This window comes from Elephas maximus, chromosome 8 (genome assembly GCF_024166365.1).
Source record: "Elephas maximus indicus isolate mEleMax1 chromosome 8, mEleMax1 primary haplotype, whole genome shotgun sequence".
In the NCBI taxonomy this organism is placed as follows: Eukaryota; Metazoa; Chordata; class Mammalia; order Proboscidea; family Elephantidae; genus Elephas; species Elephas maximus.
In genome coordinates this window covers 64,408,960-64,542,251 of record NC_064826.1, presented here as the reverse complement: position 1 = coordinate 64,542,251, position 133,292 = coordinate 64,408,960, and the positions used below count along the sequence as shown (strand labels likewise).

Sequence of the window (133,292 nt, the reverse complement as noted above, 5' to 3'; positions counted from 1 at the left end):
TTTGTTTTCTTCTTTGGCTTATGTGCTTAAAGCTATTATTTCTATATCAGAGATTAAGTATTAATTGTATTTTCTTTCCCCACTTTCCTTGCATATTTGAAACTCTCTGGTCCTTATATTTTAAATTCTCATGGACAGAAGGCTCTATTCCCAGTTTTTATTTCTAGTCCATTGATGTACTGCCTGGATTTAATTGTAAATTTCTAGGTTTCTTTATTATTATAATCGACTACAAATGCCCCCCTCATTATTCTTTGTAGCGGCCATGGAGATGCACTGCTCAGATCTCTCTTGGAGAAACCCCGCAATGAGGAGGTTAGCAGACAGACAACCTCCAGCTCTTGTACTTCAGATCTGTCTCATCGTTCAAGCCAAAGCTACACTCTCCCTGGGCTGCTGATCTCAGCCAATGACTAGGCGTAGCAGGGGTACTAGAGCAGGTCCATTCCCCTCTGCCATTGAGAACTCTGCTTGACAATCTTTGCTTTGTGGCTCCCCATCACCCTTGCCAAGGCTTTCTTGGAACTACATTGCAGTCTGCAGCTCTTCTTTTCTCCTTCTTTGTTTTTCCCTTCTCACAGATAGCAGACCTGTATTGTGGTCTAAAGGCTTTCTCTGACTACCTTGATCTCTTCCCCTTTATCCTTGACAAGCATTTCTCCTGGTAGATCTCTTTCACATCCAATTCTGCTTAGTTGTCTACTTCTAGGAGACTCAAATTGACATAATTAGTACCTAAAATGGTCTGAGAATGTAGATGGTAAAATGGGGTTAGAGAACAGGCTCACTCATGGCTCAGCTGGCAATCAGGACCCTTCCCAAATGGAATGTGGGTCATGGAGTCTCTGGCACAAGGTAACAGCCTAATTGCTGAAGATTTCATTGGTGGTGTCCTGAGAAGATATCCTGGTAGAGGGGGACACTCTTGCCAGTATGATGATTGATGCATTTGAAGGATTTGGGAAGAACAATGCCTATAAGGACAGTGGAGGTGGTGAGTTATTATCAGTTGTATTAATGTCTTGCAGATGGATGATGTGAAACTGAGGGTAGTTAACAAGCACAGGCTTAACTTCATAGCCAGCAACCTTTGTGGTGGCTTACAAAGAGGGAGTTATATCTTACAGTGAAGACACAGTTGAGAAGCTGCTGACCCACAGGTATGAAATTCCACACAGTATAGCATCGGATCATGGACTTTACAACAATGAAAGTGTAGCAGTGAGCCATTGGTCCTATCACATACCATACCACCCAGAAGCAGCCAGCAGCCTGTTAGAGCATTGGAACAGATTACTGAAGCATGACTAAAGCACCAGCTCAGTGACAATGTCTATAAGGATTGGATGCCATCTTTTAGAACATAGTATATGCACTAAATTAGAAACCTCTATATGGTTTCTGGAAGTTAAGAGGTAGGACTAAGAGTAGCCCCCTTTACCATCACTCCTAAAAGCCCACTGGGTGACTTTGTGCTTCCCATTCCTGCAATCCTGGGTACCACAGAATTAGAGGACTTTAATGTATGATCCCATGCAATAACTTTGTGTTTGTGTGTGCATGTGTGTGTAAAATAAGGCCTAAAAGAATGGAAGGATATATACCAAACTAATATCAGTGGTTGTCTTAGTTATTTAGTGCTGTTATAACAGAAATACCACAAGTGGATGGCTTTAACAAACAGAAATTTATTCTCTCACAGACTAGTAGGCTAGAAGTCTGAATCAGGGCCCCAACTCCAAGAGAAGCCTCTTCTCTCTGTTCAGTCTGGAGGAAGGTCCTTGTCATCAATCTTCCCCTGGTCTAGGAGCTTCTCAGAGCAGGGACCCCAGATCCAAAGGACATGCTCCCCTCCTGGTTCTTCATTCTTGGTGATAGGAGGTGCCCCTGTCTTTCTGTTAGCTTTTCTCTTTTTTATCTCAAAAGAGATCGACCGAAGATACAACTTAATCTTGTAGGTTGAGTCCTGGCTCATTAACATACCTGCCTCTAATCCTGCCTCATTAACATCATAGAGGCAGGATTTACAACACACAGGAAAATCACATCAGATGACAAAATGGTGGATAATCACACAATACTGGGAATCATGGCTTAGCGAAGTTGATGCACAGTTTTGGGGGGACATAATTCAATCCATAATAGTGGTTATCCCTAAAGGATGAGAATATAGTTTGGAAAGACACTGGAAGTAGGACAATCACTTCTTACATTACATACTATTCTATTTTTCATGGCCTTTTTACAATGAACATATTTTTTGTCATTAAAATATACAAAATGCTTTAAACTATACAGTAGAAAAATAATGACCATAAAAACGCTTAAAATCTGTGGTTAGAAGACAAAGCTATATTCAGAATCAAGTTTATAGCCTTAAATAGTTTCATTATTAAACAACAAAAAAAGTTAAATTATTTAAGGATAACTTCAATCTGTGCCCCATTTTCGCATAGCCTTCTTCTGTCTGTGTCAGTGTCTGTGCCTCTTTTCTTCTTAAAAGGATGGCAGTCACATTGGATTAGGGCCTACCCTCATCCAGTATGACCTCATTTTAACTTCATTACATCTGCAATGACTCTATTACCAAATAAGGTTACATTCAAAGGTATGGGAATTATGACTTCAATATATCTTTTCAGGGGACACAATTCAACCCCTAGCAGGCGGGAAATAATATAACCTCCTATCCTGAGTAGTCTACTCAACACCTCCTCCAAGCTCCATGTTTCTCCTTGCTACCGTTTTCTCTGCCATGGGTCACTACTCACTTTGCCATAGATCATGGATAGGGAATTCATGGATTAGAGCCTCCCCTACCCCGTCAAAGGTATATTGCTGTTTTTCCAAAGACTTCTGTGGGTAAGATAGGAGTTGAACATAGAACATTATTACAGCTACTTGTAATAGTGTTTTATATTTTTCTGAAGAGCAAGGAAAACTAAAGCCACAAGAAGTGGAGGAATTTTCCTGAATTATCCAGCATCTGCAGGAATATAGGAAAATGCAGGGTGAAGGTGGAGGGAAGCTGAGACTGCATTCCAACGGTGAGAGAGCATCTGACGCATGCTCTAAAATGATGCTCTCAGGGAGGTAGCATGATGATGTAGCTGTAAGAAGCAAGTATCCACAGAAGTGGTCACTGCCCTGTCCTGAAGACAAGTGTGTAACTTTCATCTTGAGGTCGGAGCCTGACATCTTGTCCTCAGAGCAGCAATCTTCAAAAGGGAAACAGCGCTGGCAATTAGGAAAGAAACTGTCACAGATACCACAAGAATATTTGGCAAACAAAAAGAAGTCAGCTGGGACATTGCCTCTCATTGACTGAGAGGGAAGAAGCCTTGTGAAGGAATCAGGAGCAAAGATGGAGAACTTTGAGCCTTGGTTTTGTGAAGCGAGTTGTGGAGAACTGAACATTTGCCATGGGAATATTTTATGAACTACTCAGGGTCTCTGAAGGAGACAAAAAGGACTTGGAAGAGTGGGATTTCCAAGCATGGGCACAAAGTTTTGATTATTACTGTCTGTGTACTATGACCTGATTGCTCATCCTGGCTGCTGTGGTCTGAAAAAATCAGACCACAAATATATAAAAAATTATGACAACGACACTGCCTTGTTTTAAAAAGGCCGTAAGGCAGCTTATAGTCTAAGCAAAGTATAACAAGATAATATCAACTGAAGTAGATGAGAAGGAAAAAGGAGCCAAGAATAAGGCTAATATAATGAATACCAAAATGCCCTGTTCTCTGGGATAGAGAAAAAAATTAGCACTAGCTTTTTATCAGCAAACATGAAAAGTCAGCTCACAGTGTCCATAAGATAGTAGCAAGTGAACTATTCAGGAGAAGCACAAATATTCCTATACTAAGGCCAAAATGAAATAACTTCCAAGAGTCCACATAAAGAAGCCATTGTGTAATGCAATCAACAACATTCTTACGGTTGATACAATGACGAATTTCATAGAACTGTTTTGTAAAGTGTCCTGCAATGCTGACCAATACCACCAAACCGAAGAGAAATTCTAAAGGTGAATCAGGGAGTTATTGTCCAGGTGCTCTTTGCTAGGTATTGACCTGACTTGATTCTGTGGTACTTTTTTTTTTTTTCTTATTGTACTTTAGATGAAGTTTTACAGAAAAACTAGTTTCTCATCACACAGTACACACATTGTTATATGACATTGGTTAACAACCCCATGACATGTCACCACTCTCCCTTCTCAACCATGGGTTCCCTATTACCAGCTTTCCTGTTCCCTCCTGCCTTCCAGTCCCTGTCCCAGGGCTGGTGTTCCCCTTTGGTCTTGTTCTGTTCCATGGGCCTGTTCAATCTTTGGCTGGAGGGTGAACCTTAGGAGTGAACTCCTTACTGAGCTGAAAGGGTATTCAGGGGCCATACTCTCAGGGTTTCTCCAGCCTCTGTCAGGCCAGAAAGTCTGGTCTTTCTTTCTGAATTAGAATTTTGTTCTACCTCTTTCTCCAACTCTGTTCTGGACTCTGTATTGTGATCCTTGTCAGAGCAGCCAGTGGTGGTAGCTGGGCACTGTCTCGTTGTACTGGACTCAGTATGGTGGAGGCCATGGTAGATGTGGTCCATTAGTCCTTTGGACTAATCTTTCCCTTGTATCTTTAGTTTTCTTCATTCTTCCTTGCTCCCAAAGGGGTGAGGAATTGATAAGAATCAAATTCTTGAAGTTTCTTTTTAAGTACTATTTGACTTAGGAGCCCTGGTGGTGCAGTGGTTAAGAGCTATGGCTGCTAACCAAAAGGTCGGCAGTTTGAATCCACCAGCTGCTCCTTGTAATTGTATGGGACAGTTTTACTCTGTCCTATAGGGTTGCTATGAGTTGGAATTGAATCGAAGGCCATGGGTTTGGTTTGGTTTTGGTTATCTGACATACCCAAATTCATGTTATTACTTTCCATTGAGTCACAGTGACCTTACATATAACAGAATAAAGCATTGCCTAGTCATATGCCATCTTCATGACTGTTAGTATGTCATTGAGCCCATTGTTTCAGCCACTGTGTTAATGCATCTCACTGAGGGCTTCCCTCGCCTTTGCCAACCCTCCACCTTACCAACCATGTCATTTTCTAATGATTGGTCTTTCCTGACGTGCAAAGTTAAGTGAGCTAAAGTCTTGCCATCTTCACTTCTGCCATTCTGGTTGTATTTCTTCTAAGACTAATTTGTTTGTTCTTCTGGAAGTGCATGGAATATTCAATATTCTTTGCCAACACCACAGTTCAAATGCACGTATTCTTCTGTCTTCCTTTTTCATTGTCCAGCTTTCACGTGTATCTGAGGCAATTGAGAAGACCATGGCTTGGGTCAGGCACACCTTAGTCCTCAAGGTGACATCTCTGCTTTTCAACATTTTAAGGTCTTTTGCAGCAGATTTGACTGATGCATTATGTCATTTAATTTCTTGACTGCCAAATCCATGGCTGATAGATATTAGCTGGCCGGAAGTTCAGTATTGGGCATTTTATACCTGGAGTTCAGCTATTCCAGAGTTCTAGGGAAAAAGTGAGAACTTTGTTCTTAATAGTCCACTGAGCTGGTGTAGGAGTGACATCTTTTGGGGAAAACTGAAGAACCTAAAAATCAGTAGTTTCTGAGGAAATATTTTAGAGCTTGACCAAGATTCTCTTTGGGAAAAAAAATTTTTTTTGAATCTGTATTCTCATTCAGATGGGTGGTCCATTTAGATTCCAAATTTCTACTTAACATAACTTAGGCTTAATTAAATTTAGACTGAAAAATGTTTAAGGCAAGCATACCTAACACTCATAAACCCTCATACTAGCCATTAAAAAATTCGCCCTCCTCTGCCCCCTCAAAACATCCATAGAAACCCTAGCTTTGAGTACCATAGTTTTCCTGTTTTCCCAAGTCAAATTATTTGTGCAATGCACATCAAGTTATCTGAATGAAGTGACCTACTGCATAGAATTAATCACGAACCAGTTGATATTTGGAAAACATTTTGATTTTTCTAAACTATAAGACCTCAGGATATTAAATCTTTGTTAAATATTAACATTTTAAAAATTGCCAGCTTTTATTTTTCCCATTTACGTCTTTTGACATACTAAAGTTTTAAATTTTTATGGAATAGAATGTAGCAATTTTACATTTTGACTTTACCCTTTTGCTTTTATGTTTAAAGGGTTTTTCTCATCTGGAAATGAGATATTTGCTCACAACTCCTACTTATGTTTTTAAATCCTTTAATCATTTTGAATTTCTTTTGGTGTGTGGTGTGAGAAAGGGAATTGACTGCTTCCACCCACTTCATAAAACCATTGTCTGAGGACTTTTTAAAGAATAGTCCTCAGTAATGTGAAATCAAACCATTATTTTATGTTTTATACTAAAACCTGTTTCTGTGGTTTTTAATCTTTCCATTTATGTACTATTGCATTCATTCCACACTGATATAATTATAATTTAATAATGCGTCAAAATATCTGACTTACATGTCCTTCTTCCCCATTAATTTATTTAAAACATGTCTTGGATATTCTTATCCACCTATTACCTCTTTATAGTTTTCATTTTTAATTTTGTAACCTCTGAGAAAGGACTCCAGCATCATGTCCCGTGTGTGTGTGTTTTGAAAGTGAGATCCCCTTGGACTTCAACCAAATGTTTAGCCACAACTTTTCTCTCCCAGCAACAGCGTCTTGAGGTGAGGATATGGAAGCAGACAAAGAAAGTAAATGGTGGGTTATTGGTTCCGGTCTGCTCTCTCTGTAGCTATTTTCTCCTGAATTACCTTGCCACTCCAAACATTGTCTTCTGAACCTATCTGGGATTATGAGGGATAGCAATGGGCTTGTAAGATCAGCTGATTGTAGGCTGAGATGGGGTTAAAGAATTGGTGGAGTTAGAATATATACTGGGTTGAACAGTGTTCCCCCAAAACTCATGTCTACCTGGAACCGGTAGATGTGGCCTTACTTGGAAATTGGCCTTTGTAATCAAGTTAAGATGATTTTATACTGGACTACTATGGGCTCTAATCAACGACTAATGTCTTACAAGAAGAGGGAACGTTGGCCACAGACACGTGAAGATAGAGGCAGAGATTGGCAAGATGTGTCTATAAGCCAAGGAACTCCAAGGATTGCTGGCAACCACTAGAAGTTAAGAGAAGCATGAAAGAGATTTTCTCGCTTAGTCTTCAGACACCTTGACTTCAGACTTCTAGCCTCCAGAGTTGTGAAAGAATAAATTTCTGTTTTAAGCCACCCAGTTTATGGTAATTTGTTACAGCAGCCCTAGGAAACTAATACAGAGTACTGGAGGAAGCAAATGATTGTAGCTGGGAGCGTAATTACTGGTAATGACAATCTCTAGGGCAATGATTCTCAACCCTGACTACATGAAATCTCTCGGAGAGCTTTTAAAAAGTACTGTTGGTTAGGCACTATCGCAGACCAATTAATTTCTGACAGTGCCATCTGGGCACTGGAATGTAAAAGCTCCTCAGGTGATTTTAACGTACAGCTAAAGTTTAAATATAACCATGGGAGTGAGTGGTGGAGGTAGGGAGGATGAGATAATTAGAAAAAGGGTCAAGGAACCGAGAGTCTCATTTTCTGTTTGGTAATACACATATGCTATCATTGCCAGACTTGGGATACTGATTCTCTTCATATGTACGCTGATTTTCTTGTATTACTTGTATTAATGAGAGTCCAAATTAATTAGTATCATAACTCGTGTAGGCTCCCTTAGCAATTGTGTATCCAAGTTCCTGTACTGCTTTCCTCTATAGACCCTCCTTCACCTTGACTGAAGGCTCTACTAATACGCTGGTAGCCTTCCCTTTGACAGCAGGGAGTGGGTGTAATAAGAGGAAGGCAGCCTTCCCTTCAGGATAGAGGCCCAGAGTTTATCCGCAAGTAGGAGTTCTCTCTATGTTAGGCAGGTGACTGCAGCTGTCTCTAGACAGGAGAGCTTGTCAGCTTGTCATTTAAGACCCTGTCTGCACCAATTTCCCAACTTGCCCACTGTTTGGCCTCTGTTGACACTATGAAAGAAGTGTCTGTGACCCAATAGATACTAAAAAAATACTGAGGAAAGTGAGTAGTTTATTCTTTCATTATACCTCTTTCCCAGTGAAATGTGAACTCTCCTATCCTGTTGTTCTTATATTCCTTATAACTGAAAATGAGCCTAGTCTGGGGAGCAAATACCGATTTAAGAAGTTCCAGGCAATAGTCTATTAATATTCCTTTCTGGGATGTGGATGGGATGCTCACCATCTCTCTCTGCTACCAAAATACAACTAATTCTCACCTTCCTCACATTCCTACTGAGTTTCTATCCTCAAGAATCCTACCTCAGCTACCATGTTTTCAAGTAAGTTTCTGGTAAAAAATAAACAAAAAACAGACATGATAGGGCTAGTTCAAATAATAAAAGTTTATTGTGAGGGTGCACACAGCAGTAAGGCAGATGGAATCCTATGGAAATCTAGAAAGAATCATGGTATATGCACACTCCATGAAGACCAGAACTGGAAGGTTTTTTTTTTTTTTTTTGTATTAAAGAGCTCTAGGAATCTCAGGAATTGGAGTTCATGTATCTTGAAACTAGTACTCCCCCGTTTCATTGCTTAGACCCAGCTACTCTCCATAGGTCTGATTCTCTATCACCGGATAAATAGCTAACTACTTTGCTCTTTTCCAACGTGAGTTCTTGAGAGTGGAAATTTGTTCGCCAGCATGCCTGTCTGAGTAGAGCTTGGCAGGTGAGTCTTCTCCCTGTCTTTCCTCCCCCTGTTTTAAAAAAATTTCTCACCCCTGGCTCAAAAAGCTTTGGCCACTAAGTGTTATCATGTGATAACTAACATGGCTGCTTAACTTCTTCAGCAGGGACGGTGGGAGGGGAAGTTACACTAAAAAACTGTGGAGATGTGGCCGGTGCTACGACTGACCTTCTGTACTATGTACTTTGTGCACGGCACTTTAGTAGGTCCAAGAGACACCATCTTTTCCCTTGAGTTGCAAACTTATTGGAGGAATGGAAGATATGGTGAAACAATGAAACCAGGTAATAAATGCTAGAATAGTTTAAAAGAAGAAGATAAAGTATTTGGTTTCACAAAGTGGTTTAAATTCTACTTTAAAAAATAAATTAGGTTTAGGTAGATAAAGAGTGAGAACAGAGGAGCAAAGGGAAAGAATAGCATGGCATTTGGGGAAGAGTAAAATAGGTCCGGCTGGAATACACAGAAGATGCGGGTGATAAAGTAGAGCGCCTTGACCATTAGCTAAGAAATTTCTGGCTTTAATAGTTGAGCAGTGGAGGCTCATTGAAAGTTTGTGATTAATAGAGTTATATAATCCACCTGTAATTGCTCTATAATTAAAAAAATAAAATCTTGTTAGTAGCTTTGTGAAAACAATTTCTTTTTAATAATTTTTGTTATTTCTCTCAAATGTCTTCTAAATCAGGAACACTAGGTATCACTGAAGCAGAGGCTAATACAAGTACCTGAATTAAAAAATATAGTATAATCAATATAATAATTTTTAAGGATAAAGATTTTGGCCTACACATGATAGAAACATGATAGATAGGCACAAATTTTCTTTTGAAATGTGATTTATCTAATTTTTATGCTCTGGAATGAAATTTTTAAAAATTACCAAAAATAAAAGTGTAGACTTACATTATTTTAAGGTATTTTATATAGCTTGTATTTTCAACTGTACTTTTGTGAGTCTCTCACTTATACTACTCCTTTACAGATCTAACTTTGAAGGAAGTTTTATAATATTTTCTAATTCATACAAGACACTAGATAGGATTTCATTAAAAGACAAATATGAATATAAAGGTGCCTTTCAAATATGGGTATCTTAAGGAGTTTTCACTTATCTTTAAAACTACCCAAAAGATAATGAAACTTAGTATTTAGAATTTTTAAAATAGTCATAATTCTTCAGGTACTACCCTTGTTACTTTTTCTTTCAACAAGGGACACTGTTAGGTTGAACCCTATGAAACTGCCATTTTTGTAGGTTAAAAATGACAGCACATTAGAGATTTAATACTGTACAACATAAAAACCCCAACTTGGTTCTCCCAAGATTTGCTAGATTGGATAAAGTTCAAATCCAGAGGGATGGGGATATTTTCCTAGAAATTGCAGATATTGGTATGTTTAATTTTATTGAGTTCCTATTACATGAAAGCACTGTCTAGGTGCCTTGGTTTGTTTCTGTATTTATATATTTATTTAACGTTCAAGTGATTTAAAATCTAGTAAAAAATATTAACCAACCAGAATCCCTTGGCTGTGCAAATGGCTAACATATTCGGCTGCTAACTGAAAAGGTTAGCAACTTTTTAAAAAATTTTAAATATTTAACATATACATAAAACCAAAAAAAAACCGAGACCCACTGCCGTCTAGTCGATTCCGACTCAAAGCGACCCTATAGGACAGAGAAGAACTGCCCCACAGAGTATCCAAGTAGCGCCTGGCGGATTTGAACTGCCGACCTCTTGTTAGCAGCCGTAGCACTTAACAACTACGCCACCAGGGTTTCCTCAACGTATACATAGATATACTTATTATCATTAAAGTTCATTTTACCATAGTCTCCTATGTTAACATCTGAAATAATGAAGCATTTGTAGAAAAAAAGTTATCCATCTTTAAAATCCTAACTAGTCAACTTATCTTACAGCGGAATAAGGTGCAAATGTTATTTTAATAACAGCAACTAAAGCAAGTAACGGGCTCTACCTCGTAGGTAAGATGAATCATTTTATGCGAAAGCTCTGGGTTTTTAATGCTTCTGTTGGCTATCCACAAAAAATGGGAAGGTTAGGGCAAAGAAACAGGGAAAGACTGGGATATAATTGAGTCAAGTAAGTACTATTTGGGGCCAGACAGTAGATTTCTGAATGTGATTTACATTACAAAAAATCTGAGTTTAGAGGCTCTCTGTGTGTTTATCTCAATTTTAGCCTACCAAAGTATTCTGGTAAACATTTTATTTAGAAAATATTTAGATGGTATGATTGAATAATGCAACTTATCAGTATCTGAGCCAATGCAGAAAAAAAATTAAGACATTTACCATATACAGATGCTATCATGTACCAACTTCCAGCATAACAACCTCTATCCAGATGCATTAAGAAAATCAAATACAAAGAATACATTCATTTTATTAAATCATTATTATATGTAATTGTGTATTAAATAAAAAGTGCTGCATATTAAATAAGAGAATGTGGTGAAGAAACAGGGCTTAGCAATTAAGTTTTAGACGGGTTCAAATAGGAAAAGACTTATATTCACTTAGGCATCACTACTCGAAAACATAAGTGCTTCAGAAAAAAAAATAGAGATACTGGTCATCTTTTTGTTTCAATTGTTTCATCTGGAAGAATATTTTTCAGGTGATAAAACTTATAAGCTAAATTAAAATGCACTCTACTCACTGGCAAGCCACATCAGCAAGAATAATGTGATCACAGACTTGAAAGTTTTTGATTTATAACTATACCATTCTCTACTTATAAGGCTGTAGTCTAGGAGGCAGAGCAATGAATCATTACAACTGTCTCTCTGGGAAATGTCAAAAGATTCAGTAAGGACAGAATAGAGAAAAGAACACATACTTCTGTCAGAGAAATGCTCATCAAGTAATAAAGAATATTAAATCCAGAGCTACAGAAATTACATTTTTTTAAATCTTCAAGTAAAATTACTAATAAACCATAATGCTTAAACTCCCTGGATGGAAGGCTGATTATCTTCAGAACCTTTGAAAAATAGAATATTGCTTATCCAACTATCACTTAGAGATTTATCCCTAGATACTACAAGTTAAAAAAAAAAAAAAAAAAGCTATTTTAGGTTGAAGTAATTTAGAAATTGAACCAATCATTAATTGACCCAGCTTAAAAAAAAACAACACATGTAGTTTGATAGTTTTATTACAAAAATAAGCATCCACAGAATGTTTATTTACTATTTAAATTACTCCATATTTTCATATAATGTGAACAGAAAATATATTTTACCCCACACATAGTAAAAGCAAACAAGTGCAAACTTTCAAAAATTAAAAATGATAAATCTGTACAACAGATAAATAAATTTATACCTCTAACAGCTTATAAAAAACAAACACAAACATATTGTCCAAAGTCACCAGTTTACTTAAAATTCTACTGTGGTCATACATCTCAGTCACAACACCTTGAATCTTTACTACACTGCACATGTTTAGATTGACAGACATAGAAATTTAAGAAAAATAGGAGGGGGTAATAGGAAATACCAAAGTGGTTATGAAGAAACGTCCAAACATTGGAAATAATAAAAAAAAATTATTTAGTGGGGGAAAACATACTAAATGGATCCACAGAGCAACTGGTATTACATTGATATAGCTGAAGGAAAGAAACAGCTGTTTGGATTGGAAAAAAAAATTTTTTTTTTTTTTTTTTTTTTTTAATTTGATAAAAAGAAGCTACAACATCAACAATGACAAAACCCTATCATGGAGCCTAGAACAACTCTGTGAGACAAAGTGTACAAAGGTTTAGGTTTTTATAACTAAAATCCACAGTTAAAAGGAGCGATCATGTCAGGTAACACATAACATCAGAACATGAATACATATAAATTAAAGGCATAGTCTTTATTATTCCACATCATTGCACATATAAGAAAATAATACTGCAGTCATTCTTGAGTAAGAAAGTTTTCAATGAAGTAGGAAGTTCCATGACGAATGTAGGTGTAGTCTCATTACCACAAATTTACCAAAACACTCAGTGATATCACTAAGCTATTTAAATCACCTATACTGTTTTTTTACTGGAGAGGTAATCATTTTCCTGCCTTCATATGTTAACTTAAAATCATTTATAAATGGAAACACAGATCCAGTAGGAAAGACTTTTCACATGCAATCCTATAGAATGCATTCTGGTTTATCATTTTTTTTTTCAGTATGTCACATGGAATATGTACATTTCCAATATATACAAGCACACGTGTTCAACAGACGCCACTGAGCTGTCCTCTGTCACGCAAGTTTATTATTCATATATACATTATATCTCCAGATAGGTGCTTTTCTCCTCTAGGCAGATACAAAGTAAGCCTGAAAAGTTTAAGTTTTTTAGGATTTTAAGAAGCTACTGTCTTGATTTTTCTTGAATGGATGATAAGATTAGGAGTCCACAAAAAAATACAGCTATGCATGCCAACCTTTTCAACAGTGATGAGTTATCTTTAGGGATAATAATCTGTGCAAGATTATTGGTGATCTGAGAAATTTCATGTGCTACACAAACAAATATAAAAGTGCTGACAATGATGTTGACCATAGGGTTTCCAGGTATGAGCACCAAGATGCCCCTTGTGTCTGCAGCCAGCCATATGTGATATTGGCAAATAAAAAGCTGGGGGGGGGAGGGGGGAAGAGTTAAAGTTAGAGGTGTACAGACAGTCCATGAACAAATTTGTTCCTCCTAATTTAAACATTTCATAGCATAATGATATTAGAAGGCTTTTCCCAAACTATTTGTTTTTATTTCACTACTGGCCTTGAAAACCCCACTGTACAGCTACCTACTGAGGCGCTGCTTCCAAGTCCCCAAGCAATGAACCCCAAGAGCATTCGAACACTGAAAACACGTCTTTCATTTCTTTGCATGTCATAGAAGACAGCTGACAAAGTGATATTTTGGGCTCTGGTATTCAAACCTCAATTAAAGAATTATTAAACATGCATGCATATATGCGTGTGTCTTATATACATGTGAGCCCTGCATTTGTATGTATTTGTGTATATATTTGTGTATATGTATATATGTATGTACTAAATGCATAATGTTGTCAGATGGTGTAATATAATGTATTACATCATGTTATATATATTTTTGTACATACACATGTACATATTTTTACACCCACCCACAGAGTTTGACCCTTCTGTTAGGTGATTCTCTGACCACTCCTCTGCTTAGTCCTTTTGAAAAGATGGAGCAGAACAAACTATCTGAACACGATTATTCTATTTACCATCTCTCTTCCTGAATCTTCTCACCAGAGGAAAGGGGGAGAGAAGTCTTTGTATCATATCCACAAGAATTCTAGTTGAGCATGACTGTATCAAACTTTTGTTGTTTTTTTACCTATATACTATTAGAGTGGGAAATGGTACGGCTTTTAAGACGTACTCAAAAATGTGTGCTGGTCCTCATGTTTGCTCCGCATGGCCCAGCAAGTGATGTCCTGAACTGCATTAGCACATTGCCAAAGTGTATTTCAACTACTATGTGAGTATACCATATTAGACAACACTACTACTTCTTGTGATTGTGACTGTGATTATAAACGTGGCTCTGTCATCACACTGCTTCAAGAAAATGCGTAATAAGCTACTCTAATACATATGAGGACTCTGAAATTTCTATTTTTTTGAGAAACACTAAATAGTAAATTTATGTAATTAAAGTTGATAAAGCTTCTTGAGCTCCAAATGTAATGGGCCTGGCAAAACAAACATTCTTTTCTGATTTATGTCTCAATAAGTCATTTGTAATCAAGAATTTTAAACTCTATACAATCTCTCTTATAAAGGAGTCAAAAGAAAATACCAGAACACTTACTCAAGAACTCAAGAGATGTTTACTTTCTATTTTAAAAGGCAATTTAATAAAACAAACTATAAAATGTATCTGTTATGATTACCACATGAGTTCTACTGCTTTAAAATATTCTAATTCAAATAATAAAGCCCAGACTTCTCTGAATGTATTCCAAAACCTGTTTAAACTGATTTTATAGATAACTTCATATTATGTCTCTCATAACAAAATGTAATGAGTTTAAAAATCTTCCCACAATTTTCGATGGTAGTAAGAGTGAATTTTATAGTAGTAAGCACGAATAAACTGAATTTCAGTAATATCTAATTATGAAGATGAACAACAAATCAAAATCCCCTTAGCTTGATTCCATTTATATCTACTTTAATTTTTCTCTCTCTTGATCTCAGCAGCTTGGTTGTGCTTGAAAGCTAAAGACAATATAAAAGCTGTTTTGAAAATTATATGTCTAGCTATTTAGATAAAGCTTTAAAAATAATCTATAATAATACTGTTGTTAAAAGTTCTGAGTTTTTCCCCATAATTCCATAAATAAAATAGCTTCAGTTTCAGTATTTTTATATATGCCAGATTTACACACCCACACACACAGAGACGTATATACACATATACACACATGTACATACAACACTTGGCTGTGTGAGATAGAAAAATTATGAGTATACCAACCTCTAATGAAATTTTTCCAAACCAAGCAAAAAATGAACTATACACTGAACGAGCATATCCAGGGATGTTCCTTATTAGGATGAAGGCTAAAATCTAGCAAAGAAACAAAAAAAGGGCAAACATTAATAATCTCTTTAGTGAAAAATATTTTGCATAAGGCTTTCCTTCAAATAATAATCTTATTCTTTGTGTTTCTGAAACAGAAATATACACAATGACTTTTTAAATAGATACAGTATTAGCAAGTTTTTTGTTGTTGTTCTACAGTCTACTCTAAACTGGATTTCTCAATGTGTGGCCCATATACTGCATACTAATGCAGACTGTAGGCTGCACATGATTGAACATTTTTATTTTATGTATATTGGAATAAATTTAATATAGAAAATGCACAATGAGATTCTTTGTGTGCAAAGAGTTAATATGACATATTATGTGGTGAAACTTTGCCTCCTGATATAATTTCGCTCCTTCCATAAAGTATTCTACCTAGTCGGCAGCTACCCTCTCTCTTTATTCTCTTTAAAACTGCTCTTCCACTGACAGCCATCATGTTTTTCCTCCTCTGGATCTTTTCTCCCCCAAAATAATCTGTAGCCTCTGGGATCCTGGCTTTTACTCCTCTCCCCCATCCTTTTGCACCAGGTAGGACAATCTTGTGTTTTTTTCTAATCCTCCAATTCACAGATTCATATCCAGTAACTAGGTTGGCAAGCCAAGATCTTTCCTTAGAATCTACCCTCTTTATAAAGAAGCAAGAAATTGTAAAGCTAAAACAAGATAAGGCACTTCCACAAATACCTTTTAAAAAGTTCCTCTCATAAAAGGATTGAAAATCTATCTACACCTCAGAGAAAAGCCCCATATAGTGTTTACCACCTTGGGCTTTTGTCAAGGGATCTGGAAAGAGCTCTCTTCTTACTTCCGAGATGTATGTAAGATGAGGAAATGGGAGAAGATATGTGGATAACTCTATCACTGGGAAAAAGAAAAGGAACCAAAGTAAACTACTCAGATATAATTAAGTTGAGGACAACTACATAGTGATCTTCATGGGCAATGGTATTAAAGAGACTTGAGGAAAAGTACTTAACTACTTTGGGTCTGTTTCCTCATCCAAAAAAGCCTTGACTTTGAAAAATTGATGTGAACATTAAATGAGAAAACATACATTAAGTGCTTATTGTAGCATACACTGTGAGTCAATTGAAAAACATATTAGGTAATTAATAGTATAGATGGTATACACATATGGTAAAAACCATGAAGGTGATACCTAAAGGAAGTCCTTAAACATAAAAAACACTTAAAGAATTATTTTATTTAAAGTATTGCATAAACTGCTATAAAATGCTAGAAAGAACAACTATATAAATTACTCTACACATACAAATCACTAGCCTGAGCATCAGAAAATCTGTGAATATTCCTGAAGAAATAACTTCCCTTCTCTCTGCCTTTAATTTACCATGTCCCAGCATGTATGTAATTTCTTTAGCACATTTGAATTTTGTGTTTTGTCGTACACTTAGTAAACAGTGTGATTAGAGGAGTAGAAAGTAGAAGAAACAATAACCATGGAGAAGACTACTGGGGTCTGGGAAGTCATTCTTAGTAGCTTGATAAGTAATAATAATGTTTAAAATTTGTTCAGCATTTATAACTTGCTGGGCACTGTGCTAAGTACTTTACATACATTATTTATAGTTAACCACCTCAACACTGTTACATTTGCCAAGCCCTTCTAAAAATTTCTATTTAGAATTACGAGGAAAACCAAAACATCAGAGTCAGGCTGGGAAAACACCTTCCAACAGGACACTAGGAATCTTGTACATGCTTAAAATCTTAAAGGAGCCCCTCAGATAGATACTCTAAGGATATGCTGACATTTGAGAATAAGAGAGAAGCATGATAAAGATGTAACCTATAATCTTTTGGGCTACTGGATGTTCTTTTTACGGTAGGGATAAGTGTCCTTGAAAATAAATAGCAGCCAATAAAATTAGTGCTTGCTTCAATTTGTGCTCCTAGTCCATTCTTTTTTTTGGCGGGGGGGTGCTGGTAGCACAGTGGTTAAGAGCTCAGCTGCTAAAAAAGTTTGGCAGTTCGAATTCACCAGCTGTTCCTTGGAAATCCTATGGGGCAGTTCTACTCTGCCCTATTGGGTCCCTATGAGTTGGAATTGATTCAATGGCAATGGGTTTGGTTTGGTAGTACATTCTTTTACTCTGTAGTGGAGAAGCTGAGGCCCTTCCCAAAAACCTAACTTAGGAAATATGAGTATGTGGAAAGTGATGACTGGAAGGGAGGCCATATGCCTCAGGAGCACAAATGTTAGTGTTATCCTATGTGCAGCCAATCTCTCCTTTAACTTCCCTTTTATTATTCGGTATTGGTGCACCGCAAATGGAAACATCTCCCTTCCATCCTGTGAATCACAGAAAGCTTAGATACGATATACAAAGGCTTACTGATAAGCACTACTGTTGTGTGTAGAAGTCATGAATATGATATATGAATACACTGTAATGTTCAAAATTCCATTATCAATTCTGATTTAGAGAGTCTAGCACATGCTTGGTACTCCTGACTATGTGGAGATTTAAGAGGGAAAAAATAGTCCCTGCATCAAAGAGAACTTAAGGGGAAATTCTTCAGAACTTCTTTCCCTGCTCCTCTTTGTCAGACTACTCATCTTTCAGGCCTCAGCATAAACACTACTTCCTCCAAGAAGCCTGCTCTGATGTCAAGATGGGCTAGGAAGAACTCCTGTGTTTCCAAAGTGCCCTGTACCTAACCATCACCACACTAATCACAATGTCCTATGAGTGCTTGCAACCAGAGGTATCCCTGCAAAATGTAAATCTGATTTCAGTTGCCTGCCAGCCCCTCCCCACCTCCCAGTCACTACCACATGAACTTCCCAGACCCTGGTTCTCAGATCCAGCCCCACTGGCCTTCTTTTAAGTTCCTTGAATATACCATGCTCCCTTCCACCACAAGGCCTAAAGTTCTTGCTTCCCACCATGTCTGAAATGCTATCCTCACTTTTAAACTTCAATTTATCCCCATGTTATCAGCTTAAACTCTTCAAGAAAATTTTCCCTAACCACCGACATCCTCCCTCCAACTCCAACTAGGTCATATCCTCTTATTATATTGTCTTATGGCACCATTTACTTTGACTTGTAATTATAAAGTGATTATATGGTTACCATCTAAAATAGAAGAATGTAGAATTTGTGAGGTAGAAAATAAGTCTGATTTGCTCACCACTGCATCTCCCAGACTAGTATCTAGCACATACATTTACAACAATGACAAAAAAACCATTGCCATCACATCAATTCCAGCTCATAGCAACCCTATAGGACAGAGTAGAACTGCCCCACAGAGTTTTTAAGGAGTTCCTGGTGGATTCGAACTGCCGACTTTTTTGGCTAGCAGAAGTAGTTCTTAACCACTGTGCCAGCAGGGTTTCCACAAACATAATAGGTATCCAATACTTGTTAAATGAGCAAAAAATTTGTGCAATGAGTAAATGAATGTTTGTCTACTTCTCTATTCGATTGTTAAGTTCCTTGAGGATAGGAGCTGTATCTTATTTAACAATGAATCTCATACCTAGCATGATACCTAACACATAGGAAATGAATAACTGTGACTGAATAAATAAATTTGAATAAATAAATGAAGAAAAGCAAATAAGGAAAATTAACATTTTTCTGAGGGCCAATTAAGTGATAAATACTAAGCCATACATTTAACGAAATGACCCTTTGAAAAAGATTTTAATATCCCTACTACAATAAAAGAAAAAGAGGAAAGTAGAGCTTAGGAAGACTAAGTAACTTACCTACATTTTCTTGAGTTTGACCTCAAATCTCTCTGTCTCAAAAGACTGTGTTCTTAAGAAGAATTAAGAAATAAAAATTACTGGAAATTGAGATAATTACCTGTACCACAGAAACAGATGGATGGAGGTCATTGCACTTTGCTTTGTTTTTACAACTGCTGGCCCAGATGGAGTAGGTCTAAAACAAAAAATGTGCGGATTAATTTAAAAACAAACAAAAAACAGCTAGAAGGGCATAATTCTCAAAATTTTTTTTTACAGTTTTATTTATAAAATTATATTTCATTTTGCTATTTAATAAGCTTCAGTAAAAACTGCCTGCAAGTTTTCTTGTCACTTGTTTTGGTGTGCTCAGTTGTCCAAACTACGAAGGAGAGAAACAAGCACAGATCTATGCTTATCTGGAAATAGTCATCAGGAGGCTGGGATGGCTCTTCACACCAAACAGCTCTCACTATATTTTTTCCCAAATTTATCACAACTTTTTAAATTCCTATTTTACTGAACTCTCAGTTATTTTTCATACTTAATACACACACAAACACACACATACAATCTCCTTAGAATTAATATCCAATTTAGAAAATAAAGAGAAAAGACAATTAAAAATCGCAGATTTTATTTATTAAAAATAATTAACTTATTAAATTCCTATTTCTTAAAGAGAATTAAAATTAAAGATTTTATTTATTAAAAATAACATTAAATTCCTACTTCTTAAAATTAACTTATACGATTTAAAATTTTTGAAAATTAGACTACATTTTGAAACTTACCAAGAAAGAAACTACTGAAAAAAATAATAGAAAATTTGAAACTCTGTTTGAAAAAAGAGGTTCACCCTTTCCTTCAGAAAGTACTTGGCGCTTCTGTAATGCCAGATAAATGAAAGCAAACAACATTCCATGAAAGACTACCTGAAAAGTAAGGAGGGAAAATTTGCCTTAAACAGTTATTTTTCAATAAATAGCAATAATATTTGATTAAAGAGGAATGTAAGTGTAAAAGTACGTGTGTTGCAAGCTTAAAGGTTTGGCGTTTCTATGAAAAACTTAAATTTCAAGCCTAAAACTCCAAGAATAAAATAAAGCAATGATTGTTAGAAACCATCATCAGTAGCCGAGTGAGAGTCTCATACAACAATATGAGACGGGCTGGTTAGTTTTGAGCAGTCTCAGCAGCAAGTGAAGAAGTAAAGATGATTTAAGATCAGTGATCAGATACTATCTTTGAAACATGTGACACAATTTAAATGTACTCAACAAAGATAAAACACATTTCATATCGGTCCTTTCAGTCAAATAAAACCAACAGTAACACCATCAAGACCATATTTTAAGAGTAAAAAAAAAAAAATGGTGGACCAGAAAGCATGAAAGTTGTCCTTTTCAAACAAAGACTTAACATGAATTTTAAAGGTCTATCATGTCATGATCAAAAAATTTAAAATCATTTGATGTCAAGACTTTAGCAATGCTTTCCTTTTTCATTTACGGTTTTGAAATGCAATGCAGTACACTGGAAAGGACACAGGTAATGGAAACCAGGAACGGCACAGAAAACAGCCCTCAGAAAATATATGTTGAATAATAAAGGAATGAGTAAAAATAAAAGGAAGAAGGTAAAGCGTGAAGAAGGATATTTAACATCTATTCAGAGTCCAAATGGTATGCTAGATGTTTTATATGTTCTCTGCCAATTGAATTTTAAAATCTTAACTGTCTTTCAAGGTTGTGGTTGTGTGCTGTCCAGTCAATTCTGACTCAAGTGACCCTACAGGACAGAGCAGAACTGTCCCGTAGGGCAGTAATCTTTACAGGAGCAGATTGCCAGGTCTTTTTTCCCTCAGAGCAGCTGGTGGGTCCAAACTGCTGACCTTTTGGTTAGTAGCCAAGATCTTAACCGCTGTGCCACCAGAGCTCCTCCCTTCAAGGTTAAGTTCATGGACTCATCCTTAAAAGTGCTCTTTGTACACTTCTACTCAAAATCCATGCTGTACCTAATTATAAGTAGTAATCTTAGTTTTTAAACTAGATCATAAAGATCATAAAGCTTAGAAGCCTGGTAATATGCCTTCTTTCTCTAATATACCCTTTACAACACCAACACCTAGGGCACATATTGAGCTCAATAAATACTGCTTTGAATGGCTGAATTCTGTATACTAGGGATCACCTATAAGTCAAAATGATGACTCAAGCAAAATCTACTTTACAGACATAATTTTTCGGTATTTTCCTGCTCATATAGATATATACATACTTTCCCAGCTGTAAACTAAAGGGTGAGGGACTCATGCATGACTGCGTTGACTTACCAGATCAACATGTTTTGTTATTTTTAAGTTACTTAAAAACAGATTAAAATTTTCCAAATCATTTTAAAAATGTATAATTAGAAATGGCAGAAGATCAGAAGGTAAATACATACGTAACGGTCTAACCTCCATCTGAACCACCATTCGTACACATTCCCTCTCAGTTCGAAACACTTGGACAATGGCCAAAGAGAAAAGATCTTCTCAAATGCCCCCTAAGAAAGAAGTCCAGAAATAAACTAAGACGGTATAAGCCAATACTTATTTTGCAATAGTACTATAATTTTTTTCCTAAAGTTAGGATTATATAAGGATTATTCACAATTTGTAAATTCTATTTATTTCACTTGAAAGTATCACTTCATTTGAAATTTATTTGAAAATATAAATTTATTTTATTGTAACCAATAAAATTGACTTAAAGCTTTTCTGTTAACTTACTTTCACTTCACAAGAAAGGCTACTAAGACAATGTGCAAAAACAAACAATAAACCAAAACCCAGCAACTGGAAAATTATCCCATTTAAGCTTTTTAATCTAGTATATAAAACAGCTAATATTTACTAATCAAAACACGAAAAGGCTTTAGCGGACACAGTATCAATATTCTAAAGAATGATGGTTAAGGTTAAAATATAGTTTTTCTTTTTAAAAATGTCCTTAATAATCTATATTTAAATATTTGTGTTAAGAGACTCCTCTGAATTAGTCACCTTACTCAATCAACCATATCTAAATGCCATTACTAGCCTTTGAAACAAAGTTTACAATTTTATTCTTGTGAAGTTAGTGAGTGGTACTCTATTATTAATCTGACAGCCTGGAAAATCTGGGAATGAAGGGGCAGTAGTCTTGGGTACATTCCTGCACATTAATGAAGCCTTTCAAAGAAGAGAACAAAAACCTCTATTTCCAGGCTGAAGAATGACGACAAACTCTATTAAGGAAAGCTCCATTATTAGACTTAAGGCCGCAGCACAAAAAAAAGTAAGATCACCACTTTAAAAAAAGCTATTAAAAAACAAATCAAAAATATGAAAATAATATTAAAGTTAGGTACTGCTAAACCTTTAGGTCAGAAGAACTTTATTATTTTAATAAAATGCAACATTCTCCATTTAACCACAGGATTTCAAAGGGATAGAGAATATTAAAAATAGGTTCTATCAAAATCTATGTCCCATAAAATTAGGAATCTTACCAAGGTTGTAATCTCAAATACTTATAAATCATATACAAACACACACACACAATCTATATACGATCTATTAGGTCATATTGATGTAATAGATACATTATCTATTTTATATACATACATATGATCTGTAAGATCATATATATAGCAAATATATGATATGCTTCTAATTTAAAACAATTTTTAATTAAAAATTTTATTTCTTATATAATCAATAAACAAACATTTATTGAACACCCATTTCATGAAAAACACTGGGCTATGTACTTATCTTTCTTCTCCCATGGTCAATACTGACCCCAAACTGGGGAAACCAACCTCTGGGTCAACCTTCCTTTCTTTACCTCAGATATACCCATAGACTGTTGGGAATTTTAATGAATACTTCTTAAGTGGTTGTTGCTGTTACCTGGCTATTTCTTTATACATTTGCCTATTGTTTTCTTATGATTTTATTTATCTCATATAAAAAACCTTGGCAGTCAGGCAGAAATATAGATATCTTACATATTTCTAAACATAAAAATAAGTATAAAAGCCTATTAAAAAAAAACAGACCCATCTAAAACAAAATAACCCAGCTTTATGGGAACACATACACACACTGCCTATAGGGTCTTTACACTTGAAGCAGCCAGGCGTAAAACAGAGAGGGTTGGAGATCAGAGTAAATTGCAGAACGTGGCACAAGTACAGGTACTCAAATTAAAATATTTTGTTATAAATAACATAAAACTCGTTGCCTTTGGGTCAATTTCGAATCACAGCAACCCAATAAGACCGAGTAGAACTGCCCCGTTGGGTTTCCAAGGTTTTAATCTTTACAGAAGCAGACTGCCACATCTTTCTCTCATTGGGCAGCTGGTGGGTTCAAACCACAGTCCTTTTGGTTAACAGATGAGTGCTTCATCACTATGCTAGCAGGACTCCTTAAAAATGACACACTGCCCAAATAATATGTCTGCCTGATGGATTTCACCAGCAGGCAGCAGTTTGCCAGCCCTGTTAAAAATACCTGAGAAAATTTCAACTATCTGAATAGGAGGATAAGAGGGTAGAGGTAGGAAAATGATCAAAAATTTTATTAAATTAAGCATATTACATATATACAAGCCTCTTTGCTTCTAAGTTCGTTTTATTAACTACCAAAATTTTACTGTAGGTAGTTACATAAAAAAATAAGAAATACTTCGATACAATGAATAATGCACAAACCAAGTTGCAAATTCTGTCAAGAGAATTTTGATCTCCACTTAGAGCAGTGTCTTACAAGAGGCATTCAATAAACGTTTGATTGATCAAAGTCAAGTAAAATGGATCTTGAACAACTGCCAGAGGAAGAGCTTTAAATTGCTCTTACAACAAAAACAGTGGTAACAAAAGTGGATGGGTCTCAAAAGAACTATATTGAGTAGTCAGCTACAGACTGACACTTTTATTACAGTCATTAAAAAATGAAGCTTAAAAAAAAAGCTATGACTCTTCTCACATACTTTAATAGAGCTGAACTTTAAAACAAAACATAACAAAATATAAACTGAAAAAACTGTACAAACCTGAGAATATGCCAAAAAACATATACAAAACAGCAAGAACGCTAGCTTCAACAGTAAGCCAAAATGCCAGAAACAATTTCCTAAGAGAGAAAATATTTGAATTTACTAGGAAATGTAAATTTATATTAGAAAATGTATTAAATGCTAAAAAATTCTCTAACATTTATACGCTGCATAGTTCTTAAAATAATTTAAGGCTGCTTATAAGGATACACATAATACATTTGGGTGTCATAGGTTACAAGTAGAGCAAAAAGGGAAAAAAAGATGGAGGAGGATCCTTGCTAGGAATAAGTCTAAAACATACACAATACCCTATACACCTGCTGTTCATCCACTGTGAGTATATTTGAAAATGCCTCCTGGATTTAATTACACCTGTTCATTATCAAAAGTTACAAGAAAAATCTGGAACAATATGCTAAATGTAATTCTAACAAACATGTTGAATATAACTTAGGTGATACTATTTAAAGTTCCAAGGGGAGAGCTTAAACTCTCTAATGGACTGGGAGAGAAGATGCATTTTAACATATGCATATTTTAAATTGTGTTCAAAGTTAATACATGTTGATTGCTCAACTGATTAATATGCTGAGTTGTGTAAAGGACTAAACTACAGAGGCTGTTCAAAGACACTAATGGGCTTTATTGGAGGTTGGGCTTCAACTCCTGAAGAAGTATTTGACATTAATAATTGAAGTCAATGGAAAAATATTTTTTGATACACTATATTTCATTAAAAGGGTAAGTTAGTTTCAAAAAATAAAATTTTTTTTTCTTCTTCAAGAAAAGGGAAAGATTTTATTTTAACAACATGATCTTGAAGAAGGAAAGCATTAATATAAATGCCTTTGGCCTTGGTTTGAAAACTATCCGTAACTGGTTATGGGAAATTTGAAAACAGCAACATTTGGGCGCTCCGGTTTCCTTATGTGTAAAACAGATTGCTAATAATTTCCTAAAGGATTGCCTAGAAGATAGATTATATTAGTGCATTTAAACTTTGATATAAAAAGTGTTCTTGCAAATGAATGTTACTCAAAATCTCAATATAGGTAAGAAATCAAATAAAAGCAAAGCTACCAAGATTAAACCAAGGTGAAGGAAACCTGGAGCCCAACTTGGCTTCTGCTTCTCTAGCAAGCGCATCTCTTTTCTAGCTATCTCTACTCTGGCACTGTACAACACAGTTAGAAAACTGTTGCATTAGTTAGTATGTAAAATGGCTTTGTAAAATTAACATTTTAAAAAAGGAAAACATATACATACAAAATAAATGCAAAATATTCTGTACTAAGCCATGTTACTGAAACTACTTAGCTGTATTATCTTAGGAATAAATTTTAAGAACAAAATTTCAAAATATCAAAATTAAACATAAACTGTCTACATCTCTCAATATAAATAACAGCCTTTCGTAAGTAAAAGAAATTCAGTATACTGAGAGAATATATTTATTAACATTAGTAAGAGAGTATATTTACCATTTGCCTTTTTTTGGATTATCTGTGGCCATAGTGCTAGAGTAACATATATGACCATGAACCATACAGTGACCAAGGGGACAAAGTAGTAGAATTGGTAAGGTCGATCCATTACTATACATAATACCACTACGAGGAAATTGAGACGAAATAAGACCTGTTGAAAAAAAAAAAAAGGAAAGAAAATGGTTTTCATTCCAGGTATACACAAAAAGCAAAGTTGGATTTTCTCTGACAGAATATGTTTATTTAAGACTAAAATAATAGCTGCTTGAGTATATTTTATTAATCCTCAAAATTACATTTGTTCTACATTCACTATAAAGAGTTGAATATAAAATATTTATGCATCATTATATTAACTAAATCCCAGGAAATCTCCAGATTACTCTGTCCTCTGGCTACACTTGGCATCTTGTTAAATGTAGAGGAGGAGTTAGAAACCTTTTTCCTAGGGCTACAGTTTATATGCAGGTATTAGATTACCTCAACAAAAGGGTATCCATTTCATATCTTGTCTGATATTGATTTACCCCATTTGGGATTAAAATGAAGGGTTGTCATAGATACAAAATAATATCACTGAAATTAAAAAGCGTCTTTGGGACTTCTGTAATAGTCATTTCAGATATTAGTTTGATATCATTCAAAGAGCACAGAATTTGAGCAGATTTATATTACAGCTGGACCACTTACTATGTGACCTTGGGTAAATTATTTAATCCCTTTGAGCCTCAGTTTCCTTGTCTGTAAACATGAAGATAACAAATCAGGGATGTAGTGAGGAATAAATAAAATAATGTTTAGAAATTGCCTAGCATAAGGTAGAAAACTAATAAATATTAATCCACTTCTCAAACGGAGAAAACATAGCACATTTTAACAATTCAGGTTGTAACTGTGTACATTTCTACAAAACTAAAGTGAATTAGTGATGTTGTCCCTTGTATACCAATGCTTTTATTATATATTCTTCTAAATTATATTTGTCCTTTTCATAGTAATATTTATCTTGAATTATTAAACTTAGAACCCAGAAATAACAATTTTAAAGTGCTATTCATAAATTCAAACTACTTTCAGAAACCTTATTTATGTTTTCTGAACAGTTAGACAGAAAAGCATGTTGAATTGAAAGAAAAAGAAAAAAAATGAATGCATTCCTACCTGACATACTCTATAGATTCCAAAGTCTCCTTTGATCCAAAAGTATGAGAAATGTCCATAACCTGTTTGAAATAGATATGCAGCAACCAGAACTCGAATGTGCATATACACAGGCAAAAACTGTTGACAAAAATCAAAAAGTAAAAATAAATGTTAGCAATAACTATATCTTGAATTACAGTAACAACTACATTTAACCAAGATAACAGAGCTCATCATTATCATTTGCTATCATCACCTCAATGAAAAGAATTACTCTCAAAAGTTAGGCATTATCACAGGCAGTAAAAAACACAGTAATGAAGCAGAGCCAACATGGTGCCCTAGACAGACGCACCACGCCATCCCTCTGTAGCAAAAACCAAAAAAACTAAGAGAGAACTAGATCAAACACCGAATGGAAGAACAAACTAAAGGAAAACCGAGAACGAGGAGAAATATGGAGTAGAACTCCCTATCCAACTTACAGCATTACCATCTTAGAGCACAGCCAGCAATGACCATGGACAGGGAGTACAGGAAAGGCAACTTCATGGAGCTCCCAACAGGAGACAGAGCACTTGGTAACCAGAGAAACACACTTTCCCACCCCTCACCCTTCTGCACCATATGCCATCCTGATGGGCCATGCCATGCTGCTAGTCTAGAGAGCTACCAGTCTGCCATCATCCTGGGCCTCCCCTGACTCCACCACTGGCTCCTGCTGTGACATTTTTCCCCTTTTCTTCTTCCCTCCCACCTAGCCTCATACACCACCCACACCACTTCCTGACGGGCCATGCTGTACCATTCAGCTAGAGAGTTACCGGCCCACAACTGCACAGAGCCAGCACTATCCCTCCCCTCCTGCCACTGGACCAGCTGCTGAATGGTGAGAAGCAAGCCCATACCAATTCCTGTCCAACATCCCACCTATCAGGTAAGGGGCTGGAAATGCTTCTGTACTGCTGGACCAACATCAGGAGGCAGACAGAGCCTGCCCAGTTCACCCTGAGCCGTCTCACCAAACTAGTGTACAGTAAAGCAGGCTTGCTCTGCCTGCTGCTGCCCTGCCCATATGGACAAGGTGGTAAGAGCTATTGTGTCCACAAACGAGCAAACAGCAAAGTATGCCTGGCCAGCCAGTCCTCAAAACAAAGAAGCAGGATGAAAAAAAAAAAAAACACAATCAATAAATGAAGAAAACCATACCTTAATGTCTCAGAGACAGCAGGAAATATCAAAACATAAAAAAAAAGCAGGACAAAATGGCTCCAGCAAGTGACCAAAATAAAGAATTAGATGAACTTCTGGCAGAAGAAAAGGCAGGGGAACTACCTGTTATGGAATTCAAAAGACTAATATTTAGGGTTTTCCAAGAGATTAGGAAAGATATCAAGAAAAACAAAGACAGGTCAAGGAAAATATAGACAAAACCAAGGAAAACACAGACAAAGCAACACAAGGCTTCAGGAAAATAATACAAGAACAAAATGTCAAAATAAGTAATTAGAAATCATACAAAAACCGCAATAAGAAATCCAAAAGATAAAACACAAAATTTAAGAAATGGACAACTGAATTGAATGATTTTGGAGCAAATTTGAAACAATGGAAGACAGAGTCAGTGAGATTGAAGACATTCACGGATGCCACTTTGTTTGAGAAAAATTCAAACAAATGAATGAAGAAAACCTAAGAATTACCAGGGATACAATCAAGAGCAAAGTTCTGCACCTCTTCAGAGTTCCAGAACAAGGGGAAGAGTTTCCTAATCTGCAAAATGAGACTATCATCTCCTCCCTCAAAGGGTTCTTACGAGGAATGAACAAGTAATAAATGTGAAGTACTTTTGACATTAACTTGCACCCAGTTAGAATTCAATATATGATAGTTATAGCTATTAACCACCATATATCCTTAAAAAAAAAAAAAAAAAAATTTTTTTTTATCCTAAATATATCCTGGCTCTCACAGTTTCCCATGAGAAGATGAAAAACAAAACAAACAAAAATCTTACATTTTTAGCCTCCATATTTATAGAGTTTAGAGCTGTACATGTAACTACTTAAAGTAATTATTTAAGAAACACATGTAAATACAATTTAAAAATATTATTTTGCCCACTCTTATTTTTGAAACAATTTTATTTTCAACTCCTACATCAGTGTCTTCGTCACCACCAAGTGCCTTAGAATCATTTACCTTGTTTTTCAGAGCATCACATCTTCACTTCTCAGCTGAATGAAATTCAACACGTTCTGAATCTCCATATAGCGGGAGTCACTGGAAATGTTATCTCATTTACAAGTACTAATTCTCATAACCTTAGAACACTGTCATTCCACCTGTTTCCCAACCATTGGTCCTTCAGGTGTAGATTCATGATCTCCACAACATAAGTAAAAGGTGTGTTCAGTGACACCCAGCTCTTACAATTACAAAGCCATTTATTTAGGAATAATTACAAAATATATATAAAATTTCTTTAGCTTCTATTTTACAGACCCATCTGATCACCTCTGTAAGTATAGAACATTAACACTACTTATGGCCATTTCAGGTTAATGGTCTTCTCTAAATGGTAACTTTGTGGGACACAGTATTTTGTTGGACAAAATATTTTATTTAACTGGACATCGTAAATAAAAGATTTTATCGGGTCTCGAATGCATAGTATCTCTTTCTTTTCTAAGGAATAATACTTTTTGGAAGAAAAGAACCTGAGCTTATGATGGGCTATAAATCCTTTTATATAGCCTCCACTCTGGACAAACTGATAGATTCTCTGTCTTCTAAGCAGGCCCTTCTTGTGCTTCCCTGTCAACACTCCTTTTTTTGCCCATTTCTTCTACCTTGGAACATTCTCCCTCTAACTGCATTTTGCTTATACAAATCCCATTCTTCTTTAGATCCCTGTTCAAACTTTCCAATCTTTATTATCAGATGAAAATCATTTCTCCTTCCTCTGAGTTCCCAAAGCACCAACAACCTATATATCAAACTTAGACATTTGGTACATTGACCTTAATCATTAGTTCTTTTTAAATATCTTGTCTCATCATTAGACTAGAAACTTCCAAAGAAGGGATAACATTAGAATCATAGATGAAGGTAAGAAATGTAGTGCTGCAATAACCTCAGGATTTATCTAACATCTCATTCTTGAATGCCCTCTAAAATAGCTTCATTGTGTATTTGTCTGAAAACCTTTTAATAGCAGAAACATACAAACTCCTGAGGCAATCTGTTCTATTTTTAGATGGTCATTAACTGCTATAAAGCTATAAAACTGAAATCTAACTCTGGTGTAGTGGTTAAGTGCTATGGCTGCTAACCAAAGGGTCGGTAGTTCCAATCCGCCAGGTGCTCCTTGGAAACTCTATGGGGCAAGTTCTACTCTGTCCTATAGGGTCACTATAGGGTCGCTATGAGTCGGAATCAACTTGACAGCACTGGGTTTGGTTTAGTTTTTTGGTAACTATAAGTAAAAACTACCAACCTCAGCCCTCTAGAGCAGTGCTATCCGATAGAAATAAGATCTGAAACATGTAAAAAATGGCTACTAAAAAGTTAAAATAAACAGGTAAAATTAATTTTAATAAATATATTTAATTTAATATATGCAAAATATTACCACATCAATGTTCAATGAGATATTTTACATCTTTTATACTAAGTTTTTGAAATCTGGTGTGTATTTTATACTTACAACATATCTGAGTTACAACTAGCTACATTTCAAGGGCTCGACAGCCACATGTGGCAAGTGGCTAATATAATGGACAGTTTAGCTCTACAGCCATATGCATGAGCTTAATCACTCTTACAGCTGGTAGCCCTATACATATTCGAAAACATATGTCAAGCCTAGGCTAAACATTACCAATTAAACCATTCTACATAAAACATGCTTTCAAGTTCCTTTTAAGGCTGGGACTGGGATTACAAAGCTAGGATTTAGTTGTTATACTTAAACAGTAAATACAGTTCATTTAAGCTGAATTAAACCCCATCACAATTTTCCAAGATCCTATAAACTTTGGCCTATTACAAATTTCAAGTAATATTCCCTCAGTTTTTTATTTTGAGATATCTTAAACCAATAGAAAATTTGCAAAAATAATACAATGGGCATCTAATTACCACGCTGAACCATTTGAAAGTAAGTTGCAGACCAGATGACATTACTCCTAAATATTAGAATATTTAGGAACATAAGAATATTTAGAATCTAAGAATAAAGGATATTTTCTTACATGGCCACATTACCACTATCATACCTAAGAAATTTAATATGAATGTAATAATACCTAGTATGCAATCCATATTCAAATTTCCCCTATTATCTCAGTATTATCCTTTAGAGATTTAAAAAATTTTTTGACCTAGAAACAATCAAGGATCACATAGTGCATTCAGTTGTCATGTCTCTTTAGTCTCCTTTAATGAAAACCGGTTTTCTTTTTGTCTTTATGATTCAAGTACTACTTATAGCAACATTTTAATATTAAAAATAATTTTGAAATTCTAACTTTATCAAATTTAATAGTTAGGCTGACTTCTGGTTCTATTCTTTCTCAAGTCCCACAAATTTTCCCTCAAGACATTTTATTTAGGTCCCTTCATAAAAGTTATTTACGAACTGCTCCCCCCTACAAAAAAAAAAACCCTACAATGGAGCACAAAATCTACTGTGTACATAACATGCTGCTCTCTCAACATTAAATTCACAGTGTTTTATCCATAATTGATATAAATTATGTTTTAAAAAGAATGTTTACACTAACAATTTCAATCTGCCAGGCCATCTGGATTATTTTAGTAATTCCCTGGAATTTTTGACACAGTTTCTATTTTAGTATAAAAACATGGCACAACTAAAGTCTGACATATTTTATTCAAAATAAAAAGCATTAAGATTGTTGTTATGTGCCATGGAGTTGATTCTAACTCTTAACGACCCTGCAGAACAGAGTAGAACTCTCCCATAGGGTTTCTTTACGGGAAGGAGCCCTGATGGTGCAGTTGTTAAGCATGCTTAACTGCTAACCAAAAGGTTAGTGGTTCCAATCCACAAGCAGCTCTGCCAGAGAAATATGTGGCAGTCTGCTTCTGAAAAGATTACAGCCTTGGAAACCCTATGGGACAGTTCTATTCTGTCCTATAGGGTCATTATGATTCAGAATCCATTCAAAGGCAACAGTAATCTTTATGGGAGCAGATTGCCACATCTTTTCTCCTGCAGAGCAGCTGGTGGGTGCCAACTGCTTTCTGTCAACAGCAGAGTGCTTTAGCCATTGTGGGACCAGGGTTCCTTACATTAATATTAGGTAATTCAAATAATCAGGGCGGTTAGAAAGAGTTTTTAAACAAAGGCCCACACTTAAGTGCTCAAGAACCAAGTTCCAAAATTTGTTATAACCCACACTACTAATGCTTTGCCAATGAAGAGTTAATTTTTAACCACAAAAATCCTATACAAAAGAACTAGGATATGTTAATTTATCATAACAAATGATCTATTACTGAAAGGTATGTCATTCCAAAACAGAGACTTTTTTAAAAACTGTAATTTAGCAAGTACTGGGATGCACTCTAAGAAGTATTAGAATGCTAGTTTGGCAAATGATTATAACAGAACGCCAAATTGCCTTTATCCTTGTATCATTTAAATCTCTTCTGGAATCACTGAATTGAGGAACTCATCTGCCATTAATTCTTCGTACCTAATTTTTTTTTTACAGCAGTATCATCATTTAATATCTCAGCAACTAATTATGTCTCCAAGTGGCACTTTCTTAAAACAAAACCTTTTTTTTTTCCCCAAAATTGAGTCTTTATTCATGTGTCAGAGATATTTCTAGGTTTCAGTATTTATCTCTACTTACATCTTAGAGAATCTGTTAGGTTAATCTTACAAATTTTGAGCTAGGCTTATAAACTGCCCTACTGTGAACACTTAATTGTGTTCATGAGGGACCTGTACATAGATCAAGAGGCAGTCGTTCGAACAGAACAAAGGCATACCATGTGGTTTAGTCAGGAAAGGTGTGCGTTAGGGTTGTATCCTTTCACCCATACTTATTCAATCTGTATGCTGACCAAATAATCTGAGAAGCTGGACTATATGAAAAAGAACAGGGCATCAGGACTGGAGGAAGACTTGTTAACAACCTGTATTATGCAGGTGACATAACCTTGCTTGCTGAAAGTAAAGAAGACTTGAAGCACTTACTGATGACGGTCAGACTACAGCCTTCAGTATGGATTACACCTCAACATAAAGAAAACAGAAATCTTCACAACTGGACCAATGAGCAACTTCATGATAAAAAGAGAAGACTGAAGTTGTCAAAGATTTCATTTTTCTTGGACCCACAATCAACACCCACGGAAGCAGCAGTTATGAAATCAAAGGACACATTACATTGGGCAAATCTGCTGCAAAAAACCTCTAAAGTATTAAAAAGCAAAGATGTCACTTTAAGGACTAAGGTGCGCCTGACCCAAGCCAAGGTGTTTTCGATCACCTCATCTGAATGTGAAATATGGACAATGAATAAGGAAGACTGAAGAAGAATTGATGCCTTTGAATAATGCTGTTGGTGAAGAATACTAAATACACCATGGATTCCCAAAAGAACAAATAAATCTGTCTTGGAAGATGTACAGCCAGAATGCTCCTTAGAAGTAAGGATGGTGAGACTTCGCCTCACATACTTTGAACATGTAATCAGGAGGGACCAGTCCCTGGGGAAGGACATCATGCTTGGCAAAGTAGAGGGTCAGCGAAAAAGAGGAAAACGATCAACGAGACGGGGCAGCAACAATGGGCTCAAGCATGGCAACAATTGTGAGGATGGTGCAGGACCGGGCAGTGTTTTGTTCTGTCGTACATAAGGCCGCTATGAGTCAGAACCGACTCAACGGCATCTGACAACAACGACTATCTCCATCTCTCCTTGCCTCCAATCTCTTTCACTGTGCTGGCTCATAACTACTCAATTTCACTAGCTCCCCTCAGGTGCAGTGTCACAGGAATTTCATTGCTGACACAAGAGTACATATCACAGCCACATAGTGTCAGTAAAAATTATACTTCATTATTCTGCCTTCTGCCCTTCAAACCATTCATAAAATCACTGACAATTTTTGAAAATAATAGACTTAATGAATAATAATATTGCTTTCAAATTGTTAACAGATATCTAAAAACAATCCAGTAATAATATTTACCTTCTTAGTTGCTGCTACGAAAATTTGAAAATACTCCTTTCTGTGCAATATTCCCCTATTATCTCAATTTATCATTGATTCAAATACTGTTCATAGGCATGTGCTTTATAAAAGCAAATAAATAAAAAGCAATTCAATAGTCCCCAAATTATGAGTTTCTTAAAGTTTTTAAGCATATTTTATAGAAGTTAGTTTACATCTTAATTATAAAAACTTGGGTTAAAAGTGGTTATTAGATACTTAGGCTCACACTCAAAAGCAATATTTACATTGGCATCCATCTGTGTCCAAGAGGCATATTCTTTATTTGAACATTGGGGCAAAAGATTTACAAGTTTTTTATACTTTAAAAATGTAAAAATAATGAGGGGGAAAAAAGTGTAAAAATAGTTGGACAAGCATCCTAAAATACAGGGAAGGATAGAATCTAAAATAATAATCTAACCCCTGGACACCCTTTTATCTTATACTGAAGTCACTCCTGAGGTTCACCCTTCAGGCAGAGATTAGACAGGCCCATAAAACAAAACAAGACTAAACGGACACAGCAGCCCAGGGGCAATGATGAAAAGGAAGGAGGGGACAGGAAAGCTGGTAATGGGGAACCCAAGGTGGAGGAGGGGAGAGCATTGACATGTCATGGGGGTGGCAACTAATGTCACAACACAATATGTATATTAATAACTTAATAAGAAACAAATTTGCTCTGTAAACCCTCAGCTTAAATACAGTAAAAAATAAACGAAAATGTAATAAGCTAATCTGATTTCTTTTGAGAGTAAACTGATTAGTCTAAATCCTTCATAATTTAAGTGTCATCTACAAAGTTTCCTGATAACTTTAAACTAGCTGTTCAACATGATGACATGAAATACTATCCTTAGATTATCAGCTGTTTCTACTACATTAAAATTATGGTCAAGTAAGTACAAATCAATTATTGTCTTCTTTTACCTTCTTCTGTTATTTTTTAAAATTCAAAGAGTCAGGCTGTAGGAAAAGAATGGGAAGGCAGAAAGGTTAGGTATGAAATAAGAAGGATCTCTAAATGGTAGAGAATATAAAGCACAATAAAACTCCACATCCTTAAAGAAACATTAAAGTGACATTATTTACTATACTTTCTGAACTTTAATTCAAAATACTTACTGTACTTGCTCCAGAGATGTGATAAATCAAAATAACAAGTTGCATCCAGCCTTTCCATTCATCTGTCTGTTCTCTATTTAATACTTTAGTCTGTATAAATGAATCAAAATTTGTTTTAAGAATTTATCATCATGTAATTATTTGGACAGTATATATTAAAATTTATATTGCAGAAATTTAGCGTAAAATTTATAGAAATTTAAAATTGATATGTTAAAATTTTTCTTACATGATATAAAGTTAATGCTTCTGTCAAAAGTACCATGGAGAGAAAAACAATTAAAAATTATATTTCTTAATAAAATAAACACTGAAACTATTTTAAACGTAATACAAATTTGAAAAAGAAATTTTGAATATTTAAGTTGACCCTTATGACTTTACATTAAGGTTATATTTAAATTATGACAGATATGAGTATTCACAAGTCTAAAAATGGTTATTTTATAATTTTCTGTAATAAAATCTTAGAAACTCAAAGTTAGAAAAGATCTTACAGGTCCTTTAAACTGTATTGTCCGAAAAAGATCTACTATTGTACTTTATTTTCACTGGAGATGAAGAGTTATTTATTTCAATAGAATTTATAAATTCAAATAAATCATGCCTTTTAAGGAAACTACACAGATATTGTGAGCAATGAAAGCAATTCTAAACTACGAAATCCAGAATATTGCTAGTACTGGCCACACCATTACCTAAGTTCTAATTTGTGTACATATATGTCTATCTGTAAAGATATGTATGTTTGTACATATAGGCATTTGTTAATATATTTTTAATTTATAATTCTAATCTTAAAGACCATCATAAAACCAGGAGTACCTCTACTTCTCTATCCCCAAGAAGGCAAAAATAACACTAAATCATGACATCTTTTTCACATCATATTTTCTAACTTGTCAACAATCCTCATGTCGACTTTCTGAACTTCCTCTAAACTGTTCCTAAAAAGCAACACTAAGTGAATTATAACAGCAATATTCCTTTGTGTTTTCTGGAATGAGAAATGAATGATACTATTTCTTTTGTGTAGAATTTGTAATGAGGTAAGAAGACTAACATAAACTAAAAAGAAAATTATTCTTACCTCTTTAGTATTTTCATTGTAAAATACTCCCAAAACCAAGATGTAGATAATTGGAATAAAGAAAGATGAATGCGTATAAAATTTGTTTTCCTTCATAAATAGATTTGCACGGTCACACATGTAGAAATAAGCCATAATTAGGCCAAGTTTGCAGAAAGACTGTAAAAGTATTTCCAATGGAGACACAGGGATATTGATAATATTTTTCTTTTCCTCTCCACCTTCCAAATCAGTACATGGCTTACTCTTCCGATGAGCATTACGATGAATTATATAAAAAATTAGATATCCAATAATAGATAAGGTGAAAAAGCAAGCAGCTAGCTTCTGCATGAGGGTAAGAGGAGGCAGAGGTTGACAACAGGAACCATCTATAGGCTTCAAAATCTTATTGCAATACACGTTCATAAGAATCATTGCACTCTGTGAACAAATCAAATTATTTGGTTATTATCCTGTCAGTAATGTATTTCACATTAGATTTTCTCCTGTGAATACTGCCAATTTTCAACACTGAAACCAAAATGCTTTTGTACTTTTTGCTACCATTTCCCAAATACTCCTACAAATAATATTATTCCTTCAATCTGTAAGAGCTAGTTCAGGGTTTTTCAAACTCTTCTGACTATGACCCACAACAAGGAATTCACTTTACAACAAGACCTGGAACACACATATAGGAAACTGTACCTATTGTTACTATTTTTAATGTACCCTGACATTTTTCTACTCTATTTTTTTTTTTTTAATACTGATTTCATGGCTATTAATGCATCATGAGAAGAGCCCTGATGGCACAGTGTTTAAAGCACTCTATTGCTAATCAAAAGGTTGGCAGTTTGGACCCACCAGCCGCTCCGCAGGAGAAAGATGTGGCAGCCCGCTTCAGTAGACTTACAGCCTTAGGAACCCTATGAGGCAGTTCTACTCTGTCCTATTGGGTCGCTATGAGTCGGAACTGATTTGACAGCAGTGGGGTTTTTTTTTTTTTTTTGTATAGAATGGCTTTGGACGACCTTCAGTTTAAAAAATATTGACAGATGTCAAGGACTGAAGAATTTTAATTAGCAGACTTTCAAAACAGAAGATACTAGGATATTTAAAACCGAGTCTCAGTCATTACATGTGAAAGAAGAATGCAGAAAAACTGCCACTGGGGGTGAATTAACTTCCAGCTAGCAATATTTGTAATATACCTTTCATTTTGTTTACAGCTTATAGACCACTTAGGATTCTACTGTTTCATGATTTCTGATGTTACTTAAAATGGTGAATCATCGACATGGTTTGATAATAATAAAAGTATTCTAGGTAAGCTAACTGTCACAATTCTGTCTAGTTGAAGGTTCAGTCAAACTCTAGTTTTATAAAAATTTTACAGTTTAGGCATCTGAGGGACTCTAGATGATATTATCAAGCCTAAACTTTCAAAGTACTCAAATGTTCAGAAAATCTCACCCTTTTAGCCCTGAGACTTCAGGAGGTTCTGTGTCTGGCATTCCTGCAGATAGTCATCTATAGACTCCATATCAAAGTTCTTAACTTTCTTCTAGGCTAGGTCCATGAAGCTCCTTAAAGTATATCTACAACTGCGTATATATGTAATGTGTTTTTCTGTAAGAAGGGAACTGAACATTTGTTTTTTATCTGATACTCGAGGGGGTTATGCTCCCAAAAAGTGGCCACTGCTCTACAAACATCAATAATGCTAAATAATATGTTTTAATATCACTGAAAATGTGTAATAATGCAATTTTCTTAACCTAAATTCCTTTCTGTCAGTCATCTTGGAAATGTTGAGAATCTACTGTACCTTGAATAATGTATAGGGTATAAGAGGTACAAAAAAGTAATAGACAATATACTGTGATTTAAAAAAAATATGTGCTTAAGCCTATTCTTATAAGCCTAATCTTATATAAAACATAAAGCAGTTGTTTTTAAACATTAGTGTGCTGAGGACTTATAACCTTAGGAGAATATATATGTTAAGAGTAACTCATGTGAGTAGCCACCCCAGATACAACAAACGGGTCTCTATTACCCTGGAGCAGCAGAGGAAGAAAGAAACCCAGGAATGGAGGTCTAATTGCCTCCATGAATCTCCTTTGCCATGACAGTAGAAGAAATGGATGGTGCCTGGCTATTGTTATTGAACATTTTGATCAAGGGCTCAATAGTTGGATCCAGATCAAAGGAGGAAAAACGTGGAATAGAACTTCGAATTGTTATGGAACCCAGACTTAATGGTGGTGAAGCAATGTGGGTTGTGATAATCAGAGCAGTGACACAAATGTGAAGTGTATGTGTAGGAACTGTTGAATGGGTGTATGTTTTGTCATGTATATTTTCACCAAAATAAAAAAAAGTGACTCACAATAAATGAATTTTCATTTCTCCCTCCCATAACTTCTTTCTCTCTCTTAAGAGTACACTAAATCTGTCACTTCTTATATATTTACCTAGGTGATGGAAAACAAAATTATTTCTAGATCTATCTTTAGATAGGCTAAATACAAGTAATTAGAAAAAAGAATTAGGGTTGCAGAAAAAGAAATTACTTATAACCTTTTTATAGTGACTGTAACTATAACCAATTAGATATCATATTCCCTATCTACTGAGAGATAAAGAATTCTTACAGTTTCTCTGCTTGATTCAGGAAGATGTAAGCCATCCACAGATTCCATGATAGTTTCTTGAGCAATTAATTTGGAAACACTGAACATCTTAACATTTGATTTTGAATTTCTGGTGCTACTATTCAAAATACTGACTGCAGCTTCATTGTAGGCATCAATCTTCTCATTAGTGATCATTTTTCTATTTTCACTTAACAGATCTTCATAAACAGGATCTGTATATGAAATATATTTTTAACAGCACATTTAAAAAAGTCCAATTAGTAGACATTGTGATGATGCAAGTTTAACTAAACCCCATTTCATATTTTGTCCTTAAAGTCCAGATGGTTTCAGGCATCTAAAAATTCCTTTTTACATAAAGTTGGCCCAGATTTGCAATAGATTTCCTATCTTATATTCAATTTTTAAGTCAATCAATTTTAAGGCAATTAATTTTTAATTAAATCAATATAAAAGTTTAAAGAACTTTTATTCCTCGTCTCTATCATGTACACAGCTTTGGAGAAGCAGTTTTATGCTCTAATGTGTCTTAAGAATTTAAAACCTTTAGATGCTGGGTTACATTGAGTAAACAGTAAATTAAAACTGGATATAAAAGACTGTCTAATTAAAAATACCAGCCAATCTTTTCTTCTCCTGCTTAATCCTGTGAACTTTACTCACCCAATTAAAAGGTAACATTATTGAGGATCAAGGTTTGTTTATTTATCACTTACTATAAAAAAAAAACCAAACCTAGTGCCATTGAGTCGGTAACAAATTTAAATTTTAACTTTCCTCATATTACTAACAGAGAGTACAACAATAAGTCTGTAAATAAAATAGGAATTGTGGACCAGACTGTCACCACACCTTATTATTCCTCTCAGCTTGACATTTCAACTTGGAAATAATCCTAACAGTTTCTGACAGAAGCAGAGCCAACATGGTGCTAAGACCAGTACACTATGTTGTCCCTCTGCAGCAAAGACGTAAAAAACTAAAAAAAAAAAAAAAAAAAAACTAAGTAAAACAAAAACAGATACAAACGACAATCCTGGAACCCTAAGAATCAAATGAAGGGATAAAGAACTAGATCGAGCACCAAATGGAAGAAGAAACTGATGGAGAACAGAGAACAAGGAAAGCTACAGAGTGGAGGTCCCCTGCCACCTAATGCAACACCAAACCAAAAAACCAAACCCAGTGCTCCCACATTCCCTGACCAGGGTCATTGCTGGCTGTGTTCTAAATTAGCAATGCTGTGTTGCATTCATCGCTATTCATTGCTAATTTAGAACACAGCCAGCAATGACCCTGGTCAGGGAATATGGGCAGGCAACTTTACTGAGCTCCCAAGAGGAGACAGAGCACCCGGTAACCAGAGAAACATGCTTTCCCACCTCTCATATCTTCTGCCCCATACTCCACCAGCACCCCTTCCCATTGGGCCACACTGCACTACTTGGCTAGAGAGCTACTGGCCTGCTGATACCCCAGGTCTACCCTGCCTCCACCTGCTGGTTCCTGCTGCACCTTTTGTTCCCCTTCTTTCTTCTTTTCCTTTTTCCTTCCTACCTAGCCCCTCCCACCACCTCCACCCTACCTGACAGGCAACACTGAACTGCTCAGCTAGAGAGACACAGGTTTGCCAGCATCCTAGGTCCACCCCACCCCTTCCCACTACTCCATTTTTTTCTTCTTATCCCTTTCTACCTGCCTCCCACCTAGCCCCATTCATCACCTACACCCCTCCCCGATGGAATATGCCATGCAGCTCTGATAGAGAGACACCAGCCCATGGACACCCTGGATCCATACCACATCCACACACCAGCTCCCACTGCACCATTTTTTTTTTTCTCTTTTTCCCTTTCTTCCTCCCACCTAGTCCCATACGCCTCCTCCACCCCTTCTTGCTAGGCCACATGTTGCCGCCTTGACTGGCCCATGGTCAGCCCAGGCCTGCCCCACCCCTACTTGATGGCTCCTGCCACACTTTTTTTTTTTTGCTTTTGTTAGTTTCTCTTCTTTCTTTTCTCCCTCCAACCTAACTCCATACATCACATCCCCTCCCTTCCAACTGGCCCTCAGGTCCACCCACTCCCACTTATCAGCCCCCACTGTGCTGCCATTTTTTTTTCCTTCTTCTCTTTCTTCCTTTTGCTACTCCTTCCAACCTAGCTCCATGTACTACCTCCCCATCATGCTGCCAGACCCTGCCCTACCACCACTGCTACAGAGCCACTGGCCCACCACTGCCCCAGGTCCACCCACCCCCCACTACATTGCCACTTGCTTAATTTCTTTCTTAATACTTCCAACCTAGCCTCATATGCCACCTTCCCCCCTTTCCTGCTGGCTCCGAGGCCTGCCCAATCCCTATCTGACAGCTACCCTTTTTTAATTTATTCTTTTGTTCTCTTTCCCAATCTCTTCTTTTCTTTCTCCCACTCACTTAGCCCTGTACATCAGCTCGTCCTTCCAACAGGCCCCTAATATGCTGCCGTGACTAGAACATCAATGGTACTCAAGCCTGCCACCACACTGGACCTGTACTGTCCCTCCAGCACTTGACTAGCTGCCAAATGGTGGGAAATGAGCCTGTATAACTCCATGTCTGACACCCAGGCCTATCTGGCAAGGAGCTATGAACTCTCCCACACCGCTGGACCAACATCAGTAGACGCACCCGCCAGTCTGCCCTTGGCCACCTTGCCAAACCAGTGTAGAGTGAAGCAGGTGCTCCTCATCTGCTGCTGCCCTGCTCACAAGGACAAGGTAGTGAGAATTATCATGCCTACAGATGAACAAGGAGTAAAACATGCCTGGCCTACCTGCACTGACATATCAAAAGAAAATAAAAAAGGATAAAACAAATGAATGTCCAATCAATAAATATAGAAAATAATACCTTAATATCTCAGAGGCAGTAGACAATAAACATTTACAACATATAAAAAAGCAGGACAAGATGGCTCCAGCAAGTGACCAAAATAAAGAAACAAATGACCTTTTGGTAGAAGAAAAAAAAGAAAAAAAAAATTTTTTTTTTTTTTTTTATAGAATTCAAAACACTAATATTTAGGCACTCCAAGAGATTAGGAAAGAGATCAACCAAGGAAAACAGACAAAACCAAGGAAAAAATAGACAAATTCATAGAAAACATAGACAAAACCAATGAAAACAGCCAAAATCAAGGAAAACACAGACAAAGCAATAGAAGAATTCGGGAAAATAATATGTGAACAAAACATCAAAATAAATAATTAGAAATCATACCAAAACAGAAACTAAACAACCAAAAGATAAACCACAACATTTCAGAAATGGACAACTCATTAGAACGACTTAGGAGCGAATCTGAAACAATGGAAGACAGAATCAGCCAGACTGAAGACAAATCCATGGATGTCACTTCTTTTTTTTTTCCAGGAAAAATCAGAGAAAAGAATGAAGGAAAAAAAAAAACTAAGAATTATGTAGGACACAAGCAAGAGCAAAAATTTACTCATGATCAGAGTTCCAGAACAGGTACAGTAAATGGTTAACACAGAGAAGATTGTTGAAGATTTGTTGGCAGAAAACGTCCCAAATATCAAGAAAGATGAAAAGCTGGCCATCCAAGAAGCTCAACGAACCCAGTATAGGATAGACCCCAAAAGAAAGTACCAAGACGTATTATAAACACACTTGCCAAAACCAAAGACGAAGAAAAAATCTGGAAGTACCTTGAGAAAAATGCAAAGTCACTTATATAGGGGAAACAATAAGACTAAGCTCTGATTACTCAGCAGAAACTATGCTGGGAAGAAGACAATGGGATGACATATAAAAAATCTTGAAAGAAAAAACTGCCATCCAGGAATAATATATTCTGCAAAACTCTCTCTCAAATATGATGACAAAATTAGGATTAAACAGAAATTAAGGGAATTTCTAAAAACCAAAACAAACTTACAAGAATTATTAAAGGGAGTCCTTTGGTTAGAGAATTAACAACATCAAACAACAACCGGAGTCTAGCACACAGGAAAGCATCAGCCAGATACCAAACTAGGTAAAGAACTCTCAATAATAAAACAAGGCTAAAAAACTTAAAACAGGGAAACAGGGTATCAATCTGTAAAAGACGACAACATCAAAACAATAAAAGGGAGCAATAAACAGTGTAGGAATACAACTTTCAAATGCAGAGGAAGTGAAGACAATATCAAGTAATAAAATACTGGTGGAAAATTAGGAGAATAAGGGTATTTCAAGGTAACCACAAAGAAAGTTAACAAACCTACTCATCAGAATAAAAAAGAAGAAAAACATAGACTCAGTGAACACAAAATCTACAATAACGAAATGAAAAGTAAAATCCACAAACAAAAGGAACTCAGCACAGGACATTAAGAGGAACAACGACAACAACCAAAAAAAGTCAGCACAACAAAAACAAGTACAACAATATGACAGCAACAAACTCAAACCTATCAATAATCACGCTAAAAGTAAATGGTTTAAATATACCCATAAAGAGACAGAGAATGGCAAAATGCTTTTAAAAAAAAAGGCTCATAAGTATACTGTCTATGAGAGACACACCTTAGACACAAAAACATAAATATATTAAAAATCAAAGGGTGGGAAAAAGAAATCAAACAAATGATAATCAAGAAAGGGCAGGAGTGGCAATACTAATCTCAGATAAAATAGACTTCAAGACAAAATCAACAACAAAAGACAAATAAGGACATTACATAACGATTAAAGGAACAATCCACCAAGAAGACATAACCTTAATAAATATCTATGCACAATAAAAAAAAAAAATAGCACTCCAAAATATATAATCCAAACTCTAATAGCACTGAAAAGAGAAATAAATAGTTCCACAATAATATTAGGAGACTTCAACACACCCCTCTCAGTAAGGGACAGAACATCTAGAAAGAAATTTAACAATGACACAAAAGATCTAAAGCCCAAAATCAAACAACATGACCTCATAGACATATATACTCTACCCAACAAAAGAAAAATATACCGAACAACAGAAAAATATACACTCTTTTCCAATGCACATGGAACATTCTCCCGAATAGACCACATTTTAGCCCACAAAGCAACCCACAATAAAATCCAAAAAAAAAAAAAAAAATACATTCTCTCTGATCACAATGCCATAAAACTAGAAATCAATAACAGGAAGAGCAAAGGAAAAAATCAAATCCATGGAAACTGAATAACACCTTCCTTAAAAAACAAGTGGGTAATATAAGAAATCAAAGAGGGAATCAAAAAATTCCCAGAATCAAATGATAAAGAAAACATATCACACCAAAATCTTTGGGACACAGCATAAGCAGTGCTCAATTTATAGTAATAAACGTACATATCGAAAAAGGTCAGGCCAGAATCAAAGTGTTAGCCCTATAACACAAACAAATGGAAAGGGAACAGCAAAAGTACCCCACAGGCTCCAGAAGAAGGGAAATAATAAAGATTAGAGTGAAATAAATGATCCAAAGAACAAAAAAGCAATATAAAAATCACCAAGACCAAAAACTAATTCTTTGAAAAGATCAACAAAAATCGACAAACCACTGGCCAAACTGACAAGAGAAAAACAAAAGAGGAAAAAAATAACCCAAATAAGAAATGAGATAGGGGACATTACAAGAGACCCAACTGAAATAAAAAGGATCATAACAGAACACTATGAAAAATTGCACTCCAACAAATTTGAGAACCTCGAGGAAATGCATAAATTTCTACACTACCTACCTAAACTAACAGAAACTTAGACAGAAAATCTGAACAGAACCATAACAAGAGAAGAAATTGAAGAGGAAAAAAAAAAAAAAAAAACTCCCCAAAATAAAATCCCTGGCCCAGTCAGCTTCACAGAATTCTACTAAACATTCAGAGAAGAGCTCACAATAGTACTGCTCAAACTATTTCAGAGCACAGACATGGAAGGAATACTCCCAAATTCATTCTATGAAGCCAGCATAAGCTGATAGCAAAGCCAGGCAAAGATACCACAAAAAACAGACAATTAGAGACCAATATCTCTCATAAGGACCCCTCGTAGCGCAGTAGTTAAGTGCTACAGCTGCTAACCAAAGGTCAGCAGTTCAAATCTACCAGCTGTCTCCTGGGAGCCCTATGGGGCAGTTCTACTCTGTCCTCTAAGGTCACTATAGGTAGCAATCCACCTGATGGCAACAGGTTTCGTTTTAGTTTGGCATCTCTCAGGAATACAGATGCAACAATTCTCAGTAAAATTCTAGCCAATAGAATTTAGCATCATAACAAAAAAATAACACAACAAAACAATTTTTTTCTTTTTTTATGCAAGGATGGTTCAACATTAGTAAATCAATCAACACAATCTACCACATAAATAGAACAAAAGAGAAGAATCACTTGACCATCTCGATCGATGCAGAAAAGACATTTGATAAAGTCCAACATCTATGCCCGATAAAAACTCTCAATGAAATAGGAACAGAAGGAAAATTCCTCAATATTACAAACGGCATCTATACAAAGACAACAACCAACATCATTCTCAATGGAGAAAGGCTGAAACCTTCCCCCTGAGAATGGGAACAAGACATGGATGCCCTTTATCACCACTCCTATTTAACATTGTGCTGGAAGTCCTAGCTAGAGCAAAAAGGCAAGAAAACGAAATAAAGGGCATCCAAATTGGAAAGGAAGAAATAAAACTATCCCTATGCACAGATGATATAACACTATACATAAAGAATCCCAAAGGTTCCACAAGAAAATTACTGGACTAGAAAGATTCAGCAGAGTAGCAGGATAAAAGACCAACATACAAAAATCACTTCGATTCCTATACACCAACAAACAGAACTTCAAAAAGGAAATCAAGAAAATACCATTATAATAGCCCCTAAAAAAAAAAAAAACTTAGGAATAAAACTAACCAGGGACTTAAAGAATCTATACAAAGGGAACTACAAAACACTACTGCAAGAAAACAAAGGAGACCTACATAAATGGAAAAATATACCATGCTCAGGGATAGGAAAGACTCAACATTGTAAAAATGACAACTCTACCGAAAGTGCTCTACAGATACAATGCAATCCCAATCCAATTACCAGCAGCATTCTTTAACGAGATGGAAAAACTAATCAGTAACTTTATATGGAAAGGAAGAAGCCGCAGAAAAGTAAACCATTATTGAACAAATTTGGAGGCCTCACACTATCTGATCTCAGGAACTACTATACAGCCATGGTAGTCAAAATAGCCTGGTACTGGTACAACAACAGACACATAGACAAACCAAACAGAAATGAGAACCCAGATGTAAATCCATCCACCTACAGTCAACTGATCTTTGAAAAAGGCCCAAAGCCCATTAACTGGAGGAAAAGACAGTCTCTTTAACAAATGGTGCTGGCAAAACTGGATGTTAGTCTGTAAAAAAAAAAGAGGACCCATACCTCACATCATACACAAAAACTAACCCAAAATGAATCAAAGACCTAAATATAAAACCTAAAATGATAAAGATCATAGAAGAAAAAACAGGGACAACTCTAGGGTCCCTAATATATGGTATAAATAAGACACAAACCACAACTAACAATGCATAAACACTAGAGGATAAACTATATAACTGGGAGCTCCTAAAAATTAAACACTTATGCTCATCAAAAGACTTTGCCAAAAGAGTAAAAAGAGAACCTAGAGATTGAGAAAAAAATTTTTGGCTATGACATATCCGACAACGGTCTAATCTCTAAAATCTATAAGATACTGCAACATCTCAACAACAAAAAGACAAATAATCTAATTTAAAAAATGGGAAAAGGATATGAACAGACAGTTCGCCAAAGAAGACATTCATTCAGCTAATAGACACACAAGGAAACGCTCGTGATCATTAGCCATTAGACAAACACAAATCTAAACTACAATGAGATACCATCTTACCCTGACATTACGGGTACTAATAAAAAAAACCCAGAAAATAACAAATGTTGGGGATGCTGTGGGGAGATTTTGAACTCTTATGCGCTGCTGCTGGGACTATAAAATGGTACAACCACTATGGAAAACTATAAGGCACCTCCTTAAAAAGCCAGGAATAGAATACCATACAATCCAGCAGTCTCACTCCTAGGAATATATGCTAGAGAAATAAGAACCGTCAACATGAATAGACATATGCACACCAATGTTCACTGCAGCATTATTCACAATAGCAGAAAGATGGAAACAACCTAAAAGCTCATCAACAGATGAATGGAGAAACAAACTATGATACATACACACAATGGAATACTACGCTACAATAATGAACAATGATGGAGCCACGAAATATTTCACAACATGGATGAATCTGGAGGGCATCACATGGAGTGAAATAAGTTAATCACAAAAGATACAAACACTGGATGAGACCAACCAGTATTATAAAAATTCAAGAAAAGGTTACGAGGAAGGGGATGGCTGGGGAGGGGAAATAACTAATTGATAATAGATAAGTGTTAACTTTGGTGAAGGGAAAGACAGCACAACTTGACCAAGGCAAAGTCACAGAAGCTTCATAGACACATCCAAACACCCTGCAGGACTGTGTTACTGGGGCTGAGGGCTGGGGACCACGGTCATGGAGGTCATCCAGGTCAACTGGCATAACACAGTTCATAAAGAAAATGTTTTACATCCAACTTTGGTGAGTAGCAACTAGGGTCTTAAAAGTTTGTAAGCAACCATCTAAGATACATCTAGTTCCACCCTGTCCAGAGAAAAGGATAATGAAGAAAACCAAAGACACAAGGGAAATATCAGTCCAAAGGACTAATGGACCACATGAACCACAGCCTCCACCAGCCTGCCCCTGAAGAATTAGGCAGTTCCCAGCTGTCACCACCGACAGCTCTGACAGGGATCACAATGCAGGGCCCCAGACAAACCAGGAGAAAAATGTAGAACAAATTTCAAATTCACAAAGAATGACCAGACTTACTGGTCTGATAGAGACTGGAGGAACCCCAAGATTATGGTCCCAGGCACTTCTTTAACTCAGAACTGAAGCCACTCCTGATGTTCACCCTTCAGCCAAAGACCAGACAGGTCTATAAAACAATAGCACACATGAGGACTGTGCTTCTTAGTTCAATCATGTATACGAGACCAAATGGAAAACACCTGCCCAAAAGCAAAGACAAGAAGGCAGGAAGGGATAGAAAAAATGGACGGATGGACAAAGGGAACTGCGGTGGGGAAGGGGAGAGTATTGACACATTGTGAGGACTGCAAACAATGTCACAAAACAATCTGTGTATGAATTATTAAATAAGAAACTAATTGCTCTGTAAACTTTCATGTAAAGCACACACACACACACACACAAAGTTTCTGACAAACAACTTAAATTGCTAAAATATCCAAGGCATTTCATATTGGGCTTGACATTAAATAATGGCCATTCAATAAATTCTTGAAATGAGTTAACCTAACGTCTACATTCTCTTAAAGATTTTCATTAAAAAAAATTTTTTTTAAATACATATTTTTTTTTTAGAGCGTGAATTTAAAGACATTCTGTCAGTTCCAAAGTATACTTACTTCCAGTGATTCAAATATTATGAAACAGACTTATTAGTAATTTTTCTATATATTTATTTCCCAATCACAATACATAGAATTTGTAAGAAAAAAAGAAATCAGAGGTAAAAATCTCATTTGCCTTTAGGAGTCTTTGTTATACTCTGTAGTTTTTCTGCTTGCCAAGGCTCCTCAGAGGATACTTTCTATTTATTATATTTATTAGTCTGTCTGTTCCATAAATTCATAAAAAGGAAACAAATAACTCAGGTTCATTCTAATCTTGCTAACCTTATTTCATAATTTCTTTTCACAAAACAGCAATTCTGCTTCTTGAAACAGGAGATAATAAAAACCCATGTCTCAAAATACATATAAAATGACACTTTTTCATTACTTATTCCTTACCTTGTAAGACCCAATAAACATCACTAGTCTTTGCCAATTTTTCTAAAAGTGGTGCTATGGAAGTAACGTTCATTTTATACTGGGCAAGTGCTTCACTGCTACCATTGTGAATCTTGATGGACCACTAAGAATAAGTAAAAATTAAGAATTAATTCAGTATTTACTACAGAAAAATTAAAGTATATAATCTACCTCACAGATACAAAGTTAATTATTTTATGATAATTGTCATTTTTATTCAATATTAAAACAAAATTTAGTCAGTTGATTAAATGATTTTCATGAAATATATGAAAGCAGAAAAAGCTGCTATAAAATTAGACTTTTAAATGTAGAACATTAAAAAATATAATTTTAGAGAGAAAATAATACTAATATTTAACACCATATTTCCTAAATTCACTTATATATTTTCATTAAAATTCACCAGTTCAATTAATTACAATAGAAATTAAAATATAAGTGCAATCAAGAATTCTATTTATATATAGTAAATACTCTTTCTTAGCTCATCCTTAACAAGAAAAAAGAAAATCATTATATAAGAATATAGCTAGTAACTTACTGTGGCAGCTCCTGCTACAATTATATGGGGCTTTGCAACAGAATCCTATAGAGAAAAAAATCTTCATGATAATGTAATATCTAGTCAAGGGAATTGATACAAGTAACATTATTTATGTATTTTCATTAGAATTTAAGTTCTTTTTTCTTCTAAATGTGTTTTAATTTTCTAGATTTTCTTCTTGGATCTCATTATAACAGAACAGGCATCCAGTGCCTAAAACCTTACATGGTTATAAAGGATAGCATGACGAGAGTCTTCAAAGTGATGGTATCAGCACCGTATTAAAAAAAAAAAAAAGTGGGGGGATGCAATTCCTTTTAACTTATCACAGCTTGTATGGTTAATTCCTTGGTATTCTTAAAAGTAAAAAGAATCATTCAAACAAACAAAACCTAAAATCTAATATGACCTACTATTATTCTGAACTCTAAGTGAAATGCTCGGTGCAAAGCTCTAGCATATTATGTTGGCCAATTAAGAAGTATTTATGGAAGCCTACAAGGCACACAGTAGAAATGTTCAATTTAGTATAAGGTCAGTGTCCTAAAGAAACTTACAGTCTTTTAGGAAAGCTATATTCAACATGTATTTAAGCAAATAAACTCATAATTATTGTAGGCCACAATGTGGGGGAAAAAAGTAGACATCAACACCCAAATGCAAACTGTACTATAATGATACCACTGATTATATAGTATTTAGGAGCCCTGGAGGTGCAGCGGTTAAGAGCTACGGTGAGCTATGGCTGCTAACCAAAAGGTTGGTAGTTCGAATCCACCAGCCACTCCTTGGAAACTCTATGGGGCAGTTCTACTCTGACCTTAGGGTTGCTGAGTCAGAATCTACTCAAGAGCAATGGGTTTGGTTAGTAATTTACTAAATACTTTAGTAATTTACTAAATACTTTCTCTTAAATCATCTCATTTTCATATAGATTCTTTCCACCATGCGATGTAGGAAGGAAGATACTATACCTATCTTACAAAACAAGGAAACAGAAAGGTTTATAGAGTATTGCCAAGGCCTGGCAGGGAAAAAGCCAAACCTGAAATCTTCTGACTCCTAAGTTCAGTGTATTTTCCACCACATCAAAAACTTGATATTACAATTATGTGCTTAAGAAACAACTAAAAATAAGAAATTTAATTAGGAAAAAATCTGACCCATATATAAATAAAAGTGAGTTACTGTCTAATTATAAAGGGTTATATAGTAAAGTATGAAAACAGAAAAATAGCAAGATAAACCCATATTCCTTTCACAAATACCCCTGCTTCTAGTCTAGTGTGCTTCATTTTACACTGTTAGATAATTTTTTAATGAAATTTTTTTTTTTTTACTTTTCCTCATTCCTACGTGGTTCCGTTTCTGAGTCTTCATAGTGGTTTTCTGAAACCTTTTTCCCTTATGCAGGTCCCTTTTGTCCTCCTCCCGTTCACTTTCAGCAGAAAGTCTCTCAAACTTCCTAGACAAAACAGAATTTGTCTGTGTTCTTGCCTTCCTTCCTTGATCCTTACAGCTTCATCTATATACTCACCCAGTTTACATTCCTTTGACAAGAGGAATGTCTAGATCCCCTCCCTTTTCATTTCTGGGACTGTGATTCATGAAGTATCTCTTTCAACTACTGTATTACCAACCTCATCTTCGTTCTCCACTTTCCTTCCTCCCCTCAACCTACAAACTGCAGAATCTTTTTATCCTTAAAAAAATCTTCCTTCAACCCTCGAATCACTCTCAAATTTTTCGTCTTCATACCCTTAACCAACAGATCTATCGAAAGAGCAGTTTTCCCTCTCTATGCCAATTTCTTCGCCTCTTATTGATGCCTTAATTTATCATGTCTTTTTAACTTGGCCTTCACCATTCCCTTAAAACTGCCCTCAGAGATTATTAATGACCTCCGGATTGCCAAATCCTGTAGCTTCATTCTACCTTATCCAATTCCTAAAATGATGCTACTGACGATCCACCTTTTAAAATTCTTCCCCACCCCCCGCCCTGTGTGTGATTTTACAATCCTTTCTCTCTTGCTTCTGTTCCCACCCCTTTAACTGCCCCTTCTCAGTATCTTTTTCATAGTTCCATTTCTCACAAGTTCTTCTCTTTAATCTCAAATTCTCTGCCTGTTCCATCTCTTCTACTCACATGACATCAAAATTGCCTCAATCCATACCAAGACTCCCAAAATCCACCTAAGTAGCTCAGACCTCTTAACGGCTTCCATTTACCTACAGGATTAAATCTAAATTGCCTGTTTCTACACAATTTAGCCTAATGTCCTACCACTAACCCACTACATCTCATCTTTCTGCTGAAACCCTTCAATGGTTCTCCACTACCCTCAAAATAAATTCAACCCAATGTCCTTGTTTTTAGGGAATACATCCTGAAGTATTTAGAAATAATAAAAAAATGGATATAAATGAAATAAATCTGACCTCCTATAAATGGCTTAAAATATCATTCATAATCTAGTATCTGCTTACCTTATCTCTTATCACCTCCCCCCAAAATGAAGCACATGAAATGAACAACCAAAACCAAATACAAAGAAGCACTTTGTATTCTAGCTCCAATTGCTGGTGATCTTCTGAATAAGCTACACTCTAGCATCTTTGCAAAAGCTATTTCCTTTGAATGGACCAACTCCTTTCACTCCAAGTGTTCCCCCTTTGAGATCACTTTATCTGAAAACAGCTTTGAAAACTTTAAATTACACTTAGTGTCCATCCTTTGTAAACCTTTTGTATTCTGTGTTGTTGTTGTTGTTAGGTGCCGTTGAGGAGGTTCCAACTCATAGCAACCCTAAGCACAACAGAACGAAACACTGCCAGTTCCTGTGCCATGCATACCATCCTTGCTATGCTTGAACTCACTGTTGTAGCCACCGTGTCAATCCACCTCGTTGAGGGTCTTCCTCTTTTCTGCTGACCCTGTACTTTGCCAAGCATGATGTCCTTCTCCAGGGACTGGTCCCTCCTGACAACATATCCAAATTATGTAAGATGCAGTCTTGCCATCCTGCTTTTAAGGAGCATTCTGGTTGTACTTCTTCCAAGACAGATTTGTTCATTCTTTTGGCAGTCCATGGTATATTCAATATTCTTCGCCAACACCACAATTCAAAGGCATCAATTCTTCTTCAGTCTTCCTTATTCGTTGTCCAGCTTTCACATGCATATGATGTGACTGAAAATACCTCGGCTTGGGTCAGGCGCACCTTAGTCTTCAGGGTGACATCTTTGCTTTTTAACACTAAAATTTAAACAGGTCCTTTGCAGCAGATTTACCCAATGCAACGCGTCTTTTGATTTCTTGACTGCTGCTTCCATGGATGTTGATCATGGATCCAAGTAAAATGAAATCCTTGACAACTTCAATCTTTTCTCTGTTTATCATGATGTCACTTATTGGTCCAGTTGTGAGGATTTTTGTTTTCTTCATGTTGAGGTGCAACCCATACCGAAGGCTGGGGTCTTTGATCATCATTAGTAAAAGTGCTTCAAATCTTCTTCACTTTCAGCAAGCAAGGTTGTGTCATCTGCATAACGCAGATTGTTAATGAGTCTTCCTCCAATCCTGATGCCCCATTCTTCTTCATATAGTCCAGCTTCTCAGATTATTTGCTCAGCATACAAATTGAATAGGTATGGTCAAAGGATACAACCCTGACGCACAACTTTCCTGACTTTAAACCACTCAGTATCCCCTTGTTCTGTCCAAACAACTGCCTCTTGATCTATGTAAAGGTTCCTCATGAGCACAATTAAACATTTTGGAATTTCCATTCTTTGCAATGTTATCCCTAATTTGTTATGATCCACACAGTTGAATGCCTTTGCATAGTCAATAAAACACAGGTAAACATCCTTCTGGTATTCTCTGCTTTCAACCAGGATCCATCTGACATCAGCAATGATATCCCTGGTTCCACGTCCTCTTTTGAAACCAGCCTGAATTTCTGGCAGTTCCTGTCGATATACTGCTGCAGCTACTTTCGAATGATCTTCAGCAAAATCTTGCCTGCATGTGATATTAATGCTGTTGTTCTATTTTTTTTTTTCTATAATTTCTGCATTCGGTTGGATCACCTTTCTTGGGAATAGGCATAAATATGGATCTCTTCCAGTCAGTTGGCCAGGAAGCTGTCTTCCATATTTCTTGGCATAGACAAGCGAGCACCTCGAGCGCTGCATCCACTTGTTGAAACATCTCAATTGATATTCCATCAATTCCCGGAGCTCTGTTTTTCACCAATGCCTTCAGAGCAGCTTGGGCTTCTTCCTTTAGTACCATCAGTTCCTGATCATATGCCACCTCTTGAAATGGCTGAACATTGACTAATTCTTTTTGGTATAATGACTCTGTGTATTCCTTCCATCTTCTTTTGATGTTTCCTGCGTCATTTAGTATTTTCCCCATAGACTCTTTCACTATTGCAACTTGAGGCCTGAATTTTTTTCTCAGTCCTTTCAGCCTGAGAAATGCCAAGTGTGTCTTCCCTTTTGGTTTTCTATCTCCAGCTCTTTGCACATGTCATTATAATACTTTGTTTTCTCGAGCTGCCCTTTGAAATCTTCTGTTCAGTTCTTTTATTTCATCATTTCTTCCTTTTGCTTTTGCTGGTCAACATTCAAGAGCAAGTTTCAGAGTCTCCTCTGACATCCCTCTCTGTCTGTTCTTTCTTTCCTGTCTTTTCAATGACCTCTTGCTTTCGTCATGTATGATGTCCTTATTGTCATTCCACAACTCGTCTGGTCTTCGGTCACTAGTGTCCAACGTGTCATATCTATTCTTCAGATGGTCTCTAAATTCAGGTGAGATATACTCAAGGTCATATTTTGGCTCTCGTGGACTTGCTCTGATTTTCTTCAGTTTCGGCTTGAACTCACATATGAGCAATTGATGGTCTGTTCCACAATTGGGCCCTGGCCTTAGTTCTGACTGATGATATTGCGCTTTTCCCTCGTCTCTTTCCACAGATATGGTCAATTTGATTTCTGTGTGTTCCATCTGGCAAGGTGCATAGTCACCGTTTATGTTGGTGAAAGAAGGTATTCGCAATGAAGATGTCATTGGTCTTGAAAAATTCTATCATTTGATCTCTGGCATTGTTTCTATCACCAAGGCCATATTTTCCAACTACCAATCATTCTTGTTTCCAACTTTCCCATTCCAATCACCAGTAATTATCAATGCATCCTGATTGCATGTTAGATCAATTTCAGACTGCAGCAGCTGATAAAAATCTGTACTAATATCTGTATTCTGTACTTCCTCTATTTTGGCACTTATCACAGGGCTTGCTTAATTACCTCTATCTGCCACTCACATAGAAGCTCTCTGAGGGGAGAAATTCTGTCATGTCAACCAGTATATATATCATCTAGCCTAGTGCCTGGAATATGGCAGGTGATTTATAGTTATTGAATAACAATCTACTTAAGAGTCCTCTAAATTCAACTTTGCTTTTATGCCTGTTTGTTCTAGTAAGCGAGTATATTTTTACTAACCCATAGTTCTTCTGGAAATGCGATCTCCTTTAAAAAGCATTCTTAGACCATCACCTATATACTCTCACCACTCCCAAGTGGCATTAAATGAGCCTATACATGCGGTCCTTTCACAGTTCTTTGTGCTCAATTCTGTGTCAGCTTTCACCTTACTGTATCATCATTCATCAGTAAGTCACTATTACTAGACTTAAACTGCAAATTTCTTGAGAGCTAAGACTGTTACTAACCCCTAACCACACATCTAATACCCACCATAAAGCTAGCACATAGTACATAGTAATAAAAATGTGAACCTCTGTATTCTCTGGATCTAGAAGCTTACTATGGAAGTAATTAATAAATAAATACTTGTTGAATGAATGAAAACAACTAAAAAATCTTTGGTCATCTACTTCAATAAGCTAAATTTTCCCTTTCTCCCTTTCTCCTACCAATCATAAGGAGTTTTACGATAGAATCTAAAGCTCCAAAAACCAATTTTAGTAAATTATAAGAGCTGAACCTTTGGATATGCACCGTATCGCCAGGTTAGTAAATAACTTAAAGGTTTTCTATTATCTTGCAGAACTTATATATTATACTGTACTGATGTTGAAGAGTGAATTTCTGCTACTTTGATTAATATACTCTCAAGTCCAGCACATATATGAAGTATCTGTTTAAGTTACTTTAAATATACAAATAATGTAACACTTGTGGATATTTTTAAACATATCAATAAAAACAAAACACAGTATGTGCAGACCCCAATTTACCAGAAAGTTGAAATCTAAAAATTGTCTGCATGTTTGCTTTTTGGAAACATGAACACACTTCTCAAAGAAATAATGTTAGAAATGTTGACTAAGTTCCCACAGGATCCTACAAAAGCCTATTTAGGGTATGATGTAGCTGCAGTACATTGAGTGGAAAAAATATAGTACAATTACTTGCAATACATTTAGTGCAAAAAAAACAGTACATTTAGTGCAAAAAGAAGCAAAAAACACCATTGCAGCATAATTAAACAAAACAAGGTCAACAAAATTGAATATTGTTTTATCCATCACAAATACAAATGCCTCTGGGAAAGAATATAGGTTTAATTAAAGAACTGACAAGGAGCTACACAGAGACAATGAGGAGACTCTAAAGTGGACCTGTGAGAACCAACGGGTTTTCTGAGGTTAACAGCATGCTTGCTGCTTATATCTAATTTACCTTCACACATTATGAGTGAAAAGCTTATTAGGCTTTTCTTTTGGGTCACAAATGTAATGATAAACGGGAAGAAAACAGGCTACTTAAAAAAAAAAAAGAAGACATTTCCTGAAGTATCTGGGCATAAGTTTGAAGGAAAAAGTGGAAAAATGCTCAAGAGAATGTACACATGTGCTATAAGGATTACCTGGGTTTCAGTTAGCTAAGCTTCAGCAGTAATAAAAAAAGGTTAAGTCTGGAAAGGAGCATAATGTGCTTTAGGGTTAGAATGGTAGTAGTGGGCAACAGGAAGTGGATCAACAATTTCTCCTCTCAGTTAAGTGTAGACTCAGTCCAGCACTGTTTAGTTGCTATCAGGAAGTTGGGTATGAAGTACAGGAGACTAGGACAGGTGAGTAAGGAGAAGAAAGTTAATGGATGCTCATGAGGTTTTAAAATCTGATTGCTCCAAATCAGAAAGGCCTATTAGAAAAATAAAACCAAACTAGCGTCAATTCTGACTCATAGAAACCCTATAGGAGAGATTAGAACTGCCCCATAGGGTTTCCAAGGAGTGGCTGGTGGATTCAAACAGCCGACCTTTTGGTTAGCAGCCAAATGCTTAACCATTGCACCACCAGGACTCCAGAAAGGTCTATATGTATTTTCAAATACAGACCTCAGTCCACACTTTGATACATTGTTTCATAGAACCATTAACTTCTGGGTGCCACAGAAAATCCTAAAAGAGAAATGTAAGAAGAAAAGAAAAAGTCAGAAACTGATGTATCTACCATTAATAATAAACATCAACTTATCTCTTACAGAGTGCTTAAAAATAAAATACCACCTTGTTTAAGACACCTTCATCTCCCTTTGCAATTTGGCAAACTTTACAATAATACCTCTCGCACTCACTTTTGCCTTCTCCTAACCTATCTCCACTTTTTAACCAGAGCAATCATTAAAAATTTAAATCTGATCTTGCCACATCCTTGTTTTAATATTCAGGGGCTTTCAACTGCCCTCAAATAAAATCCAAAGTCCTTAGGATTGCTAGGAAGGTACAGGATCTAGCCTCTGCCTTTCCCTTCTGCCTTTTCTCCTGCCACTTTCTTCCTTGCTCTCTATGTGCTCTTTTGATGCTCATTCAGCTCCTGGAATGCTCTAACTGCTCCTTTTCCTCCAGGTTTTTGTGCACATACTGTTCCTTCTGCCTACAATGCTTTTAAACTCTTCCACTGGGCCTGGGCAACCCTACTTATTTTTGAAGCATCAGTTAAAACACCATTTCTTCAAGGAGAAATGTTACATTCTGAACCCTCCTAAAACCTCACTTTTCCCCCTTTTCCATCCTTATCAACTTGTAATTGTGTGTAGAGAACTGTAATGATGTACAAGCTCCATCAAGTCAAGGACATTTAGTCTTGATCCCCACTATATTCTCAGTATCTAGAAGAAATTCCAGTGATTGAGAATTCAGAAAATTCAGATACTCTTTTATGAATGTTAATCCTGAATACGTACCAGTTTCAAATTAATGCACAAGATTATTTTTTCCTGGACAGAAATTTGAGACACTAAATTTTCTATTTTTACAACTCTTTTATTATTTATTTAAAATTTATTGTATTATCTTACTATTCTTATCCATGCTCAAAAATATATTTAGGATGTACAAAACATTACCTAATCTGCAAATAAATTAACCAATGAATATAGTTTCAACATTATAACATTTAATTTACTATTAAATGAACTTACAACTTTAACTGATGCAATCTTGTCTTCAAAAGGAATGTTTTCATGCTGCAATAAAAAAGGGAGACACACATTACTACATAGATTAATTTTAAGTAACTAATTCCCATTAGTTCCTTCTATTGATTTACTTTAGCATCAAACACCAACTATGTGTATACAACCTGAAGGGGTAAAGACCTGCATAGAATACCACAAACAACTGATATTAGGCAAATTGTTTATACATGATTTTCAATATCTCAGACATTTAAAAATAAAACTTCAATTACAAACAAGTAGATATGTGAACTTGCCTATATAAATTTTTCAACAAGCTTGCTACAATTCCAATTTAGCCATAGTATTACCATTGCTGGCAGAGATGAACTGTTCCCTTAGATTTCCTGAGTCCCTTCCAATTAGGCAGTGCCACATGACCAGCTCTGGCCAATGCAGTGTGGCTAGATGGGACGTGGGTAACTTCCAGGCTCAAATTTCCCAAGGCAATTCTCTTGTCTCTATTTAACCCGATAAGAAGACTGAGGTAGCTGCATGTTCCAAATGATACAACTAGAAGATGGTAAACCTTCCAACAGCAGCAATCCGGGATGACTAGGTAGAGTAAAGCCTCTTAGCAAACCACCTAGGTTGTACAGCACTTGTTGTTGTTAGGTGCCGTCGAGTTGGTTCCAACTCATGGCGACCCTACGTACAACAGGAGGAAATACTGCCCAGTCCTGTGCCATCCTCACAATTTTGCTACGTTTGAGCCCACTGTTGCAGCCACTGTGCCAATCCATCTTGCTGAAGGTTTTCCTCTTTTTCATTGATCTTCTACTTTACCAAACAAGATGTCCTTCTCCAGAGACCGGTCCTTCCTGATAACATGTTCAAAGTACGTGAGATGATATCTCACCACCCTTGCTTCTAAGGAACACTTGGCTGTACTTCTTCCAAGATGGATTCATTTGCTCTTCTGGCAGTCCATGGTATATTCAGTATTCTTCACCAACACCGTAATTCAAAGGCAGCACTTAGTGAGAAATAAACTTATGTTATATTAAGTTACCAAGATTGTAGAGTGGTTTATTGCTGTAGCAACATCTAGTCCATTCTCACCAATACCCTAGTAAAGGCCCTGAATGAAGAGGAACAGACATATACAACTCTAAGTTATTTTAGGTTTTACTTTGAAGATAGTGGATAAATAGTCCAGTTGTAGAAAAAATTAAAATTTGGAGACTACACCTTCTTTATAACCAAGCATTCCAGATAAAGAACAGAGATCCTTTCAGAGTTAGAAATCCTGGTTGAGGTGGAGGTATACCCATTACCGTCAAGTCAATTCTGACACATAGGACAAAGGAGAACCACCCAATAGGGTTTCTAAAGAGCACCTGGCGGATTCTAACTGCTGACCATTAGGTTAGCAGCCAAGCTCTTAACCACTGCACAACCAGGACTCCAAGGAAGAGGTCGAGGTGGTCAATAAGAAGCTAACTTTGTGCCTAACACCAATGTTTTCATTAATTTAACCAGATAGCATTTATTCTGAAACCTCTATGAAATAACATTTGCTTTTATCAGCATTTAAACTTTTTAGATCCTTGTTGGTCCTATCAAAATATCATTTCCCGAAATGCTATCTAAACCCAAAACCAAACCCATTGCCATGGAGCTGATTCCGACTCATAGTAACCCTACAGGACGGAGCAGATCTGCCCCACAGGGTTTCCAAGAACAGCTGATGGATTCGAACTGCTGACTTTTTGGATAGCAGCAGAACACTTAACCACTGCACCACCAGGGCCACGAAATGATATCTAGAGGCCATTAATTCAATGGAACTTTAAGGTATGCTATATTTTTATATGAAAACAGTTTCCTTGGTCCAAGTCTGGAAACATCAGGTCAAACAAAATTACACAGGTATTTTCCTCCTCTTACCTGCCCCCCCAACTATTTTAAAATTTTCCTTATAGAATGGGTGTGTCATGGGCTCCCCCCATTCATGCAGTTAAATTTAATCTTTCCTCTTTTTCTTGATTATTTTAATATAATATTTGATGTATATATACAAAAGAATGTCACATATTTGAAAGTTACAAAACAGTGAAAATAAACACTCATGAATCCATAACAAAAACCAGAACATCACTAACGCACCGAACTACCTATGTACCCCCTCCCTATCTTAGCTCCCCTCTAATAGTGTCCGCATTCAAATTTGTCCAATTTCCTAATAATGTTCTCTCTGTATTTCTTACATTTTTATTTAGACTTCAGTTAAGATAAAGTATTGCATTTAGATGGCATGTCTCTTTAGTCTCATTTAATCTGTAACATTTTCTGGTCTTTTTAAACTTTTATTACATAACTTCTTTAGAGTCTACGTCAGTTGTTTGATATAACGTACCAAAATCTAGATAATAAATAGCACTGGTAGTTATCTTCTTGTATGTGTCTCTTGATACATGTAAGCGTTTCTTTAGTAGAAGTTCCAGAGGTCCAAAGACTATATAAAAGTTTCCCCACATGACAATGTAAATTATTTTTCTTAAGTGTCTGTAACACTTTATACTCCCATCGATAATTTATAAAACATCTATTGATACACAGCCTCTCTATAACGTCCTCTCAGACTTCATATTTTCCATTACCAGGCTTCTTAATTCTGCCATTATAAAATAGTAGGTGTAAAATAGTATCTCACTAAGATCTTAAGTCACACTTCCTTGATTTACTAATGAAATTAAACATCTTTTCAGATTTATATCGGGAATTCATGTTTTCTGTGAAATGCCTGCTATGTCTTTCCCTTTTTTCCAGTTGGGCTGTCTTTTTAATTAATTTGTAGTTCCTTATATCTTTGGAAGAGGGCACAGGTGATTCAGGTGGGAGAATTCTTGCCTTCCATGAAGGAGGCCCAGGTTCGATTCCCAGCCAAAGCACCTCAAGCGCAGCCGCCAAGCATTGTCAATGGAAGTCTGCCTGTTGCTATGATACTGAACACATTTCAGTGGAGCTTTCAGACTTAGACATACTAGGAAAAAAGGCCTGGTGACCTACTTTCAAAAATTCCCCAATGAAAATCCTATGGATCACAACAGTCTGAACCCATCGTGCCAGGGTCACCATGAGTTAGGGGCCAATTTGATGCAGCTAACAACAACGTATCTTCTGGGTATGTTTTGTAACTATCTTCTTCTAATTTGTAGCTTGTCTTTCTCCTTTAACGCATCTTTTGACAAAAAAGATACTCTTAACCTTAAGGCATGTGGATTTATCCATCTTTTCTTTTATAGCTAGCACTTTTTGTTTCTTATGTAAGAAACTCTTCCCTTCCTTGAGGTAATGAAGATATTCTCCTAAGATTTTTTTCTGAACGTCCTAAGTTTTGATTTTCACATTTAAGTCTAAACTCATCTAGAATTGATTTTACTTGACAGTGGGGAAGTAGGGATTCAATTTTATTTTTTTTCCATATACATAACCAATTGTTTTGGCACCATTAACTGAACAGACCCCTCCTTCCCCCAGGGATCTTCAATAGCATATCTGTTACTTATTAAATCTTTGTATATGCATGTGTCTGTATTAGAGCCCGATATTCTGATCCATTGGTTTCTTTGTCTAGCTGTACATCGATTCCACTGTCTTACGGACTACAGACTTAAAATTAGTTTTTATATTTTAAGACAAGTCCTTTCCTTTTCTCCCATTCTGCAGGTTAAAACAAAAAACAAACCCATTGCCATCCAGTTGATTCCAATCATAGTGACCCCATAGGACAAAGTAGAACTGCCCCCCAGGGTTTTCAAGGAGCAAGTCATGGATTTAAACTGCTGACCTTTTGGTTAGTGGCCGAGCTCTTCTTCATTGCACCACAAAGGCAGGTTGGTAGTGGTTATTCTTGGTCCACTGCCCTTTCATATAATTTAGAGTCAGCTAGTAAAGTTCCACAACAATTCTGTTGGGATTTTATTGGAATTACATTGAATCTGTAGCTCAACTTGGAATAACTGGCATCTTTACCATATTGAGTCTTCCCATCCAAGATTATATTCTGTATCTTCCATTTAAAAGTGTCATTTTAAATTGTCTTTCAATAAAGGTTTATGGTTTTTCTGCATACAAATCATCCACATTTTCTAGATTTATTCCTATGTACCATACATTTTTTGTTATTATTGCACATGATACATTTCAAGTAACGTTTTGAACTCTTTATTGCTGGCAAGTGGATATGCAATTAATTTTTAATAGTTTTACTGAGGTATTAACATTAACTTGTGTTCATCTTAAAAATCAGCTATCTTGATAAAATTTTTATTACTTCTAGTAAATGTCTATAGATTCTCTAGGGTTGTTAATGCAGACAATTGTATGATATTGAATAATGAGTTAATTTCTTTCTAATCCTTACATCTTTAAATTATCTTCTAAAATATATTAGTGGCCAATAAGCACATGAAAAGATGCTCAACAACATCAGTCATTAGGGGAATGCAAATCAAAATTACACTGTGATACCATTTTACACCCATTAGGATGGCTATTATCAGAAAATAACACGTGTTGGCAAGGAAGTAAAGAAATTGGAACCCTGATCCACTGCTGGTTCGAACGCAAAATGATGTAGCCACTGTGAAAAACAGTTTGGCAGTTCCTCAAAAAATTAAAAATTGAATTATCATACATGACCCAGTGTGGCAGTATAGGACCTCATCTAACTTCAGGGGGAGGAGAAAGAATCAAGATCATCAGCCAAAGACAGAATCCTATGAGGTGGAGGTGAAACATACTTCTACCCTCTAAACTTTTTCCCAGTTCTGACACCAGCCATCCCTTGAGTGGCACTCTCTACTTCCCTGCTGGGTTCGAGAATTTATTGCAATGGCCACACAGAACCTACAGACCACACTCACAGTTATGAGGTTTATTAGGGAAGTAACAGGTACAACTCAGGATACAATTCTTCAATCAGGACAGTTTCTTCTCAGCCATGCCCACAGGCAGGCCTCTCCCTTGGCACCTGAGGCCCCCGGCCTGGCCTCTGCCCTGCTCAGGCAAGTGTTACAGCTTTTTAGCTCCACCAGCCAGTGCCTGGAGGCACCCACTGTAGCTGCCTTACTCTGTGTGCCAGGAAGATCACTGTGCTGTCCTGTGCCAGTCTCCTAGCTCTGCTGCCACCATTTCTCTGCCACCACTTCTCCCCATCTCCAGTGTTACAACTCTCTCTGTCCCCTGGGACTAGGAGGTTCTCAGTACAGGGACCCTGGGTCCAAAGGACACATTCTGCTCCCGGCTCTTCTTGGTGGTAGTGAAGTCCCCTCTTCACTTTTGGGATTAGCTCCCTTTAAGCCTAGCAGGATAGCAGAACTGATCAATTCCCTCCTTAGGGTGCCATGCTCCTCATTTACATGGTCCTACCCCTGCAATAGTTCCATGTACCTTATCTGCATTGTTAGCAGGCTGTGCAATCCTTTGATGGGCCACTACGACCTTATTTGCATAGTGTCACCCAATCATTGTATGGGAATCACAAAGACTATATCTAGAAGGGCCATATGAAGCAATTCGCTGCACCACACCCAGCCACTTGACACCTATGTAGATATCCAGAGAACTTGAAAGCAGGGACTCAAACAGATACTCGTACACCAGTGTTCACTGCAGCATTATTTACAATAGCCAAAAACGGAAAACAACCCAAGTGTTCACCAATCGCTGAATGGATAAATAAAATGTGGTCTATCTATACAATGGAATATTATTCGGCCATAAAGAGAAATGAAGTTCTGATACATACTACGACATGGATGAAACTTGAAAACATTATGCTGAGAAAATAAGTCAGACATCCATATAAAACCCATTGCCACTGAGTTGATTCTGACTCATAGTGATCCTACAGGGCCAAACAGAAATCCCTCATAGGGTTTCCAAAGCTGTAAATCTTTACAGTAGCAGACTGCCACATCTTTCTCCTGTGGAGCGGCTGGTGGGTTTGAACCGCCAACCTTTCAGTTGGCAGCTAAATGCTTACCCACTGTACCACTAGGGCTCCTTAAGTCAGACATAAAAAGATAATTTATATGACTCTACTCATATGAATATCTAGAATAGGCAAATACATAGAAATCAATGTTTATCAGTGGTTACCAGAGGCTGGGAGGAGTGGGGAATGGAACGTTATTGCCTAAGGAGTACTCAGTTTAGGCGACTGAAAAACATTTGAAAATGGATAAAATTACAAATGTTTTGTTATATATATTTTACCACAATAAAACTAAAAAATATGTATCTTTCTTCTGCTAGGACCTCCAACACAATGTTGAATAAAAGCAGTGATAATGGACATCCTTGTCTTCTTCCTGATTTTAATGGAAATGTGTCTAAATATTCATTAAGACTATTTACTGTATCATTCTAGAACCTTTATCAGGTTAAATTAGACTAAAAAGGAAATCCCCTAGTAGAGAAAGAATGATCTAAATTCTCTGATATTTGTTAGGATTTGCTCTATGACTTAATACGTGGTTAAAACAAAAATGTTCCATATGTACTTTGAAAAATACTTTCTCTAATTTCAAGAGTATTCTCTAAGTACTGAGCCATAACTTCATAAAAATCAAGATGTTAATATTCTACTATATCTTTGCAAGTTTTATTTGCTTGTCCCATCATCAACTGAGAGAGCAGCGAGAAATTCCTCCACTATAATTGAGAATTCGTAATGTAAGTTTTCTCTACAGTCATATTAATTTTTGCTTTATGTATTTCATGGCTAATTTATTAGATGCCTACAAATTTAAAATCTTACTGATTTGCATGTTTCGTCATTAAAAAGTGAATTTCTCTATACCTAAAAATGTTTTTCCTTCAAGTATATTTTGTCTTGCATTAATATGGCTTATTTTCCTTCAGTAAGCATCTGTCTGGCAAATCTTTCCTTACTTTTAATTTAAACCTTTTCATACCTATTTTCTTTAGATAGGTCTTTTAAAGTAGCAGAAGGTTCTTTTAAATCTAGTCTGAAAATCTGTCCTTAGCTGGCAAGTTTAGACTACTTGTTTTCATTTTGATTATAGGTATGTTTCTACCATCTAACTTTTTGAATCTATTCCTCTATCCCCAGCTTTTTGCATATACATATAAACGTTTGTGTGTGTAATATATTTAGCACTGGATGAGTTTGGTTTAGGTTTTTTTCTTTTTTTTCTTCTAGCTTGGAACTGACTTGATTCTATTCTCTTAGTTCTTACTTTTGAAGTTTTACTGCACATCCTTAAGTTAAAGTAAGACAACATCTTAGCAGATGTCTTAGTTTTCTAGTGTTGCTGTAACAGAAATACCACAAGTAGGTGGCTTTAATGAACAGAAAGTTTTTTCTTCCCATAGTTTAAAAAGCTAAAAAAACTGGCTCTAGGGGAACGCTTTCTCTGTCAGCTCTGGGGGAAGGTCCTTGTCTCTGCTTCTCCTCCTGGGTTCCTTGGTAATCTCCAAGTGCCATCAATCTTTAGCCATTTGTGCTTCCCTCTCTGTACCTAATCTGTTTTCTTATATCTCAAAGGTAACTGGCTTAAGACACACCCTATACTCATATGGTCTCATTAATGTAACAAAGAAAACACTATTCCCAAATGGAATTACATCCACAAGTATAGGATTTACAACACCTATTTTGGGGGATACAATTCAATCCATAACAGCAGGTAAAGAGGACATTTAATTGTCACCATCTCCATCTTGATTTATATGCCATTATCGACCAGTTCCTCTTAATTCCATCTTTTTATTAAGCGCAAAAGACATTACTATTTTACACAGACACTGTTCACTTGGATTTAAACGTTTACTATTTTCTTTGCTAATCAGAGCTTCTTATACTTCAGATCATTTTTTCTCTGAATTATTTTCCTCCTTCCTGAAGTTCATCCTTAAGACACTCCTTGAGTCCAAGTCTATCTGGTAGTAAACCCTCATAGTTTTTGTTTATCTGAGAATGTCCTACGGTTTCAAGAATAAAGATATGTTTACACTAGGTATATAATTGAAAATTGAAACTTACTTTCTCTCAGCACTTTAAAGTAATTATTCTCCTGTCCTCTGGCTCTCAATATTGCTATTGAGAAATATGTTGGCCCAAAAGACTATTCGCCTCTGCCTGCAGGACAGTCCTATTCCTTCCACCTTGCCTGCTGTCACTGCTGCCAGCAATGGTTTTGCCTCATTGTTTTTTTCTTTTGGGAGGAGTGTCTCCCATTTCTTCCAACTCTAGAAACATCAACAAGTATTTTTTTTAATCTAGAATCTAGTTGATTGAAGGTAGAAGGGGCCTCCAGAGTACCTACCCTGCCCTATGGCTCAAGCAACATGAAACAGCTTTCTACTGCAAGACACTTAAGTTTTTAATATCCTAGCCTAAATTAAAACCATCTAAGAGGGGGAATACACTGCCAAAACTTATTTGACCAGAACCTCTCACAGAACTAGTCTTCCACAAAATACAATTTGAAAAAAATTCTGCTCTAAAGCCTCTTATTAAAATAACTTGCTTCGAGCATATTGCACCCTTTTGGTTACTGATTAAACTATTGTGGCTTTTTTCAAGTAATGGTTGCCAAATCCATTATTCTAATTTTTAGCAAGTCACAGGATTCTAAACCCAGAAATACTAAACCAATTTCTTAGAAATCATAAATCTATTTTTTAAAAAGTTTATTAAAGTATTTTACTTTAAATTTTGACAACTCATATCAAACAGTTCTGACTATTCTATATAATTTTATGTGTGTAAATACATATGGAATATATATTTGCAGATACAAAATAAAATGAAACACTTTTTTTTTTTTCCTATCACGCAGCTTTAAAATCTATACTAGCCTTTCCTAATGGACAAATTCTTTAATAACTTATAGACTCTTCTCATAAGAAATAGTTCCTAAAGACTTACATACTCCACTATCATCACTATGTGGTTAGGCGCTTAGCTGTGAGGACCCTAATTTTACAATTTCTCACCACAGGCCAAGTTGATACATATAGGCAGATTTTCATCATAAATTCATGAGCTACTCCCACCACAATTCTGAACTTTTTTATACTCCATTTTTCTCCTCTTGCAATTCCCCACTCCCAAGCACTTGAAGACAATAATTAGAACCCTGGATCACTTAAAAATGTGTGAACAGAAGACTATGATGAAAGAATTCACACAAGAGTTAGCTAATTAATTAACAAACATATAGAAAAATGACCTCGTTACTTTTCAAAGTTATATTTTTTAAATGAGAAACTTTCCCTCAAAAGAGAAGTTTTGCTATTGTAATTATATAGCTATATTGCTTTTTTTTTTTTTTAATTATACAGCTTAATCCCCCGGTGCTAGAAAGGTTGTATTTAATTTGAAACTATTTGGCAATAGAATCAATAGTTTTTAAAATGCTTATATTTTTTAATGTTATATTTTCACTGTAGAGCTTCATCCTAAGGAAATAATTAAAAAAGCAAAGTTTTCACACAAAGATGTAATTGAAAATGTCATTTTTTTTACTGCAAAAAAGTTTAGGGAAAAAAAGAAAGATTATATAAAATTACATTATACCCATTAAATAATATGCTGCCATCAAGAAAATACTTAAAGTGAATATATAATAATATCATAAATTATGATAAGTAGAGTGGAAAATGCAGGATATAGAACTGTACATGTTAAAAGACTATAAGTATGTTTAAAAAGAGCGACTGAAAAGAAACATGCCAAAATATTAACAGGATAAAAAGGGATGATATTTTCTCTTTGTCTTCTTTCTAAGGAATTTTGAAAGTTTTTCCATGGTGTGAATTTGTTTCTGAAACCTAAAAGTTTTAATTAGTAAATGTCTTACCAATACCTTACCCACCACTTCCTTTTCTTATGTTTCCCATTATAACAAAGCACCCCTTTTCCCTGTCAAGTTTGATAAGTCAAAGTAAAGCTTTTACAGTTCCTACTGTTAATCTGGAGAGACACATTCCTCCTTTATCTATTCAGTTGTTTCGCTTCTAAAAACAGCACTCTAGAGAACAGATAAATTTTACCTTATTTCCTTCTTCTTTGAATTGTGGATTAATTATTTTTACAAAAGAATAAAATAATTGACGAATTCTGGAATCTCCAATGAAAGCAATATGTTTATCTATGAGGCAGCTCTTTGCTTCACTGAAAGCAACAAAGAAACCTTAATTAAAATAAATAAAAACCAGCAAATTGGCTTTTCAAAGAACATAGTTTGTAAAGAAAGTCGAACAGGATTGTTATGCTGGATTGTCACTTTTAAGGACACAATTCAATCCATAACAGCAGGTAAAGAGGACCCAGTTATGCTGCTTTAGAAATAGATGGCCAGGTTTACTTAACCTACAAATCAGTGGATTACCAACTACATCTCAGTAACAACAACCCTCCTTTATTTATTATTTAAGATATACATTCTTAACTGTACTTAGTGATTTACCCATTACCTCATTTAATCCTCAGAATAACTCTATGGGGTAGGTATCCATGTCCTAAAGCAAGAGCCCTTAAGCCAAGGGCTCTTGCTTTGGGCATGGCTACCTCTCACCAGAGAATAAAGTAGCTTGGTCAAAACTCCTTCCATAAAGCCTCTGGGTAGGAGCCTTCATCTGGAATGAGCCGCACCCAGATTCTCAATTAGCAAGTTTCTAACCCCATCTAGAGAAATAAAGTATTCTCCTTGCTTCACCAATCCCTACTGTTATTGCTGTTCATTGCCCTGAGTGGATTCTGACTCATGGAGACCCATAAGTGCAGAATGGAATTGCTCTGTAGGGTTTTCAAGGCTGTGACCTCTTGGAAGCTGATGACCAGGTTTATCTTCCAAGGTGCCCCTGGTGGGGGGAGGTTCAAACTGACAACCTTTCAACTAGTAGTCAAGTGCTTAACCTCTGAGCCACATATTAGATTTTAAGACTTATCCTAGAAAAAAACAAATTAAACAGAGAAACCTTACCTGATTTTGTATTTATGCATCATACAACTGTGAGGTTGCCAAACTTTCTCTCCAAGAAATCTGCCACTTGAGAGAAGGTATTCACATGAATCACTGCCTGTAATAAACACAACAATGTGGTAAACAATATTTAAATTTTTTATATTGGTTTTCTTGAGCCCAGGAGCTCTGGTGGCTCAGTGGTTAATCAATCAGCTGCTAACTGAAAGGTCAGTGGTTTGAACCCACTAGCTGCTTCACAGGAGAAAGATGGAGCAGTCTGCTTCCATAACGATTTATAGCCTTGTAAACCCTATGGGGCTGTTCTAGTGTTTTATAGGGTCACTCAAAAACAACAACAAAAAAACAAACCCAGGGCCATCCAGTCCATTCCGACTCATAGCAACCCTATAGAACAGAGTAGAACTGCCCCATAGAGTTTCCAAGGAGCTCCTGGTGGATTCGAACTGCAGATCCTTTGGTTAGCAGCCGTAGCACTTAACCACTACGCCACCAGGGTTTCCATAGGGTCACTCTGAGTCGGAAACTCTGGTGGCCTAGTGGTTAAGTTCCACAGCTGCTCACCAAAAGGTCGGCAGTTCAAATCTACCAGGTGCTCCTTGGAAACTCTGTGGGGCAGTTCTACTCCGACCTATAGGGTTGCTATAAGTCGGAATCAATTCGACGGCAACAGGTTTGGTTTTGGTTTATGAGTTGGAATTGACTCGATGGCAATGGGTTTGGTTTATGATTCGGAATCAACTCCATGGTATTGGGTTTATCTTGACCCCAGAGAAGCTCCTTGTGATCAGAGAATACAAAGGTTTCTATACTTAGCGATGCATATTACACATTCATGAGAAAATAAAAAAGAAATGAAAAGCACAGTAAATACCGATACATTAACATTTAAGAGTGCAAGAGTCAGTAATGGTTTATACTTCACCCTCCCCTCGTAAAGAAGCCCTAAAATCTAGGTGCTTGGCATACGGAGACGCTTATGCTAAAGATGTCGCCCAGACTCCATTTTTTTACTGCTCATTCTGAGTTGACTCTCAAAAGTCAGCTAGCCAGAATACCTCAGGAAGCCTGAGAGCTCCCCTCTCACAGCATGCTCTCAGAAAGGATACTCACTCAGGCCTAAGCCCCAAACATCCACAGATTAACAAGTTAACTGATCCAGATTTCATGATTAACAAAACAATGCTTAAGGGATCTTGCAATTGTCTGGTACCTGTTAAATCATAATTTTGTAAATGTCCATCAGAATTTTTCCTTGTAAATTCCTCCATTTTCTGTATTTAAACTCTGTGAAAAATTCCTTTTGTTGGAGTACTTTAGTGAATCCTCACAAAATGTTGCCCAATCCAGATCACTCTATCCCTTCAATAAAACTCTTTGCTTTAATTGTAACAGAAGCTGCAATCTGTTCTTTGATATCCCCTAGGAGACCTCTAACTCCTAAATGCCATGCTTAGTGCTTTGGCACTTCCTTCTGCCTCTGGTTTTCTTTCCAGGGATGTTATCTCAGCCTCAAACTAGCCTTAACATCTCGTTATCCTTCTTACCTCTAGTTTAGAAAGAAAAGTTTAAGGGATAAAAGGGACAGCATTTTTGGAAAGGACTCCCTATTCAACTATTATTATACTTAGTACATTAGCATATCTGGAGACCTAGTAAATATTAAAATATTTTATAAACCCATTCCCTGATTTTCAGAACTTCCCTGTGAGGAAGTATAATATCCCTATTCCGTAAATGTGCAGAGAAAAATTTACTTATTAAAGAACTTCTTTAAAAGCTTAATAAAATTTCATCCTTTTACAATCTTACAAAGATAACATTTAAATTGGTCAGCCACAAAGTCATTGAAAACATGATCACTATCAATAATAGAGGCAAATTTCACAATTACTAATATTCAGCCTCTACTTCTCCTGATACATCTTGTCTTTCTTTAAGATGACCAACTCATTCCAGTTTGGTTGGGACTTTCACCATCTTAAAAAGGAAAATTTTATATTCAGGAATCTTCTCAGTAAACTGGGATAAGTGGTCGCTCTGCTTCCTTTGGCCATTTTATTGTATATTAGCCAAACGGTATGACCAAGGGGTTAAAAAGGGGGTTTGGAGGCATTAAAAATTCAAATGTCAAATGGATGAGGGAAAAATGAGATATTTAGATTAACTGTGGGGCTTAATAAAACATTAGTTTAACAATACATGTTTTATTAAAAACCAAGCCGGTAGCCATCAAGTTGATTCTGACTAAATCCCCCTTTACAGCCGCTCTAGTAGCAGAGTGATGGGTGGTTGGAACCCACCAGCCACTCCTTGGGAGAAAAATGTAGCACTCTGCTTTTGTAAAGATTACAGCTTTGGAAACCAGGGGCAGTTCTAATTTGTCTTATAGGGTCACTATGAGCCAGAATCTACTGGAGAGCAATGGGTATTATCTAATTTTATCTTGAATTTTCTATTAACAGTCAATCAACACCAAACTATTTTTACAATTAAGGTAGAGATAAGAAGCCTGGTAAGAGGAATAATATGGAACAAAAATTGTATTCAACCCTTCAAGCTGGGGATAAGGAAGACACAAAGATATTTAAAGCAGAAGACTCATCTTTTTCTCAATCCATTTATTCACCTATCTGGTCAAAATACACAAAAGGTGATACAAATGCAAAACAGCTGTGTATAAATACCGAAAATGTTGTTGCTCTAAAATAGAACATGAATGGAAAGTGAAAATACTGTTATTATCTTGTTGGTGGAAAAGCGGGTAAGACAAGTAAGATATAGATTATTACATTTCTGTAATAATATATATGGTTTGAGATTTTTTTGTATTTCAAAGATTTTTAATAACATGTCAGGCCTACTTAACGGCAACAAGTTTTTTTTAATGTAAACTAATTAGTTCTTAATTCTTTTTAATTATTAAAAACTAATTTTAATTCTAAAAAAACAAAAAATTGAGCTACATAAATAACCAAGGAAGAGAAAGGAACATAGGAATACACAATCACATTATCTCCCTAAAAACAATGGTTCTGCTGGATTCTTTTATAATGGCCATATAGTACAATTCTATTAAAAACATAGTAAATTGCTTAAAATTAGGATGAAAATTCCACATTTAGAGCATTTCTATCTACTTAAACACATCTATTAAACCAAGGGAAAATTAGTAACATATCTATTTTTTTTAAAAGTTATATAAGAGGTTGTAAATAACTAGGCATGAATTCTGTGGGTTTTTTTCCCTTTTCTTTTTTCTTTCTCCATTCCCTTTTTTTCTGTTTGTTTTTGGAAGGGAGGTGTTATGGATCGAATTGTGTCCCCCAAAAATATATGTTGGAAATCCTTATGTCTATGCCTGTGGTTATAATCCCATTTGGGAAGGGACTGTCTTGGTTATGTTAATGAGACAGGGTTAGTATAGTGTGTGTCTTACATCAATCTTTTTTGAGACATAAAAGAAATTATGCAAGCAGGTAAAAGCAGAGAGATGAGGGGAAAGAAATACCAAGCCACATGAAGACTGCCCTGGAGCAGAAGCTCAGAAGAGACAAGGACCTTCCTCCAGAGTGCAGAGAGAGAGAAAACCTTCCCATAGCTGGCACCCTGAATTCAGATTTCTAGCCTCCTAAACTGTGAGAAAATAAATTTCTGTTTGTTAAAGCCACCCACTCATGGAACTTCTGTTATAGCAGCACTAGATAACTAAAACAGAGAGATTATGGTTATTTTATTTTTGTTTTTAAATCAAAGCCTAAACAGAACACACGCCTCGATCAATGTTTAGCATCTGGAATTATGTTATTTGTTACGCATTTATATGGGTTATCAATTTGATTTTATGAAGACAGAAGGACCATACCCACGTTTTAAAAAAACTGGTCTTTTCTCCACCAGAAAATGTGTTAAAAATGCAAATTTCCTCTTTTCCATCTCAATATTACTACTCATACAGTCTCTTTAGTTCAGTTATTTAGAAAACAACAGCTCTAACCTGATGACCTCATATTAGAAAACTACCACCATGAGTCAATTCTGAATCATGGTGACCCCATGTGTGTCAGAGCAGGACTGTGCTCTGAAGGGTTTTCGATGGCTGATTTTCGAGCAGTTGATTGCCAGGTCTTTCTTCCAATGTACTCCTGGACTCGAACTGTCAACCTTTCAGTTAGTAGCTGGGCACCTAACCGTTTGTGCCACCCAGGGATTCCATGTTAGAAAAACTACATCTGAAAACAGATTCAATGTTGTCATTAATGAAAAGTTATGATAAACAATATTTTTAGAGATTACTGTCTTTCCAAAGGATAATGTCTTAATTTGCTAGTGAAGGCTAGTGTGATAATGATTCTTCTTAACATACTCCAGAGTGCAAAGTTGTTTTTTTTTTTTACAAGACTTGTATCTGAATTTAATGGTTTTTTTATTCCTGCACAGGAAACCCTGGTGGCGTAGTGGTGAAGTGCTACGGCTGCTAACCAAAAGGTGGGCAGTTGGAATCCGCCAGGCTCTCCTTGGAAACTCTATGGGGCAGTTCTACTCTGTCCTATAGGGTTGCTATGAGTCGGAATCGACTAGACGGCATTGGGCTTGGGCTTGGATTCCTGCACAGCGGTTAAGAGTTCGGCTGCTAACCAAAACGTCAGCAGTTCTAATCCCCTAGCTGCTCCCTGGAAACCCTATGGGGCAGTTCTACTCTGACCTATAGTGTCACTATGAGTTGGAATCAACTTGACAGCAATGAGTTTGGTATACCTTTTTGGGGTCCAGAGGAGAGAAACACCACCAGTTGATTATTTTAACAGTGAAAATTCAATATAAAGAATTACTAGCGGTATGAAAGAATTGCCAACTGAAAAGGTAAAAAGAGGTTGGCTGTATTTTTATGTTTGTCAACAAATAATTAAAATAATAGTAGTAATAAAAAGTTCTACTGTAATCTAAGTTAAAATCAATTAATCAATCGGTCTCATTTATAAAGGCAAAGTCCACAAAATCTATACTCCAAGTTCTCTTTTCCTGAGAACAGTTTTTGGATCAAATCAGTAAAAGTAAATCTAGATGTTAAATTAAAACACATTAATGTGCCACATTTTTATTACGTATATTAAAACCAAAAACCAAACTTGCTGCCTTCAAGTCGGTTTGCGACCCTACAGGACAGCGTAGAACTGCTCCATAGAGTTTCCAAGGAGCACCTGGGGGATTCAAACTGCTGACCTTTTTGTTAGCAGATGTAGCTCGTAACCACTATGGTGCAACGGTTTCCGGTGTATATTAGGTTTATGTAAATATTTACCAGTACATATTTTCCTTTCTAAAATTTATCAAAGGAAACCCCAGTTATTATTTTCAATTGCCTATTATAATTTTAATTATTATAATTTTAGTAGTCGCTTTAATACAAGTAGCGTGAGATGAAAGGTGGCAAGTGCTCCCATAAGTTTAGCTAGGAACTCAATAAAAAAGCAACCAGGTAAGGGATAGAATTATCTACTTCAACTATTTTTAATGCTAAGAATGTGTGGCTGAATAGCTCCCTCCCTCTTCGCACCATTATCTTAAGTATAAGCATCTGGTTTGACAATCTACAGCCTGAAGGTTTTTATGCATGAGTTTTCTATAATAGAAAAATACTTAAAAGCAAACAAATAAGCAAAATAAAACAAAAGCTAAAAAAAAAAAAAAAAACCTAAAATGTGACAACTAAAGAAAACATCTGATGTCCTACATACACCACAACTTATATTTTCCTTTGCATACAAGAGTCTGCACACACTGCACCTCTGGAGCAATTCGTCCTACCACAGTTGTGTGTTTCCTACTTGAACCATGAAAATGCCAGATCATAAAGTTCAGAATGTAATCTGCAGAATGCTGTTTGCCTAAAACTCAGCAAGTTATACCTTAGTCTGTGCTGAAAATCACTTTTATAATTTTTCTTTAGAAGTGGTAGGAATGTATAAGTGGTGTCATATAGAAATCAGGATCTTTCTATCAGTCAAAGAAACAAAAGGTTAAGAGACCTAAAGCTGTTTCTCCTTTGCTTTAATTTCTGAAGCTTTCTACTCATTTTTCTTGAAAACATCCAATAATATCTAACATTTGCATTTAATATGCCTAGTGATAGGCTTCAGCAAAATTAAGGTACAAATCACAAAAACGTTTCTGTCACCATAGTATTAATGGATATTTTGTGATTCAGTAACATTAGAGATTGATAGAATTTAGAAAAAACAGTTAAGAGTAATTATGTTCAAAAATATTCTACTATATTATACGAAAATATTAAAAATGCAAAAAAGTCCTGTGTTTTTCTAAAATTGAGATTAGAACATGGTATCTGAACATGAAACCATAAAAGAATCAAACGCAAGGAGAAAAAAAGAAGGAAATAAGAACTTTGAAAATCTATTAAGTTATTTGTGGAGTTCCTATTGTGTGTTAGGCTCTTGTGATTTAAAGATAAATAGGATGCTCTTGGAAGTTTGTGTGGAGGACACAGATACAAGTTACTGCAGTACAATATATGTACAAATTGCCATAGAAACACTGGATCCCTAATTCCTATTTCTGCAGTGGTGACATCTGAACCAGGCCTTGCAGGAAAATCCTATACTGTAGTTTCTTTCAAGGGGAGAAAGGTCATTGCAGGCAGCAAAAACCAGAAATCTGTGACATATAAAAAACAACAAAGCACATTTAGAGAAGAACAGTGAGGACCATGAGCCTGGAGTTTAGGAAGACTAAGGGCGAAAAGAAAAAAACATAGGTAATAAAAAAAATTTTTTTTTTTTTTTAATAAAAAGTAGAATAGGATCAGATTTTGAAGTTTTACATAAAAAACCTTTAGAAAACCATCTCTTAGGAAAAATAATAGAAAGATCTTGGCTGGTAGTGTGAGGTTGCATTGGTGTTTGTGCATTGTCTTACCCATGCACGTCACCTAGAAAATGCTTTCTCACTCCATCTTCTATATATCTCCCTCCATCTAAGAAGGTTTGAGAAAGGCAGAACGGCACGAGGCCCACTAATTGGTTCTAAATTCTAGCTCAATTTTATGACCTTAGGCAATTTACTCAATCTCTCATGCCTTACCTTTAAAACATAAATAATGCTGTATTTCACTGAATCTAAGACCATTCCACACATCATTACTTTATTTAACATTAAGAAAAAAACACGTTACCCATTAAACTGACATGAGATCTTTAAAGACTCATCCTGATTCCACAGATGTTAAAAGTGGAAGGGGAGGAGAAAGATGGTAATAGTATTAACGTTATAGAATGGCTATGAAAGCAAAATGAGTTGAAACAACCCTTAGAACAGTGCTTGGCGTGTAATAAATGCTCAACGTTAGCAGGTAGTATTTGCCAAGCTTTACTTTCTGTAGTAATTCTTTAACTTTCCATAGTTTGTAAAGCAAGAGATACTGCGTATGTGTATTTGCTCTACCCTGTCTCAGTCACACTCATACCCACATACCTAAACTTCTAATATGCAGCCTAAAACCCTATATTTAATATAAGGTCCTTTCTTGTTCTAAAGATTTATGATATTGTGATTGAAGCGTATGATTATCCTTGTGTGAAAGGCATTGTACCTGACTCAGTATGACACTGCCAGGGCATGAGAATGCTGAAAATTTCCTGTTATCGTATTTTTCCCAAACAATCTCTGGCTCAAGTTCTTGACATGCAGTCTCAGGCAAGTACACACACCAGGTGCATTGCTTCGTACTTATGGCATGAAGCGCCATGGAAGCTGATGACTCTCTCATGAAAGAGGCTTTGCTAAAACAACCCCAGATGACTACAATGACTCATAAAGTCCTATCTGACTTTCTATTCTCCATATTCTTTCTATTCTCTATATTTCATTTTATCAAGATGCCAGATCTTGATAAAATGACATGTATAATCTAAATATTAAAGTTAGTATTCAAAGCTTATCAAAAGATAAAAAAGGAAGGGAGCACGGAGTAATGTGTTTATCTTGAGAACAGCACTGCAGTTATAAAATTTATCTCTACTACCGTCACATTTATGCCTATGCCAAGACAGAACTAGATCATGGCCATCTTATACCAAACTAGAATAAAATCATTAATAGTAATTACGAGAAGTTTTTCCTCAAAATGACAAGGAATGAACACACCAACACTGCCAGCTTTATTTTGCATATTCCCACACAGGAAAGAAAGTCTTGGATTTCTGTTACAGGGACCACGGATGAGCCAAAGCCTTGCAAGTCATATGGCTGTGACCTGTTAGAGAGGCCAAAAGGGTATAAACAGGGGCAGATCATCCAACAGGGAAGCACAGTGCTTGCCAGGTCATCTGTAGTGAACAATTTCACATGGGTGGCACATCTTCAGCACATGTGAAACTGTTCACTACAGATGAGTTAAGAAGCACAAGTAAGCCCATGTTTACCTTGCTTACTGGGTAATTTGAAAAGCAGCTTTGATTCTATAGGAAGGTGCTTTGGGACAAAGACAGATGCCATGCATGCCTAGAAGCAAAATCTTTGATGCAGCGAAAAAATGTGAACTTGTTCACGACACATGATCTGGTAAGCAAGGTAAGCACCCTACTTATCTTGCCTATTGGATAATCTGCCCATGGGTGTAAAGAATCTATCCTTTTAAATTGATTTAGGGTATTCACATAAACAGCTATAAACCTGGTATGGTACTAGAATTTTTTTAATCAAGAGTAGGAGAAAACAAAACAGCAAAATTGATCAAGATGTCCTATACTTTGAAAGATTTCCTGGGATGAGAGGGCAATTCAGATTTCAGTACCCTATTTACTGGATATTTTGCCAAAGTGGGTGTGAAGGTAAATGGACATCACGTTATATGTGCACCTGTCCCTAACACATTACATCTTGACCAATTAATCTCACAGTAGCCAAGAACTGTCCAGATAATGGCTTTGACAGCACTGAGAGCAAAAAATAAAAGATCCTATCATTATTAATTTTCCTCCATCTGTCAGCCTCTGTCCTAGTGGGATTTTTACAGGGGAAATTTTTCAAAAAATTAATCAACAAGGTCAAATAAATATTCCTTGATTAAAATTTTTTTTTTTTTTTACTGAAGGATAATTCGTTCCGAAGTAAGGATGTCTTATTTCCTTTTCTCCTTTACACCTATCTGAAAATTAAGAGCAAAGGCCTACTCTCAAGCTGCTTCCAATTTGCCTTTCATCCAACTTGTCTTTCTTTACCCACCTCAATTCCTGTCAACCCATAGCTTCTTTAATAAAAAAACCGCCCCAATGCGTTTTCTTTGTAAAAGTGTGCAACCAGAACCATTTAAACATTTCAGAATCACAAAGGCTTGGTGGCATCTCTTCCATTTGACCACGGGCATCTTTTGCCAGCTGTCACCCTGGAGGCAGAGAAAAATGAGGCGGCCTTTGCCGCTGTCCAACAGCTCGGTGGTGAAAACAAAGGTTAACAAACCGCACCCCCAGGACGCAGGATATGCCCCCGCACTCCAGGCAGAGATGTCCCTTACAGAGCGGGCTTCGCCTTCACGGCGCCCGGGACTAGCCCCCACGAGCTGCCCCTCCGACCTCCTGCCCATGAGCCACGGGCCTGACCTGACTCCCCCGACTGCCCAGCCCGCGCCCGGTCGAGACCCTTGCAGCCCCTCGTATCAAGATCGGGTTGGCGCCCCTGACCCTGCGCGGGCGGTTCGGGGGAGCTAGGACCGCGGCCCCTCGACCTCTGGCGGCCCGCGTACTGGGGTCCGCTCACCCGACGGGGGCGCCCCGCCCGTCGCTGGGGACACTTTGGGGCACGTGGGGGTACCGCCTCCCCCGCGGGCCGGGCGGGCTGGCAGGTTGCCGCGTGAGCGTGGGCGTGTGTCGGGCGAGGGGGGCGGCCTCCAGCCGCCGCGTCACCACCTCCCCCCGGCCGGCCGGGACAGGGGGAGGGCCCGCTCACCTCGATAGCGGCGGGAGGCGAAGTGGCAGGCAGCGAGGAGCAGCACGGCCACCAGCGCCAGTACCTTGGCGCTCCTCACGCTGAAGTAGTGGTTGATCTCCCGCTTGCCCAGGTTGTAGGCCAGAGCCGCCATCTTGGTTCCTCCATGACAACAGTGCGCGGCGAGGCGGGGAAGGGGCGCCGCACAGGGGCAGCACTGGGGCTGCTGCCGCCGCAGCCAGGCGAGGAGCCACCGCCAGCCCCCGCGGCCGTCACCCGCACCTCCCGCCGGGCAGCCTGACCCCACCGCCGCCCCGGCGCCCCCAGCCTCTACCTGCCCCTCCTCGGCCACGGCCGCCTCGGCGGCCTCCCCCCAGCCCCGCCGCCGCTGTTCGGCCGTGCCGGTTCCCCAGGCGCCCTGGACGCCTGTCTCCTCCCCTTCCTCCTTCCCTTTATCCTCCTGCCTTAATAGCGGCTGCGCCTGCGAGGGGGGTCCGGATGCCCAGTGCTCTGGGGTCACGGGCCCTAGCTGGCCCTCCGGGGTCACCGGGTCACAGGCGGCGGCGGGCGGCTGCGGCGGCAGGGACATGGAGTAGGGCGAGAGGGACCCGAGGGTCCTAGCCTGGTCTAGATGCTGGCTCTGGGGCCGTCTTTTAGTTTACTGGCCGCTACCGGAACTTTGTGTCGGGATCTACTCGACGGCAGCGGGTTTTGTTTTGGTTTCTTTTTTTGACCCGAGCCCAGGTCAAGGCAATAGAATACATTTCCGGGAGATAAGTACACATAGTTCCATTCCCTCCTTTCTTTACACACTCTTTAACAGGCTTTATTTCTACTCCCTGAACCCGCCCATCTTCACAGGGGGTTATTGTCACGCTGTCCGAGACTTGTCTGGCGAGTCGGGTTGACCAAGGCTCTGGCCTGGTGTTGGCATTGATGGCAATCTTAGAACCCAAACCACAGGTAATACCAGTCTTACTGCCTTGGCGCATTTCTCTTCAAACCTTTTTTTAATGTCTTCAGTTTGCCCAGCTGTGGTGGGTGAAGGTACATCAGGAGTGGAAGGTTCAGAATGAGCCTAGTTAATGTAGGTGTGGTGTGGGAAGAACTTCACTCATTGGTGTTTACAGAAGGATTGGGTAGGTGGATGCGCCAAAAAAAAGGAAACAAAGTTTATGTTTAAGACAAGCAACCCTGCTGGTGAAGTTGGTTACTGTTTTGTCATTATCAATAAAGTGAACATAGTTCGCCTTGTAAAACATTTGTTAGCCTACTCTCAACATTTTTCTTGTTCTTTTCTTGGTCTCATTTGTGCTTCCTTCCAGATGGGAATGGTTATTTACATCGTTTGTCCTTCTACTTGCCTTGTTTAGGAATGAGTCATTGGTTAGTTGGGGTGTTGTCAAGTATTCTTTACATGTTTCCCATTTAGCCATTCTTAAACTTGTGCTTATTGGCCCCTCTTAAAATTGTAGAATGTTAGATATTAAGGGACCTAAGGGATCTTGTCTTTTCATCCAAGGACTTTTTAATTTTATTATGTTTTCATCCGTGGACCCCATATCTTGAAAGATTTTGTCACTTAAATGAAATCACATACATCACTGTCATGTAATGCTAATAAGCAATAAAGTTAAATAAGTGTACGGACACTTAGGCACTGTTCCCTACAAACGGTGCCTCAATTTTGGCTATCACTCTTCTGATCCAAGGTTGATCACATGCTGGAAGAATTAAATCAGATACTGTAAAAACCAGGCAAATAACTCTACTAACACTATATGCTCCGCCAGTCACATCCTAGAATGTTCTGTGGTGTCATCAACAATGAATTAGAATTTCTGATCAGCATGTGATAACCAGTGTTAGCACACAGAGTTGATGTAATGCCTACCAAATGTGAAGAAACTTGGCATTTTATTTAAATCATGATTTCCAAAAGGCTTTTTGAAATATTGAAAATAGCTAGTGCCTTCTTTCTTCCTTTCCTCTAGTTTAAAGCTAATTCCTCTACCTCTGCTCTAAATGTCTTTCTGTCCCCATTCCTTAGGGTTTTGATGCCTCTGTCAGTTATCCCCATGTCAGTCATCCTTTCTTGTGTCTTCTTCAACTCTCTCTGTCCTAGCTATTTCCCTTCCACCAATAACTTTCTCTTTTTAACAACAACAAAAAAAAATCCATGAACTCTATGCTCCTGTGCTTACCTCTCCATCTTCTCCCAAGCATGTAGTGTTAACTTGAGATCTTCGGTTACTCTACTCCCATTCTCTCCTGAGCACACATCGTTGTACTTGAGCAAGGCTGTGTAGAATGGCCTCTTGTTTATATTTCTTAACTTCCTGAACCATTTTGTAGTATCTGATACTATCCATCTATCAGGTTTTCCTCCTTCCTATTTAGACCCTCTTTTGGTCCCTCCTTTAAATAATGCTATTAACCAGAGGTTGTCAGCCCACTTCTGGCTATTCCTAAGTTTTCTTATTCCCGGTGGTGTAGTGGTTAAGAGCTGCTGCTGCTCACCAAAAGGTCGGCAGTTCAAATCCGCCAGGCGCTCTTTAGAAACCACATGGCGCAGTTCTGCTCTGACCTATGGGAGTGCTATGAGTCGGAATTGACTTGACAGCAACAGGTTTGTTTTTTTTTTCCTTAGGGCATCAATTACACACACAACACATACAAATCTCCTCGTCCCCATATTATAGACCCATCTGCCTAGTGGATCTCTACTAGGATATTTCTCAGGTACCTAATAGTCATCATTTCCAAAACAAATTCATCACTTCATTCTCTTTCCTAATCTGCTTTTGACCTGTATGCTTCACCTTCTCACCCTCAACCTAGATATCCAAGCGAATATTTGAGTCACTCTTAAACCCACTGCTGTAGAGTCGATTTCAACTCATGGCTCCCACTAAAATATATATCAAATATACTGCCTCCTCTCCATCTGCTATTGCCTTGGTTAAGGCGTTATTTTTTGCCTAAATTGTCCTTTTTACTCATCTTCCTCAGGTCCAGGCAAAAAATTAAATATTTTGCCACTCTGCCATACCTCTTACCAGACTGAACTTTCTTAAACTCAGATCTGGTGGTACCTTTTCATTGCCTGCTAAAAACCAGTGAGTGATTCAGTGTTTGCCTACAGCTAAGCCATCCAGAATGTTTACTAACATTTAGCAGGTTACCTCACCTCCTAATAATCTTTAAAAAAAAAAAAAAAAGCATCTGAGAGGAGCTCTTTCAACTATGCATTACTTAAAAAAAAAAAAAAAAAAGCTTTATCTTTTCTCTTTTGATTCAGAAAAAATTTCTCCTTCTTCTGTCCCTCCCATCTGTATTCTTCATTGTATTAATACCATTTCATTTGAAAACCTGGTTTCTTGTTCTCTCATTTCTACCTTGAATTTATCCCTCTTCACTTTTTGCCCTAGAAATAAGCTCATATGCTTCTTGTCTTTAAGTACCTTCCTCCATATACCCCACAGTCTCTCCTCTCTTAACCATCAATCTTCTTGAAAGAACAGTTTATGATTGCTATTTTCATTATTATAGACTGGATAAGATCCATATTTGTGCCCATTCCAAAGAAAGATGATTCAACAGAACGCAGAAATTATCAAACAATATCATTAATATCTACGTTCAAGAGCAAGTTTCAGAGTCTCTTCTGACATTCATTTTGGTCTTTTCTTTCTTTCCTGTCTTTTTAACGACCTCTTGCTTTCTTCATGTATGACATCCTTGATGTCATTCCACAACTTGTCTGGTCTTCTGTCATTATTGTTCAACATGTCAAATCTGTTCTTGAGATGGTCTCTACATTCAGGTGGAATATACTCAAGGTCGTACTTTGGCTCTCATGGACTTATTCTAATTTTCTTCAGTTTCAACTTGAACTTGCATGTGAGCAATTGATGGTCTGTTCTGCAGTTGGGCCCCTGGCCTTATTCTGACTGATAATATTGAGCTTTTCCATCCTCTCTTTTTGCAGATGTGTATTCCATCTGGCAAGGCCCCTGTATATAGTTGCTATTTACATTGGTGAGAAAAGGTATTTGCAACGAAGAAGTTGTTGATCTTTTAAAGTTCTGTGATCGATCTCCGGCATCGTTTCGATCACCAAGGCCATATTTCCCAATTACCTATCCTCCTTCTTTGTTTCCAACTTTTGCATTCCAATCACCAGTAATTCTTCATCTTTGACATTAGTGGTTGGTGTGTAAATTTCAATAAGAGTTGTATTAAGTTGTCTTCTTTGTAGGCATATGATTATTTTCCTATCACTGACAGCATTGTATTTTAGACCAGATCTTGAAATGTTCTTTTTGGTAATGAATACAGTGCCATTCCTCTTCAAGTTGTCATTGCCAGCATAGTAGACCATATCATTCTCGGATTCAAGATGGCCGATACCAGTCCCTTTCAGCTCACTAATGCCTAGGATATAGATGTTTATGTATTCTTTTTCATTTTTGATGACTTCCAATTTTCCTAGATTCATAGTTCATACATTCCATGTTCTGATTATTAATGGATGTTTACAGCTGTTTATTCTCATTTTGATTCATGTCATATCAGCAAATGAAGGTCCCAAAAGCTTGACTCCATCCATGTCATTAAGGTCTACTCTACTTTGAGGAGGCAGCTCTTCCCCAGTTGTCTTTTGAGGAAAGAAAGAAAAGACAAAAATGGATGTCAGAAGAGACTCTGAAACTTGCTCTTGAATGTCAGGCAGCTAAAGCAAAAGGAAGAAATGATGAAGTAAAATAACTGAACAGAAGATTTCAAAGGGCGACTTGAGAAGACAAAGTAAAGTATTATAATGATGTGCAAAGATCTGGAGATAGAAAACCAGAAAGGAAGAGTGTGCTCAGCATTTTGCAAGCTGAAAGAACTGAAGAAAAAATTCAAGCCTCAAGTTGCGATAGTGAAGGATTCTATGGGGAAAATATTAAATGACACAGGAAGCATCACAAGAAGATGGAAGGACTACACAGAGCCATTATACCAAAAAAAAAATTGGTCAACATTCAACCATTTCAAGAGGCAGCATATGATCAGGAACCGATGGTACCGAAGGAAGAAGTCCAAGCTGCACTGAAGGCATTGGTGAAAAACAAGGCGTCAGGAATTGACAGAAAATGAATTGAGATGTTTCAACAAACATTGCATTGTGCAAATCTGCTGCAAAGGACCTCTTTAAAGTGTTGAAAAGCAAAGATGTCACCTTGAAGACTAAGGTGCCCTTGATCTCAGCCATGCTATTTTCAGTTGCATAATATGCATGCAAAAGCTAGACAATGAATAAGGAAGACCAAAGAATTGACACCTTTGAATTGTGATGTTGGCAAAGAATATTGAATATACCATGGACTGCCAAAAGAACGAACAAATCTGTCCTGAAAGAAGTACAACCAGAATGCTCCTTAGAAGCAAGGAAGGTGAGACTGAGTCTTAAATACTTTGGGCATGTTATCAGGAGGAATCATTCCCTGGAGAAGGACATCATGCTTGGTAAAATACAGGGTCAGTGGAAAAAAGGAAGTCCCTCAGTGAGATGGATTGACACAGTGGCTACAGCAATGGCTCAAGCATAACAATGTTCTGAGCATGGCACAGGACGTAGCAGTGTTTCGTTCTATGGGACATAGGATTGCTGTAAGTCGAAACTGACTCGACAGCACCTAACAACAACAACAACGTCATTAATATCACACACAAGTAAAATTTTCCTGAAGATAATTTTAAAAAAATGTTTGCAGCAATCCATCTACAGGGAACTGCCAGAAATTCAAACCAGGTTCAGAAGAGGACATGGGGTGAGGGATATCGTTGCTAATGTCAGATGGGTCTTGGCTGAAAGCACAGAATACCAGAAATATGTTTACCTATGTTTTATTGACTATGCAAAGGCATTCAACTGCATCAATCACAATAAATTATAGATAACATTGCAAAGAAAGGAAATTCCACAACACTCAATTTGGTCACAAGGAACCTGTTGACAGACCCCGAGGCAGCCATTCGGACAGAACAAGGGGATACTGTTCTGTTTAAAGTCAGGAAAGGTGTGCATCCGGGTTGTGTCTTTCACCATACTTATTCAGTGTGTACGCTGGGGAAATAATCCAAGAAGCTGGACTATATGAAGAAAAATGGAGCAGCAGGATTGGAGGAAAACTCATTAATAACCTGTGATATGCAGGTGACACAACCTCGCTTGCTGAAAGCAAAGAGGACTTGAAGTACTTACTGAGGAAGATCAAAGGCTACACCCTTCAGTATGGATTATACCTCAACATAAAATAAAAATTCTCACAACTGGACCAGTAAGCAACATGATGATAGAGAAAAGGTTGAAGTTGTCAAGGATTTCCTGTTGCTTGGATCCACAACGAATGCCCATGGAAGCAGCAGTCAAGAAATCAAATGATGTATTACATTGGGCAAATCTGCTGCAATGGACCTCTTTAAAGTATTGAAAAGCAATGATGTCAGTTTGAGGACTAAGGTGTGCCTGACCCAGGCCATGATATTTTCAATTGCCTCATATGCATGTGAAAGCTGGACAATGAATAAGGAAGACCTAAATCAAATTGATGCCTTCATGAATTATGATGTTGCTTGAAGAACAAACAAGTCTGTCTTGAAAGAATATAGCCAGAATGTTCCTTAGAAGCCAGGATTTGGAGACTTTGTCTCATGTACTTTGGACATGTTATCAGGAGGGACCAGTCCCTGGAGAATGACATTATGCTTGATAATGTGGACAGTCAGTGAAAAAGAAGAAGCCCCTCAACAAGATGGATTGACACAGTGGCTGCAACAATGGGTTCAAACATAGCAATGATTGGGAGGATGGCGCAAGACCAGGCAGTGTTTCGTTTTATTGTACATAGGGTCACTATGAGTCAGAATCAACTTTTGTCGTTGTTGTTGTTGTTAGGTGCCATTGAGTATGTTCTGACTCATAAAGACCCTGTGTACAGCAGAATGAAACACTGCCCGGTACTGCACCATCCTCACAATCGTTGTTATGCTTAAGCCCGTTGTTGCAGCCACTGTGTCAGTCCATCTCATTGAGGGTCTTCCTCTTTTTCACTGACCCTCTACTTTACCAAGCATGATGTCCTTCTTCAGGGACTGAACCCTCCTGACAACATGTCCAAATTATGTGAAATGTGGTCTTACCATCCTTGCTTCTAGGGAGTATTCTGGTTGTACTTGTTCCAAGACAGATTTGTTTGTTCTTTTGGCAGTCCGTGGTATATTCAGTATTTTTCTCTAACACCACAATTCAAGGTGTCACTAGACAGCACCTAACAACGACCTCAACATTCCCATTATTATTATTTTTTACTTGTTATTGGTCCCTTAAACACTTGAAAACTGACTCCTGTTCCTATTTATTGAAATAACTCAAATATCTATCACATTCTAAATTACCAAATCCAATGTCTTCATCTTAGCTTTATGCATCTTGACTGTGCAGCATAGTCTAAACATTTGCTTTCTTAACATCTTCTCTTCTGACTTCCGTGACACTACATCCCTCTGACTCTCCTCTTAACTTTCCTGTGCATCTCTAAGAAGAGTCCTCTTGCTTTTCAAACCCCATAAAAGTACTTTTCAAGGTTTTCTCAATTGTCTGCTTCTCTCTTTCTTGGGAAATCTAACTTAAAAGTTGGCTTCAAATATCATTCCCGATCCATATATGCAACCTGGATTCCTTGAATGTCCTCCACGCCTCTCCTTACACATACCTTAGGGATAATTTCACATGAATGTCCCATGGTGCCTCAAACTCAATGTGTTGGAAATCAAAATTTTAATTTCCTTCCACATCTGTTCAGCCTGTTAGGTTTATCATTTGGTTCATTTACATCACTGTTCTTCAAGTTATTCCTGCTAACCTTTGCCTCATCTTCTTTCTCATCTGCCTTATCTAAAGTATGGATTTTCAAAGGAAGATGTGTTCACAAGATGAGTCAGAACGAAGTACTAAAACTTCCACTTATAGTTAATTCCTAACTACAATAAAATAATACTTCACTTTAATATAAGGACTGCCTCTGGTACCCTGACTTGGTCTATACATAGAGTCTATATGTAGAGTCATTCAATTGCACTCGGAGATGTATCCTGAGGACCATGGGAGTTCACACCTGTGGAAGGATTGACAGTGGTTTGTATATTTGTTCACTTGCAGCATATTGTATCTAAGAGCCCATCACATGGATTCACATTATAATACCTACTTTTAACTAACTCACAAAATGGAAAATGACTTTAAAAATTCTTGTAAGGGAATTATGAATTCAAGATAATACTAGTCATACAAGCACGGGCAAATAAGAATAATATGCACAGTGGAATCTTCTGGTCCTAGTACAAGCTCTTCATCAACTACATTATATTTTATATATATTTGTATATATATATATAGTGTATATATATACAAATACATATATACATGTATGTATATATATGGAAACCTTGTTGGTGTAGTGGTTAAGAGCTATGGCTGCTAACCAAAAGGTCGGCAGTTCAAATCCACCAGGCACTCCTTGGAAACCATATGGGGCAGTTCTACTCTGTCCTTTAGGGCCGCTATAAGTTGGAATCAACTCAACAGCAACGGGTTTGGTTTTGGTTTATACGTACATAAACACACACACACACATACATATATATATATACACACATATCTCTGGTGGAGTGGTGGTTAAGAGCATGGCTGCTAACCAAAAGGTCGGCAGTTCAAATCCATCAGCCGCTCCTTGGAAACCCTATGGGGCAGTTCTGCTCTGTCCTATAGGGTCACTATGAGTCAGAACCGACTCAATGGCACCTAACAACAACAACAATATATATGATGACAACTTAAATATGACAAGAAACCAAACCAAAAAGAAATTATCAAGACTATTTGAAATGAGGATTTACATCTACTCATTCTTAACCCTGAATCCTGCTGTAAGTGTATTGTACTTTAAGATAAAAGTTATGACTGATGTGAAGTCATCACAATTAGCAAGACATTTCGAAACATGAATGAAACATTTATTCCGTGAGAGCAAAAAAAAAAAAAAAAAAGTTTGTAAGCATGTGTGAATGTTTCAAATTATACGTATTATATTAGTATATCAGTGGACTAAAACCAAACGAAACCCACTGCTGTGGAGTCAGTTCTGACTCACAGCAACCCTACAGGGCAGAATACTTTACAGAAGCCGACTGCCACATCTTTCTCCTGTGGAGTGGCTGGCAGGTTCGAACCATCAACCTTTTGGTTAGCAGCTGAGCACTTAACCACTGTGCAGCCAGGCTCCTACATTAGTAGAGTAGCACATAATTTTTAACTAAATAAGCATGCATATGTTGTAGGGAGCTCATGCTGTCAAATTTTTAACTGATTTTGAGCCAGGCAGCCTCAGAGCCCAACCCTTTTAAGAGACGCTTATCCTGGCTTATCTTTTTACGCTGAACAGAATAGGCCACGCGTTCTTCTGAAACTTTGACAAGATAGCTGTAGAAAGGGCCAAAAATTGCCCTTGACAAGAATGGGCCATAAAAAAAAATAAAAAAGCCTGTTGCTGTTGCGTTAATTCCAACTCATAGTGACCCTAAAGGACAGAGTAGAACTGCCCCATAGCACTTCCAAGGAGCACCTGGTGGATTTAAACTGCTGATCTTTTGGATAGCAGCCGTAGTTCTTAAACACTATGCCACCAGGGTTTCCAGAATGGGCCATAGACGGCCTCAACCTGCCTCTGGGTAGAGGCTTAACACCTTAATGACTGAAAATCAACCTCATTTTCCATTGGGGTGGGGGGGAATTGAACCCTTGCCTAGATAAAACACATAGTCATTCCCAAGCCCCGAGTGCCTGCGGGAAGGTCAGTCCTGAATATTCATGATTACATTTCCTTGTCTGCTATCTGTAAAAGCCCATGGCCCCCAGCTGCCCGTAAGCAGTTTTGGAGGCAACAGCTCCCATTGCTCCCTTCCTTGTACAATGAAATAAAAGCGTCTTTCTGATCTCGCACCTTGGCCTCTTGTTTATTGGCTGTAACAAGTCACACCAAGCAAAACCTGGGATTTTAACCCGGCAACAATTTGAGTGCACAGTCAAAAATATTGAAGTTTCCTACTTAATGAAGGAGCCAGGCTGCGAAAAGAAAGTTTGGCAGTTCAAACCCACCTGCTCAGTGGGAGAAAAGACTTGGAGATCTGCTTCCATAAGATTAAAAAAAAAAAAAAAAAAAAATTTTTTTTTTTTGTAGGATTACAGCCTAGAAAACCTTTTGGGGTAGTTCTAAATCTGTCACTTGGTGTCACTGTGAGTAGAAATTGACTCAATGGCACCTAACAACAACAACTTACCTAATGAATCACTGTATCATATTTATTCTGCCTTCTGAAAAGCACTTTCTTTCTCTTCGGACTACTGTGATTTAGGCTCCAAACTGACATTGCAACAGGCTTCTTCTACTGGCCTCTTTGCCTCTAATTTCTCACTTTTTCAATCTCTTCTTTTCTGATTGCTGCTAGAATAATTTATCTAATACTTATGTTTGATCTTATCATTTCACTGCTTAAAACCTTTAATGGTTTCCTATTGGAACAGGTGAATTCCCAACTTTTTAACACTTTTATGATCTTTGAGTTATTTTATATTGTTGTAAATTATAGAATACTCGTAGTAACACAAATGACTCATGTCCACAGGAATGCAAATTACATCTCTGTGAGATTCAATTTATTATGGCCTTGTGGACATGAAGCAGTTTTGAAATTTTACATCTATTAAGCAAATTTATTTTAGCATTTTTGATGACCTATATATGTGTAAAAGAAAAAAAAATCTTTTTTTTTTTATATATGTGTGGCTCTTTGAATTGTCCTTTGAACCAGTTATAATGTCTTATTGGTTCCCTCATTAATTAATGAGTTAAATAAAATGTTCATTTTATATCTTTATGAAAGTATAATTATATCCTCTTTAAAAAAAGTATTTTTTAATGCATAGATATGCCTTGAACTTAGTAAATACTGATGAATATTTCTTAAATTCAGATTAAATATCATTTAATAAAAAACATTGGAAGAAATCGAGATACTTTTCTTCTCAGAATTTTCAAGATTATAGGACATAGAAGTATTTCCCAAACTGATTTTTTGCTTGTCTAAATGAGGTGTCAATTACCTATACCAACCAAACCAAACCCATTGCTGTTGAGTCAGTTCCAACTCATAGGGGCCCTATAGGAGATAAAAAAAACATTCTTTTTTTTCAAGTTGAATTTAAATATCGGCCTTCGGATCCTTTGATCAAGTTGAGTGTGCCAAAAATCAAACCAAACCAAATCAAATATCCTATTTGTATTTATGTAACTATTCTGAAAACAGATTCAAAGAATAAACAAAATATTCCAAAGCATCACTCAATTATTTTATGTTTATTAGTTTTTGTTTTTTAATTCTGGAAAATACTACTTTGAAAAAAATTATACAGAAATCTTCTCAATAATCATTTGGAAGTTGTAGAAAGTAAGCATTTCATCCATGAAATAATATTCTTCAGTTTATAAACCCATCCTGAATTCACTCTGAGGTCACAGGCGTCCTTCTTCAGTTTGGAAGCAGTTGAGATTCAGGCTTAGACTTCTGATCCATTCTGTCTAAATTCTCTACTTAACCTGAGTGTATTTTGCTTTTCCACTTTTTTAACTTCTCTTCTGTCTTGTTTCTTCCTACTACTAATTGTGATGTTTCCCAACTAGCAGTTCTGAGAAAGCTTTTCACTCCCTACCATAGGCGTCTCATTTGTCTTAATGGCTTGGACGAAGGTGAAAGCAGAAGGGGTGAGAGAAAAGTCCACAGATTGGTATCAGACTTTAGAGTAAAACTGACAAAACTTGCTGATGGATTGCATGTGGGAGATGAAGGAGAGGGAGAATCAAGGGTGACTTGGGTTTCTGGCTTGAGCAACTGGTGGCTGCAGGGACCACTTGCTAACATACGGAAGATTGAAGTAGGAATAAGTTTAGGAAAGATTATCACAATGTTTCTTCAGTTCATTCTGGTTTGCATTGAAGTATGTTTAAAAGTAAATGAAAACCTAGAGTATACAATCACGGTAAATTTTCATGTGTGCAATTCTTCCCCATCCACCACCGTTAGTACTCTTTTCTCTTGGACAGAGAGTTAAAAAAGGACATCACCAATTCCATCCCCAAATGACATGTTTGCTGTTATATTTTTCCAGGTGAAATCAACACTTACCATTAAGTTAAAAAAATGTAAAGGGATGGGGGAAGGGGTTGGATGGTAGTATAACAACAATTTTGCCCTGGGTCTTCCTCAAAGGCTAAGACGAATTTTACTTTCTGTACAATAGTTATTTTAAATTAGCTGGAAATTCACAGTTCACTGCTTTCAAAAGGCACTGTGTGCCCCTTAGGGAAGGCAGATATGAATATCTCTGATTGTTTCTAAGGTGAATGATGTTAGCCAAGGATCAGATCAGACTGGGGCAATTTGAAGGAGAGAAGAAAATTCTAAATGACCTGCCTGGTTTCACAGCCTTCCGGTCAAAACGGTAGTGACATTTTCATTAAACAGGTTAAAGAAAACAATAGAGGTTAATTAAGTTAGTGGTATTTCGGCTGAAATGGCCAGAACTGCACGGGGCCTCGGTTAAGTCTAATGCTGTTAGCGGCATCTTAGCCTTGGACTTTACATTGTATTACCTTTGAATGTAAACAATTTAGGATTGCTTTCTGTGTGGGATTGTGTAGCTCACAGGAGTGTGTGAAAATGTATCAGTAAAGCACTTTAAATGATTTATTCTTTAGCCAGTTTTCCTAAGGGATACTTTGTCCCACATGCTTCTGATTGCCATCTAGCAAGATGATGAAAAGCAATCTTCAACTAAACACTTCGTGGGTTGCAGGAGATGACTCATAGATCTTTTTACTCTGTGTGCACAGAACGTACTCTTAAATTTCCCATCATGAAATTCTGCCTTTCTAACTAACTTATTTTTTAGTGACATTTAGATATCATTTTCAGTTTGCAGAAGTGGCAGATATAACTTTGCGGTCCTTAGAAAAGTTTTTACTACGGGGGTAGAATAATGTAGTAAAAAAAGCGTAGGTTTTGAAAGAATGTTCGGGGGTTTGACATCTGGCACTACCATTTACTAGCTAAATAATCTGTGGCAAGTCATTTTACCTGTTGAACTTCAATCTTCTTACTTGTAAAATGATGGTAATAACACCTATCACTCAAGGTTGTTTTTATGACTAAGCGAGTAATGTACAGTTCTTGACATTTCGGCGATCCTCAATAAAAGATTGTTTCTTCCTTCAAACTTTATTGTCAAACTTCATTGTTGCTGGTAAATTCACCAGCAGTTGTTCTTAAATCTGCTCTGTACCAGTCAATATCTGCAAATTAATATATATTTCATAGGACTAGGTGTTTAATAGAAACTAGCCAAGTCAAACACAGATACATTCCCTTAGATACCTAAATAATCCTTGGTTGCCCTTGTTAAACAAACTCCAATAAGACATTAAAAGGTCATGCCACCCACTTTTTTGCCTTATTTCCAAGTTTTAAATAATTTTAATAATTTAAATAAAAGTCCTCTTTTTTGATCATATATAATCTCTATAGAATGCTATTGATAGCACACAAAAAAGACTGGTTTAATTATGTTTTGGACTGACTGGATAAATTGTTCAGCAAGAGGTATTAGTTAACTTATAGCCTTCTTGAGTATTCAGTATTGAGTAACCACAAAGGCCAGATAGTCTGGGTAATTTCACTAAGGAATATGCTGTCGTTGTTAGGTGCCCTTGAGTTAATTTTGCCTCAGAATGTCCCTATGTGGCAGAGTAGAACTACCCCATAGGGTTTTGTAGGCCGTAATCCTTATGGGAACAAACTGCTAGGTCTTTCTACCACAGAGCAGCTGAGTGAGTTCAAACCTCCAACCCTTAAGTTAGCAGCTGAGCACTTAACTGTTGTGCCACCAGGGCTCCTTTTAAGGAAGATAGGATTGGGTAGTTTAAAGGCCTCTATTATTTTTTCTTCTATCTCAAGGCTAATAAACCAAGCCCAAGAAAAATCTACCCACCAGATTTTACCTTCATTACTTACAGATTCTGGTGAATTCCTTTTTTCTTAAAGTCCCAAAACAGAAGGAACCAACTCTGATGATGCCTTGATTTTGGACTTCTGACCTCCTGAACTATAAGAGAATAATTTTCTCTTGTTTTAAGCCACTAGTTTATGGTAGTTTGTGACGGCAGCCAAAGGAAACGAGTACAAATACCAACAGTATTTCAAACCAAATAACTCCCATAAAATTATCCATACCAGTTCATTTAGTTTTACGTGGTCATTTCTTATTCTGCTGAGTCTTGGGTCATCTGGTTGCTTTCATGATGTTATCTGTTTCTGTACTAAAAAGAATTCTGGAAATGCCAACTGAGTTCCCAGGTATATCTCTCAATTGTCCAAGCACTGTCATCTTTATGCTTCAGAGCTGATACTCATAAGCCTAGTCACTCAAATACCAACAGTTAAAAGTACCTGGTATAGTTCTTTCCATGAAAATTTAAAATTGACCTTCTTTGTTGACGGCAAAAAATTCTAACCTCCAAGCCTTTTGGCAAGTATCAGAAGACAGCAGAGATAATTTACCAGTGAGATGAAATGGTTATGGATAATTTATTATAGTAACTGACGATATTGAAATTGAAGAGAGTAAAATCTCTATTGTGGGGACAATACATAATTATTTTATAAGGATTTGATCAGTGTTTTTCCTGGGAATAAGAAGATATTATGAACAGTGAGAACATTAACAAATCTTCAGGGCTTTCCAATTCATCCTCTAATATGTACAATCTTGGAAATATATACACAGGTAGCCCCCGACTTACTACAAGGTTCCTTTCTGATAATTCCATTGTAAGTCGGTTTTGATGTATGTTGAATGTTGTTGTTGGCAGGTGCCGTTGAGTAGGTTCCAACTCATGGGAACCCTATGTACAACAGAAGAAAACATTTCCTGGTCCTGTAGCATTCTCACAATCCTTGCTATGTTTGAGCTCGTTGTTGCAACCACTGTGTCAATCTATCTCCTTGAGGGCCTTTCTCTTTTTTACTGACTCTTCACTAAGTATGATGTCCTTCTCCAGGGACTGGTCCCTCCTGATAACATGTTCAAAGTATGTAAGATGAAGTTTGCCATCTTCCCTTCTAAGGTGGATTCTGGCTGTACTTCGTCCAAAACAGATATGATTGTTCTGGCAGCCCATGTTATATTCAATATTCTTCACCAACTCCGTAATTCAAATGCATCAATTCTTCTTCAGCCTTCCTTATTCATTGTCCAGCTTTCACATGTGTATGAGGTGATTGAAAATACCATGGCTTTGGTCAGGCGCACCTTAGTTTTTGTCTTAGTCATCTAGTGCTGCCATAATAGAAATACCGCAAGTGGATGGCTTTAACAAAGAGAAATTTATTTTCTCACAATCTAGTACGTTTTAAGTCCAAATTCAGGGTGTTGGCTCCAGGGGAAGGCTTTCTCTCTCTATTGGCTCTGGAGGAAGGTCCTGGTCCTCAGTCTTCCCTTGGTTGAGGAGATTCTCAGGTGCAGGGACCCCAGGTCCAAAGGATGTGCCCTGCTCCTGGTGCTGCTTTCTTGGTGGTATGAAGTCCCCAGCTCTCTGCTTGCTTCCCTTTCCTTTTATCTCTTAAGATATAAAACATGGAGCGTGCCACACCCCAGGGAAACTCCCTTTATGTTGGATCAGAGAGGTGACCTGAGTAAGGGTGGTGTTACAATCCCATTTAATCCTCTCAACATAAAATTACAGTCACAAAATGGCAGACAACCACGCAATACTGGGAATCATGGCCTAACCAAGTTTTTGGGGGGACACAATTCAATCCATGACAGTCTTCAAGATGACATCTTTGCTTTTTAATACTTTAAGTACCTCTTTTTTTAAAGTTTTCGTTATTATTGCCTTTTATTATCAATATCTTAATAAATCCAATTTTCGTTTGTCTTTTGAGGTTAGAAACATTACATATAAACTTACATATATATTTTAATACATACATTAAAAAATAGACAAGTCATAAAAATGTATACTGACAAAGAAGAAGAGGTGGACAGTTGGCATTTTGTTAGCTGTAACAATAACTCCACTTATGGAAGGTTCTGGACCATTGAGATTATCCCTGGGAATGGGGATAGCGTTTGTAGTCAGAAAATTAGTGAGAGTTGTCTGTATGGTCCTTTTCTTTCTTGCTTCACATGTTTGTGGTAACATCTCACTGCTTCCCAAATCTGCCTATTGACTTTTGCAAAGCGATCAGCGTTTGGGTCCATGTTTTCAAACAACTGAAGCCCTGACTTAGTTTAGAAAAACTTCAGCTAATGCTTTCACTGTAAATCATAACATTGAACCTCTGTGGTTGAACATCTGATAATGATAAAATCAGCAAATTATGTGTAGCAACATTGTATATAGTACATATTACTAATGATAAGATGTACAAAAAACAGTTGTAACTGCAGTCCGTTGTAACTTGAATACATCATAAGTCAGGGACTACCTGTACTTATATACATATCCATGGATATATATATATTTATATATATATACCCAAAAAACCCAAGCTTGTTGCCTTCCAGTTGATTCTGACTCATAGTGACCCTATAGGACTGAGTAAAACTACCCCCCATGGAGTTTCCAAAGACTGCCTGGTGGATTCGGTGAATTCAAACCGCTGACCTTTTGGTTAGCAGCCATAGCACTTAACTACTATGCCACCACAGTTATATATACATATATGTAAATAATATTTTATCCATAAAATATATCCTTTAATTTGACCACTCTTCTGATCAGTTCTTAAAACAGTGTTGACCTATTTAAAAATATGAAACATATTAAGAAAATATAATTATTTGGACAATCTCTTCTTTTATAAAGCAAGAAAACAAAACCAGGCTTTCCCAGGGACCTTCTGGGAAATTTCAAAGATAGTTTTAAGTATAAAAAACATCCCCAAAGTTTTATTTCTATGAATCTAGGATATGATGTTGGGAAAGCAAAATCAAAAGAGTTTTCAGAGTACATTAGATCACCTATTAAGATGGGGACAAGTGTGCCTGAGAAACAATAAATTGGTTACCTATTTTTTTTTTTTTTTTTTATTGATCATACTGACATGAAGTATTTTAAATAAACGTAAAAGAAGTTAACACAATTGAGAGGAAACCTTGTTCTTCTAGAAATGAGGCTTGCTCTTGCTTAATAATCAAGGGCTTAACAATGTCATCCCAAAACACAAAAAATTATTTTGATGGGATATGGAATTTCTGCCATGTAGGCAGATCACCTAAAATGTAAAAGAATGCCTTTTACTACCCTTGGTTAAGAGAAGACCAGATAGAAAAGAAGACCAGATAGTTCAAGATAAAGTGTCATTTAAATATATAGAAAACCAAATTCTAGTTTTGCACTAACATATTCATAGACAACTCATGAGCTTTCTGACCTCTTTTTTAATTTATCTCACAAATAAACCCATAAAAAGTGAGTGGATTTTACCAAATTTTAATACAATCCATTGCTTTTTTTGGACTACTGATTTGCAGTTGAGGCAAAGAAAATATTTTTCTGAACAACTCCGGTAATTTTCTATACCCATTGGAGTTTTATCTTACAAAAACCTTTTTCATATTCTGGAAGAACATGACATTTTACTTTAAGAGAAAACCGTGCTCATCCTTTCCTTGAAAACAAAAGCACATTCTATTACCTTGCATTCAAGGTCATGGTTTTCTGCTACAATTGCTCTAATATAATCTTATTTACCAATATGAATTATAACTCTCAGCCAAACTAACTAACTTCTATTTCACAGAGAGAACTGGAAAGAAGGTAATTGAGAAGTGTCTATCACACAAAAAAGAGTTTAACAAATTAGCAAAACTCATGAATACACATCTACAACCTTTCGGAGTCATGCATTCATTTCACACCTTTTAAAATCAACAAAATAAACATGATCATTAACATAACGTACAATTGTAGCCGCTATAAGAAACAAGTGTATATATTAAAAATATATTGGGTGACCTACCAAGTTTCAGTATTATAGTTCACTCAGAAACTATCCAATTGTCCAATATTATCAATTAACTGATGAGATTTAAGAATAGTCCAAGGTTTTAGAGTTAAATAAGGATCTTGGTTAAGAAATTGTCATACTACAACATAGAAAATCATTTATCAGAATTACAATTTTAGAATTTAGACCCATTTTTATCTATATGGCTTAATGATTGGGACTCAGAACTGAGGTCCTATCTATCAATATTATATATGTCTATGAGGTTAAGTTGGTTGATTGTGGCCTTTAGGTCTTCCGTAACTTTGTTGAGTTTCTTTCCAGATGTTCTGTCCTTTACCAGAGTGATGTGTTACAGTCTCCTACTATTATTGTGGAACTATCGATTTCTCTTTTCATTGCTGGTAAAGAGTTTTTTCTTTAATGTATTTTGGAGCCCCATGATTGGGTGCATAGATATTTATTATGGTTATATCTTCATGGTGGATTGTCCCTTTAATCATTATGTAATGCCCTTCTTTGTCTTTTATGGTGGATTTTGTTTTAAAGTCTATATTATCTGAGATTAGTATTGCCATTCCTGCTCTGTTTTGGTACCTGTTTACTTGATATATTTTTTTCCATCTTTTGATTTTTAATAAATTTACGTCTTTGTTTCTAAGGTGTGTCTCTTGTAGACAGCATATTGATGGACCCTGTTTTATTATCCATTCTGTCACTCTCTGTCTCTTTATGGGTGCATTTAAGCCATTTATGTTCAGCATAATCGTTGATAGGTGTGCATTTATTGCTGTCATTTTGTAGTACTTTTTTTTTGTGGTGCTGACATTTTCTTTGTTCCTCTTACTCTTCTGTCCTGAATTCCTTTTGCTTGTGGATTTTTTTTGTTTGTTTCTTTCATTTTTGTAGATTTCATGTCTACTGAGACTTTATGTTTTTCTTCTTTATTTTGATGAGTAGGTTTATTAAATTTCTTTGAGGTTAACTTGAAATTTACCCCTACCATCCTAAGTTTAAGCCAGTCTTTTATTACTTGATAATGCCTTGACTCCCTCTCCACTTGAAAGTTCTATACTTACACTGCTTATTCCCTCTTTTATTGTTCTATGCGGCTGTCATTTGCAGACTCATGTCTCTAGTGCCCTGTTGTAAATTTTTTAGTTTTGTTTTGTCCTCGAAACTTCATTATCTAGGTTGGTATCTGGCTATTGGTGTCTTATGTGCTAGATTCAGGTTGTTGTCTGATGTTGTTGGTTCTCAAACCAAAGGAGTCTCTGTAATAATTCTTGTAAGTTTGGTTTGGTTTTTATTATTCCCTTAATTTCTATTTATCTGGAAAAGTCCTAATTTCACCATCATGTTTCAACAAGAGTTTTACAACATATATTATGCTTGGTTGGCAGTCTTTTTCTTTCAAGATTTTATGTATGTCATCCCATTTCCTTCTTGCCTGCATGGTTTCTGCTGAATAATCAGAGCTTAGTCTTTTTTTTTTTTTTTTTTTTTTTTTAGTCTTATTGTTTCCCCTCTCTATGTGACTTTTCTTTTTTCTCCAGCTGCTCTGCGGATTCTTTCTTTGTCTTTGATTTTAGTGAATGTGGTTATGATATGTCTTGTTGTTTTTCTTTCGGAGTTTATCCTATATGGGGCTCATTGAGCTTCTTGGATAGTCAGCTTTTTGTCTTTCATGATGTTAGGGAAGTTTTCTGTCAGCAAATCTTCAATGGTCTTCTCTGTGTTTTATGTTTTCTCCTGTTCTGGAACTCTGATCACACACAAATTTTTGCTTTTGATTGTATCCCACATTATTTTCAAGGTTTCTTCATTTTTATTGATTCTTTTCTTTCATTTTCCTCAAAGTGGTAGCCAAGAATTTGTCTTCAGTTTCACTGATCCTGTCTTCTGTTGTTTCAAATTTGCTACTAAAATCTATTGCACAGTCCATTTCTGAAATCTTGTGTTTATCTTTTGAATTTCTAATTGCTGTTTTTGTATGATTTCTAGTTGTTTATTTATTTTGACATTTTGTTCCTGTATTGTTTTCTTGATTTCTTTCATTGTTTTGTCTTTCTTTTCCAGACTTTTGTCTATATTTTTCATGATTTTGTCTATTTTTTCCTCATTTTGTCTGTATTTTTCTTCATCTGTTGGAGAACCCTGAATATTAGAGTTCTGAATTCCCTTTCAGGTAGTTTCAGTGCCTTTTGTTCTAACAGACAGTCATCTGGTTTTTAATTTTGGTCGTTTCTGGAGCCAACCTCTCCTGTTTTTTAAAATGTGTTTTGATATTGTCTGCTGCTTCTGGGACATTCAGGATTAAATTTTCTTTGTTTATTGAGTGCAGATTTGATTGTATTGTCCTTTTTTAAAAAACTTGGTTATGTCTGGGCAGGTGGTCTGGGTGTGTTTTATTTCTCATATGCCTATAGGCACGATACTTCTCACTGCCTTGTCCTGGTGGGCAGGGCCAATCACTCAGATATGGTTCAGCAGGATGTGTCCAGCAGGGGTGGGGGGGGCGGGGATGGGTAGTTTTTGGCATAAACTTGGGCAACAGGGTAGGGATGGGGGCAGTGCAGGGCGGGGTCCAGGGGGCTGTGTTGGTACCACTCAGGGGCATAGCACTTGATGCATGGAGCAGATAGGCAAGAGAGAAGGGAGAGTATGTGCTGTGCAGAGGTAAGTGGGTAAATGAAAAAAGTGCTAGAAGAAAGAAACAAAGGCATAGAAAGTAAAAAGAAAGAAAAGTAAAAAATAAAAAGAAAAAGTAAATAAAATGGTGATACAGTATGATTTGGTGGGTGGGGGCGGGGCTGACCCAGTGAGGCTCTGTGCTGGTGGCTCTCTAGCTAAGTGGTGTGGCTCAGCCTGTTGAGAAGCAGCATGGGTGGTGCATGGGGGAAGAGAAAAAAAGAGAGAAGAAACCAATAAACAAATAAATAAAAATCAACAACAGCAATCAGAAAAAGATATGGTGTTGGGGGTGGGGCAGCATTGGGTGGCAGTGAGCTGATGCCTGTCTTGCCAGGTGGCACAGAACGGCCCATCAGTAAAAGCAGAGGCAGCACAAGTCCTACGTGGGAGGGGGAAAGAAAAGGAGAAGGTGAAAGATAAAAATAAAAATAAACAACACGACACTGAATGAACCAGTTGGTGATGGCAGTGCAGACCCGGGGAAGACATGTGCAGTGACTCTGCAATGGAACTATGCAAGCACAGCACCTACAGAAGGGGCAGGGGCAGTGCACAGGGCTGAGTGGGTGGAAGAGTGAAAAGGAAGTAAAGGAGAGAGAGAAGAAACAGAAAAGAAGAAGAAGAACAAAGCAATCAAGCCAAAAAAATCACAGCCCATCAAGAAGGGGAGAGGATGGCACATGGGGCTAATTGGGTGGGAGAAAGGAAAGGAAGGGAGAAAGAGAGAGAGAAGCAGCAAAAAAAGCCCCCCAAACAATATCAAAAAACAAACTCCCCCCAGAAAAAAGAACAAAGCAAAAAAATCACAGCCCATTATGGATGAGGGGGGGATGGCAGAAGGGGCTAGCTGGGTGAGAAAAGGAAAGGAAGGAAGGGAGAGAGAGAAGCAACAAAAAAGGCTAAAAAAAAAAAAAGAAGAAGAAGAAAAAACAAACAATGACAAAAAAAAAAAGAACAAAACAAACCATAAAAACATTGCCTGGTCCTGAGTCATCCTCGCAATTGTTGTTACACTTAAGCCCATTGTTACAGCCACTGTGTCAATCCATCTTGCTGAGGGTCTTCCTCTTTTTCACTAACCATCTACTCTACCAAGCATAATGTCCTTCTCCAGGGACTGATCCCTCCTGATAACATGTCCATAGTGTGTGAGACATAATCTCACTATCCTTGCTTCTGAGGTGCATTCTGGTTGTGCTCCTTCCAAGACAGATTTCTTTGTTCTTCTGGCAGTCCATGGTATGTATATAGAATACTCTTCACCAACACCATAATTCAATGGCATGAATTCTTCTTCTGTCTTCCTTATTCATTGCCCAGCTTTCTCATGCATATGAGGTGATTGAAAGCACCATGGCTTGGGTCAGGCACACCTTAGTCTTCAAGGTGATGTCTTTGCTTTTCAACACTTTAAAGAGGTCTTCTGCAGCAGATTTGCCCAATGCAATTCTTTGTTTGATTTCTTGACTGCTGCTTCCATGGGTGTTGATTTTGGATCCAAGTAAAATGAAATCCTTGACAACTTCAATCTTTTCTCCATTTATCATGATGTTGCTTATTGGTCCAGTCACGAGAATTTTTGTTTTCTTTATGTTGAGTTGTAATTTGTACTGAAGACTGTGGTCTTTGATCTTCATCACTAAGTGCTTCAAGTCCTCTTCCCCTTCAGCAAGCAAGGTTGTGTCATCTGCATAATGCAGGTTGTTAAGACTGCTTAGTGCTGTGATATATCCATTGGTCCCTCAGCCTAGGTATAGAGTTAGACAAGACATGAATAGATGAATGGTCTTAGCTAAGAACCAGAAAAAAGAAACGAAAGCTCCCATGGTGTACTCAGAGAACAATGATTAAGGGTGTTTTAGTGTCAAAGAGTTTATGTGGAAAACAGGATCGCCAAAGGAGCCATATTACTGATGACCCTGATGTTAAGAAGTGATAGTGTGTCATTGTTGAATATTTCAAAATTTAATTTTTTTAAAAGGAAAATCATAACTTTTATACAGATATAAAAATGAACATATGTCAAAGATTTTATTTGACTCATTGATGAGGATATTGGTGAAGTGTTCTAATCAGTTCAAGGAAGAATTTAAAAAGGACATATTTATCAATCAGGAATATTGAAATGATTGTACAAACGGAGGTAAATCTGGTCTCAGGGAAGTAGTTGGGGGACGGGGGAAGAAAGTCAACTGACTCTCCAACAGGGAGAATTTATGTGTTTATAGACAATAATCATTTGCATTGCTATCAGTTATCTACAACTTACAGAGTTGTAAAATAGCTCAAAGGCAATGAATCAGAAACCTGGAGAGGTATAATTTAAATAAGGCATAATTTTTTTTTTTTTTTGTAGAAGCACATTTTTTTCCTAACAATAAGCACCAGTACTTGATGATGGTAGTAGATCTGACAACTACTTTGGTGGTAGAAACTACACAACTTGGAAGTTTCTTGTATGTAGTGAGTGGGAAGGAGGATACAAAGATCATTCATTATAAGAGTAGCGATTGCCAAATGGTTTAGTGGGTTGCTTCAAGTGGGCTCAGGAGGCATGGTCTTTGATGGAATAAAGGGAATAGAGGAAATGCATTAAGAAGGAATCATTTTGGAAAATAAAGGTCTGTGGCATTGAAAAGGGGTCTCTATGGGAGGGGCTTTGCTACCCCCTTCATCATCATTAGTTTCTTCCTGAAAGCCACCTCAAATAATCATGCAATCTAAGTGAAAATAGTGTGCTCGCTATGCCTAATATTTCCTAGTTAAGTCCTTTGGTTTTTCCTTTCAGAACCGATTCATAGTATAGTACCCTTTTTCTTATACACTCGATCAGGAATCATTTGTGTAACCACAAAGAAAATTCAGAAGAGAATTTAGGAAAGTGCTGAAGTGAACCGAGGGAGACATTGCTCAGTGCGTTTTTTTTTTTTTTTTTTTCCTCAGTGTGACTTTGATAGGAGGATATTTTGAATAAAAAAAAAAAATCAAAGAGTCAGAAAAGGAAATTAGGAAATCTTATCCTATTCCAAAAGTTTGAGTGAAAAGACAATTATGTAACCAGTGATCCTTTTCTTGTTAAAGATATGAGGGGCAGTTTTGTTTAGCTTACCTGTTGCTGTTGAGTTGATTCCAACTCATAGCAACCTTACAGGACAGAGTTGAACTGCTCCATAGGGTTTCCAAGGAGCCCCGGGTGGATTTGAACTACTGACCTTTTAGTTAGCTGCTGAACTCTTAACCACTACACCACCGGGGTTTCTTTTTTAGCTTAATGTTCATTAAAGTTGTTTTGTATCAGAGGTTTGCTCTAAAGTAGTCAATTTGCTGTTTAACATTCCCAACATTTCTAAATGTTTCCCAGCATTTCAAAATTTCAGCTTAAATTAATGTAATCACCTTTGTTTACCCCATACGTGGATACGTGGTACTATACTTTTTTTATTCCTTGTTTAAGAAAGGAATGAAGGAAGGGAGGGAGGGAGGAAGGAAGGATGGAAGGAAAGAAGGAAGGAAGGAAAAGAGGTTAGGGGAGGGAGAGATGGGGGAGTGGAGAAAAGTAAAGAAAAGAAAAAAATGAAACAAAACAAACAAAACCCAATTCTAGTTCCAGTTTGGTCACTAGCTTACTACAGGATAATTAATTGGTCACTACTGTCTACATGGAATTCACTTTCCTTGTTTTAAGCACTGAGTACTAGAGGAGTCTTCAGGCCACTGCTTTCCTTAAACTCCATAATTCTTTCATTTATACATCAGTCAACAAATATTCAACACCTTAAGTACCAAGCCCTATGCGAGGTGCTAGGGATATAGAAGTGAATTATGATTTCCTTGCCTTCTTTAAACTTTTGTACTGGTGGGAAGGGCTAGAAAATAAATACACATAAGCCAAATAATATATGATACAGGATGTTGAGTAAAAGAAACGTTTTTTGTTCCTCCTAAATGGATGGCTCTGACTAGGAAGAAAGGCCTGCTTATCTATTTCCAAAACTCAGCCAATAAAAATCCCATGGATCACAATAGTCCAATCCTCAGCTGATCACGGAGAGAGCATAGGACCAGGCATTTGGTTCTGTTGTGCCTGGGGTGGCCATGAGCCAGAGGCAGACTCAGAGCAGTTAACAACAAAATTGATGGCTAGAACTCAAATCTGAGGAAAAAATGGGTCAAGTACCCTGGTACTAAAGGCAATTGCAAATAATTGGGGACAGACTTTTCTTCAAGGCGTATTAAGGGGTTGCTTCACTGATTCTCCCAAACTTTCTTCATCTTCCTCTCAATTTAGTGAGAAGGGACCTGAGAAAGGGTGCAGAGAGAGAAAGAGAGAATCAGCTGCCAAAAGAGAGTGCTTGATGTTTTCTTCTCTACTTGGAGAAGTTGGGGGAAAGTCCCCTAATTTTTATATCCCCAAGAGCCAAAAGAGGGGAGCTGCAAGACAGCCACATATGAGGTTGGGAGTGTATTCAAGAAAGTGAGACTATGTCTCATTTTCCATCAGATCATCTGCTTAGGCATGTATTTGTTGATCTGACTTTATGCCATTTTGATTTGGAGGACAGGATCTGAAACAAATGGCAAGTTAATGAGAAATGCCTTCTCTCTGCACCTTTGCATTGCAAGGATAGCATAGTTCCCCAGCTCAAATAGGCAATGGAAATCATTGATGGCCCAGAGCTGACTGTAAGGTCAACTGGTAAGTAGATCTCAACACTAAGAGCTTTGGGATGTACCACAAGTGCAACCACTGTGGGAGAGCTGAAAAAATGAGCCAGAGTGGAATGTCAATGCTAGGGATCCCTCAGGGTCCTCTGAAGAGCCAGCAGTTGGAGTCTTGCTGCAAGGAGGACTTAAAGGCCAGGTGGTCTTACCCAGAGAAGCAATGTTTTCCAAGCAGGAATCCACCAACAGGCAGTCAGTTACAAAGGATCCTGGCTATCTTTCATATTTTTTACTTTTTGTTCCCAATTCCAGAAGCCCTAATATCGAAAGAGGTGAGTAAGGGGTGTGAAAAAGGATACTGGGAAGAAATGGGCTAAGAAACAGAATGAGGCTAAAGTTTAAAAATGAACTAGACTAGATTTTTAATAACTGAAGGTGACTCAAAACTTTGAGAGCTGCCTGAGCTATTGTTAAGAGGCAGGAAAGGAAAGTTGAGCAGTGTGGAGTTGCAGGCAGTGATCAGAAAAAAAAGAAAATTGTTTCATGTTTGTTCCTTCACAGAATTCAAACAATAAGTGAGCTGATTACAAATAAGTGAGATAATTTTATTTGGTAGGAATCTCTAAAGGTTTAAGATTTGAGTCTACCCAGAGCTGCCTCAGAAAAAGAGCCTGGTGATCTACTCAGGAAAAATCAGCCATTGAAAACCCAATATAGTTTTACTCTGGCACACGTAGGGTTACCATGAATCAGAGTTGACTCAAAGGCAGCTAGTTTCTAATGCTATAAAGGAAATAGAATAATGAGAAAGAAGAGAAGAGTGGGTGGGCGACTACTACTTTAGTTCTAATGGTCTAGGTGGGCATCCTGGGGTTGAAAACTTCCATGATGAGAAAGAGCTACTCATTCCAAACTCTGGGGCGAAAGCATACAAGGCACTAAAGTAAGACTGAGAAAGAAGGCTAGTGTGGCCAGAGTATGGTTAGTGAGGTGAGTAGTGGTAGAAGTGGACAATAACCTGCTAACTCAAGGCCTGGTAGCCATGGTAAGATATTTTGATGGTGTTGTAGTTATGCAGTGCTGCTATAACAACTGAGTGGCTTTAACACACAGAAAGTTATTTTCTCACAGTTTAGGAGGCTAGAAGCCCAAGTTCAGGGCACTGGATCTAGGGAAGCCTTTCTCTTTCTGTTGGCTCTGGGGGAATGTCCTCGTTCCTTGGTTTCCTGGTGATCTTCATGTGGTGTGGCATCTATCTTCCTGCATTTCTGCTTTTTCAATTTGGTCCTGTTATATCTCAAAAGAGATTGATTCAAGACACAGCCTACACTAATACTGTCTCATTAACATAATAAAGAAAACCCATTCCCAAATGGGATTATAACTACAGGTTTAGGGGTTAAGATTTACAACGCATAATATTCAGGGACACAATTCAGTTCACAAAAAAGGCAACACAGTTTTCCTCAGAAAATTTCCTTGAACATTTTCCCAGCTCTAGCCTCCTTGCAGAAGACTCTACATTTCTTAACCTACTTTTACTTAATGGATCACACATATCATATAATTCTAAATAATTTTGGTCTCAGGAGTAAGGAACTACTAAGACATCTTAAATTTATTTTAAGACCTGGTTGCTACTCTATCTAGTTACAAAAAATTCATTTACGCCATTTCATTTTTTACCTCACTCAGATCTTTGTACACATACTTAAGTGGTTATAATTAACATTTAGGTGGATGATATATCTGTTTGCTACACGATTGAAATGACGGGTCCAAGTGTTGTTATAAATAGTTCATATTAATCATGCCAAGAAAAAAAGGACAAACTATTAATTTGTGAGTATATAGAAAATGTGCAGAAAATAACGAAAGCATGACAGCTGAAAGTTCTGCTCTTTTATATTTATGATTTAAACTCTAAGACAGGAAACCTTTTCTTTTAGCCTTAATTTCAAACTCCCGAGATGAAACTGTCTGCCAGGAGCAGCGTGCATCCTCTTTCATTAGAGTGCAGTTCTTCCATAACTATGTTAAAGAATGCGCAGATGGTGCTGGACGTGTGCTTGGTTCTCTTGCAGCAATGTTCCTGGCTTCTTCTCTAATATGAATTACAGACATCTCAGCACAGTCCTTAAACTTCTACCCACTAAGAAAAAAAAAAAATATGCAAATAGTCACTCTGAATCCAACATTATAACTTTTAGTTAATCCTGGAACGTTCGGTACTGCAGCTGTCTCATGGAAAAACCAGGAAAAAAAAAAATCCTGTTCAGTATGGAAATAACTCTATAAAGCTCGTAATAAATGAAGGCTTATGAATAGTATATCTGTTATTACAGTCATCATTATAGCAGTATATTTCCTTGGGTTCTTATGGGAAATTACTTTCCTTGGCACATTCTTGGGAATTATTTCCTGTGTTCCATCAGCTCTGAGGTCTGACATCCTAAAATGACAGATACAATTCTATTGTTTTGTTAGAGTGCTCTATAACTGCTCTTAGGGTTCCTTGTTTGAAGGCATATTATATTCTCTTTGAATATTATCTGAAAATATGATTCATAGTTTAGTCTTAATGTTTTCAAGAAAAAAATTACTTAGTGAACAAGAAGGAAGCTTGTCCTGGTGGAAAGAGCAATAAACAACAGAGCAGGTAATCCTTGTTCTAGTCCTGATTCCACTGTGACCTGCGGCAAGTTACTTTAGCTATAGGGCCTGATCCTTCAACAGTAACTTATTTTTAAAATCCCCTCAGTTTATGTTTTCCATTAGTCTATGATTTTCAACATTAACTAAATGTTAACTGTACAACTTAAAATCTTGTTAGTGAGACAAAGTTTAAGTACAGATTAGGGAAAATATATAATCAAGTGCTGACTTATACATTAATAAGGAATCTTGGTGGCAATCAATAGAAGTTCAGTAACTAAATTAAGCAAAAAAAAAAAAAAAAGCAGAGCTTATTTCAAAAGATATCAGAGGGTCTCAGGGACTGGGCTTGGAGATGGGGAATAGTCCAGGGAGATCTGAAGAACAGAGAAACAGGCAGCACAGCCGCCACAGCAAGGCAGGGGCAATCTGGTCAGGATTCTATAGTTATGCTGACACTGTGGTATATGACTGTCAACCATTCCTTCTGTTCTTGCTTCACTTGCTCAGATTAAAAGTGTAAGAAAAGAGTGTTCAAGGGGCTGAGGTTAGGTTATGTGCCCAACCTCTGGCTGTACTGAGGTGGGGACTTGAGAAGGCAGACATAATTACTCTTACAGTCATACAGAGGGGAACTCTTTCCCTAACAGGAGGTTGGAGAGATATTAGGAATGAGAAATGTCCACTAAATATTAAGTCACAAAGACTAGAGAAGATGGTTCAGTTTGCACTGGAATTTTTTTAGAGACTTTATGAAAGAGGCTGGTTCCTGAAGTGGCATTGAAAGGTTTGGGTAGAGAAAGATGAGGCTAATTCGTTGTTGTTCTCAGCTGTTGTGGAGTTGCCCCTGACTGATAGCAACCCCATACACAATGGAAAGAAAAACTGGCTAATCCTGTGCCATCCCCATGAGGTTAGTGAAGGGAGATTTAAAATGTTACACACCAAAGAAAGAAACAAAGAAAAATAAATCTAAGCCAACTAAAATCAGTCTGGGGTTTTTAATATTGCTCTGAATCAGCCATATTGTGCCTTTTATTTCTCAGAGGAGCTTTGTGGTCACTCACGGGAAGAGTACAGTGTAACTACTGACACAGTTTGTTCTCTAAACCTAGCAAAATTTTATCTTTTCATCAGAGATCACTCTCACTCTTTTCCCAAATAAGTCCTGAAAATGCATAGTTACATTTCCCAAGAGACTGAGGAATTTATGGCTCCTTGGTCTCCCCAGCCAACATAGACGATACATCATCCCCTACATTATAAAAACAATAATCGCAAAAATATATGTTAAAAAGAACCAATACAAGATGCATGAAATCGCATACTCTTGTTATAGACATCGTTTGTTATTTGGTGTAACATTTTTATCCCCCTTTCGCAAGATTTTATTGATGAAAGGGAATAATCTGACTTATGTGGTGATATTGCTCATAGTTTCTAGCAGCAAAAGCATTCTCTCTTTCTGCAGAACAGTGTGTAAATATGTTGTATGTATGTAACATGTTGATACTAAATATGCTGAGATGTATGGCTATACATGGAGGCAGTAATCCCTCGATTGGTCAGTTTCAAAAACTATTAATGGCCAATAGGAGTACACCTAAGACTTCTGTGGCTGAGGTATTCGAGTTAAATTTAATTCTCCTTCTCCCACTGTATAGTTAGAGCTGAGGATTGCAAATCTTCATTTTTCTCCCAAACAGAAAAACATGATAGCAACATGAGAAAAAATGAAGACCCCAGGTGTCTCTTTGTCTTAACACAATTTCGAATAAACACGTAAAACCTACTTAAAATGTAACATTTTCATGAACGTAAACTTGGGGATTTCTCCGTGCTGAACACTTATTAGGGACTCAATAAATATCGGTAGATTTAATTCAAAATACATCTGGAAACTGATAGAGAAGGTCTTCTTTATGTTGACTGTTAAGAAATTATATTATTATTGTTTGTAGAAGTCCTGTAAAGTGGAGCTCTCGCTTTTCCCCAGAAAGAGTAGGAAAAGCAAACAATTCTCTAGAAAACATGGGTAAACATGAATAAAATGTATTTACAGTATCCTACCTTGATGAGTCGGAATCAACTTGACGACACTGGGTTTTTTACTGGGTACCTTGATAATGGATTTGCACATCTGTCTGCGTTCAGATGTTCAAGACAGAGAAAAATTGCTTAGAAAAAATCTTGTATCTCCTTATCAAAACTAGGGGAAGTAAACATGTGTAATAAGTTGGAAAAAACATTTAGTCTGAAATATTTTTTAAAGTGTTATCTTTTATGTATTAGCTTGACGTTCTTGGGGTGGTGAATATTGACTTTCCCATCTTTAATTTTGTTTTTCTGGCTAAAAGTGGCAATTGACAATTGATGTAAAATGGAGCTGAGAAAACAACAAAAGTGCATTTTTTCCCCAATTGAATGGAAAGAGTATGTTCTTTTTGTGGTAAACTCCTGTGCACAAGGCTGACTAGTCTGCCAATTATTAACAGGCTGCTATCATTAACACTGGTACACAGAAGCAAGAGAAGTGTGAAGACAGACCAAGTGTGTGAGGAGGGAGTTGTTAGGGCCAGGCCAGAAACTGGCTCCCTAGACATCTCACAGAATCCCGCAAGTTCCTTACTTTGGTGAATTTATCACACTAAATGTCTGGCCCTGAGGTTGTCTAGGCTTGGAACTCTGAAGTTTTCGTCCACTCTCAAAAATACACGCAATTCTAAGTAACAGATGCACATAAATCAAGCTCACAAGTTCAATGTCTAGTATTGAGTGCCAATTTATTAGTTTTTAGTGGGAAATGTAGTTGTCACATGAACCTGAGTACTACAGTCCCATGACTAATCTATCCTTTCCCTGTGGATGACTGAACTTGAGATGCCAGATGATAACCTGAAGCTTATCTGGTGAACGTGAAACCAGAACAAAGGGAAATTGTTAAATAAACATTCTTTAACTGTTGATGCATCTCAGGACAGTCAACTTTACTGGCTTGAGAGCTTTTCTTCTTTCTCTCTCTGTTTTCATACTACTTAGATTTTTACTTTTTATTTATTAAAAGTTCTTTTAGACTATTTAAACAAATTAAAATCACATATCACATTTGTGAATACAAAAAAAAAAAAAAAGGAAGCTGTATGTAGAATATGCATGCGAAAGCTGAACAATGAATAAAGAAGACCAAAGAAGAATTGATGCCTTTGAATTGTGGTGTTGGCGAACAATATTGAATATACCATGGACTGCCAAAAGAATGAACAAATCTGTCTTGGAAGAAGTACAACCAGAATGCTCCCTGGAGACAAGGATAGCGAGACTACATCTCACATACTTTGGACATATTATCAGGAGGGATCAGTCCCTGGAGAAGGACATCATGTTTGGTAAAGTGGAAGGTCAGTGAACAAAAGGTAGACCCTCAACGAGATAGATTGACACAGTGGCTGCAACAATGAGCTCAAGTATGGCAACAATTGTGAGGATGGCGCAGGACTGGGCAGTATTTCATTCTGTTGTGCGTGGGGTTGCTATGAGCTGGAAACGACTCAACGGCACCTAACAACATACAGAATAAATTGGTTAAGGTATTCCTAAAATGTCTTCGTATCCACAGACCAGCTCTCCTGAGCCACTTTTTTCCCCCTCTATTCTTATTATCCAAATTTATGCACCAACCACTAGGGCCAAAGATGAAGAAATAGAAGATTTTTATCAACTGCTGCAGTCTGAAATTGATCGAACATGCAATCAAGATGCATTGATAATTACTGGTGATTGGAATGCAAAAGTTGGAAACAAAGAAAAAGGATTAGTAGTTGGAAAAGATGGCCTTGGTGATAGAAACAATGCTGGGGATCGAATGATAGAATTTTGCGAGACCAATGACTTCTTCATTGCAAATACCTTCTTTCACCAACACAAATGGCGAATATACACATGGACCTCACCAGATGGAACACACAGATATCAAATTGACTACATCTGTGGAAAGAGACAATGGAAAAGCTCAATATCATCATTCAGAACAAGGCCAGTGGCCGACTGTGGAACAGACCATCAATTGCTCGTATGCAAGTTCAAGTTGAAAGTGAAGAAAATCAGAGCAAGTCCACGAAAGCCAAACTATGACCTTGAGGATATCCCACCTGAATTTAGGGACCATCTCAAGAACAGATTTGATGCATTGAACACTAATGACCGAAGACCAGACGAGTTGTGGAATGACACCAAGGACATCATACATGAAGAAAGCAAGAGGTCATTGAAAAGATAGGAAAGAAAGAAAAGACTAAGATGGATGTCAGAGGAGACTCTGAAACTTGCTATCAAACATCGAGCAGCTAAAGCAAAAGGAAGAATTGTTGAAGTTAAAGAACTGAACAGAAGATTTCAAAGGGCAGCTCGAGAAGAAAAAATATTATAATGTCATCTGTAAAGAGCTGAAAATGGAAAACCAAAAGGGAAGAACATGTTCGGCATTACTCAAGCTCAAAGAACTGGACAAAAAAATTCAAGCCTCGAGTTGCAATAGTGAAGGATTCAATGGGGGAAAATATCAAATGACGCAGGAAGCATCAAAAGAAGATGGAAGGAATACACAGAGTCATTATGCCAAAAAGAATTTGTCAATGTTCAACCATTTCAAGAGGTGGCATATGATCAGGAACTGATGGCACTGGAGGAAGAAGTCCAAGCTGCTTTGAAGGCATTGGAGAAAAACAAAGCTCCAGGAATTGATGGAATATCAATTGAGATGTTTCAACAAACAGATGCAGTGCTGGAGGTGCTCACTTATCTGTGCCAAGAAATATGGAAGACAGCTTCCTGGCCAACTGACTGGAAGAGATCCGTATTTACGCCTATTCCCAAGAAAGGTGATCCAACTGAATGTGGAAATTATAGAACAATGTCATTAATATCACATGCAAGCAAAATTTTTCTGGAGATCTTCCAAAAACGGCTGCAGCAGTATATCAACAGGGAACTGCCAGAAATTCAGGCTGGCTTCAGAAGAGGATGTGGAGCCAGGAATATCACTGCTGATGTCAGATGGATCCTGGCTGAAAGCAGAGAATACCAGAAGGATGTTTACCTGTGTTTTATTGACTATGCAAAGGCATTTGATTGTGTGGATCGTAACAAATTATGCATAACATTGGGAAGAATAGGAATTCCAGAACACTTACTTGTGCTCATGAAGAACCTTTACGTAGCTCAAGAGGCAGTTGTTCGGACAGAACAAGGGGATGCTGATTGGTTTAATGTCAGGAAAGGTGTGCGTCAGGGTTGTATTCTTTCACCATACCTATTCAAACTGTATGCTGAGCAAATAATCTGAGAAGCTGGACTATATGAAGAAGAACGGGGCGTCAGGATTGGAGGAAGACTCGTTAACAACCTGCGTTATGCAGATGACACAACCTTGCTTGCTGAAAGTGAAGAGGACTTGAAGCACTTACTAATAAAGATCAAAGACCACAGCCTTCAGTATGGATTGCATCTCAACATAAAGAAAACAAAAATCCTCACAACTGGACCAATGAGCAATATCATGATAAACAGAGAAAAGATTGAAGTTGTCAAGGATTTCATTTTACTTGGATCCACAATCAACGGCCATGGAAGCAGCAGTCAAGAAATCAAAAGGCGCATTGCATTGAGTAAGTCTGCTGCAAAGGACCTCTTCAAAGAGCAAAGATGTCACCCTGAAGACTAAGGTGCGCCTGACCCAAGCCATGGTATTTTCAATCGCATCATATGCATGTGAAAGCTGGACAATGAGTAAGGAAGACTGAAGAAGAATTGATGCCTTTGAATTGTGGTGTTGGTGAAGAATATTGAATATACCATGGACTGCCAAAAGAATGAACAAATCTGTCTTAGAAGAAGTACAACCAGAATGCTCCTTAGAAGCAAGAATGGTGAGACTGTGTCTTACATAATTTGGACATGTTGTCAGGAGGGATCAGTCCCTGGAGAAGGACATCATGCTTGGCAAAGTACAGGGTCAGTGGAAAAGAGGAAGACCCTCAACAAGGTGGATTGACACAGTGGCTGCAACAATGAGCTCAAACATAACAACGATTGTAAGGATGGCGCAGGACCAGGCAGTGTTTCCTTCCATCGTGCATAGGGTCCTATGAGTCAGAACTGACTCGATGGCACCTAACAACAACAGCAATATTTGAGAATTATTTTTATTTGTGTAATGTAGGTTTAGTGTGAGAGTGTGTGTATGCATGTGTGTGCTTTAGGTGAAAGTTTACAGTATGAATTAGTTTCTCATTTAAAACTTTATACAGAAATTGTTTTGTGACATTGGTTGCAATCCCCATGTTGTATCAGCACTCTCCACATTCCACTTTCTGCCCTGGGTTTCCTGTGTCCATCTGTCCAGTTTTCCTGTTTTTTTTTGCCTTCTCTTCTTTGCTTTTGGGGAGGTGTTGTCCATTTAGTCTCTTTTACTTGATTGAGCTAAGGAGTATATTCCTCACCTGTTATTGTTTGTTTTATAGGCTTGTCTAATCTTTGGCTGAAAGGTGGACTTTGGGAGTGGCTTCAGTTCTGAGCGGGGTGTTCCGAGGCCATAGCCTTGGGTCTTCCTCTAGTCTCTGTCAGATCAGTACGTCTGGTCTTTTTGTGTGTGTATGAATTTGAATTTTGGTCTACATTTCAGTGCTGTTAGAATTTTTTTTATGTATTTTGGAGCCCTGTCGTTGGGTGTATAGATATTTATTGAGGTTATGTCTTCTTGGCTGTTTGTCCCTTTAACCATTATATAATGTCATTCCTTGTCTTTACGGTGGATTTTGTTTTAAAGTCTGTTTTATCTGAGATTAGTATTGCCCTCCAGCTCTTTTTTGGTAGCTGTTTGCTTGATATATTTTTTTCCATCCTTTGATTTTGAATAAATTTATGTCTTTGTTTCTAAGGTGTGTCTCTTGCAGACAGCATATTGGTGAGTTATCATTATTTTTTTTAATCCATTCTGCCACTGTCTGTCTCTTTATGGGTGCATTTAAAGTCATATTGTTGTCTTTTTTTGTGTGTGTGGTGCTGACGTTGTCTTTTCTTCTCTTACTTTCCCGTGCTGATTTCTTTTTGTTTGTGGATTTTCTTTTCTTTCAGTATTATAGATTTTGTGTTTACTGAGTCTACGTTTTTCTTTTTCTTTTTAGGTTTTTTTTTTTTAAGCTTTTTTTGGCTACCTTGAGTATTACCCTTATTGTCCTAGGTTTGAACCAGTCTTTTATTACCTGATATCACCTTGACTTCCACTCCATTTGAGAGTTCTATACCTACACCATTTATTCTCCATTTTATTTTTTTGACATTGTCATCAGTTACTGATTGACATCTCTGTTTCCCTGATTTAAGTCTTTTCACTTTGGTTTATTATTAAGGTTCTTAACCCAGGTTGGTATTTCGCTGATACTGTCCTGTGTCCTAGACTCTGGTTGTTGTTTGAAGTTGTTGGTTCTCTAACTGAAGGAGTCCCTTTAATATTTCTTGTGACTTTGGTTTGGTTTTTATGAATTTCCTTAATTTCTTCAAAAAAGAACAGGCGGAAATCATATGTACTCTTTTCACCATTGTATTTGAGAGAGAGACTTTTGAAGGATGTAATATTCTTGATTAGCAGTTTTTTTCTTTCAAGGTTTTATATATGTCATCCCATTGCCTTCTTGCTTGTATAGTTTCTGCCGAATAATCAGAGTTTAGTCTTATTGTTTCTTTATTGTCTTATTGTGACTTTGCTCTCAGGATTCTTTCTTTGTCTTTTGTTTGGCAAGTGTGATTATGCTACATCTTGGTGACTTTCTTCTGGCGTCTATCCTATATGGGGTTCACTGAGCTTCTTGGATAGTCAGCTTTTCATGTTTCATGGTATTTGTGAAATTTTCTGCCAACAAATCTTCAACAATCTTTGTGTTTTCTATTTTCTCCCACTGTTCTGGAACTCCAATCATGTGCAGATTTTTGCTTTTGATTATGTCCCACGTATTTCTTAGGTTTTCTTCATGCTTTTCTCTGATTTTTCCTCAAAGTGGCTCCACGAATTTGTCTTCGATCCTGATGATTCTGTCTTCCATGCTTTGAATTTGCTCCTAAATTGCTGTGTTGAATTGTCCATTTCTGAAATTTTGTGGTTTATCCTTTGGATTTCTAGTTTCTGTTTTTGTATGATTTCTAATTATTTATTTTACCATTTTGTTTTTGAATTATTTTCCTCAATTCTTGTATTGCTTTGTGTGTATTTTCATTGATTTTGGCTATATTTTCCAAAATGTATTTTTCTTGATATCTTTCTAATCTCTTGGAGACCCCTAAATATTAGTCTGTTGAATTCCACCGTATGTATTTCCACTGACTTTTTCTTCTACCAGGTCATCTGATTCTTTATTTTCATCACTTCCTGAAGCCATCTTGCCCTGCTTTTTATGTTTTGATGTCATTTGCTGTCTCCGAGACTTTAAGGTATCATTTTCTCTTCTTATTGATTGTAAATTAGTATTTTGCATCCTGCTGTCTTGTTTTGTTTTGATATGTCAGTGGGAGGGGGCAGGGAGTGCTTTGCTGCTTTCTCGTATGTGAGTGTGATAGCCCTCACCACCTTGTCCAGGTGGGCAGGGCAGAAGCAGGAAGGGTGATCCCATTTTGCTTTTCACTGGTTTAGTGAGGTGGCTGAGGGCAGACTGGGTGGGTGCTGTCTGCCTACCGATGTTGGTCCAGTGGTGTGGGAGTGTTCACAGCCCCTTATCAGATGGGCAGGGGTGTCAGATGGGGAGTGGTACAGGCTCAGTTCCCACCATTCAGCAGCTGCCCAAGTGGCAGGATGGGAGGGAGAGGTGGTGTGAACCTGGTGGTGGGCCTGAGTGCCTGTGATGCTCTAGCTGCAGTGGTATGGTGGAGACTGGCAGTAAGCGGGGGTTGGGGGTGAAGATGGTGTATGAGACAGAAAGGTGAAGAGTAGGAAAGCATGTTTCTCTGGTTACCAAGTGCTCTGTTCCCAGATGGGAGCTCTGTGAAGTTGCCTTCTCATGCTCCCTATCCGGGGTTGTTGCTAGCTGTTTTCCAAGATGTTGACACTGTGCTGTGTTAGTCGGCAGGGGACCTCCATTACTTATCTGTCCTTGTTTTCTGTTTTCTGTCAGTTTCTTCTTCCATTCAGTGTTTGATCCAGTTGTTTATCCTTTCGCTTGATACTTAGGGTTCCAGGATTGATGTTTTTATCTGTTTTACTTAATTTTTCAGGTTTTTGCTGCAGTGGAGACAGCATGGTTAGGCTGTCTAGGCTGCCATGCTAGTGCTATGTGTCTCTTCTTTCTTTTATGTCTTTTTTTATTATTCATTGCATATTAAGTTTAACCATTAAAAACCCATCTTCCTTCCTTATCCAGTCTTAGGGAAAACTATAGTCCTTCATGTACTGACCTTATTTTTAACTTTTGCTCTAACTGGATATTATTTATAAAATAGAGTATAAATTAAGACTACAAGTACAGTTTTTAAAGTCGTATATGTAGGCAGTGCAGCCCTGGTGGTGCAGTGGTTAAGAACTTGGCTGCTAACCAAAAGGTCAGCAGTTTGAATCCACCAGCTGCTCCTTGGAAACCCTATTGGTAAGTTCTACTCTGTCCTATATGGGTTGCTATGAGTTGGAATTGGCTCGATGGCAACGTGTTTGTTTGTTTTTATGCAGACAGCACATAGAAATTACAAGATTCTAAGAAGGCTGATAGTTTAACAAAATTGAGTAATACAGAATTTATGGGAAAAAAATAGTTGACTGTTATTCACTACACAAAACAAAAAACAAACAAACTAGAAACAATGGTTGAATGTGGACCAGGAGAGAGATGCTAAATTTGAATGGCAGAAAACTTTTGGTTTCTAAAGGCAGGTTCAGTGGTGAGTCTATTTCATCATAGCTCTATATACACTAGATGAAATATCCATTAACCTGGTTCTTGTAACTCTCTCTGGATTCTAGGACCCCTGCATTTCTTAGCAGCAGCAAAGGATGTATCCTGAATCATAGCATATCATGGTGGAACTCCTATGTAAGTCAAATTGAACTCTTGTAAGCTGTACATGGATGGCCTCTGGACTGTTGAAAAAGTCATTATTTAATAGACAGTTTTAAATTTCTTATTCCACACTCATTTTACTTTTTCTTCACCTGTTCAGTAAACTCTGGTGTGTGACTTAAAAGCAAATGAAGAAAGTGAAGAAAAGGACTTGAGGATTGACCTCAGTCGGTTTCCACAGCGCCCACCCCCAGATCTGGAGACCTTTGTGGAGAAATATACAGCTGCAGTGGTTAAGTGCTTGGCTGCTAACCAAAAGGTCAGTTGTTCCAACCTATCAGCTGCTCCATGGGAGAAAGATGTGGCAGTCTGTCTTCCGTAAGGATTACAGCAATGGAATCCTTATGGGGCAGTTTTATCCTGTCCTGTGGGGTCATTATGAGTCAGCATTGACTCCATGGCAGTGGGTATGTGGGGGTATACAATTGGGGCAGTTTAGGCCATGTCTGACACTTGGTTACACAGGTACCACTTTGAGGGTACTTTGAGAGAATAGATTTAAACCCAAATTGCCAGGATTCATTTGTTTTACAAATAAAAGCAATGTCCATTCCCTCCATTTAAAAATGTACATTTAATAGGGATTTTTTCTTTCCTCATGATTTTACTGGCTCTCAGTCCTAAGCATCTTCAAAGATGGGATTTCCTAAAGATGTGCAAGGGAGAATAGTTAATTAAAGAAGAACCTCTGTTTAAGTGGGTGGGGGCAAGGACATTAGAAGGAGCCCAGGTGGTGCAATGGGTAAGCGTTGGGCTGCTAACCAAAAAGTTGTCAGTTCAAACACCCAACAGTTTTGTGGGAGAAAAACCTGGCGATCTGCTCCTGTAAAGATTACAGTCTAGAAAACCCTGTGGGGACACTTCTACTTTGTCACATGTCATTGCTATGAGTCAAAAATAGACTCAATAGCACCTAACAACAACAACAACAACAACAACAGGGATATTAGAGATTGAAAGAGAATCCTGACTCAGGTAAGGGAGAGAAGAATGAGTTTATATTTGTGAGAATAGAAGCAAGCAGAAGGGAACTTGTTTGGGAGGCAATTTACCAAATTCACTGGAAAAAGCATATACTTTGGAATCACACAGACTCATATCTGGATCCCAATTTATCACTTAGTAGTGAAGTCTTGGTGGATAAGTTACTTGGCTTTTCTGCTTTAGTCTTATCAGTGAAACTAGGGAAGAAGACTTCTAAGTTACAGCACATATTATTATGCCAAATGAGAGCATAGGAGCAAAGTGCCCATCAAGATTCTGATACCACGGTGGCATTCAAATACTAGCTTCTTTCTTCTTACTCATGATGTTTAATCGTAACTGGGTGAAAACAAAAGAAGGCTTCTGGGATAATAACCTTTTCTTCCCAGTTGATTGAAATTTTCTCTTACCTTAATGTGATTGCCCTGGTAAAACCTGGAGAAAAACTCTTTCATGCCTTGTCTACAGACATTCCTTCTGGCAATCTCTTTCTCTGATTCACTTAGTGTACTTACCCCTGCTGTGATCACCCATAAAGAGGGGGAGATTGGCTCAATTCTGCAATGAGGAGAATCTTTCACTGTCCTAAGGAAGCAGTAATGGCCCTTCTGCCCTTGGGAAAGAGATAATAGGGGTTACTGAGTAATTTGAAAGTTTCATCTATATAGTTTTGTCCCCTTCCACTTGTGCCCATTTGATCTAAAGCTACGGTTTTGTTTGTTTGTTTGTTTGTTTTTTGCACTTTTTCATGGGTTCCAAGGCTGGAGTATGGAGGCAGTTCACTTACTGTTATATTCTCATTTGTTTCGCAAATCTTTCATGATGGGTTGGCTAGCTTTGCTTTTCCATTATTTTAAAATTAAGTAACTTCTCCCACCCTTTGATTCTTAGATTTCTTTACCTTCTGTGTGTGCTCCGAATACCATAAATACATTATTACAGTGAACTCACATTTTCACCAAGGAGAATCAAATCTAATCTCACTAAACTTGTTTTTCAAAAGTAAAAGCCAAAGCTGTGATTACCTGGGGGCCCAGGGAATGAAACGAGAATAGGAAAACAAGAGTATAAAATAAGGTAGAATGCTTTCCAACAGGAATATAGACGTATAATTAAAATGATTTTCAACCTACAGGCATAGCCTAGATTTGACTATATTCAGGATAGCAAGGGACACAATGAATACCTTGTTTCTTTGACAAACAATGAAAACATATGACTAAAAAAATACATTTTCAACAGTAATATCCTAGACTGCAAATCCAACCACCTAAACAGAAGACATTTGAAAAATATGGTTTCTATATACCTGTAATGAAAACTAATTTGGAAAATGTCGATCACTTGCTTTTCAAACAAAGGATAATGATTGCTACAGTTACTGTAAAGACTTCAAAGAAGGCATTGCATGTTTGTAATTGAATTTGAGATACAGAAAATTCTGGTAAAGCTTTTCAATTTGCATTTAATATATTGAGTGAATCAGAGGTGTGAAATGTTCTAAATCAATAACCAGCATTCTAATGTGACTTTTATAAAATTCTTCAAGAGGAGATCCAGGAGACTTAATGCACTGTGACTTCTAGGCAAGCCCAGATAACTTGTCACCTTGTTCTCCCAAGAAAAAGGATGAATACATGGGAATGAGAAAAGGCTACCCATTTGGGATTCTATTGCTTTTCACATGTTATTTTCCATTCCACTTGCCTCCCCTGCCATTTTCTCACCCCCTGCTATTTCTTTTACTGCCAGCATGGCAGAGAAAAAATGTGGTTATTGGTACATACTAATGAATAGAGTACACATTGACACTTTAAGTCATATTTTCTGTTTCTGTTCACAGTGCAAGAGTGCACATGGAGCAGGGAAGTTTTTCTATAGTTTTAATGCACCCTTTGGCTGGAAGATCACTGATATCCAGCTGAATTTAGAAATTTTTATTTAGGGTGACCTTTAAATTTGTTGCTTGACAGATAATTAGGACCTAAATTAGGTTTCAGAGAGTCAGCATTGCAAGATAGCTAAGGAATGAGCCCTGGAACAGAATCCTGATTCTATGCCTTGTTGTTGTTGTTGTTAGGTGCCTTCGAGTCAGTTCTAACTCATAGCGACCCTATGCACAACAGAACGAAACACTGCCCGGTCCTGAGCCATCCTTATAATCGTTGTTATGCTTGAGCTAATTGTTGCAGCCACTGTGTCAGTCCACCTCGTTGAGGGTCTTCCTCTTTTCTGCTGACCCTGTACTCTGCCAAGCATCATGTCTTTCTCCAGGGACTGATCCCTCCTGACAACATGTCCAAAGTATGTAAGACACAGTCTCGCCATCCTTGCCTCTAAGGAGCACTCTGGCCGCACTTCTTCCAAGACAGATTTGTTCGTTCTTTTGGCAGTCCATGGTATATTCAATATTCTTCACCAACACCACAATTCAAAGGCGTCAATTCTTCTTCAGTCTTCCTTACTCATTGTCCAGCTTTCACATGCATATGATGTGATCAAAAACACCATGGCTTGGGTCAGGCGCACCTTAGTCTTCAGGGTGACATCTTTGCTCTTCAACACTTTGAAGAGGTCCTTTGCAGCAGATTTGCCCAGTGCAATGCCATAATAGGTATATAATTTTGGGTAGATGACCTAACTACTTCATGCCTCAGTTTCCTCATTTTTAAAATGGAGATAACAATAATGCCTACATGACAGGCTTATTGTGAGGATTAAGTATGTTGATATGTGAAGCATTTAGGATATGCCTCACTCATAATAAATGTAATTTAAATATTTGCTATCCCTGGTCCACAGTCCCTTACTTGAAATTCTACAATTGAAAAGCTCTTAAAAAAATTTGCACATATTGCAGCAAACTCATTTAGTGGCAAGACCTGACCTGAACTGATCTGAAGCAATTTATTTATCCTACTTAGTGTAAATATTCATAATATATTACTGAAGAATTACTAACCTGTTTCATTAAGAGCTCCTGGTAGACCCCCTGGGGTTGTTACATTTAAGATATGGCAACTTTCTGAAATCCAAGAAGTTCTGCATTCCAAAAAACATCAGACCCCAAGGGTTTGGAATAGGAATTCTTGACCTAGGTTGCTATTCTTTTATTTGATAGAATAGCAGAGTGAATCTCGTATTTTTATTTGGTTAACACAAAATAAATGGTTTGAAAATGTAGAGGTTTCATAACAGAGTAGAGTTGTATAACAGAGAGATCTACCAAGGTTGGGGAAGAGGTGTTCTGGTTAATCAGGTATTTTGATTAGTACAGAGTTGGGATATATATATATATATATATATATATATATGATTATCACTGAATTATACATTGTTAAGGAGTTTGTATTAAGTGTCAATACAAAAACCTTTCTGAGTAAGAATAGCCTATATTTATTGAATCCTTTCTATGCGTCAAGTGCTCTGTTAAACAGTTCATATAAATTTTCATTTAATCTTCTTGACAGTCCTATGAAATGAACTTTATCACAATCCCATTGGACACACAAATAGAGAGGTCCCCATAGCTAGTCAGTGAGACTCAAGCCCAAGCCTGTGCATTCTAAAATCCATATTCTTAAGTGTAAATTGATTAATCTTTGATGGCTTGGAAATTGTCTTCCAAAATATCATTAAGAACATGAATAACAATATATTATTTATTATGCCTTTGTTGTATGCCAGACATTGTGTTAAGAGTAAAATCATGGTCCTCCCAGCCCTCAGCCCAGTAATTTGGCCCCTCAGGGAGTTTGGATGTGTCTGTGGAGCTTCCATGACCTTGCCTTGGACAAGTTGTGCTGGCTTCCCCAGTATTGTGTACTGTCTTACTCTCTACCAATCTTACACTTATCTATTGTCTATTTTGTGATTTTCCCTTCCACCCCTCCACTTCCTCTTAACCATCAAAGATTGTTTCTTTTTGTGTGTAAAGCTTTTCATGAGTTTTTACAGTAGTGGTCTCACACATTATTAGTCCTTTTGTGATTGACTTATTTCACTCAGCACAATGCTCTCCAGATTCATCCGTGTTGTGAGATGTTTCCTGAATTCATCATTTTTTTTTTATTGTTGCATGGTACTCAATCAGGTGTAGTACCACAGTTTGTTAATCCATTCATCTGTTGATGGGCCCCTAGGTTATTTCCATCTTTCTGCTATCGTGAACAACACTGCAATGAATTTGGGTGTGCATATGTCTATTTGTGTTATGGCTCTCATTTCTCTAGGATATATTCCTATGAGTGGGATTGCTGGATCATACTGTATTTCTATTTCTAGCTTTCTACGGAAGTGCTATTTCATTGTCCAAAATGGTTGTTATCAGTTTGCATTCCCATCAGCAGTTCATAAGAGTCCCAATCACCCCACAGCCTCTCCTACATTTGTTATTTTCTGTTTTTTTGATTCGTGCCAGTAATGCCAAGGTGAGATGGTATCTCATCGTGGTTTTGATTTGCTTTTCTCTAATGGCTAGTGATTGCGAGCATTTCCTCATATATCTGTTAGCTGCTTGAATGTCATCTTTGGTGAAGTGTCTATTCATATTCTTTACTCATTTTTTAATTGGATTATTTGTCTTTTTGTTGTAGAGGTGTTGGCTTTTCCTGTAAATTTTAGAGATTAGAACTTTATGGGATTTGTCATAGCCAATTTTTTTCCCCTGTCTGTAGGTTCTCTTTTTTACTCTTTTGTGAAGTCTTTCAATGAGCATGACTGTTTAATTTTTAAAAGATTCCAGTTATCTAGCTTAATTTCTGCTGTTTGGGTATTGTTAGTTATGGTTTATATCCTGTTAATGCCGTGTATTAGGGCCTCTGACATTGTCCCTAATTTTTCTTCTAATATCTTTATAGTTTTTGGGTTTTATATTTAGATCTTTGATCCATTTTGCATTAATTTTTTGTACGGTTTGAGGTATGGGCCCTGTTTCATTTTTTTGCAGAAGGACATCCAGTTTTGCCAGCACCATTTGTTAAAAAGACTGTCTTTTCCCCATTTGATGGACTTTAGGCCTTTGTCGAAGTTCAGGTGACTGCAGGTGGATGGATTTGCATCTGGGCTCTCAATTCTGTACCTTTGATCAACATGTTTATTGTTGTACCAGTGCCAGGCTGTTTTGACTACAGTAGTTGTATAGTAGGTTCTGAGGTCAGGTAATGCGAGTCCTTCTACTTTATTCTTTTTCTTCAATAGTGCTTTGCATATCTGGGGCCTCTTCTGTTTCCATATTACGTTAATGATTAGCTTTTCCATCTCTTTAAAAAATGCTATTGGTATTTGGATCAGGATTGCATTGTATTTGTAGATTGTTCTGAGTAGAATTGACTTTTTCACAATGTTAAGTCCACCTATCCATGAGCATGGAATTTTTTTCCATTTATGATCTCTTTTGGTTTCTTGCAGTAGTGTTTTGTAGTTTTCTTTGTATAGGCCTTTTACATCCCTGGTTAGATTTATTCCTAAGCATTTTATTTTTTTTTAGGTGCTATTATAGATGGTATCATTTTCCTGATATCCTTTTCATAGTTCTTCAACTGATTTTTATACTTTGATCTTGTATCCTACTAGTCTGTTGAATCTTTCTATTAGTTCCAGTAGTTTTCTTGTAGAATCTTTTGTGTGTTCTATGTATAGTTTCACATCTGCAAATAGGGACAGTTTTACTTCTTCTTTATCAATTTGGATTCCCTTTATTTATTTTTCTTGCCTAATTGCTCTAGCTAGGACTTCCAGTGCAATGTTAAATAGAGTGGTGATAAAGGGCATGCTTTTCTTGTTCCTGTTCTCAAGAGGAATGCTTTCAGCCTCTCTCCATTAAGGATAATGTTGGCTGTTGGTTTTGTATAGATGCTTTTTATTATGCTAAAGAATTTCCCTTCTATACCTATTTTATTGAGAATTTTTATCAGGAATCGGTGTTGGACTTTGTCGAATACTTTTTCTGCATCGACTGAGATGATCATGTACTTCTTTTCTTACATTCTATTAAGGTGGTGAGTTACATTGATTGATTTTCTAATGTTGAACCATCCTTGCATACCTGGTATGAATCCCACTTGGTCATGATGTGTTATTTTTTTTTTATATAATGCTGAATTCTGTTGGCGAGAATTTCATTGAGAATTTTTGCACCTATATTCATGAGAAAAACTGGTATGTAATTTTCTTTTTAGGGGGAGTCTTTGCCTGGTTTTGGTATCAGGGTTATGCTGGCTTCATTGAATGAATTTGGAAGTATCCCTTCCATTTCTATGTTCTGCAATTGTTTGAGTAGTACTGGTATAAGCCCTTCTCTGAATGTTTGCTAGAATTCTCCAGTGAAGCCATCTGGCCCAGGGTTTTTTTGTTGCTGTTGTTGGGAGTTTTTTGTTGTTGTTGTTATCTTTTCAATCTCTTGTTAAAGTCTGTTCAGATTTTCAACTTCAGTTTGTGTTAGTTAGGGTAGGCAATGTGTTCCTAGAAATTTGTCTATTTCCTCTAGGTTTTCATTTGTTGGAGTATAGTTTTTCAGAGTATTCTGTTATGACATTTTTTTAATTTCATTTTGGTCTGTTGTAATCCCCCCCCTATTTCATTTGTTATTTTGGTTATTTGTATCCTCTCCTGTTTTTCATTTGTCAATTTGTCCAAAAGTTTGTCGATTTTGTTGATTCTTTCAAAGAAAACTTTTGGTTTTGTTGATTCTTTCTACTGTTTTTCTATTCTCTATTTCATTTATTTCTGCTCTGTTCTTCATTATTTCCTTTCTTCTGGTGGCTATAGGCTTCTTTTGCTGTTCTCTTTTATTTGTTTGCATGGTGTAGCTAATGTTTTGATTTTGTTCCTTTTTGATATGTGCGTCTATTGCTATAAATTGAACTCTTAGAACTGCCCTTGCTGTGTCCCAAAGGTTTTTGTGTGATGTGCTTCCTTTCTCATTTGATTCTAGGAATTTTTTAAATTACTTCTTTGATTTCTTCTATTACCCAGTGGTTTTAAGCAAGATGTTATTCAGGTTCCATGTATTTGATTTTTTTTTTTTTTTTTTTTTTTGCTTTGCTCCTCTTGTATTAATTTCTATTTTGATGGCATTGTGATCAAAGAAGAGACTTTGTATTGTCTTAGTGTTTTGGATTTTGTTGAAGGTTGCTTTGTGGCCTAAGATGTGGTCTATTCTGGAGAAAGTTCCATGTGCGTTGAAAAGAACGTGTGCTTTGTTGCTGTTGAGTGGAGTGTTCTATATATGTCTATGAGGTTAAGTTGGTTGATTGTGGCCTTTGAATCTCTTGTATCTTTGTTGACTTTCTTTCTAGATGTTCTGTCCTTTACCAAGAGTGGTGTGTTAAAGTCTCCTACTATTATTGTGGAACTATCAGTTTCTCTTCTCAGTGCTGTTAGAGTTTGCTTTACGTATTTTGGAGCCCTGTCACTGGGTATGTAGATATTTTTTATGGTTGTGTCTTCTTGATGAATTGTCCCTTTAAACATTGTATAATGTCCTTCTTTGTCTTTTGTGGTGGATTTTGTTTTAAAATCCATTTTGTCTGAGATTAGTATTGCCACTCCTGTTCTTTTTTGGTAGCTATTTGCTTGATATATTTTTTTCCACCCTTTGATTTTCAATAAATTTATGTCTTTGTTTCTAAGGTGTGTCTCTTGTAGACAGGACATTGATGGGTCCTTTTTATTTATTTATTTATTCTGTCACTCTCTATCTCTTTATAGGTCATTTAAGCCATTTACATTCAGTGTGATTATTGATAGTTGTGAGTTTATTGCTGTCATTTTGTAGTTTTTTTTCTGTGGTGCTGACGTTTTCTTTGTTCCTCTTACTCTTCTGTGCTGAATTCCTTTTGTTTGTATATATTTTTTCATTTCTTTTGTTTTTGTAGATCTTGTGCTTACCAGCTTTTCTTTATTTGCTTAATTGGTTTGTTAACTTTCTTTGTGGTTACTTTGAAATTTACCCCATCTTCCTAATTTTAAACCAGTCTTTTATTACTTGATAAAACCTCAACTTCCTCTCCATTTGAAAGTTCTGTACATATACTGTTTATTCTGTCTTTTATTGTTCTGATGTAGTTTTCATTTATGGATTGATGTCTCTGGTTCCCTGTTGTAAATTTTTTAGTTTTGTTTTATCCTTGAGAGTTTGTTATCTAGGTTGGCATCTGGCTGATGCTGTCTTATGCGCTAGATTCACGTTGTTGTCTGAAGTTGTTGGCTTTCAAACTGAAGGATTCCCTTTAATAATTTTTGTAAGTTTGTTTTGGTTTTTATGTATTCTTTTAATTTCTGTTTATCTGTAAATGTTCTATTTTTACCATCATATTTGAGCAACGTTTTGTTATTATTCTTGATTAATATATTTTTCTTGATTCTTGATTGATAGTCTTTTTCTTTCAAGATTTTATGTATATATAAATATATATCTATTTTATATATGTCTTCCCATTGCCTGCATGGTTTTTTGTTGAGTAATCAGAGCTTAGTCTTATTGTTTCTCCTTTGTATGTGACTTTTCGTTTTTCTCTAGCTGCTCTCAGGATTCTTTCTTTGACTTTCATTATAGTGAGTGTGATTATGCTATATCTTGGCACTTTTCTTTTGCGGTATATCCTATATGGGGTTCGTTCAGTTTCTTGGATAGTCAGCTTTTCGTCTTTCACGATATAAGGGAAGTTTTCTGCCAGCAAATCTTCCATGATCCTCTCTGTTTTCCGTTTTCATTCCCTTTTCTGAAACTCTGATCACATGCAAATTTTTGTTTTTGACTGCATCCCATATCATTCTCATGGCTTCTTTATTTTTCTTCGTTCTTTTCTCTGATTTTTCCTCAAATTGGTACCAAAGGATTTGCTTTCAATTTCACTGATCCTGTCTTCTGCTGTTTCAAATTTGCTCCTAAAATATTTTTTTTATTGCATTGTCCATTTCTGAAATCTTGTTTAACTTTTGGATTTTTAATTGCTGTTTTTGTATGATTTCTAGTTATTTATTTGTTTTGACATTTTGTTCCTGTATTATTTTCCTGATAGCTTCCATTGTTTTGTCCATCTTTTCCATGATTTCATCTATTTTTTCCTTATTTTTGTCTGCATTTTCCTTCCTTTGTTGGAAAACCCTGAATATTAGAGTTCTAAATTCCCTATCCGGTAGTTTCAGTGCCTTTTCTTCTAGCAGAAGATCATCTGGTTTTTTATTTTGTATGCTTTCTGGACCCATCCTCTCTCTCTCTCTCTTTTTTTTTTAATGTTTTGATATAGTCTGCTGTCTTTGGGATATTCAGGAATTATTTTCTTTGTTTATTGATTGTAGATTTGATTGCTTTTTCCTTCATTTTTATTTTATTTGGTTATATCTGGGCAGGCTGGCTGGGTGTGTTTTGTTGCTTTCTGGCCTGTGGGCACAATACTTCCCACCACCTTGTCCAGGTTAGCAAGGCTGGTCAGTCAGCTATGGTGCAGCAGAGCAGGTCCAGTGGGGATGGAAGTGTTCATATGGGAAGTTTGCAGCATGAACTGGGTGTGATGGGACAGGGCTGTGGGGCAGTGCAGGGTGGCATCTAGGGGACAACATTGGTACTACTTGGGGTCATAGCACTTGGCAGTCAGTGCAGATAGGCAGGAAGGAAAGGAGAGGATGTGAGTGCAGAGCTTTCTGGGGGAGTGAAAGAAGCTAGAAATGAGAGAGGATAAAAGCCAAAAAAAGGTAAAAGAAAAAAGAGAATAAAATGGTGGTGTGGTAGGATTCAGTGGGTGGGGGCCAGGCAGACCTTGTGATGTCATGTTCTGATGGCTCTCTAGGTGAGTGGTGTGGCTGAACTTGTTGAGATGTGGCATAGGTTGTGCACGGGGCTAAGTTGTCAGGATAAAGGAATGGAAAGAGGGGAAAGAGAGAAAAGAAACCAACAAATAAGCATAAATAGATAAATAAATAAAAAAGTTATAAAGAAATAAAAACACAAACAACAAAAAAGAAACATGTTGATGAAGCACTCACCACTGCAGATGGGGCGGAATTGGAGCGGTGGCAAGCTGATGTCCTTCTCACTGGGTGGTACTGCACAGCCCACCAGGAAAGGGCTGGGGCAGTGCAGGGCCTAAGTAGGAAGGAGAAGAAAAAGAAGGGGAAAGCTAAAGAAAAATAAAAAAATATGGTGTTAAGGGATCTGGCCTGTGGGGGCAGTGCAGACCTGGGGAGGCCATGTGCCAGATGTTCTCCAGCTGAGCAGTATAGCACAACCCACCAAGATGATGGGGCTGGGGCATGGGCCTGGGTGGATCAGAGGAAGGAAAGGAGAGGGAGAAGAACAGTAAAACACAAACAGAAAGAAAAACAAACAAACAAAAAACCCAGTAAATAAATAAAAGGATAGAATTGTGCTGAGATAGCCAGTCAGGTATGGCAGCACAGACCTGGGGAGACCATGTGCAGTGACTCTCTAACTGAGCTGTGCAGCATGGCCACTCCAGAGGGGGCAGAGGTGGTGCACAGGGCTGGGTGAATGGGAGAAAGGAAAGGAAGGAAAAGAGAGAGAGAAAAGAAACAGAAATAAAGAAGAAGAAAAAAGAACAAAACAAACAAAAAAATCACATCCCTTCAAGAAGGGGAGGGGATGACACATAGGGCTAGCTGGGCTGGAGAAAGGAAAGGAAGGAAGGGAGAAAGAAAGAATCAACAAACCCATCCCCCCCAAATAAATAAAACAAACAAACAAAAATACAAACCAAAAAATGAACAAATGAAAAAATTGTGCTGAAGGGGCTGGCCGGTGAGGGGAGGCCAGACCCTGGTGGCAGTGAACTAGCATCTGTTTGGTCAAGCAACCATAGCCCATTGGCAAGCAGAGGAGGCTGTGTAGGATGAAGAAGGATGGGGGCTTGGAAGTTGTGTATCCCTGGTTACTGGATGCTCTGTCTCCTGCTGGGAACTCCATGGAGTTGCCTTCCCCTACTCCCTGATGGTAGATCCAAGTAAAATGAAATCCTTAACAACTTAAATCTTTTCTCCATTTGTCATGACGTTGCTTATTGGTCCATTTGTGAGGATTTTTGTTTTCTTTACGTTGAGATGTAATCAGTGCTGAAGGCTGTGGTCTTTGATCTTCATCAGTAAGTGCTTAAAGTTCTCTTCCCTTTCAGCAAGCAAGGTTGTGTTATCTGCATATCACAGGTTTTTAATGAGTCTTCCTGCAATCTTGGTGTCCATTTTTCTTCATATAATCCAGCTTCTTGGGTTATTTGCTCAACATACAGATTGAATAAGTATGATGCAAGTGTATAACCCTGATGCACAACTTTCCTGACTTGGAACCATGCAGTATTCTTGTTCTGTTCAAATGACTGCTTCTTGGTTTATGTACAGGTTCCTCATGAGCACAATTAAGTGATCAGGAATTCCCATTCTTCACAATTTTATCCATAACTCATTATGATCCACATAGTCCAATGCCCTTGCATAGCCAATAAAGCACATAAATATCTTTCTGGTATTCTTTGCTTTCAGCCAAGATCCATCTGACATCAACAATGATATTCTTTGTTCTACGTCCTCTTCTGAATCTGGCTTCAATTTCTAGTAGTTCCCTGTCAATATACTGTTGCAACCGCTTTTGAATGATCTTCAGCAAAATCATACTTGTTTGTGATATTAATATTTTTAGATAATTTCCACTTTCAGTTGGATCACTTTCATTTGGAATGGGCACAATTATGGATCTCTTCCAGTTGGTTGGTCAGGTAGCTGTCTTCCAAATTTCTCGGCACAGACAAGTGAGCACTTCCAGTGCTGCATCCGTTTGTTGAAACATCTCAATTGATATTCCATCAATTCCTGGAATCTTATTTTTCACCAATGTCTTCAGCGCAGCTTGAACTTCTTCCTTCAGTACCATCAATTCTTGATCATATGCTACCTCCTGAAATATTTGAACTTTGACCAATTCTTTATGGTCCAATGACTTTGTGTATTCCTTCCATCTTCTTTTGATGCTTTCTGTGTCATTTAATACTTATGCCGGTAAATCCTTCAATATTGCAACTCGAGGCTTGAATTTTTTCTTCAGTTCTTTCAGCCTGAAAAATGCAGAGTGTTTTCTTCCCTTTTGGTTTTCTAACTCCAGGTCTGTGCACATGTCATTACAATACTTTTTTTTTTCTCTTCTCGAGCCATCTTTTGAAATCTTCGTTTCAGCTCTTTGACTTCGTCATTTCTTCCTTTTGCTTTAGCTACTCGATGTTCAAGACCAACTTTCAGAGTCTCTTCTGATATCCATTTTGGCCTTTTCTTTCTTTCTTGTCTTTTGCATGACCTCTTGCTTTCTTCATGTATGATGTCCCTGATGTCATTCCACAATTCATCTGGCCTTCAATCACTAGTGTTCAGTGCATCAAATCTATTTTTGAGATGATCTCTAAATTGAGGTGGCATACACTTAAGGTCGTACTTTGGCTCTCATGGACTTGTTCTAATTAAGGAGGTATGTCTTAGTCATCTAGTGCTGCCATAACAGAAATACCACAAGTGGATGGCTTTAACAAAAAGAAATTTATTTTCTCACAGTAAATTCAGGACGTTGGCTCCAGGGGAAGGCTTTCTCTCTCTGTCAGCTCTGGGGAAAAGTCCTTGTCTTCAATCTTCCCCTGGTTGAGGAGCTTCTCAGGTGTAGGGACCCCATGTCCAAGGGATGCGCTCTGGTCCTGGTGCTGCTTTCTTGGTGGTATGAAGTCCCCAACTCTCTGCTTGCTTCCTTTTCCTTTTATCTCTTAAGAGATAAAAGGTGGTGCAGGCCATACCCCAAGGAAACTCCCTTTACCTTTGATCAGGGAGGTGACCTGAGTAAGGGTGGTGTTACAATCCAACCTAATCCTCTCAACATAAAATTGCAATCACAAAATGCAGGACAACCACACAATACTGGGAACCGTGGCCTAGCCAAATTGATGCACACATTTTTGGGGGGGACATAACTCAGTCCATGATAAGGTGCCACATTTTTCCATAATGGTTGTACCATTTTACATTCCTACTACAGTGCATAAAAGTTTCAATCTCCCCACAACCTCTTCAACATTTGTTATTTTCTGTTTTTTTGGTTAGTGTCAGTAATGTCAGGGTGAGATGGAATCTCATTGTAGTTTTTCTTTTTTTTCAAAATTGTACTTTAGCTGAAGGTTTACAGAATGAATTAGTTTCTCATTAAACAATTAGCACAAATATTGCTTTGTGACATTAGTTGCCAATCTCGCAATGTATGAACACCCTTTCCTTTCTCCCCTTCTCTATCTTGAGTTCCCCATTTCCATTATTCTAGCTTACCTGTCCCCTCTTGCTTTCTTGTCCTTGCCACTGGGTTGGTGTCCCCTTTTAGTCTTGTATACATGTTTGAGGTACATGTATTATTGTTTGTTTTATAGGTCTATCTAATCTTTGGCTGAAGGTTGAACCTCAAGAGTGACTTCACTATTGAGTTAAAAGGGTGTCTGGTGGCCATTCTCTCAGGGTTCCTCTAGTCTCTGTCAGATGAGTAAGTCTGGCCCTTTTTTTTTATGAGTTTGAATTTAGTTCTATATTTTTTCTCCATCTCTATCCAGGACCCTCTATCATGAACCCTGTCAGAGAAGCCAGTGGTGGTAGCTGGGCACTATCTAGTTGTGCTGGACTCAGCCTGGTGGTGGCTATGGTAGTTGTGGTCCATTAGTCCTCTGGACTAATCTTTCCCTTGTGTCTTTGGTTTACTTCATTATCCGTTGCTCCAGATGGGTGGGACCAAGTAGACGTAATAACTTCGATGGCTGCTCACAAACTTTTTTTTTTTTTTTAGTAATTTTTATTGAGCTTTAAGTGAATGTTTACAAGTCAGTCTGTCACATACAAGCTTATATACACCTTACTCCATACTCCCACTTACTCTCCCCCTAATGAGTCAGCCCTTCCAGTCTCTGCTTTTGTGACAATTTTGCCAGTTTCTAACCCTCTCTACCCTCCTATCTCCCCTCCAGACAAGAGATGCCAACACAGTCTCAAGTGTCCACCTGGTATAAGTAGCTCACTCTTCATAAGCATCTCTCTCCTACCCATTGTCCGGTCTCTTCCATGTCTGATGAGTTCTCTTCAGGAATGGTTCCTGTCCTGGGCCAACAGAAGGTTTGGGGACCATGACTACCAGGATTCCTCTAGACCATTAAGTCTGGTCTTTTTATGAGAATTTGGGGTCTGCATCCCACTATTCTCCTGCTCCCTCAGGGGTTCTCTGTTGTGCTCACAAACTTTTAAGACCCCAGACACTACTCACTAAAGTAGGATGTAGAACATTTTACTTATAAGCTATGTTATGCCAATTGAGGCTAAATGTCCCCAGAGACCATGGTCCCCATTCCTTAGCCCAGTAACTCAGTTCCTGTGGGAGTTTGGATGTGTCTGTGATGCTTCCATGACTTTGGCTTGGTCAAATTGTGCTGGCTTCCCTAGTATTCTGTACTTACCCTTCACCAAAGTTACCACTTGTCTATTGTCTAGTCAGTGTTTCTCCTTATATACTCCTCCCTTCCCTCGTAACCCTCAAAGATTGTTTCTTTCTGTGTGTAAATTTTTTCATGAGTTTTTATAATAGTGGTTTCATAAACTAGTCGTCCTTTGTGATTGACTTATTTCACTGAGCATAATGCCCTCCAGATTCATCTATGTTTGAGATGTTTTGTGGGTTCATCATTGTTCTCTTTCGTTGCATAGTATTCCATTGTGTGTGTGTACCATAATTTGTTTATCCATTGATGGCCACTTAAATTTTTTCTATCTCTTTGCTATTGTGAAAAATGCCACAGTGAACATGGGTGTGCATTGTGTCCATTCACGTGACAGCTCTTACTTCTCTAGGATATATCCCTAGTAGGGTATTTCTGGATCATATGATATTTCTATTACTACCTTTTTAAGGAAGCCCCATATCGTTTTCCAAAATGGTTTTACCATTGTGCATTCCTATCAGCAGTGCATAAGAGTTCCAATCACCCCATAGCTACTCCAACATTTGTTATTTTCTGTTTTTCTGATTAATGCCAGTTATGTT

The 133,292-nt window shown here is 37.2% G+C and overlaps 1 protein-coding gene across 2 annotated transcripts; it reads right to left on the bottom strand.

Moving 5' to 3' along the window:
- Positions 1-12,001: 12,001 nt before the first annotated feature.
- CASD1 (CAS1 domain containing 1) lies at positions 12,002-79,758 on the bottom strand. Of its 2 annotated transcripts, XM_049893495.1 has the most exons (18): positions 78,996-79,758; positions 69,033-69,129; positions 68,101-68,221; positions 58,033-58,077; positions 56,948-57,010; positions 49,568-49,612; positions 49,003-49,126; positions 39,024-39,238; positions 36,382-36,804; positions 35,292-35,381; positions 26,925-27,044; positions 25,758-25,914; positions 24,271-24,350; positions 21,632-21,733; positions 19,978-20,118; positions 19,302-19,379; positions 15,343-15,435; positions 12,002-13,461 (listed from the first exon to the last, which is right to left on the bottom strand). In XM_049893495.1, the coding sequence occupies exons 1-18, from the start codon at positions 79,561-79,563 to the stop codon at positions 13,195-13,197; spliced, it is 2,829 nt and encodes a 942-aa protein (XP_049749452.1). In that variant the 5' UTR covers positions 79,564-79,758; the 3' UTR covers positions 12,002-13,194. The 2 variants fall into 2 exon arrangements, with proteins under 2 accessions (XP_049749452.1, XP_049749453.1); XM_049893496.1 differs by lacking the exons at positions 68,101-68,221; positions 69,033-69,129; positions 78,996-79,758 and adding an exon at positions 58,380-66,782.
- Between the last annotated feature and the right edge of the window lie 53,534 nt (positions 79,759-133,292).

Excerpts from the sequence above, each read along its gene's own strand:
- CASD1 (XM_049893495.1), bottom strand. The coding sequence starts at position 79,563 with ATGTCCCTGCCGCCGCAGCCGCCCGCCGCCGCCTGTGACCCGGTGACC. Across the intron at positions 39,239-49,002 it reads TGTTTATTGGGTCTTACAAG|ATCCTGTTTATGAAGATCTG; the intron begins GTAAGGAATAAG and ends TTTCATATACAG. Across the intron at positions 20,119-21,631 it reads GATGGAGGTTAGACCGTTAC|GTAGTCTTTCATGGAATGTT; the intron begins GTATGTATTTAC and ends CTTACTTTTCAG.